Source organism: Pinus tabuliformis, chromosome 9 (genome assembly GCF_031772625.1).
Source record: "Pinus tabuliformis cultivar Carrire ecotype Pingquan chromosome 9, CPIR1, whole genome shotgun sequence".
Classification (NCBI taxonomy): domain Eukaryota; kingdom Viridiplantae; phylum Streptophyta; class Pinopsida; order Pinales; family Pinaceae; genus Pinus; species Pinus tabuliformis.
In genome coordinates, this window is record NC_142307.1 from 403827442 (window position 1) to 403971620 (window position 144179).

General features: G+C 38.4%; 4 protein-coding genes across 4 annotated transcripts; 2 read left to right on the forward strand and 2 right to left on the reverse strand.

Moving 5' to 3' along the window:
• Positions 1–11713: 11713 nt before the first annotated feature.
• On the reverse strand, positions 11714–12127 carry LOC149148848 (uncharacterized). The gene has a single exon (XM_089442296.1). The coding sequence runs from the start codon at positions 12125–12127 to the stop codon at positions 11714–11716; it is 414 nt and encodes a 137-aa protein (XP_089298422.1).
• Positions 12128–25604: 13477 nt separating this feature from the next.
• LOC149148849 (uncharacterized) lies at positions 25605–106262 on the forward strand. Its single transcript, XM_089441252.1, has 3 exons — positions 25605–25760; positions 56917–57091; positions 105961–106262. Exons 2-3 carry the CDS (start codon positions 56936–56938, stop codon positions 106006–106008), a joined length of 204 nt encoding a protein of 67 aa, XP_089297378.1. The 5' UTR covers positions 25605–25760; positions 56917–56935; the 3' UTR covers positions 106009–106262.
• LOC149148850 (uncharacterized) lies at positions 60081–61878 on the forward strand. Its single transcript, XM_089439071.1, has 3 exons — positions 60081–61479; positions 61590–61805; positions 61871–61878. The coding sequence occupies exons 1-3, from the start codon at positions 60303–60305 to the stop codon at positions 61876–61878; spliced, it is 1401 nt and encodes a 466-aa protein (XP_089295197.1). The 5' UTR covers positions 60081–60302.
• Positions 62386–63911, reverse strand: LOC149148851 (uncharacterized). Its single transcript, XM_089439072.1, has 2 exons — positions 63383–63911; positions 62386–63214 (listed from the first exon to the last, which is right to left on the reverse strand). The coding sequence occupies exons 1-2, from the start codon at positions 63909–63911 to the stop codon at positions 62562–62564; spliced, it is 1182 nt and encodes a 393-aa protein (XP_089295198.1). The 3' UTR covers positions 62386–62561.
• Positions 106263–144179: the final 37917 nt, after the last annotated feature.

Below are 144179 nucleotides of genomic sequence, written 5' to 3' on the forward strand. Positions count from 1 at the left end.
TCAGGGAGATTATGAGATTGCATGGTGTTCCAAAGAAGATTGTGTCGGATGGGGATGCTAATTTCACTTCCAAATTTTTGAAGGAGTTGTTTGCAGGTTTGGGGACAAAATTGACCTTTAGTACATCTTATCATCCGCATACAGATGAACAGATAGAGAGGGTCAACAAGATCCTGGAGGATATGTTGAGGATGTATGTCATGCACCAGAAGAGGTGATGGGAGGAGTACATTCCATTGGTTGAGTTTTCTTACAACAATGGTTATCAAGAGTCACCAAGGATGAGTCTGTTTGAGGCACTATATGGGTGGAGTTGTAATACTCCCATAAACTGGAGTGATCTAGTGAATATAGTAGTTATTGGACCAGATATGTTGGCAAAAATGGAACAGGAAATGTAGGTTATCAAGAAAAATCTAAAGGTAGCACAAGACAAGTAGAAGAGTTATGCAAACAAACACATGTTGTTTAAGGAGTTTTAGTTTGGGGAGCATGTGTATTTTTACATCAAGCTCAAGAAGACCTCCTTGAGGATTGGATCATGTACCAAGTTGGCACCACAGTATTGTGGGCCTTTTGAGATGCTTGAGAGGATTAAACCAGTGGCCTACAGACTTGCAATTCCTACGACAATGAAATTCCATGATGTTTTCCATGTTTCATCGCTTAAAAGATATGTAAATGATGTTGATCATGTTATCCATTGGTCTATATCATGGGTGGAGCTAAAAGGAGAATTCTAGCCAGAACCTCAATGCATATTGCAGCGAAAACAACTCATGCTCCGAAAGAGAGAAATTGAGCAATTTAAGTTTAGTGGAAGCACTATCAGCTTGATGAAGCTACATGGGAGATGGATGATCAGATGCAAGCTATTTATCCTTCATTGTTTGTCGGTTGAGGCAAAACAATTTTGGTATTTGTACATATTTATGTATGGTTTCTATTGTAAATACAACAATGAGCTATGTTCTAAAGCTCCAATAAGCGGTATGATTGTCATGTTGTCATGTTTGTCATGATGGTTTTGCTTTTGAGCAGGTTGATCATTGTAAATACTGCAACGAGATAAGTTATAAATCTCCTTAAGCAGTATGTTTTTGCTTTTCAGTGGTTTTGTTGGTTGTAGGCGTCATAAAACACCGAGGATGGTGTTCCCCTAAGGGGAAGTGGTCTGTAACAGACCTGGGTTAAAAGTTAATAAAGGAAAAATAAGACCAAGGTCATGGGACACTTATTCCAAGATGAATATTGGGCAAAATATCCTAGTGGGCATCACTTGTTGTGCTTATGGATAAGGGGAAATTGGCAAAGTCAATGGTGTTGGATAAATTAATTTCTTAATAAAAACAACTAATCACCTAGACATTAATTATCATCCTGAGGAACGTCTTTTGGTTTCAAGGTAGTCCCCAAAATATATGCAAGTAGCTACCAACCACTAATATTGGTTCTATATGATTGTGTTCTAAACTATTAAGTTCATTCAACAAGCAATAAAATGTAAGACTTGAATAACAATACTAAATTTAAAAAGCAAAAAGTAAATGACACAAAAAAGAATTACCTTAATCACATGACTTGAATCAATACTAAATTAAACCACACATTGTTGAATTAGAAATTTAACCTATTTCAGGAAAAGCCCATCCTCTGGGAAGCCTCATGCAATCATATGCTGGCCATTTACAATATGATCCCTGAGGACCCGATTCAACGTTCCATCAGATTCATCAACCCATAAATCATAGACAGAAATAAGCCTTGGGCCTATTTTTATGGTTCAACGCAGCTTGAGGGCTGTGGCGAGGGGGGCTGTTGTTTTACATTTAAATGACTATGTTTTCTTCAAAATCAAAGTGGGTCTCAGATGAGGAACAAATAACTATGCTGAATTAAACAGCCTTAGGCACCTCCTCCTTTTCGCAAGAGAACAAAACTGCCACAGAATTCAAATTTTCGGGGACTCTCAGCTTATCATAAATTGGATCAATGGGATCTATCTCTGTCACTTGTGCACACTCAGGGATCTGTTGGAGGATGCTTTATTATTAAAATCTCAGTTTGAGTTTTTTTTTTTTTCTCTCATAAATACAGGGAAATGAATGAAGTCGTTGATATTCGTTCCAAAGAGGTCGCGCAACTGATTAGAGGACACTAGTCGATTCATGAGTTCAGGGATGGGGCTTTCTTCCAGATCTACCATCGGCCCTTCATTTAAGGGGCAGTAACCCACCAGGAATGATCTGTGAGATCATTCTTTATGATTTTACTTTTTTGCAGTTTTATCATTTTTTTCAAGTTTATCTAGTTTTAGACTTATGGGCCTGGTTTGCCATCGATCCTACTATTTAAAAAAAAAAAAAGGACGGTCTGTAAATATTTTTGCATATGACTCTTGGACTGTTAATTTCTGGATCATAGTGAAAGCATTTTTCATATATACTGGTATACAACATGTAATTTTCTTAAATCTTTTGATGAAAATTATTGTCTCTAATTCAATAATTGTCCATCCCCTCTCTTTGATCTTTGAGCTGTATATATATATATATACAGCTTCGAGCTTTGGCTCTAATTCAATAATTGTCCATCCCCTCTCTTTGATCTTTGTTTTCATTTAAATACACAAATAAAAAAGGGAAATTACAACTGAATTGATTACAAAATGATTTTCCATTACAATTTTGGATTGATTACAAAATCCCAATAAACAAGATCATATATAAAATATTTCTCAATCATGATTCAACTGGAACTAGTCGAATTTAGTATTGCAATTGGAAGAATTTGAAAAACGACCAAACAACAAATCTGAGAAAATTGCCTTCAAAGAACCTTGCGTTTCTCTCAATCTAGACTGAATTTTGGAAAATTGCTCATAAAAAAATTAATTTGGTCTGTTCTGCACAAAACTTGTGTCTCGAATTTTAAAGATTCATATTCACTTTTTATGCCAACGAATTTCTGAGTTGGAATATGCTATGAGCTGAAGATCAAATTTGCAATCTGAAAGAAATCTTGGAGGCTAAAATCATAATTGATGTTATAAAAAATTCATTAATAAACCATCACTGGAAAAATCATGCATAATAATCATCAATTTATTAAAAATAAAGGAGAACAAGTATTACCTATCCACAAGAGCATAAATAATTATGAAATTGAAATATATAATAAATTATGATAAATAAAGTGTTAAGGGAATGGTGGAAATGGATGAAATAGATGTCAAGAAATGATAATAATAATGATAATTTAGTGGCCCAACATCTCCCCCAAACTGAACATGTTGCATGTCCTCATGCAACCCAATGCCTCTATATTAACCAAGTTGTAATACATTAATGAAAACGCTCACACCAGCTCATGATATTGATGGAACATAAAAATTCTTCCCCAAAAACCTCTTCAAAATAATGGTTTTTCAATTCTAGCAATGTTGGTGAAGTTGTAACAATTTGCACATTGACTTTCAACCATATGTTTATGAAGTTGCAATAAAATATGATATAAGTAATAACAAACTTCATTAACCATTTTCTAAAAAACTACATATCAGATTTTGTTGAAATTTTGTTGGAAGATTTCTACTATATTAATGCTTCTCCACTCTGAAAATCAGAGTTATATGATCCACATATCCCGAGATATAAGCAAAATGGTTGTAGGTGACAGTGTATGATTTATGGAGTCTTACAAACTGGTTTAACTTGAAATTTTTTGGGTTTGTGTATTTTAATGATACCTCTTTGTGCTCCAAAAATCACAAGAATCTAATTCATAGTTTTAAATACATATGCAATAAATTTTTGCACTGTATAAAAATGAAATTGTGTGTCTTAAATGAGGAAGAAAGGAGAAAACATCCACCATGCATAAAAACTCCTCCCCCAAACTGGAAAATTAGCATTCCCTTGTGCTACATTAGAAAACAATTTGAGGTTATTGCTATAATAATTGTTGAAATCTCTACTTGGTGTAAAACAACATGGAATAAGGGAGGTTTTGAGAATGAATAAGGATATCGATGGACGATAAAGAGTATTGATGACATGGTCATGATAAATAAATTAATGAGAAATACACTCACCCAAACTAAAAGCTTTGTGTCTCTTAAAAATGGGAAGTGGTAAAGAAGGGGAAATAATGGTTGAAAAATCTGAGTGAATAATGTTGAGTGGTTTTTCATGACATTCTCCTAAACCTTTAATAAATCAGAAACTTATGCTATTTCACCTCAAGTTTTACCTCCATGAAAATGAGGAATGATATGGATGGACTGATATTTGTTGAAGCTGATGTAGGATGAGTTGATGCTGAAAGTGATACGAAAGGTGGAGGTCATGCAAGCTAAAAGAAAGTAATCATAAAGTGTAGCAGGGTTTCCTTCCCCAAACTGATTAGTTTCCATGTTATCAAAATTTCTACAACACATCTCATGAATAGCCTCAATCAGTAATTCATCACCTCAATTACCTCATTATATATAAAAGTGACATAATCATATTATGAATGCCATTGGATAATAATAGATGAAAAAGAAATATAAAATAGGGTAAAAATGATGAAAAAAAGATGCATTCCCTAGACCCATTAGCTTTGGTTGTTATGGGCACAAAATTTGTGATACATGGGATGAATTAGCTATCTCAGTCTTTGCTTCACAAGATCTGACCAATTACCTAGCATTCACAATCAGAATTAGGCCTTTTTATTCTATCCCAAAATTATTAGTGTTGTTAAGCTACAGATAAATGGATTGGGCAAATCAAGTATATTTGGTTAAAGATATGAAACTTTGTAGAATAAAGGAATGATATATTAGATTATACAAAATGCCAAATCTAAAATATCCTAAAAGTTTTTTCCCTCACATGTAGAGTGAATATTTAGAACTCATTAATAGATATAAATCATAACCATCATCATCTAAGAATTGATTAAATATTACCCCATGAACCATGAGTTATAGCAAATCTTAGATATGCAATAGTAGGTTTTATCGACAATTAATTTTGAGAAAACAAGGTAACCAAGTAGATCATAGTATTGAATTAACTTCTATACCATAGGCATGGCCACTGCTGCCAGCAGGCATCCATAGCCTCGATAGGGATGTCTTTTTAACCCATTGAGATGCCAGTGTCTCATCTATTAGAAATAAATGCATAGTTACAAGAGAATTTCAATTTACTTAGATGTCTACTGAAGATCATTGTTCTGGCTTGGTAACTAGTTGATAACAATGCCATTCACGAGAGCTAACAAAAGTGAACAAGTCGGCTCATGATGAGACCTCTTGTCCTTCAATTTTACAACCGAAGGCCATTACCCTGGCTTGGTGACTAGTAGTAGTAATGTCACTTTATTAGGACCTATGATCATGGTAGGTTGGCTCGTGATAAGACCCCCTATCCTTCAGTTGACTATTTGTGTTTAAATTTCAACTATGTTTATTGTTAATCAACAAAAGATTACTTAATAGATGGGGTGGCAGGTCAACTCCTTAAGAGCTAGGGATGGCGTAATTTTTTTTGCAGTAACTATTTTCAACTTGGTTAATCTTGCCTCTCAAAAATATATTAACCTTAAAATGATTGTTGATAAATATATTTTGTTCTTTTATGATTGAGGTTGAGGAACAATTCGTTAGATAGTGACATAAATATTTAAGTGCAATTTTGTCGTAATCATCATAAATTTTACAAGACGAGGGACTTGACAAATTAAGAAAGTTGAAAGTTGGCATGATGAAATCATCTTTGCACAATTATTCCTTGAAAATAAGATTATGCTTATAGATTTACAAAGATAAATTGACTACCCAATCATTATGACAAAGAGGACCTAGAACATTAAAAGTATTTCTCATTCACCAAGGAGAAAAAAAATCAGAAAGCCCTACAAGTGTTGAATCAAAAGCGTGAAAATGGGCTAATAACAATAGTTGTGACTGAGGTAACAATGACCGTGACTTAGGTAACAACAACCATGAATTAGGTAACAACAATCTTAATTGGAGGAACAACATCTATGACCTAGGAAACAACAATTGTAACTAAGGGAACAACAATTGTGACTTATGAAACAACAATTATGACTGAGGGAACAACAACTATGAGTTAGGAATCAACAACTTGGACTGAGGGAACAAAAACTATGAGTCAGGAAACAACAACTGTGACTGATGGAGTAGCAATTGTGAGTCAGGAAACAACAACTGTCACTGATGGAGAAACAACTGTGAGTTAGGAAATAACACTTGTGACTAAGGGAACACCAACTATAACTAAGGTAACAACGATTATGATTCGAGAATTATTTATCCAATGGTACCATTGTTGCATGTTACAACCTCAAAATTACCCATACCCTTTTAATCTTGTGGACATGAAGTATCAAGCATGATTGTGGCAATCCCTCCCATAAACTAACTCAATGGGAAATCCTAGCAAGGTGACATAGAAAAGGATTAGTCATCCAAGAATCATAACTACTTTACAAAATAATGAGGAATTAAGAGTAAATCATTTATGACAAGACTCGCCATAAGAATTTTTAATATTAGATATGAGGCAACCATATAATTGATAAGACCGGGGAACAAATGGATAGACGTGGAGCAACAACATGAAACTTAAGAACTTCCTTCTTTTATTTTGATGAAGGAACAACACTCGTGTCTTTGAAGGAAACAACACCCACCTAAAACATATAAACATAAGAGAAATAAAAAACAAAACAACACTTTATTGAAAAATATTAAATAAGTAAATAACTTAAGTTACAACCACTGTGATTTCGGGTGCAACAATGTTGTTCCAAAAGGGAACAAAAATATGTTTCTAGGAATGACAATATGTCAATGGTGAACAAATGAAAACAAAATATATTTTGGAAAAATGCTTTGGTAGCAATGAATTGGATCTTCAAATGGACATCACTTCTTCATTTCTCCTGTTATGAATCTGTCAAGTAATGAAAAAGTCTTCACGTTGTTTTCTTCATGTTTTTTTTTTAACATAATCGGATACTTTGTATTATAAAAACTTAGAAGCATAATTCTAGGACATAGATATCGGTGGTTTGGGCGAAGAGGATCAAAACCGGGTACGCAGACCCATTTTCCTCGATTCTGCCTCTATGATGACTGAAATTGAAGAGAAAACGGCTATATTGCCTAACAAAAGCACCACCTAACCAACAAAACTTACAGACCATAAATTTTAAGGAAGTTTTTGGGTAACCGAATCATCAGGGATGGGATCTCTCCTGGCACTAGCTTTAGTAGAGGCCTCAGCTTGATAGCTCTGATCTGCTCTATGGCTTCTTCCATATGGCTGCACCTTCCTTTCAGATTTTCAATCTCTTCCTTATGCTTCTCCAGTTTCTTCCGCTTTGATCGACTATCAGCTTCATAATCGTCCTTCAGATCCTTAAAATGCTTAACAAATCTGTTAATCATAAATGTGTGGGTTTTGCACATGGTGCACTCATTGTTGAAGAGCCTGTCAATTGTATTGATTGCTGGCTCCTGAGTGTTCAGCTGGTCATGTTGATCCGCCATGATGTTGTAATGGATGGGAGAGTCTGAAAAATGAGAAGAGAGGTGGAAGTCGGGGAGAAGAGGAATAGTGGGAAGAGATGCGATATTACAGAGAAGGTGGAGCCGAGATGGAGGGAGCGAAAGACGCTGGGGATGGAGATGGATGTGCAGCGAGGTAATACCAAGGGCTCTGCAACGATCGAAGAGCAAATAGTCAGCTATAAATAAAACTACAGAGCATAAACCAACAGTTACCAGATGTGAAGGGCGAAGCTCTAGATCCCGATGAGATTTGGAGACTTCAGTATGGAGCCATCGCTTGATGAGATCACAGTGGAGATGCCTTGCAATGCCACAGACTGTGGAGATACTGAGGACCAGAGTGCAATATATAGAAACAGAGAAGTTCCGCAGATGCTTGAACCGGTTCTGAGAGGATCTGATCTTGGGAGGGGGGAGATCCTCTGAAATGATTTGGATGCGGTCGAGGAGCATGCGGAGGGGATGGGCACGATCACGCATCCTGAGAATGACTGCGCTGATCAGGAGATGAGTCATGATGAGACAGTACTTAATGATATGAGCCGGATCTTGAGGGCGATTTGTTCTCCTTTGGTACCAGGTTGGACAGTCGAGGTGATTTGAGGGTGAGGAGGAAGATATGGGAAAGGACCAGATACGGGGGAGATGATACCTGAGGTGACTGATGTTCTGGGGTGAGGGGATGGGGAAAGCCTGCTTAGGGTATATCTTTTTCATAAACTGAATCATTCTCCCTGACCTGGCCAGTTTGTCTGCCTGTAGCTTTATTCGCTTGTTCATCTGCCTCCATGTTGTTTCCTCTTAAAATGTGCTTGAAGGTGACTCCACTGAGACTCCTGATGTTTTCCATTATCCTACCTTTGATGTTGTTTAAAGCCATTTGCTTGAATTCTTTCCCTGAGGTCATGGCCGCTATGATGATAGCAGAATCGCCCATGATAAGAAGATTTTGGAGGCCAAGTTTTCTGGCGATAGTGGTTCCCAGGAGGAGGCTGTATGCCTCTGCCTTATTATTTGACATGTAGCCTAATCCCCATTCGAATGAAACAATGGTTTTTCCTTGAGAGTCTCTAATAATTCCACCAGCTCCAGCTTGGCCCGGATTATTCTTAGATGCCCCATCGAATTGGAGGGTGGGTCTCTTTTGTTTTTGTATCCAATTTTTGACTTCTTCCTTGGTACCTCTCAACTTCCAGTCCAAGTTTCCTCTTCCTGTGTTTACCTTTTTTTGAGTTCTTGTTTCATAATTGAATTTGCTCAACCACTCTTTTACACTTGCATCTGTCAATTCCAAGTCTGCCTGGGTTATACCATTTGTTTCAATGGTCTCTGAAATGAGTGCGATCGTTTTGGCCAGGGTGCTAGAGATACTTGGCTTCTTGTTATTGAATGTGCATTTGTTTCTTGCTATCCAAATCTGCCAGCAGAGATTTGAGGGGATACTGTTCCACATCCTTTTAGCTAGGTTTTTGCTTTTGTTGGATTGGGGGAAGCTTTTTTCCCAATTTTTCTGAAGGAGAGTGATCTGGTTGGGGAGATCACCGATAATTAGAGGGCTGGTGATGAGTTTCCAGCAAGATCTGGCAAAGGGGCATTCTATAAAAAGATGGTTGCTACTTTCCTCCGCCTCCCTGCACATGCAGCAAATTGAGGGGCCATGAATGCCCTTCTTCCTGAGGTTTTCCGCGGTAAGGATTTTGCCATGCAGTAGGGTCCAATTGAAAAGCTTCACCTTTGGCAGACATTCAGTTCTCCAAGCTGCTTTATGAAATGTCCAGTTGTTAATTGCTGAGGCATTTTGGAGTGCTTTATAGCCCTCTTTGACCGTGTAACTGCCCCCATTAGGGTCCCAAACAAACTTGTCATCTGTCATTCTGTTTGTGGGGGCTGAGCCTATGAGTGAAGTCTTAAAATCGACCCAGAGGTTCTTGAGGTCATTGGGGAGAGAGAGAGATCTCCAGCCTATCCAGCAGTTCTGATCCCAGAGAGAGATATCATAAAGAGTTTTGAGATTTGCCTCTGTCATCCACCGTTGCAGGGGCCTGAAATTAGGAAGCGCTTCCCTAGCTTCCGAGCCCATAATTTTGTCCTCCCATATACTGATATCTCTGCCATTGCCCGGAGCTCTTGAGATACAGGATTTAAATTGGGGGAGAGTCTTTTTTATCAGCTTCCAAACTGGTGTACACTGTCTGTCAATGATGGTTTCTGAGAGGATATTGTTGTTGGTCCCATTCAAATATTTCCTCTTGATGACCTTAGTCCACCAGGTTCCCCTCTCATTGAGAATTCTCCAGGTCAATTTGTAGCCCATAGCCATGTTTGCAAGTCTTGGTATTCTAATTCCGAGCCCTCCTTTTTCTAAGGGAAGAATGACCTTGTCCCACTTTACCAAGCTGAACTTTTTAGTGTCTTGCTTTCCTCCTTGCCACAGAAAGCTTCTAATAATCAGCTCCATGTGCTTGTGGATGCTTGTCGGGGCGAGGGTAGTGGCAAATTGATAGATTGGAAGGGCTGAAAGGATGGCCTTGATGAGAATTGTTCTGCCCGCCAAGTTAAGCCAATACACACCCCAGCTCTGAAGCCTCCCTCTCAATTTCTCAATTAGCTTAACCCAAATCTCAGTTTTGATTGTTTCCTTGGCTAATGGTAGCCCCAAGTACATAAAATGGGACCAGTTCCCTTGGGCAGGGATTTCCATGATTATGGAGATTCTCTGAGTTATGTATCTTGGGACATTCCAGGTGTAGATCATGCACTTTTTGTTGTTAAGTTTAACTCCAGAGGCTTGGAGAAAGAGGTCCAGTGTTTTCTTGAACCTCCTGGCCATGAGGCTTGAGGCACCGCCGATTAACAGAGTATCATCTGCAAAAAGGGAGTGATTAATCCCCTTGGTTCCTCTGACTATATCTACCCCTGTTTCTCCAGATGCAGGCTTAGTGTTTCAGCCATGATAATGTAAAGAAATGGAGAGAGCGGGCATCCTTGCCTCAAGTCTCTTGAACTTTTGAAGGCAATGCATGGCCTACCATTGATGAGGGGAGCTGTCCAGTTGAAGGAAATGCATTCCATGACCCTGCTGATGAAGAACTCAGAGATACCAAATTTCTTTAAAACTGTCTGTAGGAAAGAATGGTTAACCCGGTCAAAGGCATTCGCCATGTCAAGCTTGATGATCATGCCCCTTTCCTTTCTAGATATGCTGCTATGGATAGCCTCCTGAATTATAATGACATTGTCCGTTATATGTCTCCTAGGGACGAAGCCTCCTTGGTTCTCGGAGATGAGGGAAGGGAGGATTTTTTTAAGCCTGTTTGCCAAAATCTTAGTGATGATTTTGTAGGATACATTGCACAAAGATATAGGGCGGAATCTATCGAAAGTTTGTGGATTGGGGTCTTTAGGGATAAGAGCTAGATGGGAGGATTTGATGCTGCTGCCCATTTTGCATTTAGTGAAGAAGTTTTTTGCCATTCTGATATAATCCTTTTTGATAGTTTCCCAATGTGTTCTGTAAAAGGCCACTGTGAAACCATCAGGGCCTGGAGCCTTGTCCAGGGGCATGCTGTGTATTGACCATTCTATCTCCTCCGTCGTGATCTCCTTGTCTAAATCTGCATTTTGAGCTTCAGTGATCTTGTTCTCAATTATATTGAGGAAATCCGGGTTTTCCAAGTAATGAGGATCAGCTGTTAGAAGAGTTTGAAAATGACGGGACGCTGCTTCCTTAATTTCCACTTGTTCTGTTAGGACTCTTCCCTCCACTGTTATTCTTTCAATATTGTTCCCTGCTCGCCTTAGCTTGAGGCTGTTATGAAAAAAGGAGGTATTTTTATCTCCTGATTCGAGCCAAAGGCATCGTGATCTCTGCCTTTGCTCTTCCTCTTCCATTCGGTTCTGTTTGTACAGCTCCTTATACATTTCATTTTCTTTCATTTGATCTTCTTCTGTGTCTTGGCCTCTTTCCTTTTCTTGGTTCCACTGCGCTAGTTTCATTTGGAGGTCAGCTTTTTTTCCCCCTTCCTCTATTGCGTATTTTCTTGCCCATTGTTTGATAGCTGTCCGGAGTAGCTTGAGCTTGGTTTCCCAGATATAGTGAGGGGAGCCCGTGATTTCTATTGCTCAGTGCTCCTTTACCAAATTTCTGAAATCTTCGCTGCTGTCCCATGCTCTGTTATACTTAAAGGGAATCGGTCCCATATTTTCCCCTTTGACTAGATGCAATGCCACTGGTTTATGGTCTGATATATAGCCTTGTATAATTGTGCTTTGGATCCTTGAGAAATTAGCCACGATTCTTTCTTGAGCCAAGATACGGTCCAGCCTCTCTTTTATGTTATTTTTGCCTGTTCTCTTATTGGACCATGTGAAACGCCCATTTTGTGGAGGGATGTCAACAAGACTGTGATCTTGAATGATTTTTTCTAATGCATCTCTTGAGGGGTCTGCAAAGAAATTCCCTCCCATCTTCTCTTCCGCATTCCTTATTAAATTCAGATCTCCTCCCAGGAAGATGTTCCTTCCCTGGGCAGTCATTAGATCTGAGGTGATTGACTCCCAGCAAGAGGCTTTTTCTCTAAAGTGGGGGGGGGGGGGGCGTAGACATTATAAATTGTGTATTCTTCTGTCATGGTTATGTTTTGCATATCTAGTCTTATCCACCATCTGTTCTGCCTGCGTTCTTTGAGTTTCCATTTGTTTTTGTCCCAAATTGTTCCTATTCCTCCTGAGGCACCTGCTGCGCTCAGTGCTATTCCTTCATAACTTCTGCTTCTTTTCATGCTGGTTTGAAATTCCTGTTCAGTAATTTTGGTCTCCTGGAGTAGGAGAAAGTCTGGATGTTCTGATTTAAGAAGGTCTCGGACTGAATTAGCTTTTAGGGAGGAGCCCATCCCCCTACAATTCCAAGAGACCAAAATCATCATTTACTTTGTTTGTTGTAGGCCCCGCATTTCTCTTTCATCTTCTCTCCACTTCCTTTGGTCTTATCTAGATATGTATCCATTGGTTGTTGGGTCCCTGTGGCCATTTCTTTTGCAGCATTCTCGTCCCTTATCTCCTTGTTTGATTTCCTTCCAACTTTTCTGGGAGGATCAGTGGATGTGGTGTTTTCCTTCGACTTGTTCCTAGTTAGAATTCTTTCAACAGTTGGGGGAGGAGAGGTCTGGGGGGGAGAGGGAGGAGTTGCCTTGGGGCCTCTCGGGGAAGGGGGAGGGGATGGGGGATCCTCTGCAGACAGAGTTTCGAAAGGATTGGAGGAAAAGGGGAAGGAAGGGCCAGAACCAGAGGGTTGGGAGGGGGGGATGGGGGTTTCAGAGGGGGGCTTTGTGGATGCTCCTGGAGGGGGGTTTGATTTTTTCTTCTTGACTATTTCCCATGCTTCTTCAGGAGCTTCAACATTGTTATCAGAGTCTATTGATTTAGATTTACTACATCTATTAGCAAAGTGCCCATATTCGTGACATACCTTGCACTTGAAAGGCAGCTGCTCGTAGTCCACTTGCTGTATGTGAGTCCACTGGTCGACTTTAAGTTTGATTGCTTCCGGTAACCCTTTCCCCAGATCAACTTCGACACATATCCATGCACATGCGTGCATATTCTCCCTTGGTTCCGATCTATCGATATATTTCCCAACAGCGTTCCCAATGGCTTTCACCGATTCATCTCCCCAGCAGTGGAGAGGCAGATGTGGAAGGCGAACCCAAACAGGAACAACATTGGGAACATCCATCTCAGGATCAAAGTCAGGAGTCCATCTGTTGAGGTAAAGGCCTCTGGTATCCATAAAGTATGGGCCGTTTCTTAAGATGAGATTACGATCCTCCACTGATTCGAAGAGGAAGGTGAAAAACCCCCTCCCGCAGAACCTTATTGTTATCTTTCCTTGGACCATCGAGTTCCAGTTCCTTTCTACCCAACGTTGAACCGTGCGGGGAGAAGGCCATAGTCCCGTAAACTGACCTACCAAGCCATGTTCAACTAAGGCAACAACAGCTCTCCTCGGGAGGGCGGGAGGGAGCGAGACTTCCGGGATTTCATCAAGTTTTTTGATAAACTTTGAGGCTGTAGGGCGGATTTTCTCTGAGGTATTCTCTGGGATGAGCGAAGCAAAGGTCTTCTCCAGGTCTTCCTGATCCTGAATGGGTGGATCCATTGCGGGCTAGGTCAGCTGTGCAGAAGGCGCTCCAGCGGAGGCCCAGATGGAGGGGAGGGCAGAAGGCCCTAGAGGAAAAGGAAGGCAGGAGGTCCCAGGCGAGAGGGGAGGTCAAGCAGAAGGAGGGTGCAACCTAGCAGCAGCGCTGCCAGGCGCAGGCACGCAGAGAGTTCGGGTCAGAGGCGCAGCAGGGCGCGGGATCGCCAGAGCGCGCAATCCATCTTTTCCCTCTTCATTGTGTGGGGTTTTACTATCTTTTCTTCATGTTGGTGGGCAATAATGGGAACAATTTTGCAACAAACTCTTATGATCCAATTTTTTTAGATCATGACACCTAGAAAGACTCAACATCATACTATATTAAATTTCTTAATACATGCTTGGATGAAATGTCCTTATTCATTAACATTGCCTTTAAAAATCACTTGTTCATAAATTGATCTTTTTTATTCTCCCAGACACTACAAAAAAAGGAGTGTCTACCTGTAATAAAACATGAAATAATGGTGAAAGAGAGGTGATCAGGGTCCCCTATTGCAATAAATATGCAAAAAATTAACAAGTATATACTATGTCAAACAAATCCAAAAAAAGATAAACAAAGAAAAAATTATTTGTCACCTATGGGAAAGTAGTGGTCCACCATACTAACCAACAATGTTTTAATCATAACTTCTTTGTTTTTCATCCAATTTAAGTGATTCCAAAGCTAAATGAAAGTGAATTAATATTTCTATCTCTAATAGAAACAAATTTTAAAATTCCATGTGATGATATGTCAAACATTCTCATAACGATCTACATAAGAGAGTTGTTTTCTATTTCCCATCTTATACCAACAATCCATATTTTTAACGTAACTCTTTCATTTGATAACGGATTGGACTGATTCAAATTGGAGATGAAATTAGATTCATCTATATATCTCCAATAGAAACAAGTTTTGAATACAAGAATAATTGATGCGTCAAATGTGCTAAGGAACAACTGAAAAACAAAGTTTTAAGAGTGCAGATTTACAATAAGCAGTCAATATTTTGGTCATAACTTTCTCATACGTTATCAAAATGGAGTTATTCAAATATACTTGTAAACTAGATTCATAGGGAATATACCATAGAAACAGGTTTGCAAAATCTAGCCATTTAGCTCTCTAAAAATTGATTGCCCCAACTCTATCCCTAAGCTGCCTACTAGACACCCTATCAATGTTCTGGTCATAACCTTTTCATTTAATATCCAAATTGAGTGATTCAAATTGGGTTGTAAAGTAGACATTAAGGGATACTTAGGATAGAAACATGTTTTCAAAATATGCCTATTTGGTCCCTCAAAACATGACTGTCCCAACTGTGTTTTTATTAATTTTATCAGGCCTGTATGCCATAAAATATGATAAACAAGCATTTTTTCCAAAATGGCAATGAGTGTTTGTAGAAATATGATTTGATTTTTTTTGCTAAGGCAAGAGACGTTCCTTTCATCACTATTAATCGAAAAATAATTTACAAAATTTACAGCTGTCCACCAGACCATGTGGACCCCGAACAGGGTTGCTCACCCCCAGAGGCATGGCCCCTAACCTATGACTAAGACTCGACAAAGGAGCTGAAAGGGAAGACGGGCCAAAGATGAACCAGCCAAAGCCTCCCCCAAGACCCCACAACCAACCTAAAAAACCGTGACTATCCCAGTCACCACTGGACCCAACAGCGGAAGAGAAATTTGCTTCTCGAAGACGTGCTAACTTTACCTCCCCGTCCCCACACAACTACATCTAAATCCTACAGCCCAAAAACATATCGCTCTGCCCCATAAGCTGGAATTCCAACCCGACAAAAATTGACTTCTCTGAAAAGCCGCGCACTGGATAACGCTCCACCCCAACCAAACTGCTCGATAAAATCTGACCGTTGATCAACGCCGCGACAAACAATGGACGAGAACCATATCGCACCGCTGACTTGCCCAAGCTTTACCATGCGATGAGGGCGGTTTATCTCCCCCTCCCTCCTCCACGTGTCGTCAGATGTATGGAGTCACTTTCGATTGACAGAAACCACCTTACGATTGAAAGTGGTGCGATCACCCTAAACCGCTTAGGACGCGGTATTTCCTTCCTCCTGGCGGAACCATGGAAAAAATGGTTGCCTTCATAATCCTGAGCCCCTTTCAAGACCTCAGGAATGATGAGCACGCCGATCCACTCCGCCTTGTCGTGGATATCTGCAACCGGGATTTGCGTTGAACTTGTTGGAACGAAGCCAGTTGCCTGGCCTATGCCGGTGAATCCTGAGATTGGTATTATCAGTGCTGTTGAAGCCTACCTCAATATGCCTTCCACCTACATGTTTGACTAAAAAGGGGAGATCCAACCGAGAATAGCTCATTGAGACCTTTCCTTTTCAGTTGTATCCTGAAACACTTCTTTGTCCTCTTCTGCTAGTTTAAGACTAAGAGTTTTCAGGTTGCCATATGGCATTACTTGCCACCCTGTCACAACTTTGCTTTCCTTGCAGTTGACACCTTGGTTGGCCAAGAAATCCGCCAGCTTGTTAGCCTTTCTGCGCACATGATTGAACCTGACTGAGAAAAGCCCCTGAAGGTGACTCTGAATTCTCTGGAAAACCCGGATTAACTTCCAGTGCTGTGAGACTTTCTCCGGCTCTGAACCGCAATTGATTCTTTTAACCGAGTTAATAACTAACTCTGAGTCAGCTTCGATGATCACGTTGTGGTAGTTTTCCTGCTTCAACAAATCTAAGCATTGCTCCATAGCCATTAATTCCGCCATATTATTGGTCGCTCTTCCTAAATGACAATGGAAGAGAGAGAGGATGTTACCTGCTTCATCCTGAAGAGCTCCCCCAAAGCCAGCTATTCCGGGGTTACCTTTGGAGGCTCCATCTATGTTGAATTTCAAAAAACCTCTTGGAGGAGGTTGCCAATATTCTTTTTCAGACTCCCTTTTTCTTACTGTTTTATACTGGCTTAGGGGGGTGATCCCCTGCAGACCTAACAGCCTGAGAGTTCTCAAGTCTGCTCCTGTGGGAGGATTTTTAGGAAGATTCCTGACTATTGAGCTGACCGTCTCCTTGATCTGCTTTAAGATCTGATCGAACAGGTGAGGAGTGGGATTCTTTTCATTTTTAAAGATTCTCTTGTTCCTTTCTTTCCATATGTTCCAAATAATAAAACTTGGCATGAGAGCCCAAGCTAGGTTGAGAACTTCATTATCCGAAAATTTCTCCTCCATCTATTAAGGGTGTTGGTAATACTCTCTTTGTCCCTGTCAGACTGTTGAAAGATGTTGGCAGAAGCATCCCATAGTCTAGAAGTGAAATTACAGTTGTTGAGAAGATGTTCCATAGTTTCCTCTTGGGCTTCACAGAGCTGGCATATAGAAGGTCCAAATATTCCCCTCTTTCTAATGTTGTCCCAAGTCAAGATTTTCCTTTGAAGAACCAACCACATGAAGAGTTTGATCTTCATCCAACCTTGATGTCTCCAGAGGTTTAGCCATGTTTTATTTGGAGCCTGGGTAACCAGCTCAAGGAGAATACTTTTTGCTTCCTTAATATTGAAGATGCCTTCACTGTTGTTTCCCCATCTGAGTTGGTCTTGCCCTTCAGACACCAAGATCATTCTTTGTTCCAACATTTTTCCAAGAGCCTCTACTTTTGTTTCCAACATTCTATCATTCCTGCAATCTATATCCTTCCATGTCCTCCATTTTCCAGTATTGTGGGTATAATCCCAAAAATCTTTCACTCTAGTCAAACCTTGGGTGTCTGTCTCATGCTTAAGGTTCCAAAAATCCTCTCTTAACAGTTTCGGTTCTTGTTGCCATTTGTCCTCCCAGAAAAGAGCAAGGTCTCCTTCTCTGATTTCCCAAAAGCTGTTTTGTTGAACTAAACCTTTGTTCCCCCAGGCTTTATTCCAGATGGCAGAGCCTTTAATGTTACCAGACATCCTTATGAGATCAGAGTGATGCCAGGAGTTAGCATATTTTTCTTTCCATATGCTTGCCCATTGCGCCTTGGGATTTTTCACCCACCTCCACCAGAGTTTGGCCCCTAGAACCTTACTTAGGATCTCCTGGTCATCTAGGCCAAGGCCCCCATGATTCTTGGGTTTACAGATCTTTTCCCAAGAGACCAAGGCCCACTTCTTTCTAGCTTCCTCCCTGCCCCAGAGAAAGTCTCTTTGGATGTTTCTGAATTGCTGCAAAACTCCCTGAGGGGCTGGAAGTGCTGATAGCATGAAAATTGGAATTGATTGGAGCACCGCCTTTGTCAGCACGAGTCTGCCTGCCAGGTTTAAGGATCTGCTCGTCCAATTTTTGACTTTATCCTGCATTTTGTTGATCAGCAGTTCCCAAATGCTTTTGTGCAGGGGCTTTGCCGTGAGAGGAACTCCTAAATACTTTGAAGGGAGGGAATCCCTCTGAAAGCCTAGAATTATGGAGATATTTCTCTGAATAGCAATATGAGTATTAAAGAAAAAACTGTAGAAATATGATTTTCAATATAATACGTTCACATAAATAAATTCAAATATAAATTGTTGATATTGATTTACACATCATATTGCCGTAAACACAACTCTTTTTAAATATAAACAAATTTATTTATTTATGTACTTATTTATTTTATTTTCTACACTAACCTACTCTATTTGAAAAAGATGAAATATCTTTATGTATAAGAGTACTTCCAATGGAACCATTTTTTAAACAAGGCCTAAAAAATGTACATACTCAAATTAGAAAAATACACATTAATAAATACGAGGGTAGGAGAGACCAAGTTCCCTTGAAAAGATGGTGTCAAAAATTGTTGAAGTATGGAGTGATGCTGCGAACAAATGGAGTGAAACCAATCTTCAATATAGCCTTTAATTTCTTAATTTCCCATAGTTTTCATATCGTGAAGTTCTTGGGTTTCTAATGTCTTATTGATCTCGATGGCTTGCTCGTGCAGACTAGAGGAAACATCATTTTCTTCCATAACTTCCACAATTTTTGGATTTGAAACCTTCCCAATCTCAATATAAGTTTTCTGCAATCGCGCATGTGAGATAGAATAGGTGGGAAGGGTGGGTAAATTTTGTAGTTTAGCACTATAAGCATGTTGTACTGGTTTATTATTATGAGGGTATGAAATGAGTTGAGCAAGAAATTGTGTAGGGCATGGAGGATTTTGGTGATGTAGCTGATTGGGTTGTGTGGATAGTTTTGATAAGCAAGCAAGATGTTGTTGAAGAGCTAGTGAAGAATATGGATGATGTGTTTGTGCTACAAGATGAGGGAGAGTAGTCATGTAATCATAAGATGAGTCATGCCAAGCTTGTGGATAAAATTAGTGGGGGTTATATTGAGATTGTAATGGCTTCCCTAACACGAGAGTATTCCATAGTGGATTATGCGAGTAAGAAAATGGAGAGGGAGTGTTTTAAACCATACATGTAGGCCATGGTTTCCATGGTTGTGAGCTTGTTGCAACTTATCGATTTCTTTGATATGCTACTTCCATCCTAGATAAGAAAGAGCAACTATATATGGGATGTTTCTTTGGGCACTGAGGGAAAAATACTTCTTCAAAATTTTCTTTATTTTTCTTAACCTGCAAAACATCCAATTGTGAATTTAGAGAGCTAATAAAATGAATTTTAAAATGTTCAAACAAATCATTCTCATGTATCTCCTATTCTTATATTAGATTTGAAAAAGAAAGAAGAAACTTCTTTATAATTTTTACTAGCCTTGGAGATTCCTCTTGAATACCTTGTGCATAAATCACACACATCATCATATGATAACTAAAAAACATAACCTTTTCCTATCAGATTTAAGAGTTCTAAAAAATCATCTTTGATTCCATCGAGTTAGGGTGTTTTCAAGATCTCTTTTGTCAAATGCTTATTCTTTGATTTTTGAAGGTTGTATCGAAATTGCTCTAGATAGTCCTCCGATTTTCGTCTTCCCCTTATGTCATTCTAAAAATATCTTCATTGGTCTTGCAATAGTTTTGGTACTTCTTCAGGAATACATTCTTCATGTCCTGCCATGTTTGAATGCAATTCACACCATCAGAGAGATGCTCCCTTTATAGTAAGAGGAAACTCTTTCAACCTTTGATCATTAGTACAATAATCATATCCTTTACAAAGTACTTAAAACTCAAATAAAAATATGTCTGGGTCTTTATTTTCCAAACCATGAAAATTTGGTAGAGCAGATAGGGGAATGACGTGCATTTGTGTCACTCCTCCTAGATCTCTGATAGGGAATTCAAAAGTAGCAGTGTGTGCCATTTCTTCACAAAATAGAAGATGTTTTTCATGTGCTACTTTGAGGCTCCTCCTTCAAAAGTTCCTGTCAATTAGTCAGTGGAATGGGTGGTGCTTACATCACCACTTAAGTGAAATGATAAAAAAAAATCAAGTTCCTATCTCTAATGTTCCTACTTTCAATCATGCATTTTATATGACCTAAGCCTTACTACCAAGGGTAGGTCCGTCATTGTTCCCCATGATGCATGCGTAGGTTCTTATCTTCCATCTTCAATATCCAACCCTCACGAAATCAAGTATGCATCTACAAGCAAATATTAGTGTGGTAGTGCTATTTGACTGCCTCCCTGGCAACAACGCCAAAACGTTGGGGATATTAATTGCTTAATAAAAACAACTAATCACCTAGACATTAATTATCATCCCAAGTAACGCCTTTTTGTTTCAAGGTTATCTGCAAAAAATATGCAAGTAGCTACCAACCACTAATATTGGTTCTATATGACTGTGTTCTAAACTATCAAGCTCATTCAACAAAAAATAAAATGGAAGACTTGAACAACAATACTAAATTTAAAAAGCAGAAAGTAAATGACAAGAAAAAAAATTATGTTGATCACATGACTTGAATCAATACTAAATTAAACCACACCTTGCTGAATTGAAAATTTAACCTATTGCACCGAACATAATTCAAATGCTAATCTAGAGCAGTGAATTAATAGAAATCTAGAAATTGTAGGAAACAACAAATCTAGAAAATGCAGTAGCCAACAAATTACTTAAAGAAAATGAAATTTACTTTAAGGAACATCAATTGAAATGCAAAGAAACAAGCACACAACTAAACTACTTTACACGTTCAAGGCAACACCTCGTCCAAGGTAGTGGGCCCAACCGCCCAAGAGTCAGTTTTGCCTTGAAAAATAATTCAGATTAGATTACAAGTAGACAATTATGAAATTCCACTGATAACTCCTTTATGAAAGCCAAGATAGCCACCTTCAGTCTTAAAGGGAACGTAAATATTTGGTGGGAAGATGTGAAGAATGTCAAGGGTATTTAGGAAGAAGACTTGATTTGGGATGAGTTCGAGAGGCTCTTCAAGAAGAAGTACTTGTCAGAGAGGTACTATGATGACAAAGCTAAGGAGTTTTATGAGCTGCAAATGGTTCTATGACAGATGATGAGTATACTAGTAGGTTAATGGAGCTGTTGAGGTATGTGCCTTACCCAAAGGATGAGAAGGCTAAGATTCATAGATTCATCAGTGGATTGCCAACATCATGGAGAGACTGGATTGAGTTTGATGAGCCTAGATCATTGGAGGAGGCCATCCCGAAGCTAAAGCATTGTTATGAGCAATCAAAGTGAAAATTTGAGCCTAAGCGTGATTTGAAGGGGAATGAGAAAGTCAAAGGGAAGTGGCCATGGAAGCAGTGAATACCTTAAGATGCAAGTGAGAAAGAAAATGTGGTTCCTTAGAAGAAGTTCAATGCAGTTGAGAAGAGACATGGGTCGCAACCTAGAGAGCAACAGACTAGAGGTGATGGTAGGGGACCATTGTAACGTTGGATATGTGGCAAAGATCATCGTAAGAAGGATTTTCCATGGTACCAGGGTGGTAGGCCTCATATCTATAGTGCTAAGGAGGCGCAGACAATTGGGGGTGTTGGTCATAACATTCATTAGATTTAGGCAGTTGTGGACAACACACATACAAATCACCATGCATCCATTATTGAGATGGAAGGTAAGTTCCGTGGTCGAGTTGTTTCTATTTTTTATTGATCTGGGCTAATCACTATGCCCAAAACAATCTTGGATGCCTCATAATTTCTTTACCAACACCTTGAGGAATTTGCCCATCTCCACCCTTAGGCATTATTGTAATCCTGCCAAAACTTATCAAGGGATTCCTAGGCCCTTGGGAATTTTCTTGAGACCACCTTACCCGGTTCCAAAACCATTCGATAATTCAAAGCTCAACCAAATGAAAGAACCCATCACACCATGGTTCTCTACAAATGACAAGGTAAGGCTGAAACCACTGTCACATGTGGCTAAAACCATGCCAATGATAACAAGAGAACCAAATACACACATGCATGTACCATGCATTCACAAACCAACTAGGAAATCACACATTCAACTTATTACCTACAAGTATTCCAATTGAAGTTGCTTGATCCAACTTTTCCTTGCTTGTCCCTTGCTTTCCTTTGCCTTCCTTTTGGTTGCTTTCTCCAATGCTATAGTGCTCCAAGAATGCTCTAAGTATGCAATAGTATGAGATAATAGAGAGAGCTCTAAGCTAAACTGACAAAATATTTAACTAACAAAAGCTATGAAGTGATCCTCAAATTCCTTTTTATTATTGAGGCCTCTATTTTCTTCAATTTCCTCTATTCTCCTTCAATTTTCCTCACATGCAAACATGTGACCATTCATCTCCCTTTTCTCCTATTTTCCTTTAATTTCCTTAGCCGTAATAAACCGAAATGAACACCCATTATGATATTTTTCCCAACATTCAACTTGGAATATGTGTCCCATGACCTTGGTCTTATTTTACCTTTATTAACTTTTATTACATGAACTTTTAACCCATGGCTGTTACACCTATGTCTTATCAACGATGACTAATATGACGTAGAATCTTCACTACATCATGCAAGCATCATAATGTGTCATGTGTCACTATACAAAACACGATATAAACACTTTTGCATTGGATTTACATCATGATCGTGTTATTTGCATCATATGAACATCACTTTACCTCAAATTAGGTGTCGATATCTCATCTGGGGTGTCATATTTGAGTCTTTAAAGTAGTTGTAACATAAAAAATTGAGTCTTTTTAGATGTCTTGCATTTTATTTGTACCACCTTATATCAAAAACCCAAACTTAAAAATTTAATCCAACCTAAATGGGAAAAAAACAATAAAAAATAATGTCAAAATCAATAATATACAACATACACATAATTTAACATGTCCACATCTAGAAACAATTCCCATGTCATAACATTGTTACATGTGTCAATTGGTCTAATAATATTCCTTAAGACAACCCACAATGTACACTCATTGCCCTTTCGCACCATCATTAACAAAAAATGAAAAGTCAAGATAAACAATCTGAAATCAGGATTCATCACAATGCCTTCCATACTCAAGATAAAAAAGTCAATCTCAAAACCAATTGTGAGGAAAGACTTTTGAAAAAATACTCATCTCAACAGTAAACATTTTAACCCATAGAATTTGTATGTGAAATCATAGGATGCACAAAGATAAAGGGAACTCAAAATCGACTTCTTGTCAATATTAGTTTTTAACCAAAATCCTACATGAACAACCTACAAGATAACTACATCATTGTTAAAAATTCAACCTATGGAATTTTAGGGATGAACAAACACTATAAAAGCAACTCCTCCCTTAACTAACTATTGTAGTAAGTCCTTAATAAAATGTCATATTAAAACATTCAACAAAGCACTTATATTATTGATAGAAATTCAACCCATAGAGTTATATATGGACTTGTAGCAATGCATAAACACTTTGTCACTGATTAAACTAAAAACCATTTTTTTGGATATATATCCCTAATTAAAATGCTAAATTATGGATTGTGACAAGATACTCATATTATTGGTAAAAATTCAACCTATAAAACTATAAAAATCTATGAACATAGAAGGATAAAGTTCATTTTTATTTTAAGCATAGTTGGAAATTTTTGTATTAAAAGTTTTTATCTGAAGTTTTTTGTATTAAATTTTTGCATAAGGCATGCAACGATACCTCATCTGTACATCAAAGAGCATAATGAGCCATAAAGGTAGAGTGTTTGGGTCTGAAACAGACCATATTAGGCAACATTATGAATGTCCTTCTATATACAATTCATAATTATTTATTGGCTTATAAGTATAAAGCTTCCAATAACTTCCTAACAAAAAAACAAATTTACATTTCATTGGGTACTAGTCTATTTTTTGGGTTTTGTTGCTAATTAGTCCTTCTTGTCCTCTTGGTCATTTTTCTCCTTTGTTGGCATGTCGAGTTCTGGGAACTCAAAGGAATCTCCACGTAACTAACCGATTAATACACTTGTTTTCATACTTCGAAAGAGTCCTTGTGCTTTTGGGCATGATGTTATTCCAATTCTCTAAGGAATCAAACATTTATTTTTATTTTTACTAACCATCGAGTCCCCTTTTGCTAATAGGACTCCATGATTCCCAACAAGTCAACTTCTATGTTGTTATGTCTTAGAATATGAAAGACTTCACATTGTTCAAATTTATGAAGTAAGCCCCTTATTCTTGCAAAGAGGAATCTTCAATTTAAAATTATCAGAGGAGGAACCTTTTTGTAAAGAAGAGATGAAGAGAGAAGAGTCTCCTATTAAAGTTAACTTGGTGGCAACTTGGTGGCTTTCAATTGTAGTGCTTGGATAGACTTTGATAAAGACTATAAACTTATGCTTAATTGTTTAAAAAACCTAGCTAGAAAAACTGAATTTATCTTTTCCCTCTATAATAATATATCACCCCTACTCTCCCACCTTTAAATTCAAATTTTCCTCCATATAAATATATATTCTTCATTTATATTACATTCTTTTAAATTTCAACCACTGTATTTCTTTTTTTCCACTGGAAAAATCAGTAATTTTCATTAATATTAGAAAATTACATATAGCAGATGCCATGGCATTACTGTGTTGTTCATACAAAATGCACCTCGCAAGGTGTTGTATCAGATAATAGTTACAAAATTGTGCTGGATACATCCATATGTCTGGCTGTTACAAGCCTAATATCTATCACTAAAAGGTCCTTTTTGTATACAAAATAGATAGTTCAAAACAGAATTCATCATATCAAATTTGCCTCCATTACTGTCAGTTATTGGGACTGTTGTCCCTCTGTTCTCTCTGGTCTATGAATGGCCTGTGGTAATACCGGTGCTCTTCGATTCCATTCTGCTCCACAATTAGCCATTCGCCTCTGGGAAGTGACGAGGCCTCTTTGGATAATTTGTTAGCAGCGCTGTTATGCTCTTTGTAAATGTGTAAACAAGAGAAATGATTAAAAGCTGCTTTGAGAGTGAGAGCATCATGTAATATATTGCTGAGTGTGTGTGTATGACATGTGGTGACATTATTTATCCAGTTAACGACCACCATTGAATCTCCAAATATATCAACCACTGTATTTCTTATTATTATTTTAATATAAATTTCGATCTAAATCTTAACATTCTATTTCTTTTACTTATAAAATTTCCAATCAAATGTAAAATTATCTCGATGGACGATTGACCAATGAAAAATGCCATTGATTTCAATTTCAATCAAATGTAAAATTACCTCAATTTACAATTAACTCATCAAAAATACCATCGAAGTGAAATCAGAAAACAAACATGTTGCATTATGCTTGATAAGAAAATAAATAACCTAGATCTTAAAACGTCTTGATTTTATGGATTGTAGCTGGCGATTACAATGTTGGTCGAATTGTCGTCGATCGCCCCCGGCTCCCGAGAAAGCAGTAAAAATAGAAAATTCCAAAATTTTATTAAAAGTTGCGGGCTTATAAATATCATCACTATCCTATTTCCTTTCGCTTGCAGTTCTTTCAACATTGAGGCAGAGGCAGAACGAACGCGGAACGCGGAAGAACCGATTGAACGAGGTATTGAATATTTCTTCACCTTCCAAGCTCATGGCCAAATGTGTTCACCGTAAAAGCCAAAATCTGAAATTCCATGATTGTGAATTTAAATCTAATAATCTTATAGTCGTGCAAGAATTTAGGTTTTAGGTTCTCCTGCACTGTTATGATTCCAAAAATTCCACCTTGTTAAAACGTCTATTAATGGCGCAGCAGATCATATAACTTTCGTATAATAATGGCGATGGGTCGTTATGACCTTTTAAAAATTGCTGTAAATTCGTACCCCAAGCCCTTTTGACATTAAGGCAATTTTCTTGATCCGGGCAAACGGCCCTAATTTATCTTCCGATGTTACTGTAAGAGCTTTTATTTGTCTGGATCTTATTGCTGGAGATGACGATGCAACAGCCTTGTTCTAAGGACCCCTGAATCACAGTTTTGTTTAGGGTCTTATTTAATTTTTTGGAACTTTAATCACGATATCAACCACGATCTCCTGGTTTTATTTTATTTCACATGTTATGCCGCATAAATTATTTTGGTAGGTATGTAACTATTTGTTAATGTTGTGTGTTCTGCCTTCGGCCCGGCTTAGATGCCACAACCTAGGGGTATCTATTTCACAGAGGTCTTTAGGCTGGTCTAAGTTCGTTGAGATAAGAAACATCTGGATATATCAACGTTGCCGGGACTTCCACCGGTCTTGGATCGGGTTGTTAAGTTTGCTTGTCCCTGAATCCGGCAACTTGTCTTCATGGGGATTTTATTTATGGGTTTGAGTACTGAAAGTGTTCTGATTTACCCACTTTGTTTATTTGTTGGTTTAAATGTTTCAATAGAGCAAATACATCTCACAAGCTACGAAACATACTTTGGCTAAGGAGCCGTGGCTGGGGGTATATATTCTGCCATAGTTACCCAGGTTTTGAACTGGGCGGTCAGCTACATTAAACTGTTTGTTTGCTGCAAAAGTATTTGTAGAAGGAATGTGGATCATGTAACGTCTGCGAGTAACTAGTTCAGCCAGAACTGAAAGCATATTTTGCATGGATAATAATAGGCAAGTCATACCATATTCTGACAATCTAAATGCACTTTATTAAATCCTAAAAAACTATATTTCAGCATTTTATTGGACTTTTTGCCCATGTTAAGTGCAAGCTAAGTCACATGACACTGGGATCACAGGGACATATGGGCGTACCACATGGCACATGTAGACTGTTGAAACAGGACATGCCTGGACACGTGTGTATGTGCGTCTCTGTGTATTGCCCTAAATAAAAAAACATGTTATTTCCGATTAATCAATCAAAGAGGAACATCACAAAGTGCTCCATAATGCTGCGAGGACCTCTTATAACAGATCAAAAGCGTTCGCTGATGTTGGAGATGCTGACTCCAAAAATCAATAATTAATCAGCATCCATGCTACTTGGAGCTCTTGGCCTTGGATCTAGGTGGAGATGAAGAGTGAGAAGTCTTGGAACTGAGGAGCCCTATCAGATCTTGAACAAGCAAAATCAAACTTGGAAGAGAAGATGATGTTGATGCCCCAATAGAAGAAGAGTCTGCTGAAAATCCCTTGGCTAAATCCTCAGACAAAACAATGGTGGGAGCCCAATGGGGATCCAAGATGAAACATCCTATGGATAGCTTTGGAAACATGACCTCAAAAGTGTGTTGATCTTATGCTAGGAAAGAATTTACATCTGCAATTATCTGTGAAAGCTCGTCTAAGGAATTGGTTTTGGAAGAGTCAATCCATGACATTGGTAAGTTAGATGCCCCCTTATTTGGAGTTGATGTCTCTAGCATCTCTAGTAAATTTGCTGCAACTTTAATTGGTTACTCGTTTGCTGGATTCAAAGATAAAGGACTCTATTTGATAGAGTTCACCTTCAATTGCCCCTTATCATCCCTAACTGGACAATTGTCCTTCGAGTCTGCAACACCTTTCAATGGTGCATCTCCCCCTGATCCTTGGATTTAGAGGTGTCTTTGACCTTCCTTTGTTTCTTGATTGCATCATTCTGAATAGGGTAGTCATGAAGAATGCTTTTGCCCATGTTTGTGGCAAAAATGATAATGGAAGGGCAAGTTCTCATGGTTAATGATCTGAATCCTCTTATTGTATATGCACTCTAGGATAATCTCGTCTGACAAACCTCCCTTTGTAGAGATCGAAATCAACATTCTCAAGCAACTGTCAAGGCACTAGGATTTTTGAAGCTAAATATTGAAATTAGATCCTCGATGGATTTTAAAAACTTCTTATCCCACAAAGGGAGTGGAAGACCTAAAAGTGTACCCATAGAGATAGCTGATATTTTCAAGCTGATGTCGAGTTGAAAGTGTAGAATTTCCTTGAAATTCTGCCACTGTTATGATGAACAATTTGAAACAACTTCGATTCACCAAGACACAAACTTTCTCTACTTTAAATTTGCAGCAGAATATAAACATATATAAAACATAGTCACACAATAACATAATATTTTTTGTAGAGAACCCAATTGGGAAAACCCTCTCTTTGCTGTAGTATTCTTTATTGATAGAGGTTGAGTAATATGGTTTCTTACAAGGCAGACAGTGACCCAAAGAACACACTTATCCTCACATTATACTAGCTGGACACACCTTGCATACACTCGACCTCTGCTCACCTGCTTCCTTGCGCTGAGATAGGCCCAATTTCCTTGTGTACACCTGGCTATTTCCTGGCGCAGGGGTCTCCCTATTACTTAGAGTTCGACTCCTGTTTCCTAGCGCAAACTTGCCACAAGGAAGCTCTCTACAAACTGTGTATAGGCTCCTCCTAGATACACATACCACAAGCCTCTCTCTCACAATCATTTGTGAGATCTTGTCTTTTCTCACAACCTTGTGCAGAAAACAATTGATTGAATTTTGTGCCTTCGTCCTCCAAATAGGCAATTTGATCATGCTAATCTTGCTAATGTATTTTTAGAACTCGAACTTGTGATTGATTTGTTAACTGAGTCAAACTCACTCTTCTTACTCGTCTTGCCTCAATTAGAAACTGAAGCTCACTAACTCGCTGACTTCCAATCTTGAACTCGCACTTGGAGATCGACTCAACTGCCTCTCCAACTCTGTGCATAAGTTAAACTGTCACCATGAACTCATCTGATTTCTTAGGAACTCGTGCATGCTAAATGAAGTTTGTTTGTGGTCTTTCTTGACTAAGGCACAAGTCAAGAAGAAGACGTTATTCACTACACTTTTCAACACTCCCTCTTAGCTAGGAAGGTGCTTCTAGAAAAACCTCGTCCGCTTGGATCTGTATTCAACACTGCCATGTTCTCCGTTGCTGCAATTGCTTCATCTAAACTAGAATGCTTCCCTGATTTGTTCGGCGGAATTTGATTTGAAGGCCTGTTCTTTTCAACCGTGCTCTTTGAGTCTATCACCTCAGTGATAAGTGCCATGTACTCTTGTGTACCTTTATGGCTGCTCCCTTTGAATGAAGGTGACACTGGAAGATCCAACTCTCTCTTGATCTCCCTTAAACAAACCTTCTGCCCACTTGGCTTGTACTCTTCCTATACCAGAAGTCACTGACTTAAGTGGCTGCCTCCTCTCGCCCTGGGCTATGCTCCTCATCATCTTGCTGGTCAGCTCAACTGCTAACTATTTGAGATTCAAATTGAGATATTGGCTGAGGCTCTATCCTGACAACTCTATCATGCTCTTGCTCAACCATCACTTCTCTACTCTAAGAGCTTCCTACCCTGTGCTACACTTGTCTCAACCTATAATAAGTACATATTCTTCTTCCTAACAGCTATCTGCTTCTTACATCTAGAAGCTAAGTGTTGGATGTAACCCTCAATGCTGATGAAGATAACATCGTAACCCTTGTCCTCAAGGGTAGCTATTGAAACAAGATTTTGCTTTAATCTTGGAACGTAAAGTACATCTTTGAGATGAAGAGGATTACCTATCTCCCTCTAAACTGACAATACCAACTCCTTTAGCTGCATACATGCCATCATCTCCTAGATCGACCTGAAACTGCGTGTCCTTCTTTTTCAGATGGCTGAGATACTTCTTGTTCTTGGTCATGTGGGAGCATGCTCTAGATTCAATATACCACACTATTGTCTGATGAGCTTGCCATGCAAACAATTAATGAGAAATCTTTCTCGAACTAGGTAGAAAATGCATCTACCTCCGTTGATGCAGCTACATGATCCTTCCTAGAATTTTTCTTATTAGGACACTGAGTGGCATGGTGTTCAAACTCATGGCAATGGAAGCACTTGATCTTTCTTAGATCCTTTCTTCTTCTTCTTTTTCTTCTCACCCTTCTAACTAGACTTGACCTCTCCTTGGCCATTCTTGCGCTTGGTCTTGCTACCTTTTCTTGCCGGGGCAAAGTTCTCTGTATCCACTATCGTAGTTGATCTACCATCTCTAGTCCCTCTCTAGATCTCTTCTGAACATAGTCAATACATAACCTTTCCCAACTAGGAAAATTTTCTCTACCACTTATTGCATTTTGGAAACCATACCACGACTTGTGAAGTCCTAGAGGAGAAAAACTCACAAAGATGTCTTATTCTCATGGATATGAGGAACTCTATGAACTTTGACCCCTTCTAGAATAATCCTCCTGGCCTTGATATCATTCTTATTATGTCGGGCATCTTGAGGTGGTGGTATAACTTGCTTGACAAATTTTCTCGCCCCATTATCCTCCAAAACTATCATAATCCTTCCTTTCCATGAGACAAAGTTAGAGGCTCCCTCTAAATGGTGGTCCAATCTTAACACTTGGATCACCATTCTGCTTATCCAGAGAGCTCTCCTTCACAATTGATCTTTGTCCTTCATAAATCTGATCAACTATCCTCTTCCAAAAAACTTCTCTTAACTGTCACAAGCCCGCTTCTTGTTGACAGTACTAGGGCACCACAATCAAGCTGTCCACTAACAGTGACAAGTCTGACCTCTTGTTCTCTGTACTTAGGGCATCTTTTAGCAACCCACACAACAGTGAATCCTCACACGTTTCCACTGCAACTTAGAACCACTATATATTTTCCAAAAAACCACGTTGAACAACCCTCCACATGTCCCTGTAATCATCAATTAGAGACACCTTTTGTGTAACTATAAGTCTGCTCCTCCTCGGCTCTGTTAGTATCAATGTTTTAAGACTCCGACTCCGACTCGGCCGAGGATCGACTCCGACTCCGACTCCAACTCGGTAATGACTCGGCCGGCTCGATTTCAATGACTCGGTCGTTGTAAAAAATACATTAAATATTTATTTTTTTTATAAAAAAACATAATTTTAAATATTTTAAACATAATTTTAAAGATTTTCATTCATGTTTCCAAACACACAGCATTATAATATAGATGGAAGACAACATATGATCAAAGTAGGCTCATGAACCAATCCATTATATCAAAATGGTACCCAATGGCAATACATAGTCAACTGTCATACATGATCAAAGACTCAAAACAAAATACAAATAACCAAGGAGGTTAGAAATGGCCTCTACAACAAAAGTAAACTGAGATGGTGACCAGACTCCAATACTAGTACTACTGGCTAGTAGCTACTGCCAGAGGAGCCAAGATCATCTCGACCAATCTCTGGATCATCATCATCAGAGTCAGACAAGGGGCCCCATGGCTCCTCCTCATCATCATCGTCTCCAACTGCAACTGTAGAAGTGGTGCCAGTACCACTAGCAGGCTGTGCAGCAGATGCAAGCAGAGATAGAGTAGATATGCGGCTGCGCTTCTGTCGTGGCTGAGCAGAGGAAGCACCTACAACTGGAGTCCTACTCCTTGCTGGCTGTGAGACTGAGGCTGGTGGATTGGGATCTGCATTCAACTGAACAGGTTGAAGTGGATGTTCAAGTTCATCAAGATCCTCATCAGGATCAAACTCTGGTGGACGACTCTCCACTATCCAATCTGATGTTGGATCAATGTCTTCCAACACAATGGGATCTGAATCAGGTCTTTTGTTCAGCAATTGGTTCCGTCTGAGCCGAAGGTTGTATTGGACAAAAACTAGATCATTCAACCGTTTTTGCTCCAAACGGTTTCTCTTCTTTGTGTGAATCCTATCAAAGACAGACCAATTGCGCTCACACCCAGATGCACTGCAAGTTTGACTCAAAATACGAATTGCAAACCTTTGCAATTGAGGGCACTGACCACCAAAGGCCTCCCACCATTGTGCTGCAAAAAACATAGGAGTGTAATGAATTATGAGTTAGATGAAGGCTGAAGCTCAACAAAATTACAAATTATATCTAACTTTCAAATTATAAATGATTTAACAAACTTTAATAAAAAAAGTAAAACTGTAAAACCATTAAGAAATTGAAAATAGAAATTTTTGTTTACCTGGCTCATCTGCTTCTCTTGCAATCTTTGCTAGGTTCTTCCCAAAGGTACCTGTTGCATTGCTGAAGGATGTGACCTGTTGATGTATCTCCAGCTGATCAGACTCCGATGGGATCATGCGTACAATGCAATCAACCAGTCCATCTCTGACCTCCCCCCTCAAAGCTTCTGACTCCTTAGCTTTATAATGATATCGTGGGTTCAAAAAATACCCAGCTGCATGTATAGGGCGATGGAGTTGATTGTTCCATCTTTCATCAATGATTGCCCAAATGGGCCCATACTTTGCCACTCTATCCTTGTATGCTGTCTTTATTTGCTCCTTTGCTTGATCCATAGCCTCATAAATGAAGCCCATAGCCAACCTTTCCCCATCCACCAACTGCAACACCTTAACTAGTGGCTCAACAAGCTTCACAATCTCTGTTGCCTTTCTCCCAAAAGTTTCATCATGGACTTTCCTTTTCAATTCTTTGCCTTCTGGTTTGTTAGACCAATTGCTTTGATTCCATTCATCACTGGAAAACATCTTTTGCAAGTTTTTATGTTGGGAAAGCATAGATTGCAATGTCAAAAAATGTGTAGCAAATCTAGTGATGGCAGGCCTAATAATATCCTTGCCTCCAGTGTGTTTCCTCATGAGACTCAAAACCAGTGTATGATTGTAGATAAATTTTGTTATGCTTTTGGCATTATCTACAGTGTTTTTGACCCAATCTAATTTTCCAATATCCTCAAGCATGAGGTCTATGCAATGTGCAGCGCCTGGGGTCCAAAAGATGGTCTTGTGTTTTTCCTCTAACAGTTTACCAGCAAGAACATAGTTAGACGATTGTCTGTGATGATTTGAACAACATTAGCCACCCTCACCTCCTCAATAACCTCATCCAATAGCTGAAACAACAAGTGGCCATCTTTTACCTTATCAGATGCATCAACTGATTTTAAAAACATGGTTCCCTGTGGGCAGAAGACAAGAAATTTTATGATGGTATGGTTTCTTTGATCAGTCCATCCATCTGACATGATGGTACACCCTGTTCTTGCCCATGAGTCCCTGAACTCTTGCAAATACTCATTAATGGATTGAATTTCTTTCTGCAAACGAAACCCCCTTAGCTCTTGCATAGTAGGGCCTTTGAAGCCTTTTCCAGCAGCATGTATGGCATCAGACATAGGCTCATAATATGGTGAACGAGTAGCATTAAAGGGGATATCAACATCATACCACCATCTAGCTATGTAGTCACAAGCAGTCTCCCTCAATTCTTTCTTCCAATGGTCATCTAAAGTGGGCTGAATTTGATCTTTACTAACTTCAAGACCATGTGCATCTGATGGAGAGGAGGGAGTGAAATAACTTTTGATAGTCACATCACCCTTTGTCAAATTCATTCTACCCTTTCCCTTATCTTGAACAGAACCAAAAGAGGGAGGAACATAATGGAAAGGGTTGGATGCCTCAGTTTGAGGGATAGAGGAAGAACCCTCAAAATCATAGTGGGGGTTGGTAGCCATCATTCTTTGTATCTCCCTCTTCCTCCCAATTTCAGCCCGTATCTCTTTTTGCCTAGCCTTATCTTCTTTAAATTTCTCAAAGCTGGCCAACAAATTCTTTCTAATCTCCTCAATTTCTGATGAGGGACATGCGGTAATTTGGCCTCTAATCCCTGCCAAGTGTTGTTTCAGCCTATTAATCCCCCAGGACCTTCCTTAATTTTCCTATGGCAAAATTTGCAACGCATCTGACTATCAACCATTTCAACATATGCCCAAGCAGGATCTTTTGCTCTAGGTGCCATTTTTTGACTAGGAAAACAATCTGAAAATGAAAATAAAAATAAAAATTGATTCAATGTTCATTTATTTGACAAAAAACACTCTCTAAGATTTCTTGATATGCACCTAAAATTTACTAAGCAAAAACAGATTTATAGAGGTGGAAAAAAATACCTCCTGGCACAAACTGCCTCCTCAAGCTTGCTCCAAGAATCAGCTCCTCAATGTTGCTCCAAATGGCTGCCCAAGAAGCTCCTTACTCCAGCTACAATGCTCCTCCAAGACTCCTCACTGTTGCTCCAAAACAAGCTCAAGAACTGCTCACTAATTCTCAAAGAAGACTCTCACTCAAATGCATAAGACTGCTGTGAGTGAATGAGAGCATTTGGTTGTCTTAAATAGGGTTTGGGAGGGGGAAATGGACCCCAAAAGCATTTAACAAATTACAATTACCCTTTAGAATCCATTAATTGCATTTAACTTTTGCAAAAATCACATAAAAAGTGAAATTTTATTAGCTGTTACGCTGCCCAGCCGTCCCTACATTGACTCGGCCGAGTCATAACGGACCCGGCCGGGTTGACCGAGTCACATATGACTCGGCCGAGTCATATGTGACTCGGTCAACCGAGCCGGGTTGCACACCGTTTCATTGCCCAGGCCATCGACTCGGTTCGCCTCGGCCGAGTCGGAGTCAATTCGGCTGTTTTGTAAAACAGTGGTTAGTATTCTCCACGGTCACTGTAGGACGACCCTAACCAGTGGCCACTACAGACCCACAACTTTGTGTTTACCCCAAACCTGGACCCTTTAGGTTTGTGCATCACCATGAGGAGATTCGATTATTAAACTAGCACTCAACCAATACATAGTTTAATTACTCTATAAGGGGCTTGACTCTCCCCAATGCACTAAAAATGGATAGGCCCTAGTCAAAGGAGTAAACCACATTCTTATGCACAATCTCACATATGAGGAATTGCGTTGGATCTATTAATCACCTTGGTGTTGGTCTTTATATGGATTTGCCGTTTGATACCATGTAGAATTTCCTTGAAATTCTGCAACTGCTATGATTAACAATCTGAAACAACTTTGATTCACCAAGAGACATAATTTCTCTACTTTAAATTTGCAGCAGAATGGAAACAAAAATAAAACACAATCACACAATTACACAATATTTTTTCTAGGGAACCCAATTAGGAAAACCTTCTCTTTGTTGTAGTATTCTTTATTGATAGAGGCTAAGCAGTTTGGTTTCTTACAAGGCAGATAGTGACCCAGAGAACACACTTGTCCTCACGCTATACAAGCTGGACACACCCTGCATACACTCAATCTCTGCTCAATTGCTTCCTTGCGATGTGATAGGCCCAATTTCCTTGCGTACACCTGCCTATTTCCTAGTGCAAGGGTCTCCCTATTACTCAGGGCTTGACTCTTGTTTCCTAACGCAAACCTGCCACAAGGAAATAGGCTCCTTCTAGATATGCATATCACATGCCTTTCTCTCACAATTGTTGGAAAATCAAGAGACTTATATATTTAGATTATTTTCCTTAACGTGATAATTACTTGTGATATGTGTTGGCCTTTTATTACTTTATTAGATCTTTGTTCATCAAGCAATTACCAAAACAATGAATATCACAACAAGATAATACACAAGATATAGGCTCCAAGCCAGGGCAAAACCCAGAAAATACTTCTCTGATTCTTTAGAATCTGCTTACAAAAGAGTCTTCCAAGGCTCAAAGACCAACGCCAATAAACCCTCCAAGCCCTAAAGCCAACCCTTGACAAGATCTTCACAACTTCCAAAACTTCGATACTGCTTCCTTGATGCTGCAACTTTAGACCCCTTGCAACTGCTTCACAGAATTTCGCCCCCCTGCGACAGAACTTTGCCCCCCTGTAACTAGCAGCTTCACAAACCCTAGATCGAAACAAGAGAAGATGATCTTTAGACAAATTTTGGTTGATATCTTTCTTCTTCGTCCCTCCAACTACTCTCTTCCTTCTTCGCTATTGCAGATTGAACTTGCTTGAGTGAGTGTGCCAAATGAGTCGAAATGCTCTCCTTTATATAACCTTTCTTGAGGGTCGAATTCCCTCCTTTTAGGCTGACTTGATTTGCTCCTTGGGTCAACTTGGTCTTGGGCTTATCCATGGCTTTTTATTAACAAAATAAATAATTTTCTTCATTACAATGAGTCCAAATGGGACTATGACACATGACAAATATTATTCTTTATCTTAGAAAGACCTAGAAGACCTAAAAGCACAAAGAACATGCTTTTGACGCAAACTTGAGTATGAAACCCATACTCCAAAAAAAAATATAATTTCTTTTTCTTCCTTTTTCTTTCTTTAGAAAGAATATACAATGTCATGATTACAATTACATCATAATGAAGACTGAACCTAGTTACAATTTTCAACACTCCCTCGTAACTAGGGAGGTATTCATGGTACAAGGAATCTCAATCTTGAAGCATTCTCATAAGAAGAGTCGGATTGATAAGCCATCTTTTGTCAAACATCTTTATCATAACCAACATTGTTCTTGAAGGCCTTAATTGGACAAGATCATCTTTAATTATGAGCATTATGCTGGGAGGCTTTACGCGAGCCACCTTAATAACTCTCAAGGTACATACCCCATCCGGATGTCTACAAGGTATGACCTTTTAGGGCTATTCTTCTCTTCGATTCCCAAACTTGGATCCTCAAAGAATATCGGTTCTCTTCAACTGCTCTCATCTTGGATGCCCTACCTCATCCTCAAAGAGCATCGGTTAACAACTTTTTTCCCTGGATTCTACAATCCATAAGAAGTTCCAATCTAGATGCTTATCTAATCGTCCATACTCCATCCTTTCTTTATGGTCTTCAATAAGACTTATGGCTGTCACTCCTAGTCTAGTGGCTGACCCATAAAGACAAGCTATCCGATATCACTCCCTTTCAATTAGGGAAGAGATATCTACCAAACCAAGCTTACTTCTCAGGTACTGAAGCTTCTTGTTTGGTAACACTTTAGTCACTATGCTACTTGTTCATCTGTAGGTAGATAGTGCAACTCCACGACCCCATCTTGTTCCAAACTTCTTATGTAGTGGTACTTGTTGTTTATATGCTTTGTCTTAGCATGAAACACCGGGTCTTTCGTCAATTTTATGCAACTCTCATTATCATAATGTATCCATGTAGGGCTAAGCAGTCCTTTGAACAAGTTTGATAGCAACTTCCTGAGCCAAACTGCTTCTTGACAAACCTCGCTTGCAACAATATATTTAGCGTCAACACTACTCAAAGCAACCATATCTTGCTTTTTGCTCATTCATGAGGCCATGGAAGATCCTAGGCTGAAGCATCCACCTGTTGTGCTTTTTTCGTCTCTCTCATTGCCACCCCAATCTGAATCTATATATCCTATGAGTTGGATTTCATTACCAGTGTACCAGAGGGAGGGTTGAATAACCCCACGTAAATATCTTAGGATACACTTGGCTACAATCCAATGATCATGTTTTGGCTCCATTTGAAACAGATTGAGGAAATTCACTGCAAAACAAATGTCTAGTCTTGTGTTTACTAGATACATCAAGGACCCAATCAATTGTCTGTAGCAAGTAGGATCCACCGGACTAGATTTTGAACTCCTCAACTTCTTCAAATTGATAATCATAGGAGTCATCATAGGCTTGTAATCCATCATGCCAAACTTTTGAAGTATCTTGATCACATACTTACCTTGACCAAGATATATCTCTCTTGGCTTTTTCCATACTTGTAGCCCCAAGTAATAATGCATAATCCTATGATCCTTCATATCGAATTCAACTGCTAATTGCTTCGTGCGTTCCTGAATTCAATGCTCTACACCTGTGACTAGTAAATCATCGACATACAAGAGTATGATGATTGGTTCACCCTGGACCACCCTGATATATAGGTTAGGATCTGCAGTGCTCTTGGTAAAACCAAGTCTTAATAGGTATGCATCCATTCTTGCATACCAAGCTCTAGGTGCTTGCTTTAAGCCATATAAAGCCTTCTTCAATCTGCAAACATGAGTCTCCCTTTGATTTATTTCAAATCCTTTGGGCTTCTCAATGTAAACCTCCTCATTGATGGTCCCATTCAGGAACGCTGTCTTGGCATCCATTTTATGGATGTTCCATCCCATAGTAGTGGCCAACCAAACAAATGATCTTATTGTTGTTTACCTAGCTGTGGGAGCAAAGGTTTCTTTGTAATAAATTTCTTCTTTTTGTGAGAAGCCTCTTGCTACAAACCTTGCTCTGTATTTGTCTATGCTCCCATTTGCAGTGTGCTTTATCTTGTAAATCCACTTTGAAGTGACTATATATTTGTCACTTGGCCTAGGGACAATCATTCTTCATTATGCACTGGTATGCTTCCTGCATTGCATTCCTCCACTCTTGATGTTTAGCTGCATCTTCATAGGAGGAAGGTTTTGCTTCGATAATATTTGTCATATATGCAACATATCTTGAATACCTCTCCAGTCCTTTACTTTGCCTGGAGGTCCCTGATGCTATATGTCTTGCTTCATGAAGATTAGTTTTCAACCAAACAAGTCTCTTCCTATTTTATGGAACAAATATATGTTGTATAGGTTCATAAGGACCTTCAACATTTTCTTGAGTAGATGTCTGCTCTTGACCATCATTGTCCCTAGAGATATCCTCAAAGATAGGTATCTCTTCTTCATCAGAGTCAACCGGGACATCCTTTGATTTCTTGTAAGCTATGCTCTCATCAAAGATGACATTCCTGCTTACTTCAATTTGACAATCCTCCTTGATATATATTCTATATGCTTTTGATGAAGCACTATACACCACAAAGATACCCTTTAAACTAGTAGGATCTAACTTCTTTCTTTTGTCCTTGGGTATATGAATATACATAGGATACCCAAATATTTGAAGATGATCCACACTTGGCTTCTTTCCTGTAAATGCTTCTTTCATAGTCATGTTGTTGAGAATCCCGTAAGGACTTCGATTCTTTAAGTAGATAAATGTCTTGCGTGCTTTTCCCCATAAAAATTGAGGGAGATCTTGATCATGTATTGTAGCCCTAACACATTTCTCAATGGTTCTATTCTTCCTTTCTGCCATGCCATTTTGTTTAGGATTATAAGGAACAATGAGCTCCCTCTTAATCCTTGCTTCCTTGCAGAAATCTATCAATTCCTTGGAGGTATATTCTACACCATTGTCAGATCTCAGAGTTTTGATCTTTCTCTTGGTTAGGTTTTCCACTTCATTCTTGAACTCTTGAAACTTTTTGAATACCTCATCCTTATTCTTGAGAAGGTATAACCAAGTCTTCCTTGAGTAATCATCAATTAAGCTTACATAATACTAATGCCCACTAAGAGACTTGACTGCCATAGTTCCACATACATCCGAGTTTATGAGATCTAAAATTTCCTTAGATCTGTTGTCACTACTTGCAAATGGTTTCTTTACGTTCTTGTCTAGAGCACATCCCTTACAGGTGCCTTCATGTTTTTCCTTTAGTTTGGGGATGCCATTGACTGTTTGATTTAGAGATGGCAAAATCTTAAAATGAAAGTGTCCATACCTTCTATTCCATAGTTAAGAATGACTCACTTCCAAGTGGACTAGGGATTTAAAGTTTAGATAGAGGTGTAAAGGGTTTATACAATTTCCGTTCTCGAATCCCAATTACCCTAGCATCATCAATGCTTGAGCCCTTACCCCAAGCCAAAACCTTGCCATCAACAAAAGCAATTTTATCACCTTTATCATCCTCTAGACAAGAAATAGAAAGTAAGTTTTTCTTCAAACTTGGAACGTATAAAATGTTGAGGTGAATGCTTCCACCTGACTTGAGCTTTAATGATGTAGATCCAATGCCTTTCACTGGATAGCTCTTGTTGTCTCCAAGTTCGATTGAATGAGATGAATTTCCTTTTGACAAGGTCTGAAGTTGACTGCATTCTCTTGTCATATGTCTGGAGGCACCACTGTCAATAACCCATACATTTTTGTCTTTGAAAGTGTTGGATAAAGCAGAGAACAAACTTCCATTTACTTCTTTTGTGAGCTTGGAGATGATCTTCAATAAACACTTCTTGATGGATGTAGCGAGATTTTCCAAAACCTTAAAACCCTTCCTTACAACCCTTGCCATAGTGCCAATAAAGATGTGATCTTCGGTCTCCTTCTTGCACCTTAACTCTGATACCATGTTGGAAAAACAGGAGACTTGTGTATTTAGATGATTTTCCTTAACTTGATAATTACTTGTGATATGTGTTGGCCTTTTATTACTTTATTAGATCTTTGTTCATCAACCAATTACCAAAACAATGAAGATCCCAACAAGACAAAGTACACAAGATATAGGCTCCAAGCCAGGGCAAAACCCCTCCAAGGGGAAAACCCAAAAAATGCTTGTCTTCTTCTTTAGAATCTACTTACAAAAGAGACTTCCAAGACCCAAAGAAAAAAGACAATAGACCCTCCAAGCCCCAAGCCAACCCCCAAGAAAATCTTCCTTGAGACAACTTTCAGGACTTTGATATTGCTTCCTTGATGCTGCAACTATGACCCCCCTACAATTGCTTCACAGAATTTCGATCCCATGCAACAGAACTTCGACCCCTAGAACTGGTAGCTTCACAAACCTTAGAGAAAAACATGAGAAGATGATCTTTATACAAATTTCAGTGTCTATCCTTCTTCTTCATCCCTCCACCTATTCTCTTCCTTCTTCACTATTGCAGATTTAACTTGCTTGAGTGTGCCAAACGAGTCAAACTGCTCTCCTTTATATAACCTTTCTTGAGGTTCGAATTACCTCCTTTTAGGCCAACTTGATTTGCTCCATGGGCTATCCTGGTCTTGGGCTTATCCATGGCTTTTTTTTAACAAAATAAATATATTTCTTCATTACAATGAGTCCAAATGGGACTATGAGACATGACCAATATTATTCTTTATCCTAGAAAGACCTAAAAAGACCTAGAATAACTAAAAGCACGAAGACCATGCTTTTGACTCAAACTTGAGCATGAAAGCCATTCTCCAAAAAATAAATAAATATAATTCCCTTTTCTTTCTTTATAAATAATATACAATGTCATGATTACAATTACATCATAATGAAGACCGAACCTAGTTATAATTTTCAACAATAATCCTTCGTGAGCTCTCGTCTTGTCTCACAACCTTGTGCACAAAACAATTGATTGAATTTTGTGCCTTCGTCCTTCTTTTATGCAATTTGATCATGCTAAATATGGCAACTGCATTTTTAGAACAAGGACTTGTGATTGATTTGTTATCTGAGTTAAACTGACTCTTCTAACTCGTATTGCCTCAATTAGAAACTGAAGCTCACTACATCGTCCACTTCCAAACTTGAATTCACACTTTTGGAGATCGACTCAACTGCCTCTCCAACTATGCGCATGAGTCAAACTGTCACCATGAATTCGTCTTATTTCTTAGGAACTCGTGCATGCTTAAAGGAAGATTGTTTGTGGTCTTTCTTCACTAAGGCACAAGTCAAGAAGAAGACCTTCTTCGCTACACTTTTCAATAGAAAGAATCACTTCAAGGCACAAGAACAACTCCAAGGGTTCAAAAAGCCATGGGCATCTGTTGAGGATTGTGTCTTTGTCCACAACATTTTCAAATAAGAAAGAAAAAAATCCACACTACAGTGGAGAGATCCTCAATTTTCCCTTTGCGACCTTGAACCATGAATAGAGGAGCTCCAGGGCATAAGAACAACCTTGAGGATTCAACAAGGTATGGGCATTCGTTGAGGATTGAGTCTTTGTCAACAACATTATCAAACAAGAAACAAAAGAAAGTCACACTACAGTGGAGAGATCCTCAATTTTCCCTTTGTGACCTTGAACCATGAATCTGCGAAAACCATTTTTGCAATTGAGGTCTTCTTCCTTTTGAAGTACCTAATCAATGTCCTTTGAGATAGTTGCTACATTCCATTGCAAATCCACTCCTTTGAAAGAGAGATTCTCACCAATCCAAAGGATTGTGGACGTCTCTTCTTGCCTATGGAAGCGCCTATTGAAAGGTTTTGTTTCCCTTTGCCTTCATTCATGTCCTTCATTGCCTATATATGAAATTAGAAAAATATTTTAAATTCACAGAAGTAAAATAGACATAAAGATGCGAATTTGTTGAACATTTCAGAACTAGTGTCATGAAAGACATGTTGGCACACATCTGCGCACCCTTTTTTATTTTTTTGAAAAGTTTTGATCAATTTTTGGTTTCTATAGTGTTGGACATTTCGGGGGATGAGTTCATTGTGTTGGACATGCATGGGACAATTGTGTTGAACATGACATGTCCATGAGTATTTGATAGCTGGACAACGAGTGTCTCAAGCTAACTTGCATGGTATTGGGAATTGGAAACACGTATCTGGAACGAGATACGAGAACACACTGGAAATGTGACCCCCCAGGAATCAAGAAATGGGGAAACATGGTATGTATGTATATATATATATATATATATATATATATATATATATATACATACATACCATGTTTCCCCATTTCTTGATTCCTTATATATATATATATATATATATATATATATATATATAGACATATATACACATTGTGTTTCCCTGTTACTTGATTCATGGGGTATATATACATGTGTGTATGTACCCCCAAGAATAAGGAAATGGGGAAACACGGTAAAACCAGGCCAGTCCAAATCGGACTTGGCCTGGTCGACCGAGCTGGACCCCTGCTCGGGCTGGCTCTGCCGAGCCTGTCATAACCAAGTCGAGCCGGTCTGTGGGGGAAAGGGCGGCAACGTCAGACTTGAAAGCTAATTTTCTTTTGGTTTAAGGTTTATCTCAATGCATGTACCCTTTCCCAACCCTATAAAAGTTACCCAATCCCCTCACATTTTCTCACAGCTATCTCATTGCATTTGTGAGGAGTTTGCGAAGAGTTGGAGTTGGTTTTTGGAGCAACAGTGAGGAGCCTCTTGGGCAATCATTGGAGCAACAGTGAGGAGCTTCTTGGGCAATAATTGGAGCAACATTGAGGAGGCTAGAGGTATTTTTTTTTCACTTCTCATATCCGCCCTTGCTTTTTTTTTTTCAACTTTGGAAATTGAAAAGAGTAATTTTTCTAAATATTAGAAAATGGCTCCTAGAATGAAAGATGCTGCTTGGGCATATGCTGAGATGATTGATAATCAAATGCATTGCAAATTTTGTCATAAAAAAATTAAGGGAGGTGGAGGGGGCATTCATAGGCTGAAACAACACTTGGCTAGTATTAGAGGCCAAATTGTTCCATGTGCAGCACCAATAGAACAAATTGGGGATATTAGGAAGGAGTTGCTAGAAAAATTTGAGAAGTTTGAGGAAGAAAAAGCTAGGCAAAAAGAAATAGAGGCTGAAATAGGGAGGAAGAGGAGTATAAAACACATGATGGTTGCTAACCCCAATTTTGATTATGAGGGCTCTTCATCTATCCCTTGCATTGATGCATCCAACCCCTTTCGCTATGTTCCTCCTACTTTGGAGTCTATTCAAGAAAAGTGTAAGGATTAAAAAGAAGGGTGATATCATAAGTTATTTCACAGTCACACCCTCCTCTCCCTCTGATAGTGCACATGGTCCTCGAGCTCATAGAGGTCAAATACAACCTACTTTAGATGATCATTGGAAGAAAGAATTGAGAGACATTGCCTGTGATTACATAGCTAGATGGTGGTATGACGCTGATATCCCCTTCAACGCTTCTCGTTCACCATATTATGAACCTATGTTTGATGCCATATTTGCTGCTGGAAAGGGCTTCAAAAGCCCTACTATGCATGCGTTAAGGGGATCTTTGCAAAAAGAGGCTATGTCCATTGATGAATATTTGAAAGATTTCAAAAGTTAATGGGTGAAAACAGGATGTACCATCCTGTCAGATGGATGCACTGATCAAAGCAACTGTACCATCATAAATTTTCTTATCTTTTGCCCACAAGGAACCATGTTTCTAAAATCGGTTGATGATGATGCACACTTGTTGTTTCAACTTTTGGATGAGGTTGTTGAATAAGTGGGGGTGGCTAATGTTGTTTAGATCATCATAGATAATGCCTCTAACTATGTTCTTGCTGGTAAAATGTTAGAGGTAAAACACACAACCATCTTTTGGACCCTGTGTGCTACACATTAGATAGACCTCACGCTTGAGGATATTGGTAAAATAGATTGGATCAAGAACAATGTAGAGCATGACAAAAGCATAACAAGTAATATCTACAATCACTCATGGGTTTTGAACTTGACGAGGAAAAACACAGGAGGCAAGGATCTTGTTAGGCTTGCCATCACTAGATTTGCAACTCATTTTTTGACATTGCAATCTATGCGTTCCGAACATAAAAATTTGAAGAGGATGTTTTCTTGTGATGAATGGAATGAATGTGAATGGGCTCGCAAATGAGATGGCAAAGATGCGAGAAAGAAAGTTAATGAAGACATATTTTGCAAATAGGCAACAGAGATTGTGAAGGTTGTTGAGTCACTAGTTAAGGTGTTGCGGTTGGTGGATGGGGAAAGATTGGCTATGGGTTTCATTTATGAGGCTATGGATCAAGAAAAGGAGCAAATAAAGATATCATACAAGGATTGAGTGGATAAGTATGGGCCCATTTGGGAAATCATTGATCAAAGATGGAACAGTCAACTCCATCGCCCTATACATATAGTTGGGTTTTTTTGTTTGTTTGTTTGGTTGTTGTTCTCCCTTTCTTTAATCGTTTTCCTTTAAATTTTTAATTTTATTTGTATTGGTCTTAATTTGGTTTGTATTTGAACCCAAGGTATGTGAACCCGATGAGGAAAAACACAGGGGCCAAGGATCTTGTTAGCCTTGCCGTCACTATATTTGCAACTCATTTTTTGACATTGCAATTTATGCTTTTCGAACATAAAAACTTGAAGAGGATGTTTTCTTGTGATGAATGGAATGATGTCAATGGGTTTGCAAACGAGATGGCAAAGATGTGAGAAAGAAAGTTAATGAAGAAATTTTGCAAATAGGTAGCAGAGATTGTGAAGGTTCTTAAGTCACTAGTTAAGGTGTTGCGGTTGGTGGATGGGGAAAGATTGGCTATGGGTTGCATTTATGAGGCAATGGATCAAGCAAAGGATCAAATAAAGACATCATACAAGGATAGAGTGGCTAAGTATGGGCCCATTTGGGAAATCATTGATCAAAGATGGAACAATCAACTCCATCGCCCTATACATGTAGTTGGGTTTTTTCTGAACTCAAGGTATCATTATAAAGCTCTGGAGGTAGAAGCTTTGACTGGGGAGGTTTGAGATGGATTGATTGACTGCCTTGAGCGCATGGTCCCTACGGAGAGTGAGCAACTGGAGATACATCGACAAATCACTTGTTTCAGTAGAGCCACAAGTACCTAGTTGGGTTTTTTACTGAACCCAAGATATGTGAACCTGATGAGAAAAAACACAGGGTGCAAGGATCTTGTTAGGCCTGCCATCACTAGATTTGCAACTCATTTTTTGACATTGCAATCTTATGCTTTCTGAACATAAAAACTTGAAGAGGATGTTTTCTTGTGATGAATGGAATGAATGTTAATGGGCTCGCAAACGAGATGGCAAAGATGTGAGAAAGAAAGTTAATGAAGACATATTTTGCAAATAAGCAACAAAGATTGTGAAGGTTGTTGAGTCACTAGTTAAGGTGTTGCAGTTGGTGGATGGGGAAAGATTGGCTATGGGTTTCATTAATGAGGCTATGGATCAAGCAAAGGAGCAAATAAAGACATCATACAAGGATAGAGTGGCTAAGTATGGACCCATTTGGGAAATCATTGTTCAAAGATGGAACAATCAACTCCATCACCCTATACATGTAGTTGGGTTTTTTTTGAACCCAAGGTATCATTATAAAGCTCTGGAGGGAGAAGCTTTGACTGGGGAGGTTAGAGATGGATTGATTGAGTGCCTTGAGCGCATGGTTCCTATGGAGAGTGAGCAACTGGAGATACATTGACAAATTACTTGTTTTAGTAGAGCCATAGGTACCTTTGGCAAGAACCTAGCAAGGATTGCAAGGGAAGCAGATGAGGCAGGTAAACAATTTCAATTTTCAAATTCTTATTTTGTTAAATTGTTTATAATTTGAAAGTTGGATATAATTTGTTGAGCTTAGTCACTACACAACTATTTTTTTTGCAGCATAATGGTGGGAGGCATTTGGTAGCCATTGTCCTCAATTGCAAAAGTTTGCAATCTGTATTTTGAGTCAAACTTGTAGTGCTTCTGGGTGTGAGCATAATTGGTCTGTCTTTGAGAGGATTCACATGAAGAAGAGAAACAATTTGGAACAAAAACGGTTAAATGATCTAGTCTAGTCTAACACAACCTCCGGCTAAGATGCAACCAATTGCTGAACAAAGACCTGATACAAATCCCATTGTGTTGGAAGATATTGATCCATCATCAACCAACAGAGTTTGATATTGATGAGGATATTGGTCTTGATTTGGATTTAGATCCACTAGCTAAATGCAGATCCACTAGTACCAGGATCAGCCCCAAGTCCTCCAGTTGCAGGCACTTCCTATACTCAACCATGATGTAGGCACATAGCTCGTCTATCTCAGCGTGCCGCTGCTGCTAGTGCTACTACGGTTGCAGTTGGAGATGTTGATGAAGAGGAAGAGCCATGGGTTTCCTCTTCTGACTTTGATTCAGAGTTTGAGCTAGATGATGTTGGCTTTTTTAGTAGTAGTGACTAGTGATGTTTTGTTGTAGAGGCCATTTAGAGCCTCCTTGGTTATGTGTTTTTGTTCTGATCTCTATATATTACATGTATTGCACAATGCACTGGGTGCCATTTTGATATAATATATATATTCACGAGCATACTTTGATCATATGTTGTCTTCTCTCTATATTCTAATGCTTTGAGTTTGGAAACATGAATGAAAATCTTTAAAAATATGTTTTTTCATAAAAAGATAAATAGTATTTTTTGCAAAGACTGAGTCATTGAAATCAACTAGGCCGAGTCGGAATCAGAGTCGACCCTTGGCTGGTTCCGAATCCGAGTCAGAGGTTTAAAACTATGGTATATACATACATACATATACCTTGTTTCCCTGTTACCTGATTCTTGGGGGGTATATATATATATGTTTATACTGTGTTTTCCTGTTTCTTGATTCTTCGAGGGGTCACGTTTCCAGCGTGTTCCTATTGTTTCAGAAAATTATACCGTAATTTTGAAAGAAAGCATTTAAATTTAATACAGATACATATTGCAGATTAATGAATAAATCAAGCCTCAAGCCTCAAACAGTGTGAGGAGAAATGAGATGGACAGCCCCTTTTAAAAGAAATTTGCTTCTAGATTTCTCATAAAAAATATTATTTTAAGTTTTAACACAAGATAGAATATAAATTAATTAAAATTAGTAAAAAGTGGTTTTTTGTGGGGCCCAGAGAAGAGTGGGGGCCCACTTTAACGTGTTTTGGGGGCCCCACCCATGTCGTACAGCTGCTGAAAATGTGCTGTACAGCGTTGAAACACGCTGTACAGGGTTATGGGAAATGTTATTGGAACTGAACCTATAAAACTGGTTGGTTGTATCATTTTTGTGAGGTTTCCTTTTGAAGCCATCATCCCAAACCAAAATTGATCGGCTTTGATCTGAACAATTAGAACTGGCTGGTTTGACCAGTTTTGGTCTGAACTGGCCTGTTTGACCTGTTTTGTACCATTGCATCTCCTTTCCCACAAAATGCCAAAAACAAAATTTAAAAACACTAATAGCTAAAACCCAACAACTACCCTAAAACCTATTTTTGATCTATTTAACGCACCCATATTTAGTTTTGATTGGATTTATTGTGTATTACTTGTTGCTGTTTCCACCTCCACAGGGCATGAACATTGGTGTTCACTGTTAGGATCTTAAAGGGCATTGCTGAACATACCCATGCAGAGAATGTTGAGGATATAGATTTGGAGTATTTGATTTGATTGTAGACTATGGTAGGATTAGTTTTGGATTCTGTGGGCCATTTAGAGCCTCAATGTTAATGAATTTTGGTTCAGATATGTATTGCAGTCTGTGCCATATTGCTATATTAGGCCTTTTAATTCTATATACATGAGAAAACTTTGCATATTTGGTGTCTAATAGTTTGGATTGACATGGATGTGGATGAATATATATTTTTTCATCAAAATATGAATATTTTGTGTATTTTTTGGATGACTGGTTTTGTGTCCAGCGTCTGCTGGTTCTGGTCTCGTTCCAGTTTTTGGAATTGACTGGTTCCAGTTCTAATGGTGGATACCAGCACTGCTGGACAATTGTTTGATTGCCTACATTAGTAGATTCCATCTGTCAATGAACTTTCATTTGTGCCTTTTTAATTTAAAGTCATATTATTTTAGCTTACAGTATTTCTTCTTTGTAATATATATATATATATATATATGTTTTCAGAATTGGGCAAGTTAATTCTAAGAGATATTTTTGTGAACATTTGGTGAAAAACTAACTACCAGTGGAAGGATAGCTAAGCAGGAGGCATCCTGTGAAAGGACTTACGTCTTATATTTTGATGGGAGAAGAAGTTAATATTAACAGTCTCCAAATACAGTAGATACATAGTCTACAAAGTCAGAGGTCCAGGTCCCGGGTTGCAAACATCTCTCTGGAAGTAGGCCAAAACTAGACCAAGATCCCCTGGGATTTGGGCTTCCCTACACCCACAATTAAAATTTTTTATTTGAGGGGACTCAAATTTACAAAGACAAGCAGTTTTTTCCTCGTAATTATTTGGAAGGAGTCTATATGAGGGAGCAAATAAAAACTTAAACTTTTGCCAAGCTTCTGGCTGAGTTACTTGGGCTGGTTCTCTCAATTATAAATGGTTTTTCCCAGGTGAGTTTGGCTTCCTTAGTGCTTGAGGTTAATGTATGAAGTTATGAGCTCGTTCGAAACAAAACTTCTGGTTGCTTTGAAGCCATGGATTATCTTGTCCAGTCTCCATATTTCTCTTCATCTGTCCATATCAGTTAGCAGTACATGTTCCATCTAATCTTCAGGTATTCTTTGACTTAATTTCCATATTAGCTCCTTCTCAGTTGCATTCATTTCAAGATCTGGGTGCCTCAAAACCACACCTAGACAAGCTAAGGCTTTGAAGTTTGCGTACCTCCTGTTTTAGCTGGGCTGCCAACCTGAAATCATTTCGTCTTTGGCTGGATTTGGGATCTTGCTAGTCCTTCCTTGCTTTCCCTTCTCCTCTGTTTTTCCTATCCCATCTTTCCGCTGGTACCTGCCTCACATTTTACATTTGGAAGATCTCCAATAGTGCTCCTATGCCAGATTTTTTCCATGGTTGGCAGGCTGTTGGTTCTCCTAATTTCTGCAAGAGTGTCTGGGTCTCCCACTTCTAGGAGGCTATTGGTGTCTTGTGGAATGCTCCAGTTTGGCATTTTGGTTAAGATACATATTGACAGGTAGTTGGATTTCAACCAATGATGTGCAGTCCTTGCTGGATGTCCTGGTTTGGCATTTGGGTGAAGGAGCCATATGCACAGGTATCTGGCCTTAAGTTCAATGACAATCTCCATGTGTTGCTTGTGCATCGCCATTATTCGACATACAGCTCAGTTTGAATATCTACCAATGATGTGTGTACTTTGCCAAATGTCTTGGTCTGGCATTTTGGTTAAGGAGCCATATCTATAGGTAGTTGGTTATGACTCTTGAGTTCCCCATGTGGTGTTTGTACAGTGATACAACTCCACGTACATGTCCTATGGGTTGAATTTTTAACAGTCATCTGTGTTTGGTAGCTTGCTGAATGCCCTGGTTTGGCATGTCAGTAAGGACCCACATCCACAGCTATTTGGCTTGAGTTGAGTTCCTTCAGGTGCAGTTTCACTAGTGCCATCTATTTTCCTTATCTCTCGGGGCTGCTGAATCTCTTATAGAAATGGCAAGGACTCTGTGGTGGTGGAATTGCAAGATTAGATTGAATACCCTGTGAAAGAGTTTGCTTTTCTTGAAAGCAGGTGGGGAGATGAACAATGGAAGGTGGTGCCACCCTTTCACTGCTCTCATCAAATTGATAATAGATGATCCCCAATAATGTAATCTTGCAAGCCATAAATGCTGATTTATAAAGGGATGGTAACTCGACATTGCTTCACCTAAAAAACTTATAGTAGAAGCAGTGTGGATCCATTTGTTTGAATTGACTCTAGTTCCGTCTTGAAAGTTTAGCTTGTGGCAGGTTGCCATTTTCTGTAAATTATAGTGGCTGACCTTTAATCTTGGAATTTCAGAATTGCCCCTTGGGATGAATTTATTGATAGTTGATAACAAAGTTCATTTATGTAGGATTTTCAATATATGGACGCCAAGATTCCGCTTGCTTGTGCACTGTTGTTCAAACCAGAAGTAACTTAAACAGACTTGGTGAAGAGAAATAAATCTCTTCTTCGTCAATCATCACTGCAGTGCTCATACATGATACAACATACTTAAAATCTATGTTACCAGAACAGCGACCGGGAGACCTGTTTATTTGTCTGTTCCCATTCCCGCTCTCATTATTTATTCCCATATTGACAGTACATCAGTATGTTACACAGCAATTTATATGATATATTCAAAGGAGGGAGTGGGTTCACGTTTCTAATCTCTAAACTGCTGAATCGGTTGGCCCCATTTCTCATTCCATTTGCTGTTTCTTGTTTCTGGTATTTCTGCTTAACATTATTTGATTCTCAATACAGGATTTTCAAATTGCTTTCTAATTGTCTTTTGGGACCCAAGGAAAAAGGATTGTAATGTTTTTCAAATTGAGAATATTACATTTGGCAGATGCTCTACAGCATTCCTGACTCTCTTTCAGGACTGAAAGGTTTTCATCTTTAGCCCCCAAAGATTAACTACTCTGGTGCACATACCAACAAAAACATCAAAATTACTAAACAGAATTAGATTCCATATAGAGTTGTTCCCAGAATATGTTAAATGACTATACAGTCTCTAATTAGGTTTTCTCAGTATACCAATCTCAATATATATCCTCAAGTAGTATCTCATACAGAATTTAATCAGATATGCCTATTTTAATAGATTCTCAGGTAACTAGCTTCGATAAGCCATTGGTGGTCTCATTCCTTTCCATGGAAACATGTTGAAAAGGGGTGCGAATAAAAATAGGGATTATATCTATGATCTCAACTAATAAAAGGGTGCATCATGAATTCCTCAGTTCATCCACCCCCTGCCCTTTCATCCTATTTATCACTAGAAGTGATTCCCCAAAGATCTTGTTATGAAGATGAATATGGAATAATATAAATAATACTTAATAATAATAAATAATGAATAATAAGTATAGTTAATTATGAAAGGGCATGTCTCAAAAGGACATGACTCTTTATGAAAGGGCACTCCTGCCTATATATATATATATATATACTGGGCCTTCATTTGTAATTCTCATCATATCATGTTTACACACACACACACACACACACATATCTATATATATATATATATATATATATATATATGAGATCGTTAACGTGGCTCTGATACCAAATGATTTGAATAAAAGTTTGATATTACACAAAATATTCAAAATATCATTTGGTATAAGAGCCGTGTTATTGGTCTCTGCTCAACCAAGTTTAGGCTACCATTATGTTTTTATATCATGAAATTACAGAAACCAAAACATTATTCAATGATAGATCTAAGACTTTTGTGATCCATAGTGTGGAATAGATGTCTTTCGGATCAATCACATAATCAGAACTTGGTCGACGTTTCGAACCAACTAATGTGGTCCATCCTCAGGGAAATCAATGAATTGAAAAAAATTTGCTGAAGGATCTTAAAATGCTGGATTCAGCACCTACAATAGACATTGCCATCAAAGAAAGGGAAAAAATTGCAAGAAAAGAAAAGGAAGATGGTGTAAGTGTAGGTTCAAATGCTGTTATCAAGGGCCCTGCAGATCATTTCCCCAAAGACTGGGCTACAACAATAAGTATTGAAGATCAAGCAGGGTCAATTGATAACTCAGATTCTGGGAATGATGGAAGCCGGCTAAAGAGGAAGAGAGACCTCACCCAGACCGGGTTTGCAAGTGCTATCACAGAAGAACAAAGGAGAGTCTAATAGTCTGCATGCCTTGCATGCTTCCCTCGCAACAGGGTAAGTATACAGTCGTCATTGGCATGGTCATGGATGGAACCATTTTAGCAGAACTTGATAAATGTTCCAAATCTGCCACAGGTTTTGCAGTGGAGCAGATCTCCACAAAAAGCACACCTTCATTTCGCAGTGTTGGCCTTTGAAAAGTTTCTCCACCAAGTTGCTGAACTGTTTGAGATATGTTCACAGAGAGATGTAAGCAAAGAGCAGATGTGCTGTTAAGCTAAGTTACCAGGATCCAGATCCTCTAGTTTTTTGAAAATCCAGGATCTGTATACGGCAAGTACAAAAAATATAATAATATTTGTAAAATAAAAAAAAGAAAAACACTTTTAGAGTTCAAAAATCAAATCCATTTATAAATCACAACATTAAGAACTGAAAGCATTAGATATATTATAAATATGAAGACTGAAACACTGAAATGATGCATCCTCCCTCGTACAAAAAGGATAATATCATAAATGATAATAGTGAGTACAAAAATGAGTGTCTCATCCATGATCACTCTATTGATGCAAGCCGACAAACTCATGGAATAATGCAAACAGGGACCACTTCATTGTAATAACCACCAAACGAATCCTAAAATCTAAAAATCACATTGCAATTAGGTTGAAATCAGTGGCAAGGAAATCTGACCCTGCCAGAGAAGGTCTAATCTAAGTAAAGCCATTCGCCAGCTATTGCCAAGTTCTTCTTGCGGGGTGGGCTAATCCAAATAAGTACGGGTGGGCGGGATTTGAGAACTAACTAAAACTAGAAATGATTAAGCGTAACTAGAGGAGAGCATGAAAATGACCTTGATTATAGTGCATCGATAGGGAAGCACAAATATTATATACGTAATATGGTTGTTCGATAATTACATATATAATATATCTCATTCCTCTCTCTCTCCCTCTCCCTCTCCCTTATGGTCGAGCAACTCAAGTTCCTCTCCCTTAATTGTGAGCCCTGTCGGGGGCATCCTCTCCTGTTAGTCGAGCATTCTTTCACATCCTCTCCCTTATGGTTGAGCCTGCTTACGCATCCTCTCCCTCTCCCTTATGGTTGAGCAATTCAAGTTCCTCTCCCTTATGGTCGAGCATGCTTACGCATTCATAGGGTTGAGCAAGAAATTTCTCTCCACTATTGCCCCCTTTGAACGTTGTCGGGGGCATCCTTGCTCTCCTAGCGTCGATACTTTCTGGTAGCATCCTGGCTCTTCTAGCATCGATACTTCAAATGGCTTCCCCTCCTACCAATGAGAGTCATGCTTACGCATCCTTATAGCGTAATTCAAAGGTCAAAGATCGGCATGCCTGGTTCTTCCATCATCCAATGAACTGAAGTGAATCACGCAGAGAAGGCTTTCTGGTCAACTTTCGCCCTCTCAATGCCCAGGCATCCATTCGATGCATTCTTTCCTATACAGCAAGCATTGAACCTGCTTCACACTGCACCAAATTCCAATCAATTGATCAATCACTCAGGACTGAAAATTGTCTGTGATTCCAGTTATAGCAGTAATTACACCAGAAAATGCTGCTATTATATATGTAATTACGTCATTCATTATAGCAGTAATTTTTATTGCTATTATATATGTCATTGTGCATGAATGAAATATATATCTAATTATGTTCTCAAATCCGATCATGAATTATATATGTAATTACGCCATGCATTACCAGAGATTGAATGACTTAGAGGTGATTTCCAGACCAGATAGGTGTGATTTCGAGGAGAGATATTCATGAATTATAATGTCATTATGCTTTTTGCTGGATCGAATTGTCATATACTGCTGGAAATGCTAATAAATGAATAGAGATAGATTGATTCCCCTCAACCCTACTGTCCACCCTACTCGATATATTTCATTATGCATTTCTTCCCTTCAAATAGATTGATTCCCCTCAACCCTTTCTTTCTTCCCCTCGAATAGATGCATGCCTTATATAAGGTAAGTAATGACACGGTACTGGATATTGTCACTAGAGAGAGAATAAAGACCCTTATGCACTCACTTATCTCAAGCTTGGCCTAGCATATAGTTTGTTACCGAAACAAAAAGAGGTATTAGTTTGGATTATGAAGTCAAAAACAATAGCCAATAAAGAAATAGTCATCTTTAGTGTCATCAGCTTTGAAATTTTAAGAGTCCTGTCCCAAGCCACCTTTGGACTTTCATGATTGAGAATTCTTTAAGAAAATAACTGACCCATCTTCACATAGTTTTGGACTGCCTTGCGAGGAACCATCAAAGAATGCCCAAGCATCAGAATTATCATTATTCTCAGCAACAATCTGCCTACCAGGCTTGTCCTTCATTGGAGGGAAGTTATTTAGAATTCTGTTTCCTTGAGTTGCAGACTGAATTGTGGGAATGACTGTCTTCAAAAAGACCAGCATTCCTTTCAAGCCAAATGCCAAGTTAATATTAATGGTAGATCCTTGAACCTCTTTACAATCACATTTTAATGCCAGATTTTTATGCCTTCTCCAACAGTGGAGCCTGTCCATGCATCTTAATCCAGTAATACACCCCACTTCAGTCCAAACCTGCACTACATATGCACAGGACATTAAGAGGTGATTGTTTGATTCTTCACCTACTTTGCATAGAAAACGTCTCCCAGGACCATAAGTATTCCTTTGCTGCAGAATGTCCCAAATACTTTGCTATTGAGTTGTGACCATACGAGTATGCGAGATTTTGATGGATATCTGAACTTCTATCCACACCACCACACTGATTCTCCCAAATCTCCCAAGTGCTCTTTGAAGCCGAGAACTTAATAAATTCTCATCTTCAGGCTATCTTCCTCATCGTCTTTGTGTTACGTGCCTAGATTTTAGTCTTGCTGTATAGGCATCCCCTAAACCTGTTTCCTCCCTTCTGAAACCTAACTTTCTAGCAGTCTTCCACTCTCGACTCCAGATCAAAGAGAGATCAGGATCAGCTTGCTGGCTGAGTTTGTAAATCCCTCTTTCCTTAACAGCTGTATCATGTGGTCTGGTAACCTGAACTCTGCTCCACATCTCAGGGGTGCTCCCTAACTCTCCTCCTATTACCCTTTCCGACATTCCACACAATCCAGTTTCCTATCACAGGGCATGCCAATACAGTTGATTTGTTCAGGTAATTTATCTTGGAGAAGACCCCTGGGCACATCCCCACACGAGGATGGTACTCAGGGTAAACCCTAGATCCTTTTGGGCACAAGTTGATGCCAACAATAGGGATTGAGGCCATTACAACAATATATTCTTTATGAGCAGAACATGTCATTTATGGCGAATAGAACTGGGGTGGGGAGGAAAACATCCATCCCACACCCATTCAGGCTAGACCCAATTGACATAATTGAAATATCATGATTATGCTTCAATGGTTTTCTAATCCATTCTTCCACTAAATCAGGCGAAATATATTTCTGGATAGCAGATTGTCACCATAAGCCTTTACTTTGACACTCTTGCTGCCAAGGATTTTGAGAAGCTAAAGACGTTTTTCAATTCCAAACCACCTAATGTCGTTGTCCTACTACATGACTACAAGGACCTGAAACTGATTCTTCTGATCTCTGGGATGGCATATGGTATCCATGTCAGTGACATTCAATAGACAGGTATTGCTACTCATACTCATTTTGCCAACACAAGTCTACACCCTCTTGATAACCAGTGATGACACCAGACAGAAATTCTGTTTTCCACCTTTGGTATCAACCAGTCCCAGTCTTTCTTTTTATAACCAATTGGTTTTTATTACAAATTCTAGGTGCTTCAGACCCTCTCCCAAAAATTGCTTTCTAATTGATACTAACAGGCATTAATTTATTATTTCACAGTTGTAGAATTCCTCCACTACCATATCCATTTTGGTGATACTGGATAGCCTGTTCGAACTTCTAATGAACAGATTGCAAACAGACTAAATGTAGGGTACCAACTCAAGATATGGCTACAATAAGCGGGAACTAACCCTCATCCCAAACTATCTCAAATTTACTTGTATTTCAAATGTAAAGAATCAAATGGATTTACGTATTGCTAGTCTGGAACCAAAATGATGCAATGTTTATTGCCTAGGAGTCGAATATTTGACTCTTGGCAGTTTTCATATTCTTGTGCAACTTTGTTGGTCATATCACTGTATGATAGTAATTGATATGAGATCTAATCTGTTGTCTGTTTCTAGATAGCTCTCCAGAATGTAACCTGCTTACAACTAGGACACTTATCTTACATTATTTTCATTGTCAGGATTGCTATTTGTTTTTCGTTGGAATAGAAGCCATTGTGAAGGAAATTGTACGATTACTTTCAGGCATTAGTTTAGGTTTTACACATTCATCAGCAATTAAGGTTTTGCACATTAATTGATATGAGATCTAATCTGTTGTCTGTTTCTAGATAGCTCTCCAGAATGTAACCTGCTTACAACTAGGACACTTATCTTACATTATTTTCATTGTCAGGATTGCTATTTGTTTTTCGTTGGAATAGAAGCCATTGTGAAGGAAATTGTACTATTACTTTCAGGCATTAGTTTAGGTTTTACACATTCATCAGCAATTAAGGTTTTGCACGTGGGATATTGCTTTCATTGAATTGTATACCAATCAACGAATTCTCATGCCTTTTATCTGTATTCATACATTTTGGATTTTTATGGTATGTCGTTTGTGTTTCTTCAGGTTTTCAGCTCAAAAGAAAATGACGGAGCCGCCCTTTGTTCCAAGGGACTATGTGTTGAGGAAGCAACAATATTACCAAAATATTCGGAAACATACATACTTGAAGGGACCATATGATAAGATCACCTCTGTGGCTATTCCAATTACACTGGCAGTCACAGCACTTTCCATGATTGTATGCATTCTCTATTCCACTCAAGTTTTTCTTCTTCTTTGTGCATGGCATGCATTTTTTTATTTCTCGAATCACAGACAGATTGATGGCTATTTCGTTCATATTGGTTGTTTTGGCAAGTTCTATTGTTATTTTGCTTCCTACTGGACCTAAATTCAAAATTATCATGAATAGTTAAATGATATGTAATTTTGATTTGGAGTTATTGAGACTCTAGGTTCGAAATGAATGTGTGGCACATGCCCTATTGTATATTTGGGGATGTTCCTCAACTACTTAAGCCTCTTAAAATCAAATTAATGCTTCCCAAAATGAATGGCCATTACTTTTAAGCAATGTTACTTGGGAGCGGGAGCGGGAGCGAAAACGGGAGTGGGAGTGACCATTTTCAGAAGCTCCCGGTTTGGGAGCGAATTTTAAAAAATATATATATTTTTTATATTTTTTAATTTTTGATACATATATGTCAACAAAAACATGTAGAATGATGAAATAGACATAAAAAACATAAAAAAACATAAATTGATCATTGAACCATATCACATCAATCATCTAGAAATTATAATCGTCATCAACCATGTCCACAAGTTAGTAAAATACATATTACAACTGCAACATATTGAGTCTTATAAATCATGATTCATCAAATTCAATATTAAAGTTTCAACTTCAAGCTTTCAGAATTGAAAATTCAATAACATTTATCATCATTGATCACCAAAGTTGTACTTGTAAGCTAAGTTTAACCATTACAAGAAGTAATATCAAAGATATTTCTAAGTCCTAACTTTTAACTGTTAACATGATATGAAATGTTAAAAATTTATAAAATGAAACATGAATAATGAGATGAAATGAAACAACTTTAGTCTTTCACAAAGCATCATATTCATAATTCACAATCATTACCAATGAGTTATAATTGCCAAGGCCCAACTTCAAACTTCAAATTTTCATTGTCACAGTGATATAATGTTTACAAAAAATATCATAATGATATGAAAGAGTCAAGAGTCAAGAGTCAAGGACTTAAAACTCAACAGTTATGAAAACTAAAGTCTAATAGAAACTAAAAAAGACAAGTAAACTGTAAATCTACATGTGGTCCTTGCCACGAGAGTCTCCAGGAGTATAAGCAGGTCGTGGTGGTCTTCTAGGAGTCTCCCGCACAGACCGACGACCAGAACTAGAACCTCCACGCGAGGGTGTAGATGGAGGTGGCGACAGCAAAGGAACAAGACTCGGACCTCGAGCACTGCTACTGGATGGTGGAGGTGGAGGTGGCATGGCTGTTGCAGCTGCTTCATTTTCATCCCTTACAAGTTCCTCTTCTAGTTCTTCAATATGTACAATGCCATCCTCCAAATTGTCGTCCTCTGGGTGATTGTCCCAAATTTTATATGTGGGACCTTCATTAGCCCGATCACAGTGATGACTCAACAACCTCAAGTTGTAGTGCACATAAACCAAGCTTTCTGCTCGGTTTTCGTTGAGTCTGTTTCTTTTCACATTATGTATATAACTGTAGGTGCTCCAACACCTCTCTGCAGAAGAAGAATTTACAACGTGTGAAAGAACTTTATTTGCCAATTTTGGCAAAAGTCTGTGGCCGCCATATGTTTCCCACCATGTGAGAGAATCAAATTTATCTTTGTCGTCCATCACATGGAAGTTACCATACAAACCAGTGCCACTGAAGTATCTGCCTATTTCAAGGCGCACAGCTGCACATTCCTCCCTGTCAGGCACCAACTTTTCTAATGCTTCCAGATATCCTTTAGTTACCTCTTGATCTAAATGGGGTTTGGTCCTAACCATAGTTTTAAAAACCGTTCCGGTCCAACCGGTTACCGGCCTAACCGGCCGGTTGGGAGGCTCACCGGTCAGAACCGGTGAAAAAACCCGGTTAGAAGCCCCATTTGCCCGGAAAATTGACCTAACCGGTAAAAACCGGCCGGTTTAGGTCAAAACCGGCCGGTTTATTGCTAACCGGCCGGTTCCGTCCTAAACCGGCCGGTTTATGGACAGGCCGCCGGTCAAGCAAAAAGCGCACGGTTTTTTGGAACTGAGGGCGGTTTAGGGGTTTTGGGGGTGAGGGAAAGGGATTTTCCCTCCAAAAACACCCTCACACTTGCTATAAGACACCCCTCTCACTCTCATTTGTCTCACACAACTGATTTGGAGTGTTTGTGAGTTTGTTTGTGAGCTTGGAGAGTGTGGAGTTTTTGCTGAAGTAGTCATCTTGGAGTTGGAGTTGGAGCTATTTTGGAGATAGTGTGTAGCTGTCAGTGGAGTTGCCATCATCAAGAGGAGGCTAAGGGAGCTACTTTGCATTTCCAGGTAAGGATTTGCACTTGATAATTCCTCATTTGGGTCTGCTGTCCATGAATTATTTTTTTTGTGCTATAAACTTCTCACTTCAATGATCTATCATCTATGCTAAGCCTATGAACTCTCTAGCTCTATGCTATCAAATTTTGTAGCTTGCATGTGCATTTTTTTTCCTACATTTATCATTGGTTTTCCATGTTCCTTAGCTGCAATTTTTTTTTTAAATGGCAGATTTATTTGCAAATTGTTATTATTTCAAGCAAACATGGCTCCAAAAGGAAAGGACAGTGCATGGGCTCATTGTGATGTAGTTGAGGGAAAAATGATATGCAAATTATGCCATAAATCTATTGGAGGTGGGGGTATTCTTAGGTTGAAACAACACTTGGCTGGGGTAAGAGGCCAAGTAAAGCCATGTGATGCACCAAATGCACTGTTAGGTCCTATTAGGGCAGAATACATTGCCAAGCTTGAAAATTTTTATGAGGATAAGGCTAGGGAGAAGGCCATCCAAGATGAAATTGCAAGGAAGAGGGAATTATTAGAAGCCATGAAAGAGAGTGGGTATGATGATTATGAGATTCAAGACTCCACTTCTATCCCTTCCACCAATGACCCCTTTCACTATGCTCATCCTTCTGTTGGAGTTGGCCAACCATCAAAAGGACCAAAGAGACCAAACATCCAAAGTTATTTCTCATCTTCTGCCACCATTGCTTCTTCTAAATCTAATCCCACTTCCTCCCAGCCAAGTTCTCAACCCACTTTGGATCAGCATTGGAAAAAACAATGCAAAGAAACTTCTCACCAATACATTGCTAGATGGTGGTATGATTCAGATATCCCATTTAATGCTGCTCGCTCACCTTATTACCAAGCTATGTGGGACTCTGTTATAGCTGCAGGAAAGGGCTTCAAAGGCCCTAGTATGCATGACTTGAGGGGAGCTCTTTTGCAAAAAGAGATATCTTCCATTGATGAGTATTTGACTGAGTTTAGAGAGTCATGGGTCAAAACAGGTTGTTCCATTATGTCAGATGGATGGACCGATGGAAAGAACCGCACTATCATTAATTTCCTTGTTTCTTGCCCTCAAGGAACCATGTTTTTGAAATCAGTTGATGCATCTGATAGGGTAAAGGATGCAAGCCTTCTATTTGAGCTTTTGGATAACATTATTCAGGAAGTTGGGGAGCAGCATGTTGTGCAGGTCATCACTGATAATGCCTCAAACTATGTTCTTGCTGGAAAGATGCTTGAGGCCAAATATAAGACCATATTTTGGACTCCATGTGCTGCACATTGCATAGACCTCATGCTTGAGGATATAGGCAAGGTGGAGTGGGTAAAAAACACTGTAGAGCATGCCAAGTGCATTACAAAATACATTTACAACCACTCATGGGTATTGAGCCTAATGAGGAAACACACTGGAGGCAAAGAGCTTGTTAGGCCTGCAATTACGAGATTTGCAACTCACTTCCTCACGTTGCAATGTCTCAATGGTCAACATAGAAACTTGCAGAAAATGTTTTCCTCTGATGAATGGTCTGAATCTCGGTGGGCTCGTAGACCAGATGGAAAAGACACCAAAAAGAAAGTGTTAGACACTTATTTTTGGAAAAGGTCTGTAGAGCTTGTGAAAATTACCGAGCCCCTTGTTAAGGTGCTAAGGTTGGTGGATGGGGAAAGATTGGCCATGGGCTACATTTATGAAGCTATGGATCAGGCAAAGGAGCAGATACGGGCAGCTTACAATGACAGGTTAGCTAAATATGGCCGTATATGGGAGATCATTGATAACAGATGGAACAATCAACTCCATCGTCCTATACATGCAGCCGGGTATTTTTTGAACCCAAGGTATCACTATAAAAATCGGCTAGGAGATCAGCATGATGGGGAGGTCAGAGCTGGATTGATTGATTGCTTGGAGCGCATGGTCCCTAACCATGTAGACCAGTTGGATATACATAGACAGCTTACTATTTTCAATCAAGCAAGTGGTACTTTTGGCAAAAACTTGGCAAAGATGGCAAGAGATGTGGACCAACCAGGTAAGCAATTCCAATTTCCATTTTGTTTTTCATTTCAAGTTAAAATTGTTTATGTTCTTTACAATTCAAATTATAAACTAAGTTACTAATTATTGTCTTTTTCTTTGCAGCACATTGGTGGGAGTCATTTGGTGGCCAGTGTCCTCAATTGCAAAGGTTTGCAATTAGAGTCCTCAGTCAAACTTGCAGTGCTTCAGGTTGTGAGCGCAATTGGTCTGTTTTTGAGCGCATACACACGAAGAAGAGAAACCGTTTGGAACAAAAACGGTTAAATGATCTTGTTTTTGTGCAATACAACCTTCGACTGAGGAGGAACCAAATGATGAGCAAATCACTTGATCTAGATCCCATTGTGTTGGAGGATATTGATCCAACATCAGAATGGGTGGAGGAGACTGAAGATCCTGTGTTTGAGGCTGATTTTGATATCGACATGGCTTTAGCGGAGGATGAGGCAGATTATGTGGCGGCATCAGAACCAGGATCAGTAGCGGCATCAAGGAAAGGCAAGGAACCAATGGAAGGCACTAGTCTTGCAGGTCGACAAACTCGTGCTTCCACTAGGTCCACTTCTATTGTCATTGGTGGCATTGATACTGATGTTGCAGATGAGGCAGAGGCATCCTCAGACTCTGAACCAGATGATGTCTATGTAGCTCCTGATGATGATCCTGTGTCTAGTAGTGGTGATCAGTGTTTTACAACTCGGACTCGGATTCGGACTCGGCCGAGGATCGACTCGGACTCGGACTCGGACTCGGCAATGACTCGGCCGGCTCGATTTCAATGACTCGGTTGTTGTAAAAAATACATTAAATATTTTTTTTTATTATAAAAAAACATAATTTTAAATATTTTAAACATAATTTTAAAGATTTTCATTCAAGTTTCCAAACACACAACATTATAATATACATGGAAGACAACATATGATCAAAGTAGGCTCATGAACCAATCCATTATATCAAAATGGTACGGTGTACCCAATGGCAATAGTAAATACATAGTCAACTGTAGTCTGTCATACATGATCAAAGACTCAAGAGTCAAAACAAAATACAAATAACCAAGGAGGCTAGTAGCTACTGGCTACTGCCAGAGGAGCCAAGATCATCTCGACCAATCTCTGGATCATCATCATCAGAGTCAGACAAGGGGCCCCATGGCTCCTCCTCATCATCATCGTCTCCAACTGCAACTGTAGAAGTGGTGCCAGTACCAGTACCACTAGGATGTGCAGCAGATGCAAGCTGAGATAGAGTACAAATGCGGCTGCGCTTCTGTCGTGGCTGAGCAGAGGAAGGCGAAGCACCTACAACTGGAGTCCTACTAGCTGGCTGTGAGACTGAGGCTGGTGGATTGGGATCTGCATTCAACTGAACACGCTGCAGTGGATCTCCAACATCAATTTCATCAAGATCCTCATCAGGATCAAACTCTGGTAGACGACTCTCCACTACCCAATCTGATGTTGGATCAATGTCTTCCAACACAATGGGATCTGAATCAGGTCTTTTGTTCAGCAATTGGTTCCGTCTGAGCCGAAGGTTGTATTGGACAAAAACTAGATCATTCAACCGTTTTTGCTCCAAACGGTTTCTCTTCTTTGTGTGAATCCTCTCAAAGACAGACCAATTGCGCTCACACCCAGATGCACTGCAAGTTTGACTCAAAATACGAATTGCAAACCTTTGCAATTCAGGGCACTGGCCACCAAAGGCCTCCCACCATTGTGCTGCAAAAAACATAGGAGTGTAATGAATTATGAGTTAGATGAAGGCTGAAGCTCAACAAAATTACAAATTATATCTAACTTTCAAATTATAAATGATTTAACAAACTTTAATAAAAAAAGTAAAACTGTAAAACCATTAAGAAATTGAAAATAGAAATTTTTGTTTACCTGGCTCATCTGCTTCTCTTGCAATCTTTGCTAGGTTCTTCCCAAAGGTACCTGTTGCATTGCTGAAGGATGTGACCTGCTGATGTATCAGTAGCTGATCAGACTCCGATGGGACCATGCGCTCAATGCAATCAACCAGTCCATCTCTGACCTCCCCCCTCAAAGCTCCTGACTCCTTAGCTTTATAATGATACCGTGGGTTCAAAAAATACCCAGCTGCATGTATAGGGCGATGGAGTTGATTGTTCCATCTTTCATCAATGATTGCCCAAATGGGCCCATACTTTGCCACTCTATCCTTGTATGCTGTCTTTATTTGCTCCTTTGCTTGATCCATAGCCTCATAAATGAAGCCCATAGCCAACCTTTCCCCATCCACCAACCGCAACACCTTAACTAGTGGCTCAGCAACCTTCACAATCTCTGTTGCCTTTCTCCAAAAAGTTTCATCATGGACTTTCCTTTTCAATTCTCTGCCTTCTGGTTTGTTAGACCAACTGCTTTTATTCCAATCATCACTGGAAAACATCTTTTGCAAGTTTCTATGTTGGGAAAGCATAGATTGCAATGTCAAAAAATGTGTAGCAAATCTAGTGATGGCAGGCCTAATAATATCCTTGCCTCCAGTGTGTTTCCTCATGAGACTCAAAACCAGTGTATGATTGTAGATAAATTTTGTTATGCTTTTGGCATTATCTACAGTGTTTCTGACCCAATCTAATTTTCCAATATCCTCAAGCATGAGGTCTATGCAATGTGCAGTGCATGGGGTCCAAAAGATGGTCTTGTGTTTTTCCTCTAACAGTCTACCAGCAAGAACATAGTTAGAGGCATTGTCTGTGATGATTTGAACAACATTAGCCACCCCCACACCCTGAATAACCTCATCCAATAGCTGAAACAACAAGTGGCCATCTTTTACCTTATCAGATGCATCAACTGATTTTAAAAACATGGTTCCCTGTGGGCAGAAGACAAGAAAGTTTATGATGGTACGGTTTCTTTGATCAGTCCATCCATCTGACATGATGGTACACCCTGTTCTTGCCCATGATTCCTTGAAATCTTGCAAATACTCATTAATTGATGTAATTTCTTTCTGCAAACGAAACCCCCTTAGCTCTTGCATAGTAGGGCCTTTGAAGCCTTTTCCAGCAGCATGTATGGCCTCAAACATAGGCTCATAATATGGTGAACGAGCAGCATTAAAGGGGATATCAGCATCATACCACCATCTAGCTATGTAGTCACAAGCAGTCTCCCTCAATTCTTTCTTCCAATGGTCATCTAAAGTGGGCTGAGCAAGACCTTTACTAACTTCAGGACCATGTGCATCTGATGGAGAGGAGCCTGAGTGAGTGAAAAAACTTTTGATAGTCCCATCACCCTTCATTCTACCCTTTCCCTTATCTTGAACAGAAGCAAAAGAGGGAGGAACATAACGGAAAGGGTTTGATGCATCAGTTTGAGGGATAGAGGAAGAACCCTCAAACTCATAGTGGGGGTTGGCAGCCATCATTCTTTGTATCTCCCTCTTCCTCCCAATTTCAGCCTGTATCTCTTTTTGCCTAGTCTTTTCTTCTTTAAATTTTTCAAAGCTTTCCAACAAAGTCTTTCTAATCTCCCCAATTTCCTCAGATTTACATGCAGTAATATTGCCTTTAATCCCTGCCAAGTGTTGTTTCAGCCTATGAATCCCCCCAGGACCTGACTTAATTTTCCTATGGCAAAACTTGCAACACATCTCATCATCAACCATTTCAACATATGCCCAAGCAGCATCTTTTGCTCTAGGTGCCATTTTTTGACTAGGAAAACAATCTGAAAATGAAAAAAAAATAAAATTGATTCAATGTTCATTTATTTGACTAAAAACACTCTCTAAGCTATCTTGATATGCACCTAAAATTTAATAAGTAAAAACAGATTTATAGAGGTGGAAAAAAATACCTCCAGGCACAAACTGCCTCCTCAAGCTTGCTCCAAAAATCAGCTCCTCAATGCTGCTCCAAATGGCTGTCCAAGAAGCTCCTTACTCCAGCTACAATGCTCCTCCAAGACTCCTCACTGCTGCTCCAAAACAAGCTCAAGAACTGCTCACTAACTCTCAAAGAAGACTCTCACTCAAATGCATAAGACTGCTGTGAGTGAAATGAGAGCATTTGGCTGTCTTAAATAGAGTTTGGGAGGGGGAAATGGACCCCAAAAGCATTAAACAAATCACAATAACCCTTTCAGGTCCACAAACCCTAACTAACTCAGCCAAAAATCAGCAAAAAAGTGTTTTATTTTTGGTAATTACGCTGCCCAGCCGCACTTGAACGAAACGGCCGAGTCATGACGGGACCCGGCCGGGTTGACCGGGTCAGCTATGACTCGGCCGAGTCATAGCTGACTCGGCCAGCCGAGCCGGGTCAAAGGCCGGGTCACCAATTTTTTTTATGAAACGGAACGAAACGGCCGTTTCGTAAAACACTGGTGGTGATGATCTTGATGATTGATCATGTGTACACTGTAGACTTGTAGTAGGCCAATGGCCTCATAGCTTGCAGCATTGTTTTTGGACTTTATAGGCCATTTAGAGCCTCATTTGTTATGTATTTTGCTATTTTGTCGATGATATGTATTGCACTCGGTGCCATTTTGATATATTCACCTTTGCATGGTATATAAATGAGCAAACTTTGCATATTTTGTCTCTATTGGCTTGGAATCATGGTTTTAAATCTTAAAAATAGTTTTGTTTCATTAAAAATTAATTATTTAATGTATTTTTTAAAAACCGGTTCGTTTAGACCAAACCAGTCCCGGTTAGACCGGTTCCGGTCGGTAAACCGGTTAGCTAGGTGGACCAGTTCGGTCACCGGTTCCGGTTTTAAAAACACTGGTCCTAACCCCACCCCCTGCTGCAGGTTGGCCCAACCAAGATGTAGAGTAGTATTTTGGCGTAAGGATATACGCCAAGCAATGTAGTGGAAGGTTAAACCTATTCCACCGTTCACACACACAATCATGAATCAGTTTGTACAAGTTGGGATCTCTATTATGAACAATGTCTTTTATTTCCCCCAACATGGTATCCATTTGCTCATACACCTCGCCAATCACTGGTTTGTCTGTATTTGCAAACCGAATCATGTGATAAATTGGCTTGGTGAAATCCAATACCTGCCTCACAATTGTCCAAAACTGCCCATCAAGAGCGGCCTCCTCCACCATTTCAAAACCTGCCATGTCAGCTACATTTGTAGCCCTTTCCTTTAACACCTGCCAATGTGGACTTGATACCATGCTAGCTAATGCCTCTCTTACCTTCAAAAGGCGCCTGAAGGTGAGGTAATAGCTACCAAATCTAGTCCTCGCAATCTTCAGCAACTCCAATCTCGAGTGACTGTGGAAAAGGCCATGGGTATTGCTATGATTTGTAATAAATTTTATCATTTGTTTTCCTTTCTTGTACAAATTACCAATCCATTGGTATTGTTCATTTTTGTTTTTGACAATATCATGCAACAGAAGGTTCAATGTGTGAACCAAACATCCAGACCAAAATATGTTCGGGTATTTATCCTCAATAATTGCTCCCGCTGCCTTACAATTAGGAGCATTATCAGTGATGACTTGGATGACATTGTATGGGCCAATACGCTCAATTGTTTCAAGTAATGCTTCTGCAATGTTGATGGCGGTCTTGAACTTGTCTGAGTAATCATGTGCAGCTAGAAAGATGGGACCACTAACAGACACAACAAGAACACTTATCAATGGCTTGCCTTTTACATTTGTCCATCCATCAGATACAATGGACACCCCATTGTCAGTCCAAGAACTTGTCATTTTATTCAAAGAATGTGATATTTTTGCTTTTTCATGATCAAGGCCAACAGTTCTTGCCTTGTCATACCCAGGGCTCTTGTATCCTTTAGGGGCATCATTTATGGCAGAAACCATTTCGTGCCAATAAGGTGAGCGTAGAACATTGAATGGTATCCCACATGCATAGAGGAGCCTGTAAACTTTTGAATCGACATCATTCCTACACCCCTCATCAAGGAAATCTGATATGGTTCTACGCCTTAAAGATGATGACCCTGTGCCTCCATGTCCATATCCACTGCCTTGGGAGGATGCTAAAGGAGTTCTTTGTGATTGTGAGCTTGGTTCAAAGAAACCCCTTGATCTTTTTGTTCTGTATTGGGCATCCTCCTCTTCCTTTATGTATTTGGATCTATCTGCTGTTGACACCGCTGCACAAGTTTTGATTCCTATTTGTTTCTCTCCATCCCATGGCCTTTTCTCGCAGAGGTGTCTTCTAGCACGGGTGTATGAACCTGTGTAATCAGTGTTGCAATGGGGGCAATGAAATTTAGTGGTTCCACCCCCTCTCCCTGTTTCAACCCTGTGAACATATTTCCACAATGGAGTTTGGTCTTGTTTAGTTTTTTGAGGGTCATGTTCACCCTCCTCCACCTCCTCCTCACTAGGGTTTTCACCCATTTGACTTTCTCCAGCTTCTTCATCCCCCTCTTCAGTTTGGGGCCCCCTCCGTTTCCTACTCTCTAGCACCATAATAACCATAAAAGGGACCAGGAAGAGGAAAATGCCAATAAATATCGTCAGGTCCATGGTGTTTGATGTTTGTAGGGTTTTGAGTCTTGAATCTGCAAATTAATTTAATTTATTGGGATTAATTAATTTAATTTAAATAAATGATTTTTAAACAATTAAACTCAAACAACTAAATTAACTACCTAACCATCTAAACTAACTAGATTACTAAGTTACTTACCTCTGCAGGCTTGCTCCTCGCTCCTCAGCTCTTGCTCTTCGCTCCAATGCTCTTGCTCCAACTCTAAACTTGCTCAATGAAGTTATAATGAATGTTTTTTGGCCCATTGGCCTTATAAAACAAATTTTTTTTTTCTAAATTTTTTAATTTTTTCGGGTCCGGTGATTTTTTTTTTTTTTTCTCCGCCGAACCGCTCTCGGCCCGGCTCGAATCGCTCCTGGAGCGATTTTTAATGCCCGGGAGCGATCAGGGAGAGATCGCTCCCCGATCGCTCCCGGGCATTAAAAATCGCTTCGGGAGCGCGGGAGCGATCGCTCCCTGTGTCGCTCCCTAACAGACCAGGGAGCGCAAATTTTTTTACGGGAGCGCGCTTCGGGAGCGGGTCCGAAGGGGGGGGGCGCTCCCCCGCAACATGGCTTTTAAGGGACATTAGATGTACCTTTTTTTGAACTGTAAAAATCCATACAAAAGGTGTTAATTTTAGGATAACAATGGTATGATCTATATGCTTAAAGCAATTTTACTTCAATTTTCTTTATTAGCCCAATATCATATCCAGTATAGCAGTCACATCAACATGATAGTAAAATGCAGATAGAACATAAACAATAACAGTAGAAGACAAGCCAACACAAGAGGACACAAGATATGGCACCAGCCAGGGACAAACCCCAATGTGGGGAAATCCTTGATCAATTCTTTTTATAATTCTTCAAAAGTTCAGCAGAGAGAGAGTACAATTTACAATATTCACTTGCCCAAACTGATCAGTCAAAACAACAGAAACAGAAAGCCCTAACCAGAAAGTCAACTCTAGTCAACACGGTTGAGATTGACCTCCAAAACAGCTCGGTCAACTTTGGTCAACTCGACCTCCAACAGCAAGATAATGCAGCCCAAAAATAACTTGTCAAATCTGGTCAACAAAAGTCAACGCAACAACCTGAATTAGGGTAGTCAATGCAGGGGTCAAATTGCCTCGGTTTTTGTGCCCAGAACAGAGGCTTGCCCAAACATAAGTCTCCCTCATAAAACCAATGTCAAACAGAGTCAACGCTGGTCAAAGTCAGCCTCGCACGTGTGAAGAGCAATGTTGCAAAAATTGTTATCAGGATTAATTCGACGAGGGGAAAAATCGGTAAAAATTAGGAAAAAACCGTAAAATACAAAAGTATTCATTTTTTTTTCAATTTTTTAATATCTAAAGCATCTACAGCATAAAATAAATACATTAACACATAAATATGATAAAAGAACTAATATATGAGATGTGTAATATCATTTCTAGTGTTACATCACACATAATAGTGAATCATGTCTTGAATAGTAAGTCCTGACTCCTGAGTCTCAACTCAGCCTCAAAATATCAACAAAAAATATAATAATAATGTATTTCATATCATGAGTCATAATGTCATATACAATAAAATGAACCAAATAACTAATACTACTGATTTCCTCTGCCCCTCTGGCGAGAAAATGCAAGAGCGTTCCCTTTCCCTCTAGATGTAGACGCCAGTGGAGTTGGCAGCGGACTCTGCTATGCTCTAAAACTTGAAGAACTAGGAGCTATAGGAGGTAGACCATGTCCTCTACTGGTGGCAGGGGTAGCCCGGGTAGGTGGTGTCACCTCCTCCTCCTTCTCCCCCTCCCCCTTTACGTCTTCCACTACCTCATGCTTTAACCAATCATTGGTAGACTCCATGAGAGGCCTCTCGGCCTCAACCCTCCATGCAGCAGTGGTGTCAATCCCATCTAATGAGATGGCCTCCATATCAGGTGTCTTCTCAAGTTGCTTCACCCACATTCGAAGATTGTAGTAGACGTAGACCATGTTATTAAGTCGTTGGGACTCCAACCTGTACAAAGATCATAAAATAATAATTATAAAAAAATATTATTTAATGAATTCAACAAATTAATTTGAAATTTGCAATATGTTAAGTTTTAAGTTTAATCTTTTGCGCTTCTTGTTGTGTATTTTTTCAAATACACTCTAGTTGCGCTCGCATCCTGAGGAGCTACATGTTTGGTTGAGGATTCGAATGGCAAACTTTTGCAGATGGGGTACCTTGGCACCATACATTCTCCACCATGCATCTACAACAAAATTACAAATAAAATTTTAAATAAACATGAGAAAAAAATGAAATTTGAAAGTTGAAGTAAAGTATGAAGTTATGAACTTGAAGAAGCAATGAAATTTGAAACAAACTAAAAAAATACCTGGCATATTCGTCCTATCAGTAACAACCATCTCAAAGCCAAATGTGCCACCTGCCATCTTGTATGTCTCCATTTCTTTGGAGATTTCTGCACGTTCTGCTGGAGACCGCACCATCCTCTGAACACAGGGTAAGAATCCATCCATGATCTTAGCATCAAATACGAACCCACATGGGTAAGAAAATGCGGGGTTCAGGTAGATCCTTGTAGCATGAATGGAACGATGGAATGTGTTGTTCCATCGTTCATCAATCACTTCCCATAGGAGTAGTTGTTTTTGTAATCCCTCATCTCCCTCATTATCATAGTAGGCCAGAATGGATTCTTTGGCCCTGTCCATGGCCTCATACAAATAGCCCATTGCGGGCTTCTCACCATCAACTAATCGAAGAACATTTACAAAAGGTTCAGTAACGGTGCACATCTCCTGCACTCTCGCCCAGAAGTCTCCCTGGTATGAAACTAATTTGCATATGGCTTCTCCCTCTGGTTTGCGGCTCATTGTGAAAGCACGCAACTCCTCTGAAAGAAACATTCTCTTCACATCCCACATAAATTCAAGAGGGATTGAAGAGATATGAAACTGGTGGCAAACCGTGTAATGGCAGGGCGCACTAACTCCTTCTTGGCGAATTTTCTCATCAAGCTAAGCACAAATGTATGATTATATAGAAATTTTGTAATGCTTTTTGATGAGTCAACAATATTTTTGACAAAGGCAATTTTTGCTATGTTCTCCAACATCAAATCAATACAATGTGTAGCACAAGGTGTCCAAAATAAAGTAGGATGCCTCTCCATAAGCATCCTACCAACAACAACATAACTTGCAGCATTGTCCGTTATTGACTTGGACAACATGTTCTGCACCCACCTCCAAAATAAATACATCCAACAAATCACATAAAGTTTTTGCATCTTTGATATGTGAAGGTGCATCAACAGATTTTATAAACATTGTCCCCTTGGGACAACTAACCAAGAAGTTTATAAGGGTTCTCCCCTTTTAGTCGATGCAACCATTTGACATCACAGTGCATCCTGTTTGTGCCCATGATGCCCTAAACTCCAATCTTTTGGTGTAGTCAACCTTTTCATCTTGAAGAATCCGGACTCTAAAGTCATCATAAGAAGGGATTTTGTACCTTGGGCCAATAGTTGCAATAGCACCAATAGTGGGCTGGAAAAATGGATTATTCCTTGCAACGTTGAAAGGAATATCGCTCCAAAGGAGAAATTTTCCCAACAACTTGTCGGCTTGTTCTTTCTCAGTTTTTTTAAGCATTGAAGTGATAGATGGTTGTGAACCAGGTGGGTTTTTAGGAACAAAAAATGATGAGGCAGCTACCGGGTTGGTTGTAGATATTGATGCTGAAGTAGAACCAGTGCCACTTCCATGTTCCCCTGACTGAGCCTAAGACCCTCCTTTCTAGTTGCTTCTTCATTTCTGCTTTGGCTTTTCTCTCATGTTCTAATTCTTCCAATGATCTCATGGCTTTTCGGATGATTTCCATCAAGTTTACCAAATTCCCACAGAGGGTCCAATTTTCTTGGCATGTTTGTAATTTGGTTGAACTATCGAGTGTTAATGTAAGATGAAGTTTGAACTTTGAAGTTGAACTTATGGCACAATAAGAATTGCAAGTTACAAAAATTAATTTTTTTTTTACATACATGTAACATGACATAACACATTGAATTTTTGACAATTTAACAAACAAAAAAACCTCAATTCGATCCTAAATGAACTCTCTCCACTCTATGCAACAAAAATGAAAAAAAATACCATCAAATCCACTCAAAAATCTTTGATAAACAATGGGTTATGGAAACCCAAGCAAAAACAAGAAAAAAACCAAAACAAAATGGCCAAATTGGTGAGCATACCTGGAAACCACGGTTTGTCAGAGAAATTTGATCCAAAGACGAAGTTCTCTTGCTTGGGATGCTAAAATCTCCAAGCTTCCTCCTCCTCAGCTCCCAATCCACGTCTTCCAGGGTTCCTCTCCTCCTCAGCTCTCAATCCACCAGGGTTTTTCTCCTCCTCATCTCCCAATCCACCAAGGTTTTTCTTCTCCTCAGCTCCCAATCCACGCCGCTGCCGCTGTTTGTCCAAAATGAATTTTTTTTTTTTTTTTTTTTTTTTGGTTTATAAAATTGTCTGCCACCCCTGCGATTAATTCGTAATAATCGCGATAATTTGAAGTTATCGCGATTATTTCATGATTTTTTTGCGAAAAAAATTAACGTATTAATCGGGCGATAATATTGCCATTTTAAAAAAACTGCGATTTTTCGTAACACTGGTGGAGAGAGAGGGGCTCAAAAATCTGTACCCAATCAAGATGAGAGAGAAAGATGAATGAGATGAGATGCCAAAATGAGGAGACACCTTGTATTTATATGCAACGTTGAAGGCTGGAGGAGGCTAATTTGATGGTTGGCCGACCTTGACAATTTGTCCATAATCAAAATAAATTCATAACTTCATTTGTACATGTCAAAATGGGATGATCTTTAGATCAATCCTACACCTCTCGGAAAGAGGAATCCAAGAAAAATATCAGTTGCCTCATAAGAGCTGTCCAAAGTGATGTTTGGCCCTAGTTGCCAAATTTAACACTCCCTCTTAACTAGGGAGAACATCACCTGCCAAATTGTTTGACAATCTGTACCATCCCTGTCACTGCACTGTTCTGCTGAACCATGAAGAAAGAAGAAATGGTCAATAATGTATCATACCATTCTTCACTGACCCGAAGTCGACAACAACAGAGAGTGTGTCATACCACTTGTAATTGACCCGTAGTCAGTTTCCATTGTATCTCAGTCCACAAGTGATTGTGCCCTGGAGATATCTCAAGAGATTCTTTTGCTATCCAATATACATGATGAGGCTTGACCATAAAATGATTCAATGTGTTCACTGCAAAACATATGTTCGGACGGGAGTTCATCGAGAACATCATGGCCGTTATGAGTTGATGATACTTAGAGGGATTTCCCAAAAGAAACACTTCCACATAACTTCTTGAAGTTAAGTTCCATCGGAGTAGTCACGGACTTGCAGTCCACCATCCCAACTCTTTCAACTAGCTTCACAACATATTTTCCTTGAGAAAGGAAAATTTCCCCTGGCTTTTGCTAGACCTCCAACCCTAGGAAGTAATGCATCAGTCCTTGGTCATTTCATATCAAATTTGGCAGCCAACTCTCTCTAACATTGATGAATAAGAGGGTCTGCACCTGTTAGAAAGAGATCGTCCACATAGAGTACCAAGATGAGAAGTCTATCATTCTCAACCTTAGAGTAAAGGTTCAAATCAACTTCACTTCTTGTAAATCCCAACTTCATCAGATAACTATCGATCCTCTCATACAAAGCCTGGAGTGCTTGCTTCAACCCATAGAGGGCTTTCTTCAACTTGCATACATGTGTCTGACGATCTTGAACTTTCAACCCCTCAGGTTGTTCCACATAGACTTCCTCCTTAAGTGAACCATGCAAGAAGGTAGTCTTAACATCCATCTGGTGTAGATTCCATCTTTGCGAGGCAACAAGGGCTATAATTGAATAGATGGCGATGTAGCGAGCAACGGGTGCAAATATCTCATCATAATCTACACCTTTTTTTTGAGAGAAGCCTCAAGCAACAAATTTGGCCTTGAACTTCTCAACACTTCCATCAACACCATGCTTGATCTTGTAGAGCCATTTAGAGGTGACAATAGATTTGTCCTGGGGTCTAGGGATTACATCCCAGACACCATTCTTCATAATTGACTCGTACTCTTCATTCATAGCATCCTTCCATACTTGTTGCTTCACAACTTCTTCGAATGAGTAAGGTTTAGACTGGATAATGGTGCTCATAGCAGTTAAGTACCCTTGGTACCTTTAGGCTTCTTGCTTTCACAAAATGTCCCCCTTGGTGCAACATGTCTCTCGGCATCTTTGAGAGTTTCCCTCAACCATGAGGGTCTCCTTTTGGAGGAGGATCAATCGGATCCATCGATTCTTCAACATCAGGGCCCATCCTTCGAATCTCCTTGATTTCCTGCATACGCTTCTTTGTCCGTCCTTTGAATATGAAGGTTGCTAATCTTCCCTAGGGCAACATCCTCATCGAAGGTGAATCATGACTCAATTCTATTTTTCTTTGACCAGGGACATAGATTCTATATGCCTTAGAAGTTTCACTTTATCCAACAAAAGTTCCGTTCGTCTCAGATGCCTCCAATTTGCTTCTCTTTTCTTTCGGCACATGAAAGTATACGAGACTATCAGAAATTCTAAAATGATAAACATCAAGTTTCTTACTGGTGAAAACTTCTTTGAAAGTTTTGGAGTCTAAGGCCTGATGAGGACATCGATTTTGAACGTACGCAGCAGTGTTGGCAACTTCTCCTCATAGGAACTTTGGAAGTCCTTGATCATGAAGCATGACATGAGTGGCTTCTATAATGGAACGATTTTTCCTTTCGAAAACACCATTTTGCTCAGGGGTATATGTAGTAGTAGTCTCCCTCTTAATCCCAACTTCCCTGCAATAGTCATTGAATTCATTTGACTCATACTCAGTTCCATAATCGGTTCTCAATATCTTGATCTTCTTCCCTGTTTGATTTTCCACCAAGGCTTTGAAGGCACAAAACCATGAGAATATTTCGTCCTTCTTCTTCAAGAAATATATTCAAGTTTTCAGAGAGAAGTCATCCACAAAGACAACATAATATAAATATATCCCTAATGATGTCATAGGGAACATACCAGATAGATCAGAATGAACCAATTTCAAACTGTCTGTGGTCTTTCTATCACTTGAGGGGAATGGTCCCCTTGCATGTTTTCCCTCGGCATATTCCTGACATACACCTTCATGCTCTATTTTGAATTCGGGCATACTTGTAACCTTTTTCCTTGCATCGGGTAGAGCCTTATAGTGAAGAGGAGCAAACCTCTGGTGCCATAGTTCAGATTGAAGAGATTTGTCACAAGACATGGCTCCGAGTGGACTTCCTCCAACTTGATATAAACTGTCGACCTTGAATCCAAGAGTAAATGCTTCTTTGAAATTTCATTTCCCCACACGTACCTTTCCATCGATGAATGCTGAGATAGACACTAGGTTCTTTAGATAAGGTACATATAGTACTTTTTGAAGATGAACGGTGTTACCTTGATTCAATTGAAGGGTAACATTCCCAACTCCCTTAGCGGGATAGGTGGCATTGTCTCCAAGGATAATTTCCAAATTTATATTCTTCTCTATTAGATTTGAAAGAGCTTCCTTGTACTCGGTGAAGTGCCTTGAGGCACCACTATCAATCAACCAATATCCCAAAGTATCTGGAGGAGAGGCAGTAGAGGGGGTAGATATAAGATAAAATTCCTTTTGCTTAGAATTTACAACATTAGACTCATCATACCTAGAGTTTCTTGTTCTTTTAGAAGCTCAATCATTTCCAAGTTGAGTAGCGGAAGCACATTCCTTTTCCCTCTGTTGTTGAACCTGCCATTTCTTGATTGTTGTTGTTGTCCCTGGAATGATTGTAATCATCATCATGAGATGTGTCCCTTTTATTTGGAAACTCCCTGGCATAGTGACCAAACTTGTTGCAAACAAAGCATCTTCCCTTCCTTCCATTTTTGAATCCTGGTCTTACTTGAATTTGCTTGTTTGAACCTGCATTGTTCTTCCTCTCGGCATGAGCGAAGAATGCTATTGGATTATTCCTATTCGAAGGCATCCCCAATTCCATCATCCTTATTTCTTCTTGAGAACATCTAGTCAGCAATTCTTCAAAACCTGGAATTCTGTCGTTATTGAGAATAGTAGTGTTGAACACATGCCATTTGGGAGGGAGACCTCCAAGGGCAATGAGAGTTAGCTCCTCGTCTGCAATAGCTTCACCAATTGAAAGAAGATCATTTTTGATCTCGGTAATCCTCATGAAGTAGGATTGAATATCCTCAACCTTTCCTTTCTTTATATCCTTTAGCTTTCTCTTGAGGAAAAGAATTTGATTTGCATTACTAGATTTGAACATGCCAACCAACTTGTGATATATCTCCTTTGATGTATTCAAATCGGAGTTGTAAACAACTAAGTGCTTATGAATAGAATCCCTGATGATCTTCTGGGCTTTGACTTCACCCTTCTTGTACCTTGTCTTGGCAGTAGCCGGTGCATTTGAAGGAGGTTTCGAAATCTATCCCTGCACATAATCCATGACATCTTGCTCTTCGAAATTCAAATCAAGGGACATCTTCCATGCGTGATAAACAGAGTTATCATGAAGCTTATCATCAGACTTGAAGTAGGATGTGGAGGTCATTGAGACTTGTTCTTGGTCAATGATTGCTCCTCTTAGTGATTGCTCTTCACTCTTGCTCGGGCTTTGTCTTCACCTCACCTCTGATACCATGTTAATTTTAGGATAACAATGGTATGTTCTATGTATGCTTAGAGCAATTTTACTTCAATTTTCTTTATTAGCCCAATATCATATCTAGAATAGCAATCACATCAACATGATAGTAAAATGCAGATAGAACATAAACAATAACAGTAGAAGGCAGTCAATGCTGGTCAACTCATGGGTCAAATTGCCTCGGTTTTTGTGCCGAAAACAACGGCTTGCCCAAACAAAAGTCTCCCTTATAACACCAAATTCAAACAGGGTCAACGCTGGTCAAAGTCAACCTCCTGAAATTTCGGCCTCTTGAAATTTCGGTCAAATCTTGTCATGCAACAACGAGAAAAGGCGGTCTTCCTTTCGCATGTGTGTGGAGAGAGAGATAGAGGGGCCTAGAAATCCGTACCCAATCAAGATGAGAGAGAGAGATGAATGAGATGAGATGCCAAAATGAGGAGGAGGCACGTTGTATTTATATGCAACGTTGAAGGCTGGAGGAGGCTAATTTGATGGTTGGCCGACCTTGACAATTTGTCCATAATCAAAATAAATTCATAACTTCATTTGTACATGTCAAAATGGGATGATCTTTAGATCAATTCTACACCTTAGAAAAATATCAGCTGCTGCATAAGAGCTGTCTAAAGTGACGTTTGGTCCTAGTTGCCAAATTTAACAAAAGTCATGCAAAGGATAAAATTAGGATTTATTATTGGAGATGTTAAAACTTAAAATAGTTAAGGAAACATTGTTCCTCAGAGACAATATATGATTTTTTATGACAACAAGATGGCAGGGAAGTATTTATTTAGTGATTGTTTTTATGTTGCATCTTTCCCCTACTTACCTGTAATATAACTTCATAAGAAAGGAGTGTAGAGAGATGATTACAAAATATTGAGATATGCAAAGTTTTTTCGTTGAAATTTGTTTCAAGCTTCCCAGGTTCACGTAATTTACTATTCAACAGGATTTAAGTTATGTCTTTTGATATGTTATGCTAGAGCAATTTATTTCAATTTTCACAGTTAGCTCAATATCTTTTCCAGATTAGCAATCACATTAGTATTAAAGTAAACTGTAGATAGAACATAAATATAAATCGCAGAAGACAAGCCAAGACAAGAGGACACAAGATGTGGCGCTAGCCAGGGACAAACCCTAATGCGGGGAAACCCTTGATCAATTTTTCTTATATGTTCTTCAATAGTTCAATAGAGAGAGAGAGATAGTACATTTACAACAGAAGTCAACACTTTGACTTATTTAGATAAGAGCATAGATCATCTCTAAGAAGATGATACATGAGATCAGTGGAAGACATGCTGCTTCAACTGATTCTCTAAGGTGATTCCTTCACTTATCATCGCGCTGCATTTCGCCATCATGCTGCATCTCACCGTGCTGCACCATGCTGCACTCATCATCGTAATGCTCCATCTTATCATGCTTCATCAATCATGACAATACCCATCATTGTACTGCATCATGTACCATCATGTGCCGTTGCAGCACCGTTGAAGTGCAGACCTGCAATGTGTGGACAATATTTATTTATAGTCAAGCATCCAGAATAAAATTATAGCAACATCATTGAATCTGCAAGAGATATAACAGGCGTGTGTCCCAGGAGCCATATTGTAAAATCTCAGCAAATCAATCTGAGTAATCATGTGTTATGAAACCAGCTCAAGAAAAGATAGAAAAGATAAATCAACGCCTTAGAATTCAGCCTCTTCGAGGGGGCAACCTCCTTTACGTTACATAAATGAACAATTCTTGGATGATTCAAATGACAAAACCTCCTTTCTATATATAGGAGTCTAAGGAGTCACAATATAATCCAGCCGACCTAACAATAATAATATAAAGCCACAAAAATAACAATAGAGGGATTCTATGGGGCACAGTAATAACAATATGGGGGTAATAGGGGCACAACAATATTAATAAGGGGTATAACTACAATAGTAATGGGGTAATCACTAGTATTATAGGGACCCAACATGCCCCTCTCCTTCAAAAAAGTGTTGTCCTCAACGCTTGAGTAGTTCTGGATACTTCTGCATAAAATTCTCATCCTCCCATGTGGAATCTTTAGCGGATAAGTTCTTCTACTTGATAAGATACTCTGAAATTGAATGATTTCGTAGTTGTCGAGTTCTTGTTTCTGTGACTGCTTCCGGTTCCAATATAATTTTTCCTTCCTCGTCAAGTTCTGGCAATATTGTTTGAACTGGGAGCTTGTCGCCTATAACCTTCTTTAAACATGAAACATGGAAAACTGGGTGCAATCGAGAAGCTGCAGGAAGCTCCAATTTGTATGCCATAGTACCAATCTTTTGCAACACCTTGTACGGACCATAATACTTTGGTGATAATTTATTATCCTTCTTAGCTTGCTTGAGGGACATTTTCTTATATGGTTGTAGCCGTAGGAATACCCAATCACCTACATCAAAACTTCTTTCACTGCGATGTTGATCTCCCTGTTGTTTCATTCTATTCTGTGCCAACACGAGGTTATCCTTTAAGAGTTGGAGGACTTGTTGTTGATGTTCGATGTGATGTTCCACTGCCTGAACCTTAGAATTTTCTCTTAAATATGATGTGATGGATGGTGGTTGATACCCATAAAGTGCCATAAATGGGGTCATTTTTGTTGCTGTATGGAAGGAAGTGTTATACCACCATTCAGCCAGAGGCAACCATTTGACCCATTTTGTCTGTTTATCAGATACAAAGCAACGAAGATATCCTTCCAAACATTTGTTTACTATCTCAGTTTGCCCATCAGATTGAGGATGATAAGATGAGCTATGAGCTAACTGAGTACCAAGACAAGAAAATAATTCTGTCCAAAAATTTCCAGTGAAAATGGGATCTCTGTCACTTACAATAATCTTTGGGTTTCCATGTAGCTTTTGAATTGTTTCCATAAATGCAGTAGAAACTGTACTGGCTTTAAATGGATGTGATAATGCACAAAAGTGTGCATACTTGGTAAGTCTGTCAACTACCACCATGATGACACTCTTTCCCTCAGACTTGGGTAAACCTGTGATAAAATCCATTGAAACCTCCTCCCAACGTTGGCTTGGAATGGATAAAGGTTGTAATAGACCCGGTGTCTTAATTGTTTCAACTTTATTTTGTTGGCAAACCAAACATTCCGCCACAAACTTTTGAATATCTGATTTAAGGCCATCCCAAAAAATTCCTTCTTAACCCTGTGGTAAGTTTTTAAAAATCCTGAGTGCCCTCCTAAGGGAGAAGTGTGCAATTCCATAAGAATCTTTTGTTTTAGCTGGGAATTCTTACAGAGGTATAAGCGATCTTTGTACCATAATGAATCATTTTGCCAGCTAAATGTATCAGACGTACTGGAATCTTGTTGTAACTTTCGAATAAGTGCCCACACTTCTTCGTCATTCTTCCATTCCTCCCTTGCTTCGTTTATCCAATCTGGTTGGATAATAGAAATGGAGCACAACAATGCTTCCACATCCTCATCCTTTCTTGAGAGTGCATCTGCCACCACATTTTGCTTCCCTTTTTTGTAGATGATTTCAAAGTCATAACCCAACATCTTTGTGACCCACTTTTGTTGCTCTTCAGAGGATAATCTTTGTTCTAAAAAGTATTTAAGGCTATCATGATCTGTTTTTACCTTGAAGTGTCTTCCCATTAGGTAGGGTCGCCATTTCTTAAGTGCATGGAGTATTGCCAACATTTCCTTCTCATAAATAGCTTTGCTTAAAAACTTTCCCTTGATTGGACGACTTTCAAAAGCAATGGGTCTTTCATCTTGCATTAGAACAACACCAATTCCATTTCCTGAAGCATCACATTCCACAATAAAGGTTTTTGTGAAGTCCGGTGTAGCTAAGACCGGTGCTTGGCACATTGCCTCTTTAAGATGTTCAAAGGCCTTTGTTGCTTCCGGAGTCCATGAAAATGTATCTTTCTTCAATAATGTTGTTAGAGGTGCTGCTATTCTCCCATAATTCTTAACAAACTTGCGATAATACCCTGTCAACCCAAGAAATCCTCGCAGATGCTTTATGGATGTGGGGATTTTCCATTCCTTAATGGCTTTAATTTTGCTAGGGTCTACCTTAACTCCTTCATGAGATACAATATGACCCAAATATTCCACCTCCTGGACTCCAAAGAAACATTTGGATCTTTTTGCATATAATTGTTTCTCCTTCAATAGTTGTAGCACCCTGTCAACATGTTCAACATGATCCTTCCAAGACTTGTTGTAGATTAGTATATCATCAAAAAATACTAACACAAATTTTCTAAGGAATGGTTTGAAAATTGAATTCATCAAACCTTGAAATGTTGAAGGTGCATTGGTAAGGCCAAAAGGCATGACCAAAAATTCATAATGACCCTCATGAGTTCTAAATGCTGTTTTCGGAATGTCTTCAATCTTCATTCTGATTTGATGATATCCTGAACGAAGATCCAACTTGGTGAAGTAAATTGATCCATGCAATTCATCCAGTAATTCATCAATGACAGGAATGGGGAACTTATCTTTAATAGTGAGCTTGTTGAGCTCCCTATAATCCGGACACATGCGCCATGATCCATCCTTCTTGTGCACCAATACTACTGGAGCAGAGAAAGAACTTTGACTCGGTTGAATTATACCAGCCTCTAGCATTTCTGCAACCATACGTTCAATTTCACTCTTTTGGACATAGGGATATCTGTACGGCCTGATGTTTGGAGGAACACTTCCTGGAATCAGATGAATAGCATGATCATGATCACGCATAGGTGGGAGACCTTTGGGAGTCTCAAATACCTGGGAATGATTGTCCAGGACTTTTTGGAGATCTGGAGAAATAGATGATTCCGATGTGGAAACATCTAGCGAACATAATTGTGCAATTACACCTCTTTGCTCCTTTTTTAGAAGCTTTGTCATACCATTAGAGCTGATTATCTTTCCTGGTTTCCCTGCAATACCCCTTAATTCAACTTCCTTTCCTTCCGTAGAAAATTTCATGAAAAGTTCTTGAAAATTAAAAGCTATTGTACCCAGGGATTGTAGCCATTGGACTCCTAGTACAACATCAGCACCTCCCATTGGAATGGAAAGCATTGGGCTAGTCAATACATATTCTCCCATGGATAGCTTGATATTATGGCACTTTCCAGAGCAATTTATTGTTCCTCCATTTGCAATCATCACTTGACACTCTGGTGCTGGATATAGGAAGCAATTCAATTCTTTTGCTACCTTACAATGAATAAAATTGTGGGTGCTTCCTGAATCAATCAACACTATTACCTTTTTCTTCTTGATTTGTCCTTCTATCTTGATGGTTTGAGGAGTGGTAATTCCCGCCAATGCATTACAAGATATGGTTGGATTTATTTGTTCTTCATCTAGGCTTTGTTCCTGGAGTATATCCTCTTCTTTTGACCTTTCTTGCTCCTTTTCTTCTTCCTCTTCACAATCTATGTAGAATAATTTCTTCTCAGCACACTTATGACCTTTAGTGTATTTGCTATCACAACTGTAACAAAGCCCTTTTGCTCTTTTTTCTTCCAATTGTTGTGGTGTCAACCTTATAGGTTGTGGAAGACTAGGGGCAACAACACTTCCATCTTTATAGTTGTGAGTGGTATGCTTCCTGGTTGCCATAATTTTGCTTTCCATTTTTCTTGCTAACCTGAATGCCTTCTCTAATGAATCAGGTTCCCAAAGGCGAACATCATGTTGGATATTATCCTTTAAAGACCCTATGAACACATCAATCCTATGCTCCTCTGGAATATCTTTTACCCTTATGTTCAATTTTTGGAACTCCTCAATGTGCTCCATTATTGAACCCTTTTGTTTGAGACTTATCAATTGGCTAAAAAAAGTGTTGCTTTTTGTATCCTCATAATGTGCTATCAATTCTTCCGTAAAAATTGCCCAAGTGATAAATTGTTTACGAGAGCAAAGCCATTGATACCATACAAACTGATTTGGTTCCAAATATAAAGTTGCCATACGTACCTTTTGTGTGTTTTGCACATTATTGAGATCGAAGAATTGCTCCATCTGTAATATCCATGTGGCAGGATCCTTGCCATCAAACTTCCTCATATCGATTTTTGGAATATGGTGAGTCTTCGATCCAACATTAGCGTCTATGGAATCATGATTAACATTTCTTTTGTTCTCATCATGAGTTTCCTTTAGTACCCTTTCACCCTTAGTGCCCATTTCTTGTAGCAACTTATTCATATTTATCTTCAATTCGTCCATGTTTGTCTTCAAATCTACCATGTCTCTCTTTAAATCTGTTTTCAAATCATCCATCTTAGCTTCCATGCGCTTTATCTTAGATTCCACGCCATTTATCTTAGCTTCTGTTAGCTTTTGTGAGCGTGACATTTGTTGCACTTGTTCTTGTAATTTTGATATATCATGTAGCATTTCTTCCTCTTCTTCATGAGTCATGCTAGAGCTTTCAGGTTCCTTACTAGGTGTTTGCATTTTCTTTCCTCGGGGCATCAGTTACCGATAATAATGCTTTACTATGCCCTTTGAATTCCTTCAAACCAAGCTTACGCAAAATTTTTAAAAAAACTACACACCTTTTTTCACTTTGTAGAAGCCTGATATTGAATCTGATGTATCTCTGTAATTTCAGATCATCTAGTTCTGAAATTGTGACCTGTAGTAGCCTTCTGCGTCTTCTTTCCAATGCCACAAGTCTGACCCAAATTGGATTCTCCAAGTAAGGGTTATGCGAAATCTCCCACAGTGACTTGATTTTAGACTAGTTCAGTACAACAAACTTGTACAACGTGCCCCAAGTCACTGTTTGGACCTATGGATCTGAAAACTGCATACAAGAAACTACTGTCTATCTTCTTTCTGTACCTTCTTACGAAATTTCAATCCGATCTTCAGAGAGAAAGTTATGACGATTTTCCCCAGGTCACCTGTTTAGAATGTAATTCAGGAGTCTGCAAAAAGACCAACTTCCTCAGATCATATCTCCGCAAATATAGCGCGAGAAGATTTGAAATTTGGACCCAAGGTTCAGCGCGATTTCTTCTCAAATGGGTTTTTTTTTGCCACTTCTGAAACGTCACAGAAAAAAAGTTATAGCAAAAATGCCACGATGACCTGTTTGGAGAAGCGAAACCCTAGAATCCAAAGCTCTGATACCAAATGTTATGAAACCAACTCAAGAAAAGATAGAAAAGATAGATCAACGCCTTAGAATTCAGCCTCTTCGAGGGGGCAACTTCCTTTACATTACATAAATAAACAATTCTTGGATGATTCAAATGACAAAACCTCCTTTCTATATATAGGAGTCTAAGGAGTCACAATATAATCCAGCCGACCTAACAATAATAATATAAAGCCACAAAAATAACAATAGAGGGATTCTATGGGGCACAATAATAACAATATGGGGGCAATAGGGGCACACCAATATTAATAAGGGGTATAACTACAATAGTAATGGGGTAATCACTAGTATTATAGGGACCCAACATCATGTGAGTGTTACTTGTGAATCGATTTGTGTGTTGTGTGTTCCTATATAGGTGGTGCAATGAGTCTATAGCAAGAGCTAATGTATGGTGATTGTCTTCCTATAAATTGTACTAATGCATTGAGCGGAATGCCTAGTTTGTGAGGAAGCAATAGAAGCATATAAGTAAGAGCAATTGTGGTCAAGAACAACGAAGGGTATCTATGTCTATATAATATATAATGAGTTGAGATATATTTGAGCGCAAGTGGAATTTATCATGTTCACATAATGATTGGTCATAGTCATTGATTGCATTGAGATGGAGCAATTGAGAAGATGATGCAGAGAGTTTGTATGGTTGAAGGCAACAATTGATGATCAACACTGGTTGAGGAGATTTGAGGCTCAGGGTAATTGTTAAATGAGGTTTGTTTAAGCAACTAATTGGACGTACGAATTAAAGTCCTTTTTTTGTTAAATATCATATTTTTGAGGATCACTACAACATCATATTTATTAGACATATCAAGATTCAAGGAGTATACCTGAAGTTGGATATGATTTAGATATGATATGAAGTTGGTCACTATCCTTGGTATGGGAGCCCAAGAATTTTTGTTCTATCTTATATTGTAAAGGTAGGGGGTGGTGCTAGGCAAGGAAGTTGTAGCTTCCTTTAGGAGGTTTTCGCCTCCTTCCAGTGGGAGTTGTTAAACCAGGGGTTTTAGCTCCTTCCAGTAGTAGCTGGTAAATACTTAGGGGTTGTAGCTGCTTTAAGTAGTGCTTTGTAAAATCGGAAGTTGTAGCTTCCATCAAGATATAAATAAATTGTTATTATAAATCTTGTGTACCTTTGTTGTGATGTGATTGGTTAATGCTCCGTGATCTTTAAATTGTTGAAATTTATGAAATACTGGTTCACCTCCCCTCTTAGTATTTCCAACGAGCCCCCCTTGGGTTTGAGAAGTTCCAACCAAAAGTGAGAGGAAGAGCTATTGTGGTGACAATGGGTAGCCTTTTTGAGTTGCAAAATACTAGCTCCTTCATGCTTGGGACTTTGCATCATATGGGTTGCTTGCTTTCATAATAAAAGCCTCATTTACGAAGACGGATTGGAAGACCCCTCTAACTTCGCCCTGTGGAAGTCATGGGTATAGATGTCGTCGGAGGATCATGGTGTATGGGACTTCATTGAGAAAGTAGTTGTAGAGCCTCTCGGTCCTGTGTTAATAAGAAGGTGACCTAGGGCAAGAGAGTCATTCTTGACTTTTCGAAGGATCATCTGATCACTCACATCATTGACAAGACCATGAGAAAGGACATGTATGATGTTCTAGTCTCTTCATATCAGAGTGAGAACCACAGTCAAAATATGATGTTGATGAATAAGCTTTAGATCTGTGCAAATGAGCTAGATAGATGCCATAGCATCATACTTGTTGAAGATTAGTGAATTTTGTGATCAATGTGTGGCAATTTTACAGGAGGTCATGGGTGAATTCCATAGCATTAAATGGATTTTATTTAACTTCATCTAAGAGGAGATGAGATTGTTGAGTGTTGCAATTATGGAGGAGTACGATAATCTTGCCCTCATTAGCAAGATGAAGGGCAACGAGAAAGGACCTAGGAAGGGTTAAAAATAGAAGAAAAAGGGTACAAGTTCCTCTAATTACTAAATTAGTGAAAGGACTCGAGCCACATTGAGTGTTTCAAGTGTTAGAAGTTTGGGCACTTTGCTTCTAAGTGTCATAGAAGAAGGGGAACAATAAGTAGCAACAATAGTAGTTTTCTAGAGTACAAAAGTGCTAGTCGGAGTGGATGAGCACTCATTTAAAATTGAGACACACTTCTTTCTCTATAGTCTCATGCTTGTCATCTACCACCATGTCTTGTATTGGTTGGTATCTGAATAGTGGAGCCACCAAACATATGACCTCTAACAAGAAAGCCTTAAACAAGTTTCAAGAGGAGGCAAGCATAAAGAGGTAGATTTTGGTGATGATGACATGTATCTAGATTCTAGTTGTAGAAATGAGATCCTTGAGCTTATAGGGGTTTTGTATGAACATGGATCAACAAAAAAATCTTCGGTTTTAGCGATGACAGATCTAGGATATACCGTTGCGTTTGATGATCAATGAGTGCTCAACAGAAAGAGATGCCTTGATTTTGGTTGGGTGCTGGGTAGAGGTATTCAAGAGGGTGATATGTATAGGTTGTAGGGGTATCTTGAAAGAGTTCAAGTGCATGATGGTGACAACTTGTGTGACCCCTTTGGCACAAGAGGCTAGGTCACCTACATTATGGAGCATCCATGATCTTAAAGGACATGGTGCAGGGATTGTTATAATTTAAGGTTAAAAAGAAAGGAGTGTGCTAGGGTTGTGCTCTTGGTAAGCATGTGAATGTTGCTTTCTCTAGCAGCGAGCATGGTTCAAGAATCATCCAATCAGACTCGAGTAGACCATTGAGTTCAACCTTATCATCTGCTTAATCTAGTAGCAAGCATAGGTCAAGACGGATTCTCAACTTCATCGATTCAGATGTGAGGGATCCATGAGCTTAACTTCTTTATTAGGTAGCATTTATTAGGTGTCTTTTATTGATCTATCCTTTTGGAAGTTCTAGATATACATCATGAAGACCAAGGATGAGGTCTTGAGGAAGCTTCAAGAGTTTAATGCTCTTGTGGAAAATCATTAGGAAAGAATTTTAAGGTGTTAAGGTTTAACATGGAAGGTGATTATTCCCCAGTCGAGTTGACAGTTTTTGCAAGCAAGATGGAATCATGAAGGAATTGAAATTGCCCGACAACTCTGAAATGGGGTTAGGATTAACGTAGGGACAACCAAATCTATGATCCATGATCTAGATTTTCCCATGTGTCTTTGGTAGAAGCATGTCTTACAACTATCTAACAGGTGTCCTTACAGAGTTTTGAAGGGCGAGACATTAGAGGAGGCATTTATAATTGAGAATTATTAGGTAGTAGTTGACACATCTTCATGTCTTCAGTTGCCTGTTTTCATTCATATTATTGATGAGAAAAGGACTGAGCTTGAACCTTTTAGTTGTGGGTTATAGTGAGACCTCTAGAGTTTTCATTCCATGCATAGGCCTCCAAGTGTTAGGAACCTTCAGTAATGATCGAGGAGGAAGGAGCTTAGTGTCCCAAATGCTGTTCTATGTTGAAATTTGATGACTAAAAAAAGTTTCCTGCAATCCCAACCTGGTTTTAATTTCACCTTATCACTCCTATTCAGTTAAATGCCTTTTCCCATAAGCATACATTCAACATATAGAATTCTGGAAATGAAATTTTCAGGTTAAAACACATGAGATGTCAACACATGCTGAATATAAATACACACATGGGACATAACCAGGCCAACAACACACATAAAAATACACACAGATTTTTGGTCAACTTAGACCTAGGGAAAACCCCTTCAATCTTCTCCGTGGAAAACTTGTTAGAGAGCTCTTCAAATTTATTTATCTTTCAAGTTCAGGAAAAATACATTTGCAGACAAAACAAAACAACAAAATACAACTTATCTCTTCAATCCAAAACTCCTTGAAAACCATGCCCACTTGAAGCTGAAAATATGTATTGTACAGATACGACTGTATGAACTCCGTACGAACGATATGGATTTTCGTACCGCTGTATAGATTGTATGGATTTTTTCAATTTTTTTTTCAAAAACTTCTCTCGAACGGCATGCAGCTCACAACATTCAATGCTATTCGTTCTGTACCTTTTGTTGTCTTCTATGCCTTGATTTCCATGCCCAACTTTGCCCATAAATCACTCCTTCAACTTGCTGTAACAAATTTCTCCTTCAGAAATTTTCTCCAGCTCTCAGTCTCCTTTCTCCAATCTGCACATGAAGAATGAATGCCGTCTATCTTTTCTTTTCCCCCTTTTGTTTCCTTAAATGACTTTTGGGCATCCCTAAGATCTAATGGCTCAGATTCATTTAGATCAAGGGATGAGAATAAATGTGCATTAAAATTCTCTTTCTATTTTTTTAACTCACCCATTAAATAAAGTACCCACATTGTACTTTATGTCTAAAGCCACTTTTCATTTTATAATTTAACATTGACTTTACCACTTATAAAGTCACTTTCACTTTATAAAGTCACACTTCGGAAAATAATTATTTTGGACACTTTTCCCTATGTAGAGACTAACCCATGGGAACCTACTTGTCCAAGGTACATTAAAAATCAACATTCTATAGATTTCAGAAAAATCAGATTCAGATTAGCAATTTTCTGGAGGGAAAGGAGATGCCTCTCTACCATCTAGATGAACAAGAAAACTTAGGTGGCTCACATAGATACAAGAGGCTCATGAACAAGTTGGAAGGGTTTCATTATGAGTTATAGTGAGACTGTGAGACCTATATATCTTATAGAGTCTACATTACATGCATGGTCCTCCCAAGTCTGAGGAATCTCCAGAAAAGATTGAGGACGAAGAGTAGCTTACTGCCCCACATGCTGATCTCAAGATTTCAGAAAATTTAGAGATTAGCAAACTTCCAGAGGTGAATAGGATGCCTCTCTGCCATCTAGTTCAACGAGAAAGCTTGGGTGGCTCGCCTAGATACTATAGGAGGTTCAAGAGCAAGTTGGAAGTGTATTATTGTAGGTTATAATGAGACCTCTAAGGCTTGTAGAGTCAATTCTATGCACGTTCCTCCAAGTCTTATGAACCAAAGGCTTGTAGAGTCTACATTCTATGCTTATAGAGTCTACATTATATGACATGGTCCTTCAAGCAATTATTGAGGAGGATGAGGAGCTTAATGCTCCAAATGCTGATCTACAGATATCAGAAAAATCAGATTCAGATTAGTGAGCTTCTGGAGGTGAAAGGGATGCCTATCTACCATCTGGTTCAACAAGAAAGCCTAGGTGGCTCACCTAGACACTATAGGAGGCTCAAGAGGAAGGTGGAGCTCCTATGACATCATTTCAAGTAAGTCATACTGCCAAGAAATTCTTGAATTATGTGTCATTAATGTCCATTGTCTTCCATCTTTTGATTGGTGCTTTGGCTCTAGATCGCTGTACATGGTTAAGCATGCAACAGATGTCAGCAAAGAGAAATACAAAGCTTGGGTTGTGGCTAGGGTGTTCTCTTAGAAAGAGGTAGTTGATTATGAGGAGATCTGTCTTTGGCATTCATATCAAATGGATATGAAAACATTTCTTAATGGTTTGATTGAGGTAGTGTACATAAATCAGTGAAGAGGTTTTGAGGTGCATGGGTGTGAGATCCATGTTTTCATGTTGAAGAAGGTCCTTTATGGGTTGAAGTTCTTATCGTGTGCATGGTACTTCATGATGGATGAGTAACATTCAAATTTGGGTTTAAACAAGATAGATGCATATTCCAGTCTTTACTATTTGGTGGAGGATTGTAATTTGTTGGTTTAGTTTGTTATGTATGTGATCTTTATGCTTATAGGAAGTTTAGATAACCTCATAGCATGGTGCGAGGAATATTTGACAAGGGAGTTTGACATAAAGTACATCAGCTTGATGCAGTGTTCTTTATGTCTAGAGCAATGTTGCACTTAATGCTATATTATAGGAATTATTGCGATAATTCACCAAAACCAACCTCGACAATAATAACGGTTGTAATTATCACAATAATTTCCCCTTTTGAAATTATCACAATAATTTCCCCTTTTGAAATTATCACAATAATTTAGGTAATTATTACAATAATTTTGAAAGGGCAAATTATGCAATAATTACTATTGATATTATTGATAATTTCAAAATTATCGCCTTATCTTTGTCAATATCAACTTATTAACATTTTTTTTTTCTTTTGACCCTAATTTTTAAAAGTGAGTTAGGTGATTGAGCTGTGAGGATACATTAACTATTTCCATCAAGCAAACAAGGGGAAATCTATTCTCTTCATTTCTCGCTATACATCTCATGAGATACATAACCTAGTAGTTAATGGTAATATAAGAATTAGTGACATTTTCCTTTATCTTTCATTTTCATCCTTTTACTTCAATTTGTAACATTACCATTAATTGACTCAAGATGTTTGAGAGTGATTCCATCCTTATTAGATTTCATATGGAGAAGGTAGAAGTTTAGATGCCACTCAAAATCCAACAGACTTAGTTTTTAGGTTTTTAGGATTGGCGGGATTGCAACATTCTGTGGTGTACGAAGGTATGGAACTAACATTTGATGAAGATCACCAAGCCCTCTATGCACCTTGATGTTGGTGGCACTGACTGTTGAGATGCTCCTTCATGACGTTAGTAAAAATGTACACTTCACTCAAGCAAAAATATTTATTAGGATGTTAAACTTTTTCTATCTTATTTCAATGCTCAGAGGGTGATCTTGATGGAGAGGGTCCCAATTTAAGCAACGATTTTGATGTTACATAGCTATTTGTTGTAGCATTATTTTCTTTGGATTTTGTAGGCCATTTGGACACTCTTTATTGATTTTTTTTTGATTCAGAGATGGCTTGCACTTGATGATATTTTGGTTATATGCACCCTTGCTATATACATGAGAATTTTTGCATATTTGTGTATAATAATTTGGATTCATATGGATGCACATGAATTATATGTTCTTTTCAAAATTTAAATATTTTATATATTTTTTGGTCAACCAATCTTTTGGTCTAGTTGAGGATGCTGTGGCCATTTTCCATCAAGCCAATAACATGAAATCTGTTGTTTTTATTGCCATGATTTATCTCACGAGTTACATGTATTTTTGTTTTGATATGATTTTGTATCATTTTATTAGATCTTATGACTCGGGGCAAAAATCATATTTTAATATCGATGTATGATGTATCACTTGAAATCTTATACATCTTATATATCAATTTTATTTTCATATTTATGTAGCAGTGTGTTTGTTTGATGTTGATGTTGTTTTATGTTAGTTTTTGTAGCATTAGATGTGTTGTAGCCACAAAATTTGGTGGAGATGGTAGAATGTATGAGATCTCCAAAACCCATAAATCGTTTATGGAAATTCCGCCTAGAAGTGTCTGAATTAGATTATCAATTGATTTTTAATTTTTTCTTAACTCTAAACTTAGGGAATATGGTTAGTTAATCAGTACCAATTGAGATAAGGTGAGAATCATCTAGAAACTCACACGGATCGATTCAGAGATGATCCTAGCCATTGATTAAGTTTTAATCTTGGTTGTTGGTGCTCCAACAATGGATTATAAGAAGAGATCAATGTGGTGATGGAGAAAACACTTGAGCAGTTCGATTTCCTTGGCAGATTGTTTTCCTGAGTTGTAGCAGTTAGTTGCCGGATAGAGAGCCAGAGATTGAAGTAGCGAGTGAGGGGCAGGGACAATGATCCAAATAAAGTTTTTCCAGATCCAGAGAGGCAACAACAAGAGGGCCGAGTTTTCCTAGTGAGGCAGCACAGAGGACTTCGTAGTTGCTTCAGAGAGGGTAGTTTGATTTGCTGAGGAGAAAATTCGTTCTTAGCTCCAGTGGCCGGGCAAAGGTTCAAGAGGGATGGAGAGACTTGATGACATAGAGACAGAGACTTGATGACATAGAGTCAGAGGCTTGATGACATAGAGACTGCGCAGTGCAGCTCAGAGGCTTCAGGAGGCGGAGTTCTCTTTAGACATGTTGTGCTGGGATTGCTTGTGGAGGAAGGGTACTTCCCTTCAATAATTTTCCCCAGATTTTCTTGATGTGGATTGCCAGTTTCAGGAATCCAGAGTGTACTCAGATTTTCACTGCTGCATAATAATAAAAACCTTCACTGCTGCATCGATTTTCCCAAGTGGGGCTTTTCCTGGGACATTTGCCCAAAAATAGTTCTCATATTTTATGTGTGTGCTAGCTTTTCTCAGTTTCTAGCGCTATTATTTATGCAGTATTTTATTTGTGAAGGTTGCAGTGAGTTTATTTTGATATTTGGCCGTAGCAGATAAATTGTTAATTTAATTAACAATTTCGAAAAATAATACCAGTTGCTGCAATAAGATTTTGGTTTTTGGAATTTTCACATGGTATCAGAGTGCAATTGATCAACTAGGGAGCTTAGAGGTGAAAGAAGGAATTTCGCTCTTCAGTAAGAGCAACAGCTTGGAATTCCCAGGAGCAGTGCAATTCTTCTCCAGGCAGGCCGAGTTGATTGAGAAGTTCGATTTTTCTGAGTAGAGAGGTAGAAAAATTCGATTTTCCAGATTGAGTGATTCCAGAGGCAGAGGGAGCAGCTTAGATTTTTCATTAGGCAAATTTCAGGCTGTACGCAGAGGGTTTTGCAATAGTTCACTAGAGAAAAGCCAACATTGGCCCGAAGAGAACCACACACAGAAGAGGGAAAATTTTCCTTCGGGAACTTCAAGTCTCGAAAATTCAAATTTCCAGTTGCAGATTGGCAGTAGCAACTTGCAAGATCACACATTTTAGAAGGGAGTGTGAGTTGCAGAGCAACAACCAAGCATAGCAAAGAGGGAGTTTTTGACATTTTTTCAGAGATGGGCACTGGAGGGCTTAGAGATCAGGATAGGTTGGATGGAGCTTCCAACTATGTCATCTGGAAGGCTAGGATGTCCTTCCTTCTAGATGAATATGGCCTAAAAACCTACATTGATAATGTAGTGGCAATTCCCCAGGATGCAGATCAATAGAAAGAATACAAGAAGGAGATGGCGCGGGCGAAGCAGTTGATCCTAGATGGAGTCAGGAATCATAGTCATACTGCAAAACAGATGTAGGATGCTCTCTCCACGTTATACCAGGGAACTTTTGAGCAACGAAAAATGTTTCTTGAGGAGAAATTGAGATGCAGAAGGGGGAAGGCATAGATCCCTTCCTTACCAGGATTCAGGAGGTCCGAGACTAGCTGTTAGTGGTTGGGGTAGTGCCTCAATCCACAGAGCTAGTGCGATTGGCTCTCAACAGTGTCTCAGAGGATTGGCGGGTGTTTGTCCAAAGCATATTGGGCAGAGATATGCTATTAGAGTTGGACAATTTGTGGGTCGATTTGTAGCAGGAGTTGAGATGAGCTCTTTTAAAGAGCTCCATCAGTGGCAGCAACAATAGTTGATTGAAGACGGTGAAGGAGGAGAATGTGGCCCTCGCATCTAAGGGTCCCAGTTAGGGGCAGGGGGAGCAGAGAAAGGACTTGTCAAAGGTCAAGTGCTTCATGTGTGGTGTGCTCAATCACTACAGTACCCGGTGTCCTCTCTGGAAGAAGGACAAGGATGAGAAGTAGAACCAGTAGGTAGCTTTAGTAGAGATCAACACACTGTCTTCCAGGTGGGAGGAAGACTTTGCTATGATTGCCCATATTCTTGCAGGAGTGAGGTGGGGTAATATGGAGTTGTAGCTCCAAAGAGCTACAGATGGGCAGAGTCCTTGAGGAACCCACCTCTTGGATTAGTACTTGGCTATGGGGCCCCATGGTATTAAGTAACAGGATGGATCAGTGGCAGTTGATGTAGTCAGAGACCGAGTGATAGTTGTAGAAATTAGTAACAATTAGATGATGGGAGCGCAATGCAGTGTTGACAATAATGTAGATGGCACAGTGCGGAGTCACCCATAGTGCAAATTTTTCAGTGGCAGTGTAGATACTAGTAGCAGTCAGAGACTCGGGAGATAGATGCATCATACTGAACATAGTTGATTCAATAGTTTGGATGCTTTTCAGTTGCAGATGTTGCAGTTGCAGCAACAACAAACGAGAGGGAGTTGCAGTGCAGATGCAATGTTGGCAACAATACAACAGTGTCAGCAACAACACAGATGCAACATCAAAGTTGCGCAATATTTGGTGGGCAGTACCAGCCAGACATCAACAATGTCACGAGAGACGATACAGAGACAGAGTGTTATGGCAGGGTGTGCAACACTATAACACATTACTTGCTAAGAGGGAGTGTTAGTTTTTGTAGCATCAGATGCGTTCTAGCCACAAAATTTGGTGGAGAGGCTAGAATACATGAGATCTCCAAAACCTAGAAATCGTTTATGGAAATCTTGCCTAGAATTGTCTCAATTAGATTATTAACTGATTTTTAAAAAATATTTCCTAAGTCTAAACTTAGGGAATATGGTTAATAAATCAATACTAATTGAGATAAGGTGAAAAACTCACACAGATCGATCTAGAGATGATCCTAGCCATTGATTAAGTTTTAAACTTGTTAGTGCTCCAACAGTGGATTATAAGAAGAGATTAATGTGGTGATGGAGAAAACACTTAAGCAGTTCGATTTCCTTGGCAGATCGATTTCTTGAATAGCAACAGTAAGTTGCCGGACAAAGAGACAGAGATCGAAGCAGTGAGTGAGGGGCAGGGACAACGATCCGGAGGAAGTTTTTTAGATCCAGAGAGGCAGCAGCAAGGGGGTTGAGTTTTCCTAGTGAGGCAATGCAGAGGACTGCATAGTTGCTTCAGAGAGGGCAATTTGATTTGCTCATGAGAAAATTTATTCTCAGTTCCAGTGGTCGGGCAGAGGTTCCAGAGGGCTAGAGAGACAATTTCCTCAGCAGCAGAAGATGAAACGACTTCATTAGAGACCAGTCAGAGGCTTGACGTCATAGAGACTGCGTAGTGCAGCATAGAGCCTGATGCAGAGGCCGAGTTCTCTGTAGGCAGGTTGTGTCGGAATTGCTTATAGATGAAGGGTAATTCCCTTCAATAATTTTGCCTAGATTTTCTTGCTGGGGATTGCTAGCTTCAAGCATCTAGATTGTACTCAGATTTTCACTGCTGCATAATAATAAAAACCCTCACTGCTGCATCGGTTTTCCCAAGTTGGGTTTTTCTGGGGACATTTGTCCAAAAATAATTGTCTCATATTTTATGTGTGTGTGTTAGCATTTCTCAGTTTCCAAAGCTATTATTTCCGCAGTATTTTATTTGTGAAGGTTGCAGTGTGTTTATTTCGATATTTGCCATAGCGGATAAATTGTTAAATTAATTAACAATTAGGAGAAATAATACCAGTTGCTGCAATAAGATTCCGGTTTTCGGAATTTTCACATTTTAGAAGTTAAAATATTGAGAAAAAATGATTATTTTTCTATTTTTTAAAGTTTCCCAATAATTTCCGATAATTTCAAATATTTTCCCTGATATTGCTGATCATTTAAAATTTGAACCCATGGCGATAAATTGCGAATAATGATAAATGTAACGTTGGTCTAGAGGTGTTGCCAATCTAGGTGAGGTTTTTCTTGGAGATGGTAAATATGCAGTCGGGCTTCTAAAGAGATTCCAGATAATGCACTATAAGTTCATGGCTAACCCAATGATGGAAAATCTGAAGTTTTTTGTTGACTTAAATTTAGATTTGATTGATCCTTCTGTATACTCTAAGATGATGGGTTACCTCATGTATCTGGTCAATATGAGGCTTGACATTTGTTCTGTAGTCAACACCTCGAGTTAGTAAGAGGGACCCTAGGCATGTTCACTGGGTTGCTGCAAAACACCTGCTCTGATACGTGAAGGGTGCAATGCATTTTGGTCTTGGGTATGTTAGTGGAGAGTTGGTGCTGAATGTGTTTACAGATTCTGATTGGGCAAGTCGTGCTAGTGATGTGAGTAGTACTTAAGGGTGTCGCTTAAGTAAGAGTTAAAGTATGGTTTCATGGTTCAGCAGGAAGCAAAATTTAGTGGTACTAAGTTCCGCAGATGCAGAGTATTGTTAGACTCTCTCATAAAACAATAATAAATCCAAAAATAAATTAGTTAATTAAATATTCCAAGTTAGGAATTTGTGCCTAACTCTTGGGTTGTTCCTCTAAGATAGGAGTTAGTTTAGGTAACTCCTATATTGGTGTGTCTGGTGAGAAATTATCTCAACCAAAGGAGAAATTATCTCAACCAAAGGTGTCTAAGATAGCACGCACTATCTTGAGACCAATATCTCTCATCTATTTATTTGTAACACTATTTCAATTATTTGGATGTAAGAATGAGAGTGAGAGAATACATGAGGCTTCAGCCTTTTTCCGTCAATATTGTGTCTCTGATTTTTATATGTGTGATTTATATATTTCTATGAGTTGATGTCATTTTCATTATGTGGTATCAGAGCTTCTAAGATCTGAACCTGTGTTGTGAAGAGGTGCATCTGAATGTTAATCAAAGCTTAGGATCAGAGGCCTGTTGTGCTGCGTTGTGATAAAATTCCTAGAACTGAGATAAGCTTGCGTTCAAGAGCTGTTTGCTCTGTGTTCTGGACAGCGTATTCTCCACTTTTTAACTGGAACTGGAAGTATTAAATAAATTATTTTGTTACAGTTGCAGAGTAGGGTGGGAAGCATCATTATCTGTTAACCACGCGAGATCTCGTCTGGAATTATGGCTGCCCTCTCTGCGAACTTTTCTGGGTAACTGACTGCTCTGTTATGTTCTGTTCGATGTATTCTTTTCTTTGCTTCCGATGTTTTTATGTTGCTGTTGGTGCTGGGAGATTGTAATTCGCGCGGGTCGGATTTTCTCGACTCACGAGTTTCGAACCGACGACCTGTCACTTCCCCTCACACCTATACTTAGCGCTCGCCGCCCACGCCCTTCACATTTGGTTTCTTTTTAACTGTCAGTTTCTGCAGCGCTGCCATATATTCACGCGCTGGTCGAAGTCTGGAATTTGAGCTAAGAAAAGTTGCACTATTCCAAATACAATCATGTACGGGTTGTTGGAGGGATGACATGGATATTGCTTCCCTTTGGTATGGAAACAATCGGAGCGATTGATTGCCGCCATGCTGGTATCTATACAACGTTGGTGCATTGAAGGAGCCACTGTGTAAGATATGCCAACAACAAGACAAGCCGGTGCTGTGCAATGCATGTGGATCAAGATGGAGGACAAAAGGTACACTAGCAAATTACACACCATTGCATGCTCGAGCCTTTGAAGCCACAGATTCTTCAGATTATAAATCCGGGCAGTCAGAGCTCCGGTAAGCTCCCCTTTTAAAGCCTCCAAGCCAATTTTTCGTCTGCAATTCTACAGATTTCAATCCACGCTCAATTTTCATAAATTCTTCAACTCGCAAGCTTTCCATCCATGGTAGATTTTTGGATTTTGGTAAAGTGTGTGAATTTCTGTAAATTTTCAAAGTCATCACTGTCGGCCGTGGACTTTTGTGTGTATATACTAAGCCCTCTGTCCATTGAATATTTGAGCTGCTGTGTGGATTTGCGATTCAATATAAAACACTATCCAGTCATGGCATTTGGATGGATATTCCTTCTTTGTAGTGGGATTGGAGAGGGGTGTATGGACACCTGCAAGTAGAGCTCGATACAATCTGTTTGATGCAAGTATTAGCCAGAGACTGAAATAGATGAAACCGCGGGTCCGTATAGCTGAGGTGCCACCAGAGTAACCCCTCAAGACAGAAAGCTCTTCGGATGGGCAACGCAACGACCCACTCGGGCACAAACACACGGTACTCAATATTGAAAAATACATTTGAACATTTGCGTATTCATGATTGAACATTTGGGTATGGTGCATCGTTTTTTTAATTAAAGTTCTGGGCTATTATTAAAAGGGGTGAGTGTTGTAAAAAGCAAAAATGAAGAAATTACATGTAAGTGAATTAATTTTCACATTATGTGAGAGAATGAGTGGGGTGAGAATTTACTTTATGCATTAAACTTAAAAGTTTAGTTTGGAACTAAACGTGAATTCACCTTTTACAAAGTGATATCATAAAAGAATGTTAAATTCATTTTTAAGTGGGATGATAAAGTAGAGTTTTTTTATAGAGCTTTATAAAATTATTTTTTAAAGCTTTGTAATGGAGTGATAAGGTGAGCTTTTTAAAAGTATTTTTTAAAGCTTTGTCATGGAGTAATAAGGGTGATGTTTTGAAATTTTTGGAGTGATAAATTTTTTCAATGGAAAGCTCATTGATGTAGGAGGTTGAGTCAGGTTTTTGACCGCATTTGCTTCCAAAAATTGCGAGTGTCAGATTGTTTGAGAAAGCTTTCATGGCAATGTTGTAAAAGATGAAAGGTTGATGATCTCAATACTCAATAAAGATATCATTTTTTTGGTGTAGATGTGTCCTAGATCCGCCCGAAATTGAATAAGGGGATCTTAGGTACACGAAGAGTGAGTTGATGATGGTGCATGCTTCATGTTTTTTTGCTTATGATTTGTGTCTAGTTTTGACACATAAATGATCTCATTTCATGTACACATAAAATACAATGCCAGCAAGCACAACACCTATATCGAAATAGTTGCAAGGAAGGATAATTAAGCTTCACACATACAACAACTCATCAAAGTTTTCAACATCGACATTCTACTTCAACAAGCAAATTCAATCAAGTTAATGAATTTGTAAACTTCAATGTTTCAAAGCAAAGTCTACATCAACATTCTTGCAAACAAATTTAAGAACTTGTGAATCAAATTCCAATTACATTGCATTGTACGGGTGCATTCTCGGTTGAAACCGACACCCACGTTTTGATTTGATCAGAAGTCAAGCACGTTCATTCTCTTCAACTTAGTCAAATTAAGACAAGTGAATTCCTTGTTTTATGTGAGTCATTACAATCATTGTAAGCTTTTTTGGGTGCATTTTCGACAGTGTTCGACACCCTTTCTTTAAGCAGACTCTATTGAATGTACGAATTTTAATTCTAAAGCAACTAAGAAACAAGTTCACAATCGTCATCAAGCGAGCGTGGTTATTCATTCAAGTGTGCGTTCACACAAACGCAATCGTCATCAAGCGAGCGTGCCAGTCAAGTCCCATAGCAAGCGAGCCTGTCATTTAAGTAAAGTGAAACAAATTCAAGTGCACGACATCTACAACAAGAGAGCCTGATTTCAAGGGAGCAAGTTCAGATGGCGCAACATATTCAGTTATTAAACATTCTTCACAGTTTGATGATCTCCAGTGATGAAGACATGGTGCACGTCAGCAAAGAAACTCTTGCTGATATTTCACGGCATCTACAGCGAACGCATGAAACCATTGAGTTTCTTCAGCTTGAGTCCCAACTTCAAAGGAATGAATTGCAAGAAAAGAGTGATACTTTCAAGTCTTTAAACCATCCAGATGATAAGTCATTCATCCCAACAACTTCAAGTGTCGAAGTTGTTCATGATCAAAGTCAAATTTCTTCCAAACCCATCATCAAGCCTTGGGAAGAAATTCAAAATAACAAGAATAGACGTGGCTTAGGATATGTCCCTGATGACACCAACTTACAAATCCTAGATTATTCCAAGCCAATTAAGTTTGTGAGTGCAGGATTTCTTGAACCACACACCTCAGTAGGTACTGAGAAAGTTGCCGACAAACATAATTTCACGCAACCTGAAGTTGATGTACAACCAAAGTGTTCTCATTGTCAAAGAATTGGTCATATGGAAGATCAGTGTTTTGATCTCCATCCGTGTTGCCATTGTGGCAAGCCCAATCATTCCTCAGCAAAATGTCGCAAGCAACAAAAATCAGGCAGATTGAAGATACATTATGAATGGATTGATCCTTGGGAATGGTCATCCACAGTCAAACGGTTGTCTCAGTTCTACAACCGACTACATTCACACATAGTGCAGCCAGCAGTGAATCGATGATGGTACTCTCATGCAGTTGAATGAGGGAGTACGACAGTGAAACTCTCCTACACCTGAAGGGGGGGAGTTCAAATATATTTTGGAGAAGATTGTCTCTCCTTTCAGCTGACAAAGGGGGGAAATGTCAATGAAATTGACAAGTGGTTGTCAGACTGAAAGTCTCGACAACATCAGCGAAGCAGCCAGTGGGCATCTTCATCAGCCAGTGGGCATTTGTCATCAGCAGTGAGCATCATCAAATTCACCAGTGGGCGATCGACATCCAAAGCAGCAGTGAGCAGCTTTCATCATAGCAAAAGCAACATTGAGTTGTTTTTCGACATCTTCAGCCAGTGGGCAATCATCATCAAATTGTGTCAGTGGACACCGGATGCTGTTTTCAAGCAAAGGATAGTTGGATCCTTTTGCGGCTTGGCACATGATGGAGTTGTCAAGCGTCCTTCAGAGATGAATCAAGCATGCAGCTGATTCATGTTCTCTTCAGATTTGAGTTTTTTCCAGCATCCATTTTTGGCGGTTTTTTCAAGCAATGTTTTTGAGGATCAACATGAGAACTTGGAAGATGGTTCTCGTTTTTTGGATTTATCATTGAGGGGGGGAATGTTAGACTCTCTCATAAAACAATAATAAATCCAAAAATAAATTAGTTAATTAAATATTCCAAGTTAGGAATTTGTGCCTAACTCTTGGGTTGTTCCTCTAAGATAGGAGTTAGTTTAGGTAACTCCTATATTGGTGTGTCTGGTGAGAAATTATCTCAACCAAAGGAGAAATTATTTCAACCAAAGGTGTCTAAGATAGCACGCACTATCTTGAGACCAATATCTCTCATCTATTTATTTGTAACACTATTTCAATTATTTGGATGTAAGAATGAGAGTGAGAGAATACATGAGGCTTCAGCCTTTTTCTGTCAATATTGTGTCTCTGATTTTTATATGTGTGATTTATATATTTCTATGAGTTGATTTATATATTTCTATGAGTTGAGTAGTACTTAAGGGTGTCGCTTAAGTAAGAGTTCAAGTATGGTTTCATGGTTCAGCAGTAAGCAAAATTTAGTGGTACTAAGTTCCGCAGATGCAGAGTATATGGCAGCCAATTCTGCTAGTTTTGAAGCCATCTAGCTTCACAAGTTATTACCAGAGTTGAGAGATCAGAGTTTGCACACTATCCTGATGTATCGTGACAGTCAGAGTTGTATCAAGGTCGTTGAGAATCCATTGTTTCATAATTGGTCCAAGCATATTGAGATCAAGTACCACTTTGTCAAAGATAGGGTTGAAATGGAACTAGTGTTTTTCCAGTGCATTCCTACCAATCAGCAGGTGTTTTTCCAGTGCATTGCAAAGGGGGAGTTTGAGATGTTCAAAGAATTTCTTGGTGTGGCAAACACTTTACTTTATAGGAGGGAGTGTTAGTGTATTTGTGTAGCTCAGACTGTGTTCCAGCCACAAGGAATCTCTCTCAGCAGTTCTGTTCCTAAGCAGCAGTGCAGACCTCCCTTAGCAGTTGTACAAGCAGTTATGACAGGGCAAGCTAGTATTTATGGAGGAGAGGGAAAAATAGGGGTGGCGAATATAAGGGTGGTGCATGTATGGGCAGCCTTCAATCTATTTTCTATTTTAGATGTTTATCTATTTTCAGCAATCATTTTTATTTGGTGTGTTTGCTTTAATCAATTTGCCTGAGGGCACGATTACCTATATAGGCTGGGGTGCTCTTACATGAGGAGTTTCTAGCTGAAGAGCATGGATCTCTAAGAGAGTGCTCCTTAAGTTGACACAGTTACCCATTCAAGCAAGGTGCTCTAAGGTTAGGGTTTTAGAGTTCCAGTTAGGGCGCTGTTGTGCATTTGTCTACATTCATTATATCCTGCTTCTTTCCTAGCCTGTAAAGGAGGACGACTGTGCACTGTTGGTATTGTGGAGTTTTAGATTTGAGCTAGAATTAGTGTCTGTTTTCAGAATTAATAAGAAAAAATTAGATGCTGTTTCAAGTGTCCAGAGTAGTGTTTTACTGTTTATTGTACAGCAGCATGTGCTTCTAGATTCATGTATTCCATGGCAGAAGTTTTAGTTGGTGTTTTCTGAACTCATGATCTATAGGCTGTACGTTAGTTTTAGAGTACAGAATCTGCTCATCATGATCTGAATTTTGATCTTTCTAAACAAGGATATCATCTTCATACCCATTTCTTCATACAATTTTTTATCAACAAAATCTGTTGCTTTACATAGTGTGGAATCATTTCCCAGATCTGAGTCAGGCATGGCTTGCATGCGAATGGACCCAAGTACCTTGTCGCCAATGGAGAACTATGCCCTCCAGGGAGTCGGGGATTAAATCTGGAGTAAAGTGTGCATTATTGAACATCCTAGACTAAAGCTCTTTGACAGTGGACACACATTGCAAAACATTACTAAGGTTGGATTTGCACGGGACTAATAAAAATTTAAGGCTGTTTTCTAGCTTAACTGGGACTGTTAGATGACTCATTCTAGTTGCAGAGGCCAGCAATATTTGAAGGCCATTAGGTGTCAGCCAATTCCTAAGTGGTTGATATTCAGCTTGATCTTCCTTAACTGTTGATTCTCAGCTTGATCAGGCATTGCTAAAAGCTGAAGACTGAATATAATTTGTTTAGCCATATGCATTCTTAGAAGAGCTATGACGTGAACCAGAATATAAAACCATGAAAACTAAAATTAAAGCTTGGAAATGCAGCAATGCATCCACATTCACATTTCTTTTTTAACAGTGAGTTTTATTCTGGTTTAGCAAAGAGAAACTGCATGAAGACATGCTTTTGCATCTATGTTGCACTGGTTTTGGGAACGGTGGAACAGCAGGGACGGGGGGACGAGTCCCGGAACGGCAAGAGCGCACCCCCAAATTTTCAAGGGATGGTGGGTCGGGGACGGCAATTATATATATATATATATATATATATATTATATATATATATATATATATATATATAACATTTGTAGCTGTTTCAAGCTTGTAAGCATAACAAGCTACACTTTATAGTATTATGCACATGCTTTTGCATCTATGTTGCACTGGTTTTGGGAACGGTGGAGCAGCAGGGACGGGGGATGAGTCCCCGGAACGGCAAGAGTGCACCCCCAAATTTTCAAGGGACGGTGGGTCGGGGCGGCAATTATATATATATATATATATATATATATATAACATTTGTAGCTGTTTCAAGCTTGTAAGCATAACAAGCTATACTTTATAGTATTATGCACAACCCTTACACTCACCAATTAAAATCTCAAACAATTTAAAAAAGGATTCAATGTCATTCCATTATTGGCCGCTAGACATGAGCTTTAGCTTTAGGAAACTTAAGTGTAACTACCAAATTTTATAAAAGGTCCATGAACAATCTATCACATAGAACTGTCTTTATAGCAGTTTTTTTTTCCTCGTATTTCTTGTTAATGATGACTATGTTAACCATGAAAGGCATTCCCTTTTCAATAGGTTTTGCTTTAGCTTTAGGGAACTTAAGTGTAACTACCAAATTTTATAAAAGGTCCATGAACAATCTATCACATAGAACTGTCTTTATAGCAGTTTTTTTTTTCTCGTATTTCTTGTTAATGATGATTATGTTAACCATGAAAGGCATTCCCTTTTCAATAGGTTTTGCAAACTTTTACAGTTGTGTTGAAAACCACTATAAAATACTTTGGCTTTCTAAAGATATTAAATTCATATTTCAGATTAAGGGATTGAATAGGAATTTATTTAAACATTTAGTACCCAATCCAATTCACTACTATCTGATTGTTTTCACAACGCTTGGGGTTGGAATGATGGAAGCACTGAACTTGAATGAGTTCTCAAAACCCACATACAATATATAAAAGCTGAGATGATCCAAAAAATGAAAAAACAAAAAAAAGTAGCCACAAGATCAGCCTTTTAAAACATTGTATTTCTGTTTTCTTGACATGGAGGCTGCTTTTTGTAATTTTACCATTGAAAATACAATATCTAAATCACTAGAAATCCAAAATGAAACCCATCATACAAAACACATGTTTTGAGCTGCAACTTGTACAAAAAATTTAAATTCAATGCATTCCAAAAAAATGAATGGGAAAAATGATCATATTGTTCAATGATCAATGATCAATGTCCATGATTGTCAAAACTGAAGCTCTATGCGTGGCTTGGATTATCTCTAAAAACTTCCCACAACATCCCTGAAATCTTCCCAAAAAACTCTTGAAATCTGCCAAAGAAATCCCTGAAATATATCTGGAACATTCCTGAAATTTGTTAGGAACGTCTTGGGGACGGCCAACAAGTCCCCGATAGAGTCCCCAACAGTTTGGGGACGTTTCGTAAGGGTCGAAAAGTCCCTGGAACGTGGGGACACAGGGTACGTAAGTATTTGGGCCAGGGGGGAACGGGTCCCCGTGCAACATAGTTTTGCATGTGTAAAATTAACAATGATTGAACACTTGTGTATGGACAGAGCGGGAAGGATAAATTATGACGCATGCCATCTAAAAAACTAGACACTTTTCAAATCTCAGAATGTGCAAATTTTCTTTTAAGAATTCACTTCTAAAATTGATGTGAATCTTGTCACAGTTCATGACTCTCTTGGGGCTCTCAGCTGTTAATATAGATTATGACGCATGCCATCTAAAAAACTAGACACTTTTCAAATCTCAAAATGTTCAAATTTTCTTTTAAGAATTCATATCTAAAATTGATGTGAATCTTGTCACAGTTCAGGACTCTCTTGGGGCTCCCAGCTGTTAATTCAAATTGCACAACGAACCCCATATGGATGTTGAAATTGAAGGCCAGAAATGCCAGAAGCTGAAGTTAATTTCATAAAAATACTTGAAAAGAAGATATAGCCCTTTGGTTGAAGAATAATTGATTACCCTCCACTGATAGCTAATTAAATTCGAGTTAGGCTGAAATAACAGCTTTCTAGATTTTAAATTTGATGGTGGAAGGCAGTCAAAACTATTTTAATTTCCATTTTTGAGGATTTGAGTAACAACGAAAAATATGAACAGTTCCGTCGCTTAGCATGAGTTACCTGAATCGGCTGTGTTGTTGGTGCTGTGGAAAAATACATGCATATCAAAGTCGGTAGGAATTGGAATCCTGTGGAAGAATAACGGGGATATGGAAGAAGAAAATGGGCTGTAGATAGAAGGCAGCGGAAGATAGCGGGAAGTAAATTAGAAAAGGAAAGAATACAGAGGGCAGTAAAATTAGAAAACTTCAAGATGGTAGGAGACTACAGAACAAAATTCTTGTATTTATAGATACTACTGTATTTTTATTCTGATTGTTCTTTCTTCTAACAATTCTCTAGTAACCTGGTCATGGAATAACGTCTCCTTATTTTAAAAATCATATTTCTTTAACCCAACTTTACTAGTTTTCCACGACACTATACAGGACGATAACAACACTGTTGTTGTTGTTGCCTTCCCACTATGACAGCAGATGTGCCATTTTTCCAGGTACAAAATCTTTCAAAAGTTTATGCTTAATCAGTCAGGTTCATACGCTCACTGGAATGGTCAACCCATGTATGAATTTGTGAATATCTCAAGTATTATTATTTTTTTTCCTTGTGAGAAGTTAAATATTTTCAAACTTGATATTTGTTGGTCTGTTTATTTACTGGATGGTGCTGTTGGGCTATTCTATGGTTTTGTGACGTTGTTTTGAGCATCGACAAGTCTCAAACTGAAAATCTAAATGCTTTTGTTTTTATTTATCCATCCTATGCCTATCTATAATAATACATGAACAATGTTCAAGAGTGTCCAAATACTTGCGGGTTTTCTTTTATGTATGCAAGGCATACTTCTTGTTGGCTACATGTTGAATTATTTGTGGCCATTGAAGATTTCCATTTTTGTCCGTTCTGTATCTATTTTTTTCACAAATTGATCATATTTTTTGCCATTTGAAGAGATCTATGATGTTTATGTTCTTGATGCAGGGTCGAGGTATTTACAATATGTCCCATGGGATAGGAAAGAAGGAATGAGCAATGCCTTGCCATGGGTGTTGTAATGCGCAATTATGCTCTTATGCCTACATTTTTGAGAAAGCGTGTATGTAGGGTTTGAATAATTTATTTGCTCCTTGTATTCAAGGATGACTTTCAAAAGTTGGGGTGAACCCGGATGAAGAATAATATCTTTTTGTTTGATTATTTGTGCAACTTGTCATTAATGTGAATTTCTGGCCGAAACCTAAAAATTTAAGGGGAAAAGGAAGCAGAATTTTGTTTTTGTAAAATCTGCTTTTGTTTTTTTTCAAAGTTCCTAATGGTCATGTTGTATGGTCGATACCAACAGGAATGTATAAACCAATGCTTCCATAGATTTGATTTGATCGTAATTTACAATTATGGAGATAGCTTTCGTACTAATATTTATTAGAGAAGAGATAGGAGCAATATCATACCACTTGTCTTATTGAATTATTAGCTTTTGCTATAATATGGTATAATACATGAGGTGCTGTTTGGTTCTGAAATGTGATTTTGGAAATATCATGGAAATATAGAGGTGAAATAATTTCTGCAAACAATTGTGTTGTATTGCATGGCCCTAACAGCATCAGGGTTCAGTCTACTTTGTTCATTGTAATCAGGATTCCATTCATCCTAGGGACTTCGATTACCTTGAATCTATTTATTCTAGTCTATGGCATCTCTTTACCCTGTCAATTTGGGGGGTGTCTGCATACTATACGCCCAAAGAATTTTGAAAGTGTAGATTGTCAAATGCTCTTTGACGTCTTTGTAGTAGCACTCATTATGTTTGGTTTGATTTTTCTTTGCTTTTATAATTTTTCTGTTTCACAATTTAAAAAAAAAATTCTAATTTGGTAATCTTTTGAAAACTTGTTTCAGGTCCCTCAGTTTATTCGTTATGGATTTTAAAATAGTTACTAAAAAGATAAATTTATATGATAAAAAGGAGGCAATTCAAATCAATATAATAAAAATGTTTAAAATGATTTGTTTATATATTCTTTTGCATTAAAAAGTTGTATATTCAGATAAATGGTATTGGGAGTCCTTAAAATTCATTTCACAAGACATTGAATTTAAATTTATATAATAAAAAGGAGGCAATTCAAATTAATATAATAAAAATGTTTAAAATGATTTGGTTATATACTCTTTTGCGTTAAAATGTTGTAAATTGAGATAAATGGTATTGGGAGGGCTTAAAATTCATTTCACAACACATTGAATTTCCTTCACGAACGGTCTGAATTTTTCCAAGTTTTACATTTGTTATGGACAATATGGATTAAGAGGTTCACGTGATACATATGTACATGATTATATTCAAATGGTTGTTTTGGTTATGGTGCAATGATTAGTATTACTACTATGCAAATGTATTATGTATACTTTTTTAATTATTGAAATTGAATTTAGTAACCAAGACATATATTTAAACTAGGAACAAAATTGAATTTAGTAACCAAGACATATATTTAAACTAGGAACAAAATTGAATTTAGTAACCAAGACATATATTTAAACTAGGAACATCCTTGCAACAATAAGAGAGCAGAGAAGCAGATTAAAACTATATCGTATAAAAATGAAGAAAATATGGACTAGTTTTGGGGTACTCTCAAAAGTTTGATTGTACTTTTGATTGTGCACAACCTAGTTGAGGTGTCTTAATCCAACTTACTAGAAAAAAGTGTAAATAATGTGTGGAGTACTAGCTAATGATGAAGTCATTAAAGTCATCTTAAAGGTGGTGAAGAATTGCTATGGAGGGAGAATCACAGTGAGAGATTAGGGTTGTGGAATCGTGCCTTCTTTCGCAACTTTCAAATGTTTTTTACTGAATGCTACAACCTATAATTGTTCAATGCATACACAAATAGGTTCATTAGCTTTTTAGCAACTAGTGTGCCTCTTAGGTCAATTAGTTCAAGAGTCATACGATATTCTAGCTGTTTTTATTTCATTGGCACAATAATATAACACAAAATTCCTATTCATGCTTATACAAATAGGCTCATTAGTTTTTTAACAACTTCTATGCTACTTGTAGCAATAAATATATTTCAGCCATGCAGGGAGGTGGGTCCTTGATGTGTGGAATGCTTCCTACTTACTGCGGGCAATGAGGGATTCAAACACATAGTGGTTTGTAGCCACATGCTCCAATCCTTTTAACTACAATAACAAAATATAAAACAAACATTTAATTTGTGTTGTTAAAAATATTATTGTCCGTAGTGAGTTAGAATGGATTGAGATCCCATAGCTTTACTTTTTTTTTTCTTTTGGATTTTTGAGATATTTTTCAGACTTCCATTTCATTGGCTGCCCCTCCTAATTTGAAAGTGTTCCCTTGCTTTCACACACATAAACTAAATAGTAGTTTTTTCAACACATTTTGAGACTTTGAAGTAATAGTTCCATTGTCACTGTCAATGTGTTTGCTTGAATTATGTTCTTTTGTTGTGCTCCCAACTCTATGGATTCTCAATTTATAACCATAATTATTTATGTTTCCTAGACCCAGAGTTTATAGGGCAACAAATTTATTGGTTTTTGATGGTCTTCTTCATTGTTGAGGCAATTGTTGTTGTAACTACTCTGGTTGTATTCTTCTCTTCCTATTTGGTTTCATGGGTCATCATGCCACTTGTTTTTATTAATTTATATTAATCTTGTATTTCTTCTTAAAATGACAAAAGTGGCATTTATTGCATTTTAAGGCCCACCATTTATAATTGTGAATCCATTCTTCGAAGTTGGATTGGATTTGCCTCTACAGAACATTTTTCCAAGTTCGTCTCTACATAGTTTCTAGCATGTGTTTATTTTCCTTTGTTCAACTTAGTGGATTAATGGAAGATCCAACAACCTTACCCAAAAAAGAAAAGGAATCCCAACTGCACTACCAACATCAAATACAACATGCCTAGCCTTATTTCCATTTGCAAGTCTATTCTCAATTCCCCTACGACAGGTAGAAATTGCATGGAGAAGGTATGAATGTGCTGCTATACTGGCACACTATGGGGGGTAGGAAGAATCTGCGAGTCTATTTTCCATATCTACGATTTCACATATGATACTTGCATCGATACATTGAACTTTGCCGCAGCCCCAGTAAGTGCATTCTTAGTGCAATAATCTGAAGTTGATTTGGTTGGATGTTTTCTCCGCTGCTCTAAAGTTCCTAGATGATCTTGTATGGTCTTGGGCAAGCAATTTCCAAGCCCTTGCATAAGGCTAGTTCCCAGTGGATGATCCTGGTCCTCGGTCGGATCCTCACCGATGGTGCTTTTGTGGTCATGTTCATATATGTGATATTGACATATTAACTTGGCTTATATTAGCATATCTCCACTTGGCCATGAACAACAAACGTTGGGACCATCTTCCTTTGGGTTGACGTTAAGCTATAAACTATTCAGGTCCAATCCTTGGGGGCCATGCAGTACGCTGCTTCTTGTTATTGTTGTTGTTTTTTTCAATAAATTTTAATTTTAATGAAGTCTCAAAATTTCAAGATGAAACAAAAAGCATAGTATTAGAGAATAAGTATTGCCCTTTGAAGACTTGGTTACAAGTTTTAGTTGGCCATGTTGAGTTAGCTATAGCCCAATAAAATGCACCATGAGGGCTATTCTTTAGAAAGAGATTTTCCTTTTGGATATGGTGTTAAAAAAAACTTGTTTAGTGTTCTTACGAGCCTTCTCCCCTTTGTAGGTCTATCTCATGTTTGATGCAACATTCACTATCAGCGAGTTGAACATTGTTGCATCTAGGAAAAAATGTTGGAATTGAAAGGGAGAAGAGGGGCCTTCGTATCTCTTAGAGTCTTATAAATATAGTGATCAATTGATGATTATCTAGATATTTATCCAATGGGATATTGTAATTTATTTTTCCCATTTCAAATTATTTTCAGTATTAAAAATGAAAAAGAAAAAATAGAAAAAAATGAAAGAGAAAATAAATACAAAGAAAAAGAAAAAGAAAAATAAAGGGGAATAAAGAAAAAATATATAAAAAATAAATATAAATAAAAAAATAAAACCCCAAAAGGGCGTGCTAGTTCAAATGCCGCCAATTGTCAAATTATATTAAATTTTGTTTTGGAATAAAGGTGACTTGATGTTTTTTTGCTTTCCATAAAGCACTTTCGTTTTTGAAGGGCTGAGATTGTCCTTGCCTGGATCAACGATGGGGGACATGTTTAGACCACCCTACGACCTTTCGGGACATAATGAAGAGGAGGGGGAGGGGGTGGAGGGGTCCGAAATGTTGTTTGCAATAAAACCACCCGAGATAACGTGGTGGCTTCACGTTCATTTCAGGGGTCCATTTTGTTTATTGCCTACCACTCTGACTCCTCCCTTGGAAAAACCGATATTCAACGCTATTTTTGCCCGTTTGCTCCTGCCTCCATCCTCGCCACCCGTCATCCATAGTTCTGTCCACGTCACCCATCCTTGACATATAGCCGTTAGCTTTCAAATCTCTCGCCAATAGTCTTGTAGTCGTTGGCCATTAAATTTTCTCTCTCCAATGTATAAAATTCATAAATGCTACTCTCCAAAACGATACCAATTTAGTTAATCGCTCTCAATTCCCGTTATAAAAGTCTCGTATCAACTTGCATTATTCCCTTTTGTTAGTTATTTCATCCATAGAGGTTCAGATTGAAGATTTCCTAGTTTGTGAGTGCCCCCTGTAAAGTTTTCCCCTTCTGCAACCGATCAAATTACGACCTAGTAACACTGTTTTTCCAATTTTCCATTGAAATTAAAAATGTCTTCACACAAAGGAAAGGGAAAATCCTATGGTACCTCTTGTCCTTGATTTAGATAGGTCCCCTTTGGTCGATACCCAGTACAAGATAGAAGAAAGCCAATGCGAATTTGATTTATATGAGCTTTGAAATTGGGCAAATCAGAAATTCTTGGATAACAATAATGATCTGGGTATCTAGGAATCACTCTTACCTCAGTTTATCTTCCCAGACTCATTTTTTACCAGAATTTGCTCCCTGGTGTCATCTCAGGTACTTGCCCAGTGAGAAAGCAGTGATTGCTCAAAACAATGAAATCCTGTTCTCAATTACTCCAAAGTCTATTTGTCAAGCCCTTTAGATTAATACTCAAACCCCTTTACATCCATTTTCTACTGATGTTCTCATGGAGATATACAAAAAACTTACCTTTCCCTAGCGAATCCATATTTTTGAATGTTTTCTGCTTGAAAATTCCGAATTCCCTAGAACAAATCCCCCTTACTCCGCTTCTATTTTTCTTAAGATGTCAAGGCAAGTCATCTCCATGGTTACTTCCCTATTAGGTCATGTTAGGTCTCTATATTACTAGTGTAACCCCTTATTGTTATTAGTACAACCTCCTTATTATATTGTTGTGCCCATGTAGTCCACATATTGTTATTATTGTGCCCCATAGAAACCCACTATTGTTAATATTGTGCTCTTACATTATTATTGTTATGTCGGCTCTAATTATATTATGACCCCTTAGACTCCTATATATAGAAATGAGGTCTTGTCATTTGTATCATCGAAGAATTGTTCATTTTTGTAATGTAAAGGAGGTTTCCCCCTCGAAGAGGCTTATTTCTAAGGCATCGATCTATCTTTTCTACCTTTTTGTGAGCTGGTTTCATAACATTTGGTATCAGAGCTTTGGATTCTAGGGTTTCGCTGCTCCAAACAGATCATCGTGGAATTTTCGCTATAACTTTTTCACTACGAAATTTTAGAAGCTAAAAAAACCCATTTGAAAAGAAATCGGTCTGAACTTTGGGTCCAAATTTCAGATCTTGTCTTGCTATATTTTCGGATATATGATCTAATGAAGTTAGGGTTTTTGAAAGCTCATGAATTTCATCTCAAACAGGTCATCGTGGAAGTTTCGCTATAATTTTGTTTTTACGAAGGTTCAGACTCTGAAATTACCATTTGCGCTGAAATCTTGGTGAAGATAGGGTCCAAATTTCAGATCTTGTCTTGCTATATGTTCGGAGATATAATATGAGGAAGTTAGGGTTTTTCAGACTCCTGAATTACATTCTAAACATGTGACTGTGGGAAAATCGTCACAACTTTCTCTCTGAGCATCAGATTGAAATTTTGTAAGAAGCTACAGAAAGAGGACATACTGTACTTTTCTGTGTATTGTTTTGAGGTGTGAAGGTTGAAACACTAGCACGTGGCACTTCGTACAAGTTCGTCTACTGAAAAAGTATATAAGCATGTCATCTTGGGAGGTGGGGCATAACTCTTTTTTTGGAGAATCCAATTTCGATCAGACTGGTGGCATCGAAAAGAGGGAACATAGGGATACCACAGGTCACAATTTCAGATCTTGGAGATCCGAAATTACAGAGTTACAGTCGTTTCGCAATCGAGCTCCTAAAATCAAGAAAAGACAAATGAGGAAGTTTGATGGCAAGGATTCGGTAAATTGGATACTATAGATGAAGCAATATTTTGATCTACATGAGGTGCAATTATTACAAAAGGTACGTATTGCATCTTCATATTTAGAACCGAATCAGTTTTTATGGTATACATGGCTTTGTTCTCGTAAACCACTTGTTACGTGGTCAATTCTAACGGAAGAAATGATAGCACATTATGAGGATACAAAGAGAAACACCTTCTTTAGCCAGTTGATAAATCTCAAACAAAAGGGTTCAATAGCAAAACCCATTGAGGACTTTCAAAAATTGAATATAAGGGTAAATATATTCCAGAGAAGCAAGGATTGATGTCTTCATAGGGACTTTAAAGGATAGCATTCAACATGAGGTTCGTCTCTGGGAACCCGATTCATTGGAGAAGACATTCAGGTTGGCAAGAAAAATTGAAAGCGAATTTACGGAAACAAGGAATCCCACCACTCAAGACTATAATTATGGAAGTGTTTTTTCTCGTAGCCTTCCACAACCTACAAGGATTACACCACAACAATTGGAAGAAAAAGGAGAAAAAGGGCTTTGTTACAATTGTGATAGCAAATACACTAAAGGTCATAAGTGTGTCGAGAAGAAATGATTTTACATAGATTATGAAGATGAGAAAGAAAAGGATCAAGAAACATCAAAAGAAGAGGATATACACTAGAAACCAACCCTTCAGAAAGAAGAAATTAATCCGACCATATCTTGTAAAGCATTGGCAAGAATTACCACTCTTGAAACTCTCAAGATAGAATGACATATCAAGAAGAAAAAGGTTGAGGAAGTGAAAGATCACATCGAGAAAGAAGAAATGAATCCGACGATATCTTGTAATGCATTGGCTGAAATTAACACTCCTCAAACTATCAATATAGAAGGATATATCAAGAAAAAAAATGTTCAAGAAGTGAAAAATCACATCGAGAAAGAAGAAATGAATTCGACCATATCTTGTAATGTATTGGCTGGAATTACCACTCTTCAAACTATCAAGATAGAAGGATTTATCAAGAAGAAAAATGTTCAAGACGTGAAAGATCACATCCAGCATCAAGAAATGAATCCGACTATATCTTGTAATGCATTGGAAGAAATTACAAGTCCTCAAACTATCAAGATAGAAGGACATATCAAGAAGAAAAATGTTCAAGAAATGAAAAATCGCATCGAGAAAGAAGAAATGAATCCGACCATATCTTGTAATGCATTCGCTGGAATTACCACTCCTCAAACTATCAAGATAGAAGGACATATCAAGAAGAAAAATGTTCAAGAAGTGAAAGATCACATTGATAATCAACAAGAAGTTCTCCAACTTTTAAAGGATAACGCCACTTTGGTGCAGAATCGAATGAAACAATACACAGATCAATATCGCAGTGAAAGAAGTTTTGATGTAGGCAATTGGGTATTTTTACGACTACATCTCAAGCAAGCTATTTATGAGAAGGAAATGTTGGCAATACTACATGCACTTAAGAAATGACGACCTTACCTAATGGGAAGACACTTCAAGGTAAAAATGGATCGTGATAGTCTTAAATACTTTTTAGAATAAAGATTATCTTTATAAGAACAGAGAAAATGGGTCACAAATATGTTGGGTTATGACTTTGAAATCATCTACAAAAAAGGGAAGAAAAATGTTTTTGCAGATGCACTCTCAAGAAATGATGAGGATGTGGAAGCATTGTTTTGGACTATTTCTGTTATCCAACCAGATTGGATAAATGAAGCAAGGGATGAATGGAAGATGGACAAAGAAGTGTGGCCACTCATTCAAAATTTGCAGAAGATCTCAGTTCAAACAATATGGCTAGAACTTGACGAGGAAGGAAAAATCATATTGGAACTTGGAGCAGCCATAGAAACGAGAACCCGACAGTGACGGAATCGATCAATTTCAGAGTATCTCATGAAGTGGAAGAACTTACTTGCTAAAGGTTCCACATGGAGGACAAGAATTTTATACAGAAGCATCAAGAACTACTCAAGCGTTGAGGACAACACTTTTTGAAGGAGAAGGGCATGTTAGGTCCCTATACTACTAGTGTATCCCCTTATTGTTATTAGTACAACCCCCTTATAATATTGTTGTGCCCATGTAGTCCCAATATTTTATTATTGTGCCCCATAGAAGCCCACTATTGTTATTATTGTGCCCTTACATTATTATTGTTATGTCGGCCCTAATTATATTATGACCCCTTAGACTCCTATATATAGAAAGGAGGTCTTGTCATTTGTATCATCCAAGAATTGTTTTTGTAATGTAAAGGGGGTTTCCCCCTCAAAGAGGCTTATTTCTAAGGCGTTGATATATCTTTTCTACCTTTTTTGTGAGCTGGTTTCATAACAGGTTATCACACATACTAGTGTGCAGATGAGGCAGTGTTAGGGTTTTTATCAGTGTTTTTAGTTGGACAGAAGCCATCACTCATTTTCAATTATAATCAATACTTTTAAGATATTATTCATTAGCAATTTCTGAAATTCAAGGCTGAAGGTGCATTCAAACACCAACCAGTCTTAGTATATTTGATGCTATTCTATCAAGCAGACATGTTCAAGTTCCAGTTACAGAAGATGGATGATCAAGGAAGGCCATTATCAGTCATTCACTGGACTTCTTTAGTCAAAAGGAATTCAGAGGATTATTCATTCAATGATTTTGTGGACTAGTTTTTACATACATCTCTGTGTCTTCTTAGCAACGATGTTACACCTAGGATTTCACCAGAGATCAAGATTGTTTTACATCTTACAGAACAAGCTAAATTTGGAGATTGATATCTTTACTAGAACTATATAGAGATTCAAGTCTATGGGTGTAAGCTTCCTCCCTATATATTGCCAACGAGGATTTTTTCCCTAGATTACATTAGACAAATGCTAAACATGGATGACCTACATTTTGTATCAAGTAAAAAGAAAGCACAATTCAAATTGAAATCACATGTTGGGCCATACATTGTGAATACTAGAGCAACAACCAAGGAAGTGGATGAATTACTGAAACAAATGAAGTTTAAGCTTAGTTTCACATGGTTTTATGATCCATTTGGGATAATTTCAAAGCTAGGAGTTGAGTAGAAGGCCACTCCTTATGCACATGCACCTAAACTAGAGATAGAGCAGTATGTCAATCAGGAGTAGTGGACAGAGAACACACTACAAGAGGCTGAAGAACAAATTGTCAGTCAATCATCTCTACAAACTCATATTCCAAAGGAAAAAGAAATCAAGGGTCCAAGGGAAAGTATGTCCCCTACAGATTCAAAAGCTCAAGTTGCAGACTTTTGTGTTTTCAAGAGAAAGAAGGATCCAAAGATTAATACTATAAGTGATGATCAGATAATAAAAATTCAAGAGGAATCATCAGAAGATGAGTCACAAGATCAAGCTACAATTGTTCTAACAAGTTTGCCAGTCACTCATTTTTCAAATGTTGAAGATATAAAACAATCACCTGCTTCTTCTACATCTCAGATGGGAACACAACAAAATATTTTTGCCAGATACAGGGAGATCAAGAAGAAGAATGAAGCATTGAAGGCTTCAACATATTCAGAATTCTGGAAACAAACTGCTACCACTCAACATAGGTTGCTATCTACATTTGACATAGAAAAGGGATAATTTCAATTAGATTTCCTAGAACCTACAGTTCCAGTCCCCAGAAGTGTAGAAGACTACAAAGCTTCAATATTTTTTATTGATACCAAAAAGGTTCATGCAATCGATCAAATCGATTTGCATAAGCATGCAGGTGAGATGATTAATTCAACATTGGCTAGTTCAGCCATGGTTGCCTCAAAGTTGCAAGCCTCTTTGAATAATATGCATTCACAATTGAAGATAGAATGAATGTCTTCTATGGAAAAAGACATTAGTACTAAATATCTAGAATTTTCAATAATCAAACTAGGATATGATCCTAGTAACGTCAAGGCAACTAAGGAGATAATTAAAAATAAAAATGTAGATATTCAAGCCCTCAGGAAACAACTTAAGCTTCCAACCACAAAAAACCCTTAGGAAAAAGAAGTAACCAATATGGAAATAGAGAAAGAAAAACTGTTCAAATTAATAGTTGAACAAAATATTCAAATCCAGAAGATGGAAAAGGACATGGAAGCACTGTTGAAGGAAAATGAACAGTTGGCAACAACTTGTACATCAACACACCAGGAAGTACAACAAACAACACAAGCATCAACTTTAGATTCTTTTGAGAAGCTAGTCCAATCTTTGGGAGAATTATCATTAAAAAATAAGGAAAATGAGAAGTTAATGGCAACACTCACAAAGATGGAGGAAAACAAGATAAAAGTAGATAATGCATACCTAGTAGAGGTGCAAAAGAACTTCAAACTGACACAACAAATTCAAAAGTATGAGAATCAGTCTCTAACAACTCAGATGTTGGCAGAGGCCAAAAGGAGTATATGGCATAATATAAATGCAAATATCATAAAATTATGGTCATCCATTCAAATCATATTTGAGTAGGAGGAGTTAGTGTAGAATGTCAAGGCAACAATTGAACAAACAAAGATTGAAATAGAGCACAAACCAACAAAAGCAAATATAATTATTAAAATGTTGAATTCTAAAACTAAGGAAGAGCTTGAAGAACTTCAGATTCAAGACAAAACATGCACAATGATGGAAGTAAAAAGAGTATTAACAAAGAAGAACCTCATGATATAGTTGGAGACTAAGTGCAAAGAATTGGAGTTACAGGTAAAAAGATTTAATAGAAAATTTAATGTATTATAGGAAAAGGGACTTCAAACTATGAAATCCTCTAATGGTAAACTGATTCCATTGGAGAACTATCAAGACAAGTTATGTAACATAGCTGCAGATGCTTCTAAATTCATTGAGGTCAAAGGAACAATAACTGGAGAGCATTTCCCGGAAGGACAACAACACGACCTCTACATTCAACATGAAGTCCACCATCTATTTCTCAATAAGCCAACTTTTCAGACATATACAAAGGTAGATGAGAAATTTCGGAGCATGATAAATTTCTCTATTCCTAGTGAAGAGTGGTGGGATAAATCGCTGGAGCTAGTTGAATAAAGACAAACATAAATCCTACAGTTTTGGGAATAAACAAACAAAAGGAGCACAAAAGTAGCTACAGTCAGCAACAACTTTCCTCAAAAGTGGCAACAAAACAACCAAATTTTTCCATAATTCCTATTTCTTAGTTCTGTTTTAGAAATATCTACATCTTTTGATAGATATTATTTTGTAATTGATTTCTTTTTGAGATTGGAAGTTAGTTCCATAGGAACTCTATAAATATTTAGTAAAAAGACTTAGTAAGGGTTGGATTATGTATGTAGAAAAGAGATCTACCTCGATGTAAGCCGTGGATTTTACTTGAAGTAATCAATTTAAAAAATATAGAGGCGGTTTTGTTCCAGGATTTTTGTGTCAAACAAATGGTGATGTTTATCCTCATGTTGATTTGTTATTCTTTCTGAGTTTTCATATGGATTTACCTCCCTGATTGTTGCAAGAAGATTAAGAATTGAATTTATTTGTTGTACTCTACTCTGGCTTGTTTAAACAATCTTAATGTTTTTCTTCTGAGATTAAATATAAAATTCATTTGAGTATGCTTTATATTTAATTGATCATCTGCTTTATCATCTCAGCCACACCATAAAATATCTTAAGATCCAGGAGTTTGCCTACCTCGCCCTATTTCAGCTACTCTATTAATTTGTGATTGATTACCAAGAATTTTAATGACTCCATGCCCAATGGACTTTTCCTACATTTTACAACCAAAATTTTGAAAAATCTATCTCGAACTTTAATATCTAGCCTAAGACCTTGAAAGAAAAAAAATTAAATCATACAGAGAGAGCCCTCTCTGAAGCTGGAAGGGCTAGATCCCAACTTTAAAAGTGGTTTGTGGTTACCTTTGTAGTGTCCTTTTCAACCTTGGAAAACTATGGAGTGCTAACGTTCTGGAAACCATACCAAGGAATTTTTCCTTGGTAACTTTGATTACAAAAGCTTAAACCTATTTCCTGTGGGTGACAGTGAGTTAGGAAATCTTTAGGTTGAATTCTTCACCCATAAGTTGTATATATACCCAACTGTAAATAATTTCTTTGAAGATTTGGCTTCTAGAAATATTTACACCTGATCCCATCCAGATCCTAATCCTCCCAAAGTTGTAAATAATCCTGAGAGGTTGATTAGAAAAAAGAGCTTTACAGAAAGTCAAGCAAACAATAATCCTTTGCCGAGATCTAATTCACTCCCATAAATTTTTATAACAGTTGAGGATATTGAGTTTGATTTACCCTTTGAGCATAGTATTTTTAGAAACAAATCAGAAAGCTTTGTCCCTGAAACAGTCTTTCATGAATCCATTTTGAAACCTCATATCTCAACACATAAGCCTATCATTTTAAATTCTGATAAAGGTGTTGTACAACAATTTGAAGAGTTTGAAGATCTAGTAACCCAATTGAATCAGGCTGCTCAGAAACCATTTGTAGTTCAACAAACTATGATTTATTCTTCTACCTCATCATTGACGTCCCTTGTGATTTCCCTTTTTTCCACTATCCTCATTTCATCTCTCATTCATACTCCTTTTATAGCAACTCAACAGGTCATAGTTCTACCTCCTTTACCACCCTTAACATCAAGCACAACAACAATTTCTTCCTCCTCTCATATTCCAATCATGTCAGATGATTATGCCCCTTTGGTTTTGCAACATCCACTAAATGCTATGCCACTAAATTATTCACAACGTATACTACAATTTGATGGAACTGGGCCCACTACAACTTAGCAACACATCGATAAGATGAATGATTTTGCAGACCTAGAAGAGGTTGATGATGATGATGTTCTAATAAGGTTGTTTGTTCAAAGTTTGACTGGTGAAGCAAGAAAATGGTATAGGGGATTAGCAGCAGGAAGCATTTCCAACTTACAAAAATTTCATCAAGTTTTTCTTTCTCGTTGGGAGGTTAAGAAGAATCCACTTCAGATTCTTGCAAAATATGAAAGTTTAAGAAGAGCTCCAAGAGAGTCAATTCAAGATTATTCAGATAGATTCAACAACATTTATAATTCTATCCCAATAGAAATAAAGCCTTCTCCATGATCCACTTTATTCAATATCTAGATGGTTTTGATGCTGACCTTGCTTATCAGTGGAGAGGAAGATATCTAACCACTTTATAAGAGATGCAAAAGAATGCTATTAGTGTAGAGGCTAAATTGCTTGCCAAGAAAGCCAAATTAAGGGCTGAAAAGAGAGTGACTATTAAAGAAGAACCTTCTTCGTCATCAGATGTGAAACTAGACACTTTGGTTAAAACTATGGAGAGAATGATAGAAAAAATGACTTTGACAGATAAAGCTCAACCGAGAGAACCACAAGGGGGTCCTCCAATCAGGAATTCAATTTTTAGAAGGAACCAACCCCAAATTAAACAAAAAGAGCCAAGAACCCTAATAGACCAGCAACAAATTAGACCTCCTTTTCAAGAAAATTATGCTGAGGAAGAAAATGAGATAGTAGAAGACCCGAAAGAAAATCAGATCAATCTCTTTGGAGAAGGAGAAATAGATAATGTTTTCTTGACCAAAGAGGAACAAGATTTGTTCTTATTAGCACAACAAGATGTCATGCCTATAGAATAAGAGGATTACAAAAAGGGCTATCAAAATTCCATTATGGAAGTACATAAATAATATAATTTGAGAAGTAAGAAAGTTGCAACAAATCCTCCTAAAAAGTTAGAAAAGGTAGAAAAGCCTCAACCTTCTTTTAACATTGAAAATGAGTTATCAAAGGTTAAAATTTATGCTCCTTAGACTGAATGAATGAAAAAGGATGTATATAGAAGTCATGTTATAAAAGCATTAAATATAAATGAGGGAGCAAACACTGTGAACTTAAGTGATGATCAACCTAAATTTCTATTTGGACTAGAAGTTGAGGAAAAATCACAAGCTGGTAATGTGCCACCTTTTTATGTTAGTCTTAACATTCATGATTTCATTTTGCATAATGCCATGGTGGATTTAGATGCTTCACATAATCTCATGCCCAGAGTGATTGTGGAGAAACTTTGATTATATATAACCAAACCATATAAAGAACTTTTCTCTTTTGATTCAAGCAGAGTAAGATGCTTAGGTTTTATCAAGGATTTATGTGTAACCATTGCCCAAATCCTAGCAAAAAGTGTAGTCATGGATATTGTTGTGGCTGATATACCTCCTAAATATGGAATGCTCTTGTCAAGATCTTGGGGAGCAAAGTTACAGGGCACCTTGCAGATGGATATGACATATGCAACTATTCCTGTTTTCAGGCAACAAAGGAGGTTGTACAGAGAGACTTTGATGAAATACATGGTAAGCAATTAGGAAAAACCCAATAATTACCCACTTTATTCTGTACATTCAAACATGGATTCTTTCATTTTATATAATGACATATGTTTAGAGGAGGAAATGTCAGATATGGAAAGTCAATCACAGAAAATAGAGGATGTAAAGTTAAAAACTGAAACAGAAAATGATAATAATGAAGGCCTTTGGCATATGTATTTTGATGGGGCTGTCAAAAATGAAGGAGTAGGAGCTGGCATACGGATCTTAGACACAAACTCTGGCATATCAAAGACATATTCCTACAAACTTGCTTTCCAATGTAGCAACAATGTGGTTGAGTATGAGGAACTTATTTTGGGGTTGCAGTTATTGAAGAGATCAAGAGCTAAAATAATTTCAATCGATGGTGATTCAGAACTCATCATAAATCAAATCAAAGGTGAGTATTCATCTAAGAATCCTAGGTTGAGGGCAAACAAAAATGATGTCTTAGATTTTTTGTAGTGTTTTTCGGAGAATCAATTGTCTTTGATTCCTAAAAATCAAAATCTGTTTGCTGATGCATTGGCTACCTTAGCAAGGACATGTAAAATTCCTTTCCACCCAAACAAGAAATATGAGTTTGAGTTGAAAAATAGACCTACTGTCCCGAATAACATAAGGTATTGGAAAGTGTTTGACAAGGACAAACAATAAGACATTTTTTTACAGTTAAAGGGAAAGTTTGAAAATTTTCATATTGATATAAAAAATAGTGTTGAAGATGATAATAAAAAAAATATTTTGAATCAGATCAATGAGAATTTTGATGAACATGAAGTAGAGCTTGAAGTCATGTGGTTAAAAGATAATGTAATACCAAGAGTTTTGATACCACTTGAAGAATTATTTTATTTTAATGATGTGGCTCAAAAGCCCAAAATGTAGCTTGCGGGAGCCGAAGTAGAGAATTGTAACATAGGGACTAAAGACAATCCAAAGATTGTGAAACTTTCTAAGTATTTACCTCCTGAAGAGAAACATAAATGCATTGTTTTATTGAAAGAATACTTTGATTTTTTTGCATGGGGATACAAAGATTTAAAGGCCTATGATACCAATATTATTCAACATACTATTCCTATCAAAGAGGACCAGAAACCTTTCAAACAGAAACTAATGAGAGTGAATCCTGTTCTGTTATCTTTAATTGAAAAAGAGGTAAGGAAGCTTTTTGATGCTAAGATTATTGTACCTTTGATATTTTGTAAATGGTTATCAAATCTAGTACCGTTGAGGAAAAATATTGGAGAAATAAGGTTGTGTGTAGATTTCCAAAACCTTAATAAAGTTTCTCTCAAAGATAATTATCCCTTGCCAAAGATGGATCATATTCTGCAGAGAGTAGTTGGTTCTAGTAGAATTTCATTGTTTGATGGGTTTTCAAGTTACAACCAGATTTTAGTGTATCTAGATGATCAAGACAAAACAACTTTCACAACACCATGGGGAACTTTCATGTATGTGAAGATGCATTTTGGGCTTATGAATGCAGGGGCAACTTTTCAGAGAGAAATGGATATTTCTTTTGCAGATGAAAATGACTGATTTATTGTGATATATCTGGATGATATCACTGTGTTTTCTAAAACTGTTGAAGATCATTTGTTTCATTTGAAAATTATTTTTGAGAAATGTAGAAAATTTGGTATTTCCTTAAATCCTAAAAAGTCTCTTTTTGGTTTGGAAGAAAGTAAACTGAAAGGTCTTATAATTTCCAAAGATGGTATTAGAATTGACCCAAGTAGAATTGAGGCTATCATGAAAATTGATCCCCCAAGAAACAAAAAGGAAGTACAATCTTTCATTGGTAGAATTAATTTTCTGAGGAGGTTTATCCCAAATTTAGCTAAGATCTTAAGAGATATCACCAACATGCTGAAAAATGACAGTGAAATAAAATGGACCGCAGAAGAAAAAAGGTCGTTCAGTGAGTTAAAGTCAAGCTTGACTCATGCTCCTGTCTTAGCCAATCCTGATTTCACTAAGGATTTCATTATTTTTTCTTTTGCTTTAGAACATACTATTGTAGTAGTACTAATGCAGAAAAACAAGGAGGGATATGAGCAACCCATAACCTTTTTCAGTAGGGGATTAAGAGATGCTTCTTTGAAATACAATATTATGGAAAAGAAAGCTTTTGCCTTGGTAAAAGCTTTGAAAGATTTCAGAGTGTATACCTTGCATTCTCATATAATTGTGTTTGTTCCCAATGCAATAGTAAAGGACATCCTTACTCAAAATGATCCTGAAGGAACAAGAGGTAAGTGGATAGCTGTTATTTGAGAATATGATATTTGAGTTTGTCCAACATGTATCAGAGAGTTTTGTTATTTCCCCTTGGTACACAAACATTTTTTTATTATTATTACAACATTTACAAGATCCACTAGGTTTGACAAAGACTAAAGTTAGATTTCTGAAATTAAATGTTGTTAAATTCTGCATTCTGGATCAAGCTTTCTATTGGAAGGACATTGGGGCAATTTTATTGAACCGTTTGTTAGAGGATGAAGTAGATAAGATGATGAAAGAGTTTCATACAGGTGATTGTGGAGGGCATATTTTCTGGAAGACTACAACAAACAAAATCTTGAGAGCTGGTTTTTACTGGCCTACTTTGTTTTCTGATGTGCATAAAATGTTTTTTACTTGTTATCAGTGTCAGTTTTTCGAAGGAAATAAGCAACTTTTACTTTTTCCTTTGAAGCCTATTTCAGTAGAAGTACCTTTTCAACAATGGGGTTTGTATTTTATCAGGGAGATTCATCCTAGTTTTTCAGCCCAACACAAGTGGATTATGAAAACTACAAATTACTTCACCAAATGGATAAAAGCAGTCCCAAATAGGCATGCCATAGACTTAGTAATTATTCAATTCATGGAAGGTAATATTCTTTCTAGGTTTGACTCTCCTCACAAAATCATCACTGATAATGCTGTTGCTTTTAGATCTAAAAGGATGGTATATTTGTGCAATAAATATAATATAGTTCTTGGACATTCTAGTGCCTATTATCCTTAAGGAAATGGATTGGAAGAATCTTTTAACAAGAGATTGGTCAATATAATAAAGAAGTTGTTACATGAGAATAAGAAGTCTTGGCACAAAAAGTTGATAAATGATCTATGGGATGATAGGGTAAGCACTAAGAAATCAATTGGAATGTCACCTTTCCAAATCGTTTATGGAGTTAATGCATTTTTTCCTACCTCCCTAGGAATTCAAATGTTGAAATTATTGCAGGAATTAGAAGTTGAAACAAATGATGTGAAAAGAAGAATAAATCAAATGGTACAATTGCAGAAAACCAAAGGAGTCTAAAAAACACACAGATAATTCAGGATAAGATTAAAAGGATTCATGACAGAAGAGTGAAAGCAGATGATTTTCAACTAAATGACCTTGTTTTAAAATGGGATGCCAGAAATGAGGAAAAGGGAAAACATGGAAAGTTTGACAGTTTATGGAAAGACCCTTACAAGATTGAAGCTTTCCATGGAACCAATGCATTTCTATTAGAAGATTTGATAGGAGAAACACTGCCAAGAGGGTCTGTTAATGGCAGGTTGCTCAAGCACTACTTCACCTGAGTTCAGCTGGTTACAAAACACAACATTATAAATATCATTTTATTTCTTTAGATATTGCAAGTGTGGGTGGCTTCCATCAGAAACTGAATCCTGCAGTGAAGGCCATAAGTTTCAAATGAATTTCTACCGTATATAATGAGTTTTTAGCTAATTAGGTCAGTTTCAGCTGTTTGAAGATTGAATAAATGCCCAACGGATAAGGCTACTAGTCTACTGTGTTCTTGGCACCTCACAGGGAGGATGCCATCCCCATTGGAGCCACTGTTAGAGTCTTATAAATATAGTGATCAATTGATGACTATATATATATATATATATATATATATATATATATATATATATATATATATCTATATTTATCCAATGGGATATTGTAATTTATTTTTCACATTTCAAATTATTTTTAGTATTAAAAATGAAAAAGAAAAAATAGAAAAAATTGAAAGAGAAAAGAAAAATACAAAGAAAAAGAAAAATAAAAATAAAGGGGAATAAAGAAAAAAATATATTAAAAAGAAATATAAATAAAAAAAATAAAATCCCAGAGGGGTGAGTTAGTTCAAATGCTGTCAATTGTCAATTTATATTAAATTTTATTTTGGAATAATGGTGACTTGATGTTTTGTCTCTTTGCATAAATCGCTTTCATTTTTGAAGGGCTGAGATCATCTCCACTTGGATCAATGGCGGGGGACGATGTTCAAACCCACCTGACCTTTCAGAACTTAATGAAGGGGGGCGAACCGAAATTTTGGTTGCAATAAAATCATCCAAGATAACATGGTGGCTCCACATTCATTTCGGGGGGTCCCTTCCCTTTATCGCCTGCCATTCCGACCCCCCGCCCCCCACTCGAAAAACTGCTATTTGACGCTCTTTTCGCTCGTTTTCTCCCGCTCCATCCTTTCCACTTGTCATCCGTCGCTCCATCCATGCTACCCATTCTCCACGTCATATAGCCGTTAGCTTTAAAATCTTCCCCCAAGAGTCATGTAGTTGTTGGCCATTAAATTTTCTCCTACCAATGTATAAAATTCATAAATGTTACACTCCAAAATGGTAACAATTCCGTTAATCGCCCTCAATTCCCATTATCAAAATCCTGTATCAACCTACATTATCCCCTTTTGCTAGTTATTTCATCCATGCAAGTTCAAATTGAATATTTCCAAGTTCGTCAACGCCCTCTGTAAAGTTTTCCCCTTCTGCAACCGATCAAATTATGACCTGGTAACACTGTTTTTCCAATTTTCCATTGAAATTAAAAATGTCTTCACACAAAGGAAAGAGAAAAATGACTGATGAGAATCCTATGTTACCTCTTGTCCCTAATTTAGATAGGTCCCCTTTGGTCGATACCCAGTACAAGATAGCAGAAACCCAATGCGAATTTGATTTATATGAGCTTCAAAATTGGACAAATCAGAAATTATTAGATAATAGTGATGTTCTAAGTATTTGGGAATCACTCTTACCTCAATTTATCTTTCCCCAGACTCATTTTTTCCTAGAATTCGTTACTTGGTGTCATCACAGGTACCTCCCTAGCCAAAAAGCAATAATTGGTCAAAACAATCAAATCCTATTCTCAATTACTCGAGAAGCTATTTGTCAAGCCCTTCAGTTTAATACTCAAAGCCATTTACATCCATTTTCGACTGATGCACTCATGGATATATAAAAAACTTACCTTTCCCTAGCGAGCCCATATTTTTGAATGTTTTCTGCGTGAAAATTCTGAATTGCCTAGAACAAATCCCCATTACTCTGCTTCTATTTTTCCCGAGATGTCAAGGCAAGTCATCTCCATGGTTACTTGCCTATTAGGTTATCACACAGACCAATGGGTAGATGAGGTAGTGTTAGGGTTTTTATCAATATTTTCAGTTGGTTAGAAGCCATCACTCATTTTCAATTACAGTCAATACTTGTCATATATTATTCACGAGAAATTTCTGAAATTCAAGGCTGAAGGTGCATTCAAACATCAATTAGTCTTAGTATATTTGATGTTATTCTATCAAGCATACAGGTTCAAGTTCTAGTTACAGAAGATGGATGATCAGGGAAGGCCATTATCAGTGATTCACTGGACTTCTTTAGTCAGAAGGAATTCAGAAGATTATTCATTCAGTGATTTTGTGGATCAGTTTTTACATACATCTTTGTGTCTTCTTAGCAACAATGTTATACCTAGGATTTCACCAAAGATCAAGAAGGTTTTGCATCTTATAGAACATGCTAAAGTTGGAGACTGGTATCTTTACCATAACTATACAAAGATTCAAATCTATGGGTGTGAGATTCCTCCCTATAGATTTCCAGTGAGGATTTTTTCCCTAGAATACATTACACAAATGTTAAACATGGATGACCTACATTTCGTATCAAGTAAGCATAAAGCACAATTCAAATTGAAATCGTATGTTGGGCCATACATTGTGAATACTAGAGCAACAACCAAGGAAGTGGATGAATTACTAAAAAAATGAAGTTTAAGCTCACTTTCACATGGTATTATGATCCATTTGGGATAATTTCAAAGCTGAGAGTTGAGTAGAAGACCACTCCATATGCACATACACCTAGATCGGAGATAAATAAGTATGCCAATCAAGAGTAATGGATAAATAACACACTACAAGAGGTTGAAGAACAAATTTTCAGTCAATCATCTCTACAAACTCCTACTCCAAAGGAAAAAGAAATCACGAGACCAAGAAAAAGTATGTCCCCTACAGATTCAAAAGCTCAAGCTGCAGACTTTCGTGTTTTCAAGAGGAGAAAGAAGGATCCAAAGACTAATACTAAAAGTGATGATCAGATAATAAAAATTCAAGAAGAATCATCAGAAGATAAGGAGTCACAAGATCAAGCTACAATTGTTCTAACATGTTTTCCAGTCACTCCTTTTTCAAATGTTGAAGATATAACATAGTCACCTACATCTTCTACATCTTAGATGGGAACACAACAGAATATTTTTTCCAGATATAGGGAGATCAAGAAGAAGAATGAAACATTGAAGGCTTCAACATATTCAGAATTCTAGAAACAGACTGCTACCACTCAACACGGGTTGCTATTTGCATTTGACACAAAAAGGGACAATTTCAATTAGCTTTCCTAGAACCTATAGTTCCAGTCCCCAAAAGTTCAGAAGACTACGAAGATTCAATATATTCTATTGATACCGCAAAGGTTCATGCAACCGGTCAAATTGGTTTTCATAAGCAAGTAGGTGAGATGATTTATTCAACACTGACCAGTTCAGCCATGGCTGCCTCAAAGTTGCAAGCCTCTCTAAATAATATGCGTTCACAATTGAAGATAGAATGGATGTCTTCTCTAACCAAAGACACTAGAATTGAAGCTCTAGAAGATTTAATAATCAAACTAGGATATTTTTATAGCTCCAAATCTCACCCTTGATATTTGTGATGCTGCATTTATGGCCTAGGGCAACCCCTCCTTCTAGACTTGGTCCAAATACTTAAAAAACAATATTTTACTCCTTATACGTGACATTGCACTGAGCTAAACGCGTGTATACGTGGGTCTGTGTACACCCAACCCACGTATATGTCTTAAAACACTTTAAAAAATTAAATCTCCTTAATTTCGGGTGGAAGTCCTGGGTTTTACCTGTTGATTACCTATTAGTGCCCGTGGCCCAATTGTTCCCAACGAATTCCCAACTAGAAAAATACTTTGGGAGAAGTATAAAAAGGCTTCAATGGGAAGGCCTAAAGGAGGAGAGAATAGAGAGAAAATTACATTGCTGAGATTATCCCTGATTAGGTCTGAAGATCCTTGTGCTTCCAACACTTCCCCCATTATAGGAAACCCTTGTTTCCTTGAGCTATGATGTCATTTAACTAGTTGAGATATCTTTGTGTGAGCCATGGAAGGAGCCTTTTGAAGACTTGGGATTGGACGGACTCGGAGGACGGTTCCACTTGGAGCCAGCAAGAGGAAGATTTAGGTGATATAATTCCTTGCTTTGTTTTAGTTATCTACAATAAAGAAATACTTGCCTTGTTCTCGAAATCAATCTTCTTTATGCATATGATGTTACTGTTATGCTTTACATATGAATAGTTGTTTCAATTGTATAACTAACCATCTTTCAATATGTTATGAAGTTGATTTCTATATGATGCTTTGCCTATATATGGCTATTCTTCTTTGAATTGGATGTTTTGCAGGTTCAAGGATCAAGAGGAACTCCAAGAGCGTTTGGACCCTAGCTGGATCTGCTCGAACAAAGGACCTCCAGGTGCACCTCTCTTCGCATAGTTTGCTTATTTAAGTATCATGGCTGTGTGGAATGCTTGTTTTTTACTGTAGATAACCCTCGCTATGCTAGGGTGTTGACCCAAAACCCTAGGGGACTTTGTCCGTCAACAAAATTGGCAACTCCGCTGGGGACAACAGTATTGTTGTTCCTAGTTTGGGTTAATTTAAGCCAATCAGGGCTCAACCATTGATTTTCTTGCTGTAACTGAGTTGTTTGTTCCTGTAGGAACTCAGGCTTTAAGTTTGAACAATTTCTTCAGATCTCTTTTTTGATTTTTCTTGTGAATTGTTATATACATAGTTTTTTTAGGTTACCGTGGCGTATGTACGCAAGTTTCCCCATATGAACCCGCGTATACACAGGTTTCTCTGGGCTAAATCACGTATACATGCAACTGTGTATTGACACAATCGCGTATACCCTAATTTTCCAAGATTTTGTCAAGTATTTTTGTTTCAGAATATTTGTTTGCTGGTCTGAGTGTTTCCTGAGCAGTCAAGTTTGGTTGTCAGTCTTTGGTTTTGCAACAAGTTTCCGGTTTCAAATTCTCTCCTGTTGTGGAAAGTTTTGGTCTTGTTTTTGTTTTGTTGCAAGTGTCATCATTTGTGTTTGAGCACACGAGATTTATTTATGAGAATCTTGGCTGTTCTGGTCTTCTAGAGCAGAAAGATTGGTTTCAATCTTTGTGACAAACTTTATCTTTGTGATCTTCTTGCTTTGTGTCAAAATTGCATCTTGTGGTCATTTTCTTTTCTCGCTTTTTGAAAGTTGTTGAGTGACGATTTTGGAAGTTGCCTTTCTTGGTCTTTTGATCATTTTCACCAAGCTCTTTTTGCTGCTTTTTGGTCGTTCAGGGCATCTTGAAACACCAATTTTGTTGATTTTTCGCTCATTTTGAGTTGATAAGTTGCAAAGTGTTTTTGTTGCCTATTTTTTGGTCTCAAAGTCTCAATAGTATTTGGAGCACTTTTGAAAAGTTTTTTTTTGCTTTTGTGAAAAAGAAAACTCCTTAAAAAACTTGGTTTTTGCTTTCTTTTACCTTGTTTTCATTTGTTTTCTTTTGCAAGTGAAATTGCATTTTGTTTGCCTTAAGATTTTCTTTTAGTGTTTGGACGAAAATGAGCATTAGGAACTTATATTCTATCTAAACATCAAAGTGGCTAATTAGAAGTGATAAACAATTTGCTTTCATTCTTTGCTTTAGAGTAATCTTAAGTTTTTGCATCAGCATATACTCATTGCATTAGGATAGTTTGTGCATCTTTTAGGGCATCCAATAGTTTTTTTTAGTTTTTGTGAGTGTGAAGCTTGTTGAAAGAAAAGAAAAGAAAAATTTATTGCTTTCTTAGAAGTTCCTTAGAACCTGGTAGAAATTTCTTTCATCGAAGAACAAAACAAGTGCATTTGCATATAGTTTGGTTTTTATTAATTTCTTTTGTGTCGAAAAACACCACAAGTTTCATTTCCATTTATCCCTTGACTTAAGAACAACCCATTTAAAAACAAGCGCTAATTAAAATATACTAGAACTTTTTTATATTGTCAATTTAGACACATCAACAAGTTTTAGGATATTTAGGGCCTTGGATTAGGTGTGTGGAGAGAAAACTCTCCAAGGCCACTTTAAACTGTCAAACATAGAAGTCTGAATAACGAGTGAAAATCCAATAGCATTAGGAAGACCAGGAAAGCTCTAGATCTGGGAGTTAAGCATGAGGGTTTTTGAAGATAAGGAAGAGAGATACCCCCTCTCCTACTTGTCGAATCTTACCTCAAGATTGTTCCGCCTGGCTTTTGACACGAGTTGGTAACCTTAGTTGTTAATCTTAGGGATCTACATAGGTGGCTGGAGAAGGGAATCCCGTGGCACCTAAGGTCGACGTTGTATCACTCTCAGCGGTACTTCTGGAGGGCACCCTTGCAAAGCTTGGGGGCTTGCACCGGAACAGGCTGTTGTTTGGAGGTCAGTGTAACTTCCTCTGATACCTTCGCTGGTGGGCCTAGGCTGTCATTATCCCAGACTATCTTCGGAAGGCCCCTACTTCACTTTCTTGTATTTTGGTGTCTGGTCCTCATCACCCGGAGTGGAATACTTGAAAGTTGTTTGACTGGCTGACATATTTTAGGGACTTTTTAGTGTGTGCCCTATGCTCTTAGTTGGCCTAGATTTCATTTTTTCTTGGGTCTTTAATTAGATCTTAATAAAACATTCAAAGTGGCTAATCTATCACCTAGACGGTCTCGAAGACTTCGTGGTCTTTCACCACCAAGTTTATAGCCTTCTCCTAGAAGGTGCAAATGTAATACTACCAGTGGGTTTCATCTTGTGGAAGCTGACGCATCAGGGATTGATCCTCCGCTCGTGGGCATTAGTGTTCAGGATAGGCCTGGTACTTCCGTAGAACTAGAGAGGAACACCCCAGTTCTTTCTCAAGTTCTCTTTCAATCAAAAAATAACATTGAGGTAGAAGAACTCCCAGAGTCGTTAGCAGCTGAATTCTCCTCTACCTTCAGATCATCCAGACGTATTACAATACATTGGGACTCAGACGCATAGACCGTCAAGTCCAGGTTATTTCACACACTTACCTTCGATGACCACCACTGGAAGCATGGCTTCTACCACAAGTGCTACGACCATGCAGACTCCAACATTAGTACAAGGGGGAGGAACTATTTCCATCCCCTCTGCATCCTTATTTGGGTCTTGTTAGGATTCCAAGAAACTATCCTAGGTTGTAGCTCGAAGATGCCTGGTAACATATAAATTCAACTATTGTTGCAGGTTTAATGGAAGGAATGATGGTTTTGTTCAAGCCAGATAACCACTTCTACTTTGTTTCACTCCAGACATGCGTGAACACCCCCAGACTACAAGGATTTAGATCACTAATTGCTCACAGTTTGAGGTGTTTGGTGAATATGGAGAATACTAACCACACCAGCAGATGCAAAAGACCATGTGATGGCCGGCTGCAACTAGTAAAAAAGTCTATAAATCTAATCTACTAATGCAAAGACAGGCTGTCAGCTCTCCTGCATTAGATAGAAGGAAACCTGGACAACCTATTCAATGATGCATACAAGATTCTAGCACAGAGATAAGATGACAGTTATCTAGTGCTAAACATCAAGAGCTCAAGAACATAGCATATCAGGCACAACTTAGAACAGAGGAAAATGGAAAGTGAGCAGTTAACAACAAAAGAAGCTTGTATTAGCTGAAAATGAAGACGAGATGCTGCAAGTGACAAAATATCTACAGTCTCCAGAAGTTGAACTTTACATCAAATGCCAACCCTGATTACATCTGGTTTCTGAGTATTTATAGATTTACATTACAAGGGCACTTGGCCGCTTAGGTATGGAGGGGTCATAATTGACCACCAACCTGCATTTAACTACCTGATGGAGTCTCTGAATGAATTTGCTTGCTTTAGTGGAAGAATTTGATCTGTTCAGGTGTTGTGCTATCCTTTTTGGCTGTTGGAGTGCTCGTACCAGTGGAGTCCATAATTGATAAATTCAGTTACAGGGTTGTGCTTGTCCCTTTCTCCCTTTGGCCATTCTTTTGGTTAAATATGGTGGTTGTGAGTTTGACCGTGACTGGTACTGGCAAGCTGGTCATCTCCCTCTTCAAGAAAACATGATGATTGAGGACGTGAAATGCATGGACAAGTGGATGATTTGGGTGAGTGGGAATAATAACCGTCAGATCGAGGAAATGGATGGTGGAGGTGGCTCGACGGAGGCTATAGGCCGAGATGGGAGCGGGATGAATTAGGGCCATCAAATCTTTAACGGAAAGATCAGACGGTCATCGGGAAGTGAAGCTGTGAGGTCGTTATCAGGCGGTAATGGTATTCATCGCACCGATTTCGAGCCCTAAGCGGTAAAAGCTGGGAGTTGCGCGATTCCATTCAGCGATTGACACGTAGCGGCAGATGAGAGAGAAAAACTGCTCTCATCGCGCGCTAACATTCAATTGAGTTGCAGGCGTGATGAGAGCGAATTTCATCGGATCTTTATGGAGATGATCTAACGGCGGGAAATGATCTAGCTAGTCACTTTATCGGGTGTGACGAGAACCGTTGGATTGACGGGGTGATCAATGACGGGGATGAAGCACGATGAGTTGTGAAAGCACAGAGTCATATGGGTGAGGTTTTATGGCGGGTTTGTGGTCTTGCGCTCGGGGTTTAGGCCAAAGGGGTTTTGTTGGGTTTTAGAAGGAATATTCAGGGAATGAGGAGCGTTTAGAAGAAAAATAGAGGAATGGAGGTGGCGTAGAGAAAGCAGGATAGAAGGAAAAGGGAAAATGACCCATGAGGGGCCCCTTTGAAGACACCATCACACAGACTAGAACTCTTCCATGACCTTAGAAAGTCAGCGCTGTATAGCAGAGCTAACACTGGCTCCTTCTAGGGATGAAATCCTCCCTGTGAGGTTTCAAGAACTGTAGACCACTGCCTTTCATACAAAACAAGATCAACAAAAATTCCTAGTGTTCCATTGGGCATGGAGTCTAATTAAGCCTACACTAAAACTTGTAAAAAGAACATATTTACAATGTTGAGGCCTAGAGGCCTTAAACAACATAAATCTTCAAAAATTGCCCATTAACTGAGCCATCAAAAACTGTTTCTCATTTCACACTTTGCAGTATGAAAGTGTTGTTCTCCTAGATCTGAGAAATGAAAAAGGGTCCAGTCCACAGAGCATCAAACTTCCCATGATTTCCTTTCTTTTCCTTGAGTGCATCCCATTTAAGCACCAAGTCTCCAACCTGAAATTTTTCCATCTTTTCCTTTCTATCAAAGGCTTCCTTGACTCTCTTTTGATGTGCTACAAAATTTTCAACCAGTTGATCCCTGATCTGATGTACTTCTGCGAAGTCAGTAATCCTCTTTGTCATGTCATCTTCCTCATTCTGCTCTTCCTGTAAGAACTTGGCCACAGGGAGGGTCAACTGAATTGGGAATACAGGCTCAGTGCCATATACAAGCCTGAATGGAGAATTCCCTGTGGACTTCTTGGTGGTTACCCCGTCAGCCCACAATGCATACTTCAACTTGGAATCCCAGTTCCTTTTGTTGTCCTCCAACAAATTTTTAATTATCCTTATCAGGCTCTTATTAGATGATTCTGCTAGGCCATTACCTTGGGGGTAATATGAGGTGGAATGCACCAGCTTAATGCCCATTAAGTCACATATGTCCACCAATTCTTTTGCTCTGAAAGTTGCTGCATTGTTTGTAACTAATTTGTGTGGACAACCAAACCTAGTGAAAATGCTTTCTGTCAAGAACGTCATGACCACATGGTGATCATATTTCCTAGTAGGTGTTATCACTTAAGAATTCTAATTTCAAAACCGCTCACATTAGTTTGATGGTAAAAAATTCGGTGCTAGTCTAAGTTTGATTTTTGTTTTTAGAGTCTTGAGTCAACTATGTATTCTCATTCATCACCGGTCATTCTCATTCATCCCCATCTCATAGCCATGTGTCAGTTTTTTTCAAAAGTTACTATGTGTCACAAAGCTCTTTAGGTTTTTCGTAGCTCATGAAATAACTTTGAAGTGTTTCCGCAGCGCATAAAGCCTTTTTGTAGTTTCGCAGCGCAACATGTTTTAGGCTGCGCTACAAAATTAGGGATTTGTTCGAATCCATAGCAACTGTCATGCAAAATAGCTCTGGGGTGGATGCATTTTACAAGAGGCCTGCTCTCAAGCTCCTGCGTGTATGCTTGTCATCAGTTCTGAATCTGAAGGGAAATTTTTATGATACAGCTTGTATTTGGCTTATGTAAAGACTCATTTCAGTAATATAATTTTGACTTTACTTCTTAGGATTCATGAGGGATTTCTATTGTTCAGAATATGTGATCTTGTTCTTTCCATAATTTTTACAGTGGTATAGATGTATAATCACTCAGAACTCACTGAATGTGCTCTGATTTCCTGTATGCATTTATAAACTGTGGTCCTATATGAGTTATGTTCTGAATGTCTAAATGCTGAGTGCCCTGACTTCTATGTAAGGTTGAGTTCAATGTTATATTGAGGTGTTGTTGACTCCATAAGCCCAATGGATAGATGCTTAATGTTTTTCCAACATTCATATTTTTCACAGTTGTTCTATAAGAGTTAGCCATCTTAGCATTAATTAGAATCATTAATCCTTTAAGAGAGAGCCCTCTCAGGTTGAGAAGGCTAAGCCTCAGCCTAAAGTAGGTTGAAATAGTTACTTGAAGTCTTCCTGGTCTGCAGCCTTCCAGGGCCTGATTTTGAGATAACATTTTGGTGCGTCTGCCGGGAGCCTGAAGATTATTCATTCCCGAAATCAAGAGACTGAACTTCTGAAGGTAGCAGGAGCTCAGAAGAATTTTTGAGGCTGCAAATCTACCTTGGCGACTCCATTGTTGAAGAATTCAAAATTCATAGATTCATGGTGATTTCACTGGAGTTATGAAGGACCCAAATGCTACCATTCTTATTTCAAGGTATGCATGCATAATTTTTTCAGGAATTCATGGTTTCCCAAATCATTTTCCCGAGGATGCATATTTTCTAAGGAATGGTCCAAAATTCAACGGAGAAGATTTGAGTTTAACTTTGAAGCATCTATCTGAGTTCTGTGATTTTATCGAGCTTCTTAGAGTTAAAAATGAAGATGTTTGCATTATGTTGTTCTATGATTCATTTCAAGGGAAATGCAAACAGTGGATTGAAAGCTTTCCTGCCAAATCCATTAAGTCATTTGAAGACTTTTGGTTTATGTTTTTGGAGGAATGGATAGATAGATCAGAGTTGGTGGCAAAATCTCCTTCAATTCAAGGTTTCAAACAATGGAATAATGATCATAGTAATGGAGAAACAAATGAAAATTTTTCTTTGTCCTTGTCCTCGTATCTAAAATCATTTGAGTGTAAGGCAGAAGATAAGGTGAATTTTTTTAATGAAGTTGCTAATGACATTGAGAAAGACATTGAAGGTTTACAAGGTCAAATTCAGGCATATAGTCTTCATAATCATGATCATTATTTTCAGAAGCTTTCTATGGCAGAACACAAGGAGAGAGTGTTGCTTCCTTTCTCTTTCACGATTGAGGAACTGTACACTGCTGTTGAAGATCAGTTTGCACAACCAGAAAGTTACAAGAATCATCAAGATGATCATGTATTCTGGGATCCTATAGCCAAATATATGGAAGAGTTTTACTCTCCAGTGTTTCTGTTTTTCTATGAAGATCAGAGGCAATTTCAGTGGCAGTGGTCATCACAATATCATATTGGCTCTGAACTCTGATGCAGTCAAAGAAATCAAATATCAGATAAGACAAATGATTGGCTACATTGGAAATTTCACATTGATTGAGCTGAAAGAAATTTGAATTGTTAGGGTAGGTAGGTAGGAAAATGCAAATAAGCTCAAGGTTGACTGAGCATTTTTTCAGTAGATGTAGATTTCTTTCTCCTACAGTGATCATCAAGCTTAAGCCCGAGGTGAAGGCCCAAGACGCTGGAAAGGGATGTTTGTCAAGCAAATTTCCGTTTGCAATAAAGAAGACAAAGCACTGGACCTGCGAGTTCTTAGTGTACTACAGGAGCACACTATCCCAAGTGGAGCCACTGTTATCACTTAAGAATTCTAATTTCAAAACCGCTCACATTAGTTTGACGGTAAAAAATTCGGTGCTAGTCTAAGTTTGATTTTTGTTTTTAGAGTCTTGAGTCAACTATGTATTCTCATTCATCACTGGTCATTCTCATTCATCCCCGTCTCATAGCCATGTGTCAGTTTTGTTCAAAAGTTACTATGTGTGACAAAGCTCTTTAGGTTATTTCGTAGCTCATGAAATAACTTTGAAGTGTTTCCGCAGCGCATAAAGCCTTTTTGTAGTTTCGCAGCGCAACATGTTTTAGGTTGCGCTACAAAATTGGGGATTTGTTCGAATCCATAGCAACTGCCATGCAAAATAGCTCTGGGGTGGATGCATTTTACAGGAGGCATTCTCTCAAGCTCCTGCGTGTATGCTTGTCATCAGTTCTGAATCTGAAGGGAAAATTTTATGATACAGCTTGTATTTGGCTTATGTAAAGACTCATTTCAGTAATATAATTTTGACTTTACTTCTTAGGATTCATGATGGATTTCTATTGTTTAGAATATGTGATCTTGTTCTTTCCATAATTTTTACAGTGGTATAGATGTATAATCACTCAGAACTCACTGAATGTGCTCTGATTTCCTGTATGCATTTATAAACTGTGATCCTATATGAGTTATGTTCTGAATGTCTAAATGCTGAGTGCCCTGACTTCTATGTAAGGTTGAGTTCACTGTTATATTAAGGTGTTGTTGACTCCATAAGCCCAATGGATAGATGCTTAATGTTTTTCCAACATTCATATTTTTCACAATTGTTCTATAAGAGTTAGCCATCTTAGCTTTAATCAGAATCATTAATCCTTTAAGAGAGAGCCCTCTCAGGTTGAGGAGGCTAAGCCTCAGCCTAAAGTAGGTTGAAATAGTTACTTGAAGTCTTCCTGGTCTGCAGCCTTCCAGGGCCTGATTTTGAGATAACATTAGGTATGGTCTCAATCCATTTAGTGAAGTAGTCAGTGGCTACTAAGATCCATTTGTGCTAGCCACTGGAATGTGGATTAATTTCTCCTATGAAATCCAAGCCCCATTGCTAGAAAGGACCACTGACATGTATTGGCTTCAAGGACAAAGACTTCAACTGCTATTTTCCTTGAAACCTCTGACACCTGTCACAAGATTTTACAAATGAGAAGACATCATAAAACAAAGTGGGCCAATAATACCCAGCTCTGAGGACTTTTTGGGCTGTGGTTTTCCAATAGTGATGTCCTCCACAGATGTTGGAATGGAACTGATGCATGACCTCCATGGATTGTTCTTTGTCCAGACATCTCAAAAGGATTCCAGTTGGATCCTTCCAAAAGAGCAAGTTTTCATGAACACAGAACTTGGCTGCCCTGAGCTTAATAGTTTTGGCATGGCTCAAACTTAGGCCTGGAGGAACTTCTAGCTTCAACAAAAATTGAACTATTGTAGAATACCATTCACAAGAAGCTATATTTTCTGCCAATGACTGGTTCTGCCCTAGTTCAACTGTTTCTTCCCTTGTCTGGATTTCATCTGAGCTTGTGCCTATCCAATTCATGTCCAGTATTTTTTCAATTTTCTTTAGCCATTAGCTTGGCAAGTCCCTAACCTCTGACCAGCTTGGTGGGCTTTAATTCTATGTTGAATTCAATAAACTTTGAAATCTATTTAGCCCTTCTTCCATCAACGTATAGCTGTGTTAGGACATCTTTCACTGAAGCAGAGGGCACATATGCAATTACCTTGGAGTGCAGAATGTATATTCTGAATGTCTTCAAGGATTTGATAAGAGCATAAGCCTGTTTCTCGATGATGTCATACCTTAGTTCTACATCCCTTAATGTTTTGCTGAAGAATGCCACTGGATGCTCTGAACCCTCATCATCTTTCTGCAATAGGACTACTGCAAGTGTGTCACCTGAGGCAAAGGAGAAAATGTGGAACTCCTTGCCATAGTCTGGGATGATCAAAGTGGGAGCTTCCATAATGGCTCTTTTGATGGATTCAAAAGATCTTCTTGCTGCATCAGTCCATTTGACCTCTGATCCCTTTTTTAGCATGGAGGTGATGTGTTTTACCAGTTCTACAAAATTAGGAATGAACCTCCTTACGAAATTTATTTTTCCCAGAAAGGATTGGATGTCATTTTTTGATCTTGGGACAGACAAGGTCTGTATTGATTTCACTCTTTCTGGGTCAATTTTGACACCTGCAGCAGAAACAATGTGTCTTAACAACTTGCCCTCATAAAGCAAACTGTGACTTCTTAGGGCTCACTGATATCCCAAAATTTCTGCACTTTAGAAACACTTTCTTCAAATGTTGCAAATGATCTTGATGGCCGCTGGAGTATACTGTTATATCATCTAGGTAGACAAGGACAAACTTGTCCTTCTCTCCTACAAACGCTATATCCATAGCTCTCTGAAAGGTGGCTTCAACATTCATCAGCCCAAAATGCATCTTGGAGTACATAAAAGTGCCCCAAGGAATGGTGAAAGTAGTCTTTTCTTGGTCATCTGGATGTACGACAACTTGGTTATACCCTAAAAATCCATCTAGGAAAGACATGACTTTGGCTCTTGAGACTTTCCGCAGTAAATGCTCCATCTTGGGCAGAGGATAGTTGTCTTTCTTAGAGCATTTGTTCAGATTCCTGAAATCAACACACATCCTGATTTCTCCACTTTTCTTCCTCACCACTACCAAGTTGGCTACCCATTTTGAATATCTTAGAGGGACTATGATTTCGGTAGCCAACAACTTCTTGATTTCCTTTTCAATCAGAGGGAGGAGCAAAGGATTTATGGGCCTCAGCTTTTGTTTGAAAGGAATGGTGTCTTTCTCCAAGGGGATCTTATGCTGGATGATATTTTTGTCATACGTCTTGAGGTCACTGTATTCCGAGGCAAAGACATAAGCAAATTGCTTCATTAAGGTGTAGTACTCAGAACTCTAGGCAACAGACAAATGAGTGGATAGATTTATATACTTTGGATGATCTGAACTCCCTATGTTATGCCTATGGATTGCAGTCTGATCTTCTTCTTGGGAAATCTTATGAGGCACATCATTTTGGTCAAACAGCTTCTCTAAAGGCACTAGCCCTTTAGGTATATGATTGCTAGGCAATTGAACAATGCTGTCTTGGCCAATTTTGTTCCTTAGCTGGGGTTGGGGACATTCTTCCAAGGTTTCATTCTCTTGATCAATTTGCATTTCAGAGAATTCATCAATGACTTGCAGAAACCTATTTACTTCATCATCATCCTCAAAGACTTTCCAGTGTTGGACATTATCAGGCAAGGATGGCCTATATTTTATCTGAACTTCATAAACCAATCTAGGGGGCATGGGAGGGATGAACATGCTAGCAGACACAACAAGGGAATCAACAAGCTGATTTTTGACTCTAGGAATATATGAGATACAAAAACTGTCAAAAGAATCTTTGAGTCTCCATACCTCATCTCTGTATGCTTTCAGCCTTGGGTTCCTTGCTTGGAACATTTTGTTCACTTGTTGAATGATGAGATCAACATCTCCAAACACCCTTATGTCTTTGATTCCCATGTCTTTGGCAGCGTTTAAGCCCAATATCAGAGCCTCATATTCTACTATATTGTTGGTGACCTGAAAAGTCAGCTTGAAAGATAGATGTGTGCTTTCTTGCTTTGGAGGTACCAGCACCACTCCTGCTCCTGCAGTTTCCCTTGAACATGCCCCATTAAAGAACATATCCCATACTTGTGTCCCTTCTCCTTTCATGGCCTGGTATACTGGTTTCTTGAGCTGCACCGAGGCCTTTTGGGACTCTTCAATTTGGAGGATACATGCCCCAAATTCAGTGTCCACAGCGTAAATAGGATGATTAGTGGGACTCATCACTGATAATATAGGCCAGCTATGCTTCCTTGTACAATCTTTTGCTTTCTCCTCCAAAAACTGGGACAGTGGCATAAGATAAATCATTTTGCAATGTCCCACCCAACCTCTTAATCCACCCTCTGGAAAGTAGCATACCAAACTTGGGGGGACATCTGCTACCACAATATCCATCATCATGATTTTCATGGGAAGTTGAGTTAGGGTGATAGCTAAGTCTTTGACTAATCCTAGACATTTCACCTTCCTCGAATCAAAGGAGAACAAGTCATGATAATATCTGGTGATATCAAGGCCTAACTCTTCCATGACAGCTTTGGGCATCAGATTATGACTGGCACCTGTGTCCAGCAGGCAATTATGGAGGGTTTTGTCATGAATGGTCAAGGAGACATAAAATGATGGAGACTTATCATCAACAGGTTTAGTCATTGGGTTAAGCACAACTGCAGGTTTGTCATCTTGTAGATTGACAAAGTCATTGGATGCTTGTGTCGCCTTCAGCTCAAGGGCATCAAGGATAGGCTTTCTAAAGACCTCACTCTTTGCAATTTCTATCAAAGGTATATATATTTTTAACTTCTGGACTTCTGATTCAAAACTGAAAGGGGAAGGGAACTTGTCAGGGCCTCTTACCTCTTGAGCTAGTGCTTTCAATATGGCAGGATCAGCTGTTGGTATTTTCTGTTTGTTGATTTGCTATTCTGTGGGGACAACAGCTCTTTGGGCAGGATCCTCTTTGACATTACTCGTTCTTGACCTCAAATTATATCTTTGCTGGTCTTCAGTCTGTAGAACAACTTCCCTGTCCCATTCTTGACTGGTCTGGTCCCTGAGTAATGACTCTTCATAGGCATCTAATGTCAAAAAGGCAGCACTGCCCTTGTCTTACATACAGTGAGTCTCATCCTCTTCATCAAACTGCTCCTCCTCCATGAATACATTTTGGAAAGGAGTCTTACCCCTTTGTTCTTCATTGGCCTCTTTGCCCCTTTGAATGATCTGCAATTGTTCATTTGTTCTTCTGAATGGATTTGAATTTCTAGGAGCAAATGTGCTAGGAAGCCTTGCCTTCCTAGAACTCTGTTCAACCTTCAGTTTGGATATTTCAGCAGCCAATGACTCTATCATTTTAGTCATTTTGTCTAATTTAGGCTCTAAAGATGAAGAAGAAGAGGAAGCTTCACCTCTCTGCCTCCTTCTGTCAGCATGACCCTTGAGTTTCTCTGCAGCGATGATATTAGATTCCACCTCTAAGGCTGCATCTTGCATTTTAGCTGAATAACACATCTTCTTTCTCTTAACATTAGGTAGAAATAGGAATCAAAGGCATTAGCATAGGTGAGTTTTGAAGAGGTGGGGGTAGGCTTTACTTCAGCTGGTATTTTGCTATACATACGGTTGAATCTTTTATTAAAGTCAGACAATGACTCCTCATTTTCCCTTTTGAGGTTGCCAAACTCAGTATGGTAGTATAGCAGGTCTTTCTTATCTCCCCAATGTTATAAAAACACATCATCTAATGCTTCAATGTCTACTATAGACCTAGGGGTTAGCTCTCTAAACCACTTTCTAGCCTCTCCATCAAGGCTTTGGAAAAACACTCTCATCCACACATCATCTTCACTGATATCTAGGTTATCAACTTAGCTATAAAAAGACTCAAGGTGATCTTTAGCTGTTACCCCCTCTGTACCACTGAACTTAGGCATGTATTTATGATATTCTCCTGCAGGCATGGAATTCAAAGGGATAAGTAGGACCAGGGGTCCATACCTAGCAACAATGATTCTTTCCATTTTGGTAGGTGCTTGTGGGCCTGCCATGACTGGGGTAGATGGGAGGGTACTGGTATTTGAAAGGTAGGGAGCTGAGAAATGACTGACAAGGATAATGGAATATGATGGACTATAGGGGAGGTTTTCTTTGGAATGAGATCCAAAGGGGAACTTATTGAATAAGGAGCTTTATGAATCTCTAGGATTGTTTCTTCACTGATAGTGCAAGGCTTTATATTTTCAGCATGTATATGCTCAATTATAAGCCTCTCTTGCAGAGATACATAAGATTGTTTAGGCTTACTTGATCCTGATGCTCCTTTCTGAATGATCTTTTTTTGCTTAAAAGTCTTCTTAGGGTCAGGCACTGGGTCAGCTAGTGATTTCTGAGGATTTCTCCGAGTATATCTCACAAACTGAGCCAAAATTATAATGTGGAGTCGCCAAAAGGTTGGTCTTCCAGTAGAGTCGCTAGATAGATGATTACAACCAGTAATGTGTCCAGAATTTGTCTATCATCAAAGCAGGATCTGTGTCGTTCTCCCAGGGAAGCTGAGCTTCAATCTCCTCTCCCCAGCAGCGGCGCCAATTATGTTAGGATTCCAAGAAACTCTCCTAGGTTGTAGCTCGGAGATGCCGGTAACATATAAATTGAACTATTGTTGTAGGTTTAATGGAAGGAATGATGGTTTGGTTCAAGCTAGATAACCACTTCTGCTTTGTTTCACTCCAGACATGCGTGAACACCCCCAGACTACAAGGCTTTAGACCACTAATTTCTCACAGTTTGAGGTATTAGATGAATATGGAGAATACTAACCACACCAGCAGATGCAAAAGACCATGTGATGGCCGGCTGCAACTAGTAAAAAAGTCTGTAAATCTAATATACTAATGTAAAGACAGGATGACAGCTCTCCTGCATTAGATAGAAGGAAACCTGGACAACTATTAGATGATGCATATAAGATTCTAACACATAGATAAGATGACAATTATCTAGTGCTAAACATCAAGAGCTTATGAACATAGCATATCAGGCACAACTTAGAACAAAGGAAAATGGAAAGTGAGCAGTTAATAGCAAAAGAAGCTTGTATTAGCTGAAAATGAAGACGAGACGCTGTAAGTGAAAAAATATCTACAGTCTCCAGAAGTTGAACTTTACATCAAATTCCAACCTTGATTACATCTGGTTTTTGAGTATTTATAGATTTACATTACAAGGGAACTTGGCTGCTTAGGTATGGAGGGGTCATAATTGACCACCAACTTGCATTTAACTACCTGATGGAGTCTCTGAACGAATTTTCTTGCTTCAGTGGGAGAATTCGATTTGTTCAGGTGATGTGCTGTCATTTTTGGCTGTTGGAGTGCTCGTACCAGTGGAGTCCATAACTGATAAGTTCAGTTACAAGGTCGTGCTTGTCCTTTTCTCCCTTCGGCCATTCTTTTGGTTAAATATGGTGGTTATGAGTTTGACTGTGACTGGTACTGGCAATCTGGTCATCTCCCTCTTTGGGAAAATGGGATGATTGAGGACATGGAATGCATGGACAAGTGGACGATTTGGGTGAGTGGGGATAATAGCTGTCAGATCGAGGAAACAGACGATGGAGGTGGCTCGACAGAGGCTATAGGCTGATATGGGAGTGGGATGAATTAAGGCCATTAGATCTTCAGCAGACAAATCAGACGGTCATCGAGAAGCGAAGCTGTGAGGTCGTTATTGGGTGGGCAGATTTATCGGGCGGTAATGGTATTCATCGCACCGCTTTTGGGCCCTAAGCGGTAAAAGCTGGGAGTCACGCGATTCCATTCAGCGATTGACACGTAGCGAAGGATGAGAGAGAAAAAACGCTCTCATCACACGCTAATGTTCGATTGAGTTGTGGGCACGATGAGAGAAAATGCCGTCGGATCTTTACGGAGATGATTTGACGGCAGGAAATGATCGAGCTGGTCACTTTATCGGGTGTGACGAGAACCGTTGGATCAGCGGGGTGATCAACGACAGGGATGAAGCATGATGAGTTGTAAAAGTCGGAGTCATATGGGTGAGGTTTTATGATGGGTTTGTGGTCTT

Bases quoted from the DNA above. Each gene is read 5' to 3' on its own strand.
- LOC149148851 (XM_089439072.1), bottom strand. From the start codon at position 63,911: ATGTTTTCCAGTGATGATTGGAATAAAAGCAGTTGGTCTAACAAACCA. The intron at 63,215-63,382 runs GTAAACAAAAAT...TGTTTTTTGCAG, and splicing joins AAGAGAAGCAGATGAGCCAG to CACAATGGTGGGAGGCCTTT.
- LOC149148849 (XM_089441252.1), top strand. From the start codon at position 56,936: ATGACGGAGCCGCCCTTTGTTCCAAGGGACTATGTGTTGAGGAAGCAA. The intron at 57,092-105,960 runs GTATGCATTCTC...TTCTTGATGCAG, and splicing joins TCACAGCACTTTCCATGATT to GGTCGAGGTATTTACAATAT.
- LOC149148850 (XM_089439071.1), top strand. From the start codon at position 60,303: ATGTGGGACTCTGTTATAGCTGCAGGAAAGGGCTTCAAAGGCCCTAGT. The intron at 61,480-61,589 runs GTAAGCAATTCC...TTTTCTTTGCAG, and splicing joins AAGAGATGTGGACCAACCAG to CACATTGGTGGGAGTCATTT.
- LOC149148848 (XM_089442296.1), bottom strand. From the start codon at position 12,127: ATGACTGCCCAGGGAAGGAACATCTTCCTGGGAGGAGATCTGAATTTA.